At 36.9% G+C, this 144,179-nt stretch overlaps 4 protein-coding genes, 1 long non-coding RNA gene, 1 other non-coding gene and 3 pseudogenes across 9 annotated transcripts; 6 read left to right on the top strand and 3 right to left on the bottom strand.

Annotated features, from left to right (window-relative positions):
• The first annotated feature begins 10,401 nt into the window (after nucleotides 1-10,401).
• On the top strand, nucleotides 10,402-11,043 carry LOC113326202 (pentatricopeptide repeat-containing protein At1g63330-like). The gene has a single exon (XM_026573971.1). It carries the CDS (start codon nucleotides 10,402-10,404, stop codon nucleotides 11,041-11,043), a length of 642 nt encoding a protein of 213 aa, XP_026429756.1.
• Nucleotides 11,044-18,368: 7,325 nt separating this feature from the next.
• TRNAT-AGU lies at nucleotides 18,369-18,442 on the bottom strand. Its single transcript has one exon. It is a non-coding gene; the product is annotated as a tRNA-Thr (tRNA).
• A 10,159-nt stretch (nucleotides 18,443-28,601) lies between these two features.
• On the top strand, nucleotides 28,602-30,111 carry LOC113326201 (zinc finger MYM-type protein 1-like). Its single transcript, XM_026573970.1, has 2 exons — nucleotides 28,602-28,908; nucleotides 29,066-30,111. The coding sequence occupies exons 1-2, from the start codon at nucleotides 28,602-28,604 to the stop codon at nucleotides 30,109-30,111; spliced, it is 1,353 nt and encodes a 450-aa protein (XP_026429755.1).
• A 14,499-nt stretch (nucleotides 30,112-44,610) lies between these two features.
• On the top strand, nucleotides 44,611-57,291 carry LOC113326200 (annotated as a pseudogene).
• A 189-nt stretch (nucleotides 57,292-57,480) lies between these two features.
• On the bottom strand, nucleotides 57,481-63,201 carry LOC113326199 (annotated as a pseudogene).
• Nucleotides 63,202-63,304: 103 nt separating this feature from the next.
• LOC113326124 lies at nucleotides 63,305-63,670 on the bottom strand. Its single transcript, XR_003348314.1, has 2 exons — nucleotides 63,593-63,670; nucleotides 63,305-63,482 (listed from the first exon to the last, which is right to left on the bottom strand). It is a non-coding gene; the product is annotated as an uncharacterized LOC113326124 (long non-coding RNA).
• A 6,999-nt stretch (nucleotides 63,671-70,669) lies between these two features.
• Nucleotides 70,670-74,347, top strand: LOC113326115 (activating signal cointegrator 1-like). 4 transcript variants are annotated; one of them, XR_003348308.1, is made up of 8 exons: nucleotides 70,670-70,963; nucleotides 71,806-71,949; nucleotides 72,104-72,171; nucleotides 72,286-72,336; nucleotides 72,561-72,620; nucleotides 72,718-72,970; nucleotides 73,046-73,338; nucleotides 73,699-74,347. XR_003348308.1 is itself a non-coding variant. In XM_026573908.1 (7 exons), exons 1-7 carry the CDS (start codon nucleotides 70,945-70,947, stop codon nucleotides 73,737-73,739), a joined length of 636 nt encoding a protein of 211 aa, XP_026429693.1. In that variant the 5' UTR covers nucleotides 70,670-70,944; the 3' UTR covers nucleotides 73,740-74,347. The 4 variants fall into 4 exon arrangements, 2 of the variants coding, with proteins under 2 accessions (XP_026429693.1, XP_026429692.1); XR_003348307.1 differs by having other exon boundaries at nucleotides 73,046-73,596; XM_026573908.1 differs by lacking the exon at nucleotides 73,046-73,338.
• A 14,540-nt stretch (nucleotides 74,348-88,887) lies between these two features.
• On the top strand, nucleotides 88,888-88,987 carry LOC113327447 (annotated as a pseudogene).
• A 31,404-nt stretch (nucleotides 88,988-120,391) lies between these two features.
• Nucleotides 120,392-122,437, top strand: LOC113326135 (probable metal-nicotianamine transporter YSL7). Its single transcript, XM_026573921.1, has one exon. The coding sequence runs from the start codon at nucleotides 120,392-120,394 to the stop codon at nucleotides 122,435-122,437; it is 2,046 nt and encodes a 681-aa protein (XP_026429706.1).
• The last annotated feature ends 21,742 nt before the right edge of the window (nucleotides 122,438-144,179 follow it).

Here is a 144,179-nt window from a genome sequence, read left to right as displayed (position 1 = left end):
CGAGAACATGCTTCAGACTTAGAGGCTAGAGTGCGCTTTTTAGAAGGAGAGTTAGAACAGGCTCGTTCTTTCTTAGGCCCCGGGGTTAGGGATAGTATGCTGCGTCTTTCCGAGGAAAGAGATAATGCTAGGGCCGAGGTTGGTGCTCTTAGTAAATCCCTAGCAGCGTCTCGAGCGGATGTTGCTCGCCAATTTCTCTCTATTAGTCGAATGACTTTAGAATATACATAGGTCTGCGGAAGTAGGGGGATTACTTAGTCTTCCTATTTCTCTCTCCTATATTCTCCTCTAATTGCTCTCCAAAATGGTCCACCTCTCCTCTCTTAGTGGAGAGGGGTATTTATAGGGATGGAACGTGGGTCCCATTTCTGAGGTGCCGTTGTAATCTTATCTTCTTGTGCTTTGTGCCTATTACGCAGAGGTCTTCGGCATATGTCGCGACCTGAGCTTGAATACGAAGGGTTATCCTCGCTTCTTCCACGAGCTGATTGACACGTGTATATCTCTTTGGTATTTAATGCGGGTAGATGGATGTCTGCTCGTGTCAGACAAGTGTCTCTTTGTCTGGTCACATCTGTGTCAGCCAATTTTTCTCTCGGCCGTTGATCTGGGATCTTCCTCGGGATTGGGTGTGTTAACACCCAAGGGGTATTATCTGGTGCTCCTCTGAGCCATCATACCTATGTGGTCCTCTGTCCCTGACCGTCAGATCTGCTGACCGATGGCATCTTCTGATGAGATGCTTGCTATCATGTTTTGATGTCTCGCTTCGCATGCCTTCCACGTGTCTCTTTCTGTACACGTGGTGGATGATGAAAGGTGTACATACAATCTGCCTGTAAAGAAGAATAGTTTTCCTCGAATCAATTCTTCTCCGCCGCCTCCGTACTGTTGTAGTGAAAGAAAAACAATCCAAACCCTAAACCTAAAACCCAATAGCAGATCCGCCTCATTTTCTTCTTCTTCTTCATGTTGTTCCATCCATGGAAACAAAAACTATGTCCATCAACAACAACCACAACACAATGATTTTTCCTTTCAAGAAACTATTATGACTTGATTTTTTGGTTGCACCTTTTGCTTGGATTCTTTTCTGTATTGTCATCAAGTCGCTGTAGTTTCAACAGTTGGTATTTGCGTTGCTGTAGTTGGATGAATTTCTTAATGAAAAACTTTCACCAATTGTTACATCTCAAGTGAAGATTTAGTGTTTTAGCTAGTCTTCTTCTACTCTTTACTTGAAAAGCAAACAAGTTTTTACGTGCAAAGCAGGTTACTGAATGATTGCTTTTTTTAGGATATGCTGTTTCTTTTTTTATTTTGGTATGCTGCAATTTGGTTGATCTAAAGGAATTCATATATTTTTAGTATTATATTTATCCTGTTCTTGAATCCCCATTGAGATTGATCAAAAACACTAATTTTAATTGAGTTACTTTTATAATTCCAGTAGGATTGGAACCTAAATTGGCTATCCTCATTTCTGGTTGATATGCTAGACTTGCTGTTGGGATAACAAATACATCTTCAAAATGGATATGGGTAATACCAACCCGAAAATTCTTAACTGCAAGAAAATCTCATCTCCCTTGCACTCCCAGTAAGTTTCTTGAAGCTAACTAAATTGAGATGTAATGAAAAACATCTAGTAGACACTAACAATCGTCCAACCATGTCTTCATCGTCATCATCATTTTCACTCTCATCAGTGTCATAGACATCGCCGTCTTCTTCTTCCTCAGGCAAAGTGGAAGCAAACTGAATTTGAAATTAAAAAAGAAAAGACTCCATAAGTATAACTGGTTAACAAATGTAATCTCAAACTTGTTTTATGATTTATCTGGTGAAGACAAAAAGTTTTCTGCAATTGTGACTTGCCCCTTCAAATTCGAGTGATACCAGATTAGGTGCTGTTTCGAGCAAAGCAATTACTGCTTTATCAGCAGTTACTTTCTGAGTCAGGCCCAACTTGTGCAAATTATGAAATGAAGGTAAATTGTTCAACAAATCTTCTGCAACAGAGAGTACCTATTTATGACAAAAACCATATGAATTATGAACAAATATATATCAGCTTCAATGAGTCTGATTTTCCATGGAGCCACAAACATAAACTTGCAAAAGATAGCAGCAAGCAAGAACAATTACATGCAGGGTTTGATCAGAATTTTTTAGATGCACCACTTGTGCAAGTAATCGAAGAAAATTACTAGAAACTGCAGTATAATCTATCTCTTGCTTCCACATTGCACTACCTTCTTCAGAGAAAAATCCAGTGTTTGCTCTAACTAGAGTTGGAAAGCTAGATCAAGTCATAATCCTTCCCAACTCTACCAACCTAGTACATAGATAGAACCTCTAGACTTGGTGCATGAATTTTGAGAGAACAGTTTCGAAAACCGTCTTCTTTCTACTCTCAGATTATAAATAACCAAGTTTTTCAGTGCAGGTTCATATCAGACCAGGTGCAGTATCCAATGCTCAACCACTCAAGTACGGGGCAGGGAAAAAAGTTGTTCATTAGTCATTTCTAAATTCGACCTAACAAAGCATAGGTTTTGCAAGTCTTGGAAATGGTATATAGGAAAACAGATGCTAGGTCTTATATGTAGTGTCAATTTAACTACGGACTTACAAGAAAAAGACAGATGACGGTATCAAAACTTGGTCACTTTGGTTTAATAATCTGAGAGTGAGATCTGATACATTTTCCAATCCGGGATTCATTTGAGAGGACACTAGAGACGAGATAGAACTTATATATGTTTAAGTCATCATCAATGGTTGTTAACGTAATAAGTCGTTTCAGTATAAAGGCTGCAGAGAGTTATATTTTTTTGCAATAGTTTGGCTGTTGCGACTTACTTATATGTTTTGTATGGACATAGCATGTGTAGTGTTCCATTTATGTGTCTAGCTAGTTGTAGGACAATGTTAGTTTTTCCTGCAAAGGGAAGAATTTCCTGTTCATTTCATTTTGTATCCATTATTCAAATTGCCGAGTCCCGGTGCTCGTTTTCTGTTAATTAGTAGAATATGGTTTTCTCGGTGCTTGTTTTCTGTTAATTAGTAGAATACGGTTTCATGTTTCTGGTAGTGCTTTATATAGACATAGTGAGTTATCATGAAATCATCTGCCTAATAGAACCTCCATAATACTTTTGGACAGTCATAAAATTTGAAATTGGGATTTTTGTATGTTGCACATTGAAATGGAAATGTACCAGCTTTAGTCATTTTATATTATAAACTGATGTAGGAGGTGAAAACTTAGGAAGCTTAATTGTGTGGCTAGAAAGACTAGCCAAACATAAACGTGAAAAGGTAAATAGGTGTCAACTGGAACTAATATTAAGACAGGATTAACAACTACAATGGTAGATTAGAAGTCCAACTTAGCAACTGTTGCTATTGTGTTTTGTAGGACGTATATCCACCCCCGAAAATATAGGGTTGGCTATGGAAAGATTACGAATTACTCCAGCTTGTTATCTGTAAAAGAACCACGTGAACAGTTGGTAGACCATGAGCAAGCCCTGTTCCTGACAACTGCAATTTGGCATTTTCTTGACATGCCCAAAGAACAATCACGGTCTGGGGATCTATTTAATTACTTATTGTCTAGGGAGGTTGCCTAGCTACCTTGTTGTTCAAGAAAATGCCGAAGAAAAGGGCGTAGAAAGGTGGATCAAGGTTTGTGACAAGAAATTTCGCTTTGGGAAGGTTTCTGACAATAAATCAAGCTCTGAAAGGGCTTGTGACAACCTCTGTGACAAGGATCCCTGCTTTGGAAAGCTCGAATTTTCTTTGATTTATGGTCTTAGTTTTAGGAAATCAAAGCAAATTCGAGCTTTCCAAAGCGGAAATCCTTGTCACAAGAGTTGTCACAAACCTTTTTAGAGCGCACATCGATGTCCGAAACCTTACCAAAGTCAAGTTCCTTGTCATAAACCCAGAACCACGTTTCTACGGCTTTTCTTCCGGCTTTTTCTCCAGGTTCAGCAGGGTAGGCAATCTTCCGAGACAACAAGTAACCAAATAACCCCGCAGACCATGATTGTGCTTTTGGCATGCCAAGAAGATGTCCAATTGCAATTGTCTGGAACATGGGCTTCCTCATGGTCTACCAATTGTTCACGTAGTTCTCTTACAGATGCCAAGATGGAGAAAAATATATGAAGAGAAAAGAAAAAAACACCCAAAATCATTTCAATTTCAAATAAAGGATTTCCAACGATACACACGAACAGAGAATGCTGAACATAAAACCCCATGATCATGATACTCCAGCTAACTGTCTTAGAGGGCTAATTAGTTATCAATACAAAAACTGAAAAAATAAAAGTCTAATAAAATTGGAAGTAGACGCATTATCACAACTGATTAGCAAGTGAATTCTCGAGTAAAAGATTATTTTCTAAAACCTTGACCAAATCAAAAAAGTCAATGGGAGCGATGCCACAACTAATCAAAAACCCGCCCTAAAAGCAAAGTATAGTCTACACACCATGAAATATACAGCAAACAAGAGCCATAAGAGAATAAGGCAAGTTGGCAGCATATACATTTCGAAAGAGTTTGACAAAGGCATACACATTTAATAGCAAAACAGGTGATTGATTGGAAAATAAAACCTAAAGCAAATGATTTTATATATATAACAACAGACTTAAAATGAAGGTAAAAACAGATATCCGTAAAGCACTGAAGCAAGTCCTAATTGCCAAAACAAATATGCCTTTCTTATGCCGTAAACAAAAACACTAAAACAATGGGTTATTTTATAAGGTTGCACATTTATAAAGTTGAGTTTCACAAACATGGATTGTAGCAAAAAATCAATCATGTGCCTTAATACACATCAATGTATTGGATATTTTGAGCTGCAGGGTGGGAAGAAGATTTCAGTATAAAATCCATGGAAAGAAATACAATTTTCGGCTCACAGTGGAGTTTCAAATACAGAGTTTAGTGGGACATTTTCTCAAACAGTTAATAGGCTATTTCCGAAACTTAATATGAAAGACTAGACACAAGTTGGAATACAAAACTTGTGCAACTGCAAAACATTTTTAATAAGCACAGATAAATTAATGGGGTTCAAATACGGTTTAACATTAAACACAACTCAAAGGGAATAAAAAACATGGGTACTTCATAGAAAGTTTATGGGCAAAATTAAAAGGCATGGTAGACATAACATCCCAAATAGTCAATTACAAATTTGAATAAATGGACTATGGAGTTGTTCATCACCATTGACCAAGATAATTGAATAAAGTAAAATATGAACAACAGCGACAAAGTCAAAAAGAGAGAAAAAAAACCCGTCTCAAATGCAAGCAAACCCTTAAAAGCCCTAGCTAAGTTTTATAATCAGAGGGAGAACAAGGTGATGCGGTGGTGCCAGGGCGGTCTTAGGCCTAGGGTGCGATGGTCGACCACCCTAGGCCCAAATTTTGTAGGGACCCAAAAAAAACGATAACCTAGTTTATTTTTTTCTAGATTTATCTTTTAAACATTTTTTTTCCCGGATATAAATCAAAGGATAGTGAACAATCAAAATTTTGAAAATGGGAGACTACATTCAACTGTAGTTTAGTAATGCCAACTTTCACAAATTTTTGGGATTTTTTTTAATTTTGTTAACCCTTAAAAGCTATTCTCCATAGTCTATATAGTATTTGCTAAATTACTAAGTTATTATAAATTACCAAGTTTAATTTCTTTCATTTTTGAAACATTTTGCAACATGTGTAGTATCTTGGTGATTTTTTTCGGCAAAAAGCAACATAAAAACGTTTAAAAATTTGGACGGCCTTTGGACCCTATTTTCTGAAAAATATTATGATGGTGTTAGCATGCATATATGGATTGCACAATGTATTTAATCCTCGATTTTTCAATTATCATTATGCCCGTGTACTTTAGGAAGAAAAAGCTCGTTTTTGAAAGTTCTGTCTTGAGTCTCAAAAATGGTAGAAACGGCCTTGGGTGAGAGAAGAGAAAATTAAGAAGTAAAGATGGGATTTTGTATACGTGATAGAGGTGAAAGTACATAAAAAGAGTAATGGGTTGATGAATAAGGGTGAGGTTGATGACTACACGGTGAGACATGCACAAATTGACAAATACTTACAAGCATATGTCGACTGGGAATGCCATCAAATAGTGAATTTAATCCATCCTTCAAGAACTAATCATCCACCTAAATTCACCCCTTTTACTTTAGTGTCGCCATTAATCCATCGACAGCCGAAGCTGAAACCAAAATACAACAAACCTAATTCATATTTATGCTTACAAAGCTACCAGTGTCTTTAAAATCACAATCCATTAGAAATTAGATTAAAAGTAGTGGGTTCTGAAGATTACCTAAGTGAGCACTGGAAAAAACAAGAAATGCAGATAAAACCCATCTGCATGAAACAAATTCCATGAGAAATAATGGTCAAAAACACAAACAAAAAGAATAGACAACCCCCACTTGATAAATTTCATACCTTTACTATTCTTTGGTTCCTTCTAAACCAAATTAAACTTAAAACTGTACTTGGTAAACAAGCATGAAGTTAAACTTTAGTTAGTTTGTTTAGTTACTTGAGAATCCAAATCGAATGAAAAATTAAGATTTACATACCTTATAATCGACTATAACCCGTCAATCATAAGCCATCAGTGATCTTGGGGTGTAATAATTAGTATTATATGTGAACTTGTGAAAGCTCAGGAGCTGGGCAGTATGGATGATGCGATGAGAAAAGAGAAAACCACGACGATATCAATGAGATTTCAGAAATTGCATCATAATCACCAGAGAGTTAAAATAACAATTCTAGGTTATGGTACGGGAGAATAAGAATGGAAAAAAAAATGAATCGGAAATAAAAATTATCTTAACGCACACATAGATAGAGGAGAAACAAGAAACTACTTCTCAGAGAATCAAGAAGTCGAGATTTTTTGCTCCATTTAGAAGCGGCTTCTTTGCTTCTGGAAGTTGATTAAAAATGAAGAATCCATTCTAACTTTCGACTTATTGACTTTTCAGAAATCAAAAAGTTATTTATGTTTTCCTATCCAAACATGCTATTAAGGGTCAAACATTTCTGGTATAAAAAACTGTTTTAGGCTTTTAGCCTTGTTTTATAGGTTTAATTAGAGGTATCAACCTTCCTAACACATACTAGAAAAATATTTACTTTATCTTATTTTTATTTTGAAGGAAAAATTAATTAATTCATTGATATTAACAGTTACATTCAAACGCATCAAAGATGAGTACAATGAAATGATACACACACTTCCGTTTTAAAATTTTAGTCTGCGTTGACAGAGCCAAAATATTAATGATACAATAGGATTTCCTAGACTATCCATTGTTTTTATAAAAAAAGTTATTAAAAATAAGTTATCTAAAGTTGACAAATTCGTTAAACATGAAATGAAAGAGAGAAAAAAAGAGATAAAAATCTTCCAAATTTTGGAAACTTCAAATTTTGTAAGTGTATATGTATACAAATATACAAGAATTAGTCGGGTAATACGAGTTTTCGAATGTGAGATGGGAGGATGATGACGAATATACCTTTCCTAAACCAAGATGATGGCTACTAAAAGACTGATCCAGTCGCAGATGGAAGGTAGGGTTGGTCTAGGAAAGGGAGCCGAAAGAGTGAAGCTAGAGTTTCCTATTAGTTACAGAGAGTTGCAGATGAAAATACTCAAAGAAAAAGAGTTTAGAAAACTTGTTGGTGTTCTTCTACATTGTGTTTAAAATGACTAAATGTAGGTCTATTGGAGAGAGGATCACCACCTTCTCTTAAATCATCAGTATAGATAAGGATAGACAACGGAAACCTGTCTAGTCTACCCTGATTTGACTCCTTACGGATGACTATTCTCTGCCTGTGTTGGAAATCTTGTACTCACAGGTTATCGTATACTTCCAAAGAAAAATCCTAAGTGTATCCCCCATTTACGACGTGATCATCCTTTGTATGTGATATGTTATATGACGTGTTAGCATTCTTGCCAGTTGTCACAAATTTGCATGTGTTTGCATATGGAGGCCACATGGATTCATGTGAAGAGATCTAAAAGACTTGTTATAGATGTGTGTCATGTGGAGTGCACAAAATCGGTTTATCCTTCACCTAATTGCAGATGTTAACCATTAGGTGAAGCAGTGCAGACCCGTACTATCAAGAGACTCGGGGAGAGGTCGGGCCCGAGGAGTTGTTATGACCTGAAAATGAGCAGCACGACGAAGGTGTCATAAACCTATCGTTGTCGTATTTGCGAGGTGTCATCAACCCTTATAATATAGCCATCCATATGCAACAGAGGCAAGGTGATGGGCTTGACGAGGCACTGTGTGGAGGCCTAGTACTTGTGGTACATAGTACTAAACCGCTCGCGAACCCTGGTAACTCTGAGGAGTTTGCGGGTTTTTCGAGAGACCCGTGGTAACGCTAAGGAGTCTCATGCTCAACTCAAGACCCGTGGAAACGTCAAGGAGTCTTGTTGTTCTATTACAGATCCGGCGGGAGTCGCGGGACGACCCCAGGGAGTCTCAGATAGTCTATGGGCTAAAAAAATCGGGATAACGCTGAGGAATATTTAAGTTTGAACAATGTTGGTCATGTGGGAGATTAATCCTTTACCTTGGGTCATGGAGGCTTTTAGCTTTGGAGCGATGGGGCTATTCACCTTCTAGTAAAGAAGGTTCCTCGCGTCAGAGCAACGAAGGTTCTTCTCCTTGAAGCACTGGAGACTTTCCGCCTTGAAGCAATAGAGGCTTTCCTTCTTTGACTGATGAAAGCTCTCTCCGTCTCGGAAAGATGACTGCTCTCCTGGCCTATCCATGATTCTTCTTGAGTTAACTTCTCTTTCTTCAAGAGTTAAACTTCGTCATCCTTTCTTGGGATTCATACCGTTTAAGTTCACGTGCCCCTTTGCATAGGCTAATGGTCGACCGTATTCAGGGTCACTGGCTTAATTTTTTAGCATAGTTACCATTTTACCTTGGACTGCCAAGATTACTATTTTACCTTTAATTTGTAAAAATACTGCTTTATTTTTCGCCCAAAAATATCACCATACGATAAGGTATCTAAATTTTATATCCAGAAATAATTCCATGCCCTCCAGGAGGTTAGGTTCGATATCCCAATGGCGTAATATTGCAGAAATTAACATGAAAGGTAGAGTTAATTTTTCCCCTTGTGATACAATCTCAACCCCCATCCTCTTCGGCTTTATTGGCTAGATTACCTATGAGGCTCGCTGGTAGGCTTCGCATATAAAATTACCATCACACATATGGGTGCCTACATACAGATCAAGAGTAAGAGTCGAGAGTCAAGTGTTAATTGCTGTCTGAACTTACTAAATTCCCAATTCTCTTGGTCATCCCCAGAAGTGGTACAGTTTCTTTCATAATCTCAAATTTTACTGTTAGAATCAAACTTGGAGGTTTAGTAACTCTCATCCCTATATTGACTCTTCATTCTTCATCACAAATTGAACTTAAGTTTTGATCAGAAATGAAATTGGGGTCAAAGATTAATGCAGCTTTATAGTGGAGCAGCAAGAGGGTAATGATCATTATTCATTTCTACTTCATGATCATAATAATGCTGAGATAACTGTGAGATATTATTATGACGGTTCTTCTGGAGGTTATAATAGAGTTACACAACTTGAACGTTCTGTAACAAATAGATATCTGTTGGAACATGCAATTTGTAATGTCCAGAATATTCTAGAATTGTAGGCATAAGTATAGTAAAGTCTTGTCCGTGAAGTAGATTCTAGACTTGCCAAGAAAGATCTTGTAGTGTGAACTAACAAAGCTAGTTGCAATTTGTAGGCACGAGAAAAATCTAGAAACTACAAGGCCATTGTATTTGTACCTAAAGATGTACGGCATGTAAAGAAGATAAGTCTAGATAAAGCTAGATAAGTGAGAGTCGGTTGAATATTCTAGAAAAATGTAGACCATGTAGTGACGACGTATAGTTGTATGATTCATGGTCATTGCCTACATGGTCAGTGGGAAGAAGCAAGAAGATATTTTGATGAAATGATGGATCCATGGATTACACCCGATACAGTAACCATCAGTATGTTAATAGACTCACATTGTAAAGATGGGATGACGGAAGATGCTCGGGGGTTATTTGAACTTATGGACAAGTTAAACATAAAACTTAATCAGATTACATAGTTCAGTAACGGATGGTCTGTGTTTGGCAGGTCGGCTGCAAGATGCGGTGAAACTGTTTAACTCTGTGGTGGGTGGGGGTCTTGAACCGGATGTTTTAAGTTGTAGCATATTAATTGATGGGTATTGCAAGAATCGCAAGTTGGATGAAGCTTTGCAGCTAATTCAAGAAAATGAAACGAAATGGATTGAAACCCACAACAGTTACTTACAATATATTACTAGTGGGACTATACCGAGATGGAAGAATGGAGACTGCAAAGGATTTGTTGACTGAGATGCAAACTCTTGGTCAATCTCCAGATGAAGTTACATATGGTACCATGTTAGATGGTCTCTCCAAGAATGGAAGAGTTGACGAAGCGGTAGAACTGTTTAAATCCATGGAGGGTAATGGTATCTTAGCTAATATTTACATATACACTATTCTTATTCGCAGTTCATTTCAGGCTAGCCAGTTGGAATATGCGAAAAAACTATTTAATGAAATACCAAAAAATGGATTAGCACCTAATGTTGTAACATATACCACAGTGATAGATGGCCTCTTCCGTAACAACATATTACTGGAGGCTAACTCATTAATCATTGAAATGGAAGAGAAAGGTTGTTTACGAGATTCTCGAGCACATGATACCATCATTAATGGTTTTCTTGTAGCCAATGAGACTACAAAGGCACTGCATTTTCTTCGCAAGATGCGGGAAAGAAACTTTGCACCAAGTGATTCTGTTATTTGTTTATTAGTAAACAACCTATCGACAGATTGGCAAAAAAAAAAATCAGTAGTTTTTGCGAAACCTTGTAAATGTTGAGGTAACTGCGAAAATTCGAAATCCCCATGTGTATCAACAATTTTTTTGATGAGTATGTGTTTCTGTAGTTTGCCCTTTTTTTTTCTCAATTGAAAGCAGGAGAACTTGTGACCCTTTGGTTCTTCTTAATCTTGCTTTTTCATTTTTTTCCAAATTTAGCCTTTCTCTAGCTCATAAGTTTTCGCCCCTGACTATTTTTCAGTCATTAAAGTACTGTTGCAGATATACTTTATGGAAGAACGACATATTGTGCATTTAAAATTATGTTCTTCCTGTATCATATACTCCCTTACTAAGATAAACTCCATTAATGCGTATTAAATGTTTGAACTTGTTCAGAAAACTCTCAGGTGGCATTTCAAGATGGAGGGACGAGAGAAGCTTGAAAAGGTAGACATAACTTGGTGTGGTTTAGCTTCCGGCCGAAAGCGCATGTATCAGCCAAAACCTTGCCATTCACATATGCATTATCACTGACAAGATGAATTAGAGCCACCTATTGGGTTTAAATATGGAAAACTGGTGGCTTCTTTTGCGGTTCTTTGTGTAATCTTACTGACAAGTCAATTTTCACCCTGTTTTTCTGGGCCCATTTGCAATTAGAAATATTGGGGTTAGTATTGCCTATCTCCATATTGTATTACCACTAGCAGAATCTGAGCCAAAGTATTTTTTTTTTTTTTACTCGGTCAATAAAATAGAATAAAAAGCGAAACTGTACAGGGATCAGGCTAATTTAGCGCTAAGCCAAAAGGCCGCACGCTAAAAAACCTAAAAACGATAGTAAACCTCACCAGGCCATTCAACAGATTGAATAAAACCTGGCCTACCCTCATAAAACTCATAATGATCCTCAGCCAACAAACATGCTTGTTTGGTCGAGACATCTGCTGAAAAATTAGCCTCTCTGAAGCTATGAACATAGCTAATATTGTTGTAAAAACACTTCGCTATTCGCCATCTCTGCATTAGTTGCCACGGTAACTCTCCTTTTTGAAGAGCAAATATGCAACTCATCGAGTCTGATCTGATACACAAGTTCTTCACATTCTATCTTTGAGCAATAACAGCACCGTATATAACCGCACAAACTTCAGCATAGAAGTTAGTCTGCCAACCCAGGCCAACGCATAAAACACCCAAGACTGACGAGTTGAAATCACGGAAAACAACACCAGAACCAGCTTGGCCCGGGTTGCCAAGAGAGGCACCATCACAACAGATCATAAGTTCACCAGGATTTGGTGGCGACCAAGTAACTTCAATTGGATCGGAGTGATCGCAAGATCTATGCTTCACTCTAAAGAAATTAACAATACGCAAATCAGCCAAAGTATTATGCATATGGCCCTTCATTCTAATAGAGTTATCACGAATTACCTGATGAACTCTACCTTTAAATTCCATCCAATGAACCCGCATGTTCTCAAAATAAGCTTTGTTACGCAACTTCCATAACTCCGTGACTATTGCCAGATTAGCAACAAGCCAAAGGTCTTTTATCATTCTACTCCGGCCCTTTGCCACCTTGTAAGATGCCACGAGATCCTCATTTGGTTTAAGTCTAAAAATAGTCGCTGCCCAATTCCAAATCCTCTTAGCAAGTTTGCAATGCCAAGTAATATGACTAACATCCTCGCAATCATCTTTGCATAAACGACACATAGAAGGCATCTCCCTACCTGTCTTCTTCATAACATTATCATCGGAAGCACAACATTGTTTATGAAATAACTTCCAGTATTGAACACTCAAAGTAGGATGCACAACACTTCTAGAGAAAAGAGCTGCAGTTGGCGACACTTCAATAGGCCCACGAATGGCAGCCTTGGCAGACTTGACAGAGAAAGCACCCTTACTGTCCAAGTCCCAAATCTTATAATCATCTCCACCACCAATAAGAGGAAAATTATCAACATCAATATTGCAACGTATCATCAAATCTTTAGTCTTTGGAGGGATAACCCAAGAGCCATCAACAATAATATCACTAACTTTGGCCTTAAAATCATTCGGCCCCTTTGTTGTAATGCCAAGGCGGCTTGCAATTGAAAAATCAACACACCAATTATCAAAGAATAAGGAAGTATTAGCACCGTTACCTATAATTGAGCGTGTATGTCGTTGCACAAAGTTATGAACCAATCTGATTCCTGGAAAGACCGAAGAACCCAACTTATAATCAATCAAGTTGCCATTAACCTTGAAATATTTTGCCTTCAAGAATCTTGCCCAAGTCTTATTAGAGTCACGAATCTAAACCCACAACTTCATAAGCATAGCCTTATTAACATCATTCAACTTCTTTAGCCCAAGCCCACCTTCACGCCTAGAACGGCATAAATCATCATAAAGGACCGTGAAATGTTTGAGCTTCTCAGAATCACCAGACCACAAAAAATTGCGGATGGCTCTCTCCACCATCTTGATGGCTGTGCAAGGCCATTTATACACAGCCATGGAATGAAGCAAATAACTAGAGATTACTGATTTGATCAAAACTAACCGGGCTTGAAAAGACAAGAGCTGACCCTTCCAACCAGCCAGCTTATCCATAATCTTTTCCATAACCTGACGAACATGAATATGACGCACAATACCAGGTTTCAACTGGATTCCCAAATACTTATCCGGGAATAGCGCCCTCTCCATGCCCATAAAATTTGCAATAGCAACAACACGATAATGTCTATCTCCACCAAAATAGAATTTGCTTTTGTCATAACTAACATATTGCCCGGAAGCACGTTGATACATGCCAAGCATCTCCTTCAAATTCTGCAGACTATGAAGATTGCCTTTACAGAAAATAAGAATATCATCCGCAAAGAGTAAATGAGTTGGGGCCACACCTTTCTTACTCACCATGTGATGCATACTTCTAGCAGCAAACAACTTTGAGAGATTGCGGCTCAAAACATCTTCAATAAGAACAAAAATCAGAGGGGAAAGAGGATCACCTTGTCGAAGACCTCTTGTAATACTGAAAAAACCTTCAGGGATACCATTAATCATAATAGAAATACGGGCAGAGTTAGGAATACTAAGCAACCACGAACACCAAGCCTCAGAAAATCCATATTGACGAAAAACTTCAACAACAAACTCCCAACTAACCGTGTCAAAAGCTTGGGCTATATCCAATTTAAGGCCGACATTACCATGCTTCCGTTCAACGCTAATCTCATTGATCAGCTCCGAGGCCAAAGCTATGTTCTCATGAATATTTCTTCCTTTCATGAACGCCACTTGTTCTTCAGAAATCAACTTATTCAACACCATGCCAAGTCTGGTCGCCATAATCTTTGTAATGATTTTGAAGAAGAAATTGCTTAAACCAATTGGCCTATAGTCCTTAATAGCATCAGACTTATTATTTTTTGGGATTAGAACAATAAAACTAGAGTTAATGTCATTAGGAATTTTCTTCATCGCCCAACAGTTAGCAATAGCATTAAAAAGATCTCTAGAAATAATGTTCCAACAGATTCGAAAGAAAGAACCTGTAAATCCATCAGGGCCAGGTGCAGAATCCGCTCCCAGATCAAAAACCGCTTCTTTAACTTCCTCCAAGGATGGAATAGCATCCATAAGAGTACTCTCATCTGCTGAGATGCTCTCATGCTCATAATCAAACAAGCTCGGATCGATATTAACAGCTCCACCATTGAACTTTGCACGATAGTGATCAACAATGTAATCTTTTATTTCATCCTGTAAAAACAAAGTAGAGTTAGTAGAAATCTTCAGTTCTGAAATTGTGTTTTGGCTCCTCCTCATTCGAATGGCATTGTGAAAAAAACGAGTGTTTTGATCACCATCCTCCAACCAACTAGTTCTCGATTTGTGCTTGAGCATAGTGGCCAGCTCGGAACGCACATCATCAACAGATTTTCTGGCATCAGCAACCTTCAAAAATTGGATCTCACAACTAACATTATGATCCAAAATATCATTCTCCTTATCTAGATTCAATTCCGCTTGTTTTAAGCGAAACTTAACATCCCCAAACACCGTTATATTCCAAATCTTCAATGCATCCTTCAATCGCTTCAACTTAGACGTAAAAACAAAAGGAGGCGCACCATCCAACCTAACATTCCAATTGTCCTTAACGAAATCCAAAAAAGATGGATGAGAAAACCACATATTCTGAATTCTAAAAGGAGCCCTCTTCGGCCTTGGACTATCAAAATCAAAACCCAAAAGAGGGGAATGATCCGAGCAGATCCTAGGCATAGCTTTGCACCTCTAGTTAGCAAATTTATCATGCCAAGCACCATTGATAACTGCCCTATCATGCTTAGAAACTATTCTATGAACTCCACTCCGACAATTAGACCAAGTATATTTCTTCCCAATAGCATCCGCTTCCACCAAACCATTGTCAGAGATCCAACTTCGAAACTCATTCATATAAATTTCTTTGATCGGCCTACCACCCTTCTTCTCATCTAGACGCAAAACAAAATTGAAATCACCTAACACCAGCCACGGAATGGAAATATATCCCAGCCCCAGTTGACGCCAAAGAGATCTCCTAGCTACCGCATCAGACGAAGCATGAACAGCCGTGATAAAATTACCCGAAAAATCCAAAGTGATAGCCTGTTTAGAAGAAGATAAAACAATCGGCCTTGCAAGAGTATTCCTCCAAAAGACCCAAATGTTACCTCTTTGACTATGCACCTCATTAGTGATAACATCTTCACAAAAATCAAGCAAATTAAGCTTCCTAATAAAACGTGTAGTGCAACGAACCTGAGGCTCCGCAATACATATAACATCAGTATTGTGCAAGCGATAAAGCTCACCCAACTTGGCCCTTGCACCTTCTTTATCCAAGCCTTGAGCATTCCAATAAAAGAAACGCATTAATTAACTCTACTCTTTGAAGGGCTTGCTGAACCCTGTCTAGAAGACCTTCCACCTCGTGTTTGAACTTGACTGACAGTTACCACCGCAACTGGCTTCTTCTTAGGAGCTTTCGATTTTTTCTTCTTGTCATCTAACTCCTTCTTCTCACGATCAGCTAGCTCCTAATCAGCAAGGATCTCTAAATTCCTTGCATCCTCTTCAACTATGTTTGAGGTGCTGGTAGCAACAACATCCTCAATCACTTCATCATCCTCAATAACTACCTTATCAATGTCTTCGGTCCCAGCTTCAAACCTATTAGAAAGAGTTAAGTTTTCTAAAGATTTAGCTGGTGTAGATCTTCTTGAAGTCTTAGTGGCTGCACTAAAACTAGCTTCCTCATGAGCATCCATAGCAATTGGAGTAATAACCGGAGAATGATGCAAATCCAAAACCTGCTTCCTCAAATTCTCTAGCTTTGTCCTAGCAATATTTTGTTGTATTTTGGAAGCTTCAGCATCAGCCTCACGTTGCCTAGTTTCTTCTTTCATGGCCTCATAATTCCTATAAGCTTCCATCTCTTGCATCTCCAAATCGATATCAGCTTCCTTTAATAAATTATCATGCACCATCTCCTCAAGTGCTTCACCAACACTCCGTAAAACCGATTCCGCATCTTCGTTGCGGACAGATTCCGCACCTTCTTTATGAAGCCTAGGTGTAGCTTCACCATCAGCGTTTGCATCATCTCCGCACTGCTCAGATATGCCACCATCCTCCATAAGCTTCACGGACTGAACATCACTCATGTTGTGAGCCTCAACAACTGGAGCTACAGCATCATGCGGTACGGACAAAGCTGTAGCATCGGTAGGAACCTCCAGGTCCTTATCATCATCTTCTAGAGTAGCACCAGCACTATTGCTATGCTCAGGAAAGATTGTACGTGTTCCAGTTGCCATCTCAAGAATTGATTGCTTCTTCTTCAACGCTATGGGCTCCTCACCATGTTTAGATTGGTCTTTTTCCAAGAGTGGAGCATCAGACGGCACATTCTTCTTACCTTTAGGAATTCGTTCTTTTTGCCAGAAATTCTTAAGATCATCCATATCAGCTTCAATTGTTTTTTTAATCTCAGGATCAGTTTCAACTTCAGCCTTGTCTTTCAAATCATCATACTTTTTTGTTCTACAATCAGATTTTTTGTGGCCGATAGATTTACAATAGTCGCAAAAGCTTGGCCTGTTAAGGATTTCATAATCTTGAACAAAAATCTCATCATTCTCCTCACCATCAATCAAAATTCTTCCCAAAGGTTGCGAAAAATCAATGTCAATCAAAGCTGCAGCAAAGTAACCATATTCATGACGCAAAGTACGCGGATCAACTGATACCGGCTTACCAAGCCCTCTTGCCATCCTAAAAATCGTCTCTTCATCCCAAAACTCCATTGGCAAAGCCGTGAAACGAACCCAAACTGCAGCTCTGGTAATCTTATCTTTCCCAGGATCAAACATAGGTGTCCATGGATAAATTTTAAGCTGTTGAATTCCGTTTGAAGATTTAATCTTCCACGGACCATCATAACTTACACGTTTACGATCATCTTCATTGTCTAGCTTAATAACAAAATAACCCTTCTTCCATGGAATAAATTGGACCGAACCAGAAAGCTTCCATTGATTCAATAATTCTCTTTTTACATCTTCAAACTTCAGGGTTTTGAAAAAAACCAAACGACCAACCAAACTAAATCTCCACACAGCCTTAATCCTTGCATGAGTCTCGCGTGGGATCTTAATCAAAACATCATTATTAGTTGTGGAACGAATTGGAGGATGGGAAAGAGTTTCAGCATCAATTCATGACAAAACATGAGTTCTCCTCCTTAATATAGCCGCATAAGATCCTCCCATATTCACGGCCTGATTCCTATCTTCTTGTGGATTCCTAAACGTGCCATGATTTCCATCTTCAATTTGAGAAGCGCCATGATTGTTGTTCGACGTGCCATGATTGCTAATCTCAATCCTAGACGCGTTATGATTGTCGTACTCCAACAGATTCCTAAACGCATTAGGATTTGATTCTTCGTGCTGCTTCCCAAACTCGGATGAGTTAGGGTTCATAGCATTAGTGTTTGATGAATTATTCCTAGGGATATAGATACTTTTTGATCTTGATTGATTCCATATTCTTTTGCCAAAAATTGTTGGGGAAAACTAAAAAACGCAAAGAGAAAAGAGGGAGAGAAAAAACCGGAGCTACACAACGTGAAACCCTAGAGTTTTCGCTTTTTTTTTAATCTGAGCCAAAGTAACCATCAACCTTTAGGTACTGAAACTCTCTAATTTGGGTTGAATTTAATTCATTCAAAATGAGGGAATACACAAATACCAGTCTGGGCTATGCCAGACATGTTGCCGCAATATCTTGCAGGTCGAGCGTTAGTGCGTTTAGAAAAAAGTTGCTTTCATTGAGAGTTGAACTCAAGACCTCCCGCTTACTAAACGGGTGCTCTAACCAACTGAGCTATGAAAGCTGGTTGTTTGCTTGGATATCCCTTTTGAACTAGATAAGTGTCAATAGAGCTTGCCATTGTATATCAACCGGTCGTTTCCTAATCCTTTTGAGCTTCTATTTTAAGATCTTTACGCGTTTCCCTGCGGCTATAACTTCGCTTATCAATTTGCATTATATATACCAGAACCAATTAGCATATACTAGTATTGTTTAGCTAGCAGTACCATAAATTTTTGCAAGTTACGACGATGAGCAAAAAAACCCTAGTTGCTTGTGGTCAAACCAAGTCATCCACTAGAACACCAAAAATATTGAAAGCGAAAAGACGATACAGAAGAAAGAAGCACTTTGAACATGATTTCATTATGGAGGAAATATTAACCAAGGTTCCGGCTTTCACACTTCTGCAATGTGGTGCCGTCTCTAAACGCTGGTACCAATCCATTCATATCGACAAGCGCTTAACTTATGCTCACTATCTTCACACGCAAAAACAACCAAATCTTATCTTTAGTCTTTTAATATTAGGGAAGGGGTTGATAGACAGACGAGTGAGTTTTTCAGATTAAGCAGTGGAATTCTCGACCATGCCAATATTTTAAAATACGAGAAATTATCTACTGGTTTTGCTCATGGCCCCAGAATACAACTGGTTGGTTACTGTAATGGTCTACCTTGTGTTTTACTTCAAAATCGTAATAGACCTTTTTACCAGATTTTGCAACCAACTAATGCTGAATATGTCTGTATCTACTGTCCGAATACCATCGGTGGGGAGTGTATTTCCGTCGACCAAATCATCTGTCACGGATTTGGATTTGATTCCTTAGCAAGCGAATACAAGTTGGTAAGCGTTCTTCGTAGTTCTCCCAAGCAGCTTAACTTTGTTGTATATACATTGGGAACTAAATCATGGAGAAATGTAACCATAAGCATGCCCATATCATATCATTGCATTCATCCTGTTAGAATACGGGCATCCAACTCAAAACCAATTGGCAATGAGTGGAGAGGCCCAAAGAATTATAAACCGCAGGATCTTAGAAACCCAGACAATGTGGGACTAATAATCTCAACACGCCCCCTCACGTGTAGCCTCGTTTGGTCTAACACGTGGAACAATAAATCGGGTAACGTGGAATAAAGGTGCGGTCATTTGACTCGACACAAATAGCCTGCTCTGACTCTGATACCATGTTAGAATACGGGCATCCAACTCAAAACCAATTGGCAATAAGTGGAGAGGCCCAAAGGATTATAAACCGCAGGATCTTAGATTGCCCAGACAATCTGGGACTAATATTCTCAACAAGCCCCTCACGTGTAGCCTTGTTGGGTCTAACACAATAAATCGGGTGACGCGGAGTAAAGGCGCGGTCAAATGACACGTCGCAAATAGTCTCCTCTGATACCATGTTAGAATACGGGCATCCAACTCAAAACCAATTGGCAATGAGTGGAGAGGCCCAAAGGATTATAAACCGCAGGATCTTAGAAACCCAGACAATGTGGGACTAATAATCTCAACACATCCTATTATCCGACTTAGAGCAGCCACGAGTAGTGACAAGTCAGGGATCTTTTGTAGTCGTAGTGGTGGATGTTTGGTTTGGATGATAACGGCAACCATGGCGACAGAAGAACAAGAACATAATAATGTTGATGACAATCACAATAACAATGAGATGGAGATGGAAATGTTACTGTTGTTCAATCTCCACGAGGAAAAGTTTCAGCTCATGCAGCTCCCACCTAAAAGTACTACCGAAGACGAGCAGCAGAAAAAGCTGTTGCTTGCTGATTACCCTCATCTTCTGGAGTTCAATGGATATCCTTGTATTGCACGTCTAGAAAAACGTTTAGGTAAAGGAAGTGATGATTATTGTCATCGTCGTTGTCTAGAACATCACGGGAGTAGTAGTTGCTGCTGTTGTTGCAAAGTTCATTTGTACGTATTGAAGGATAATGTCAGGTAAGTGTGGGTTAAGGAGGAGAGTATCGATGATGTTCTTATGAATTCTCATCCTATGAACTATTTTGGTATTACTATACTGGATGCCATGCCTGCTGTTTTCACTTTGGCAGTACTGCTACCATGCCATTGCCTCCTACTCGTATATTCAGTTTCTCTGATCAGATTTTATTTTACTGGTTTGCTGGGACAAAACTTCAAGTTTACAACCTGCGTTCCAAAAAGCTTGATCTGGTAATTCCTTGTTCTGAAACTTCGGATTTATTTCAAGCGAAGATGGAAGAAGCCTCACGTGATATCCCTGATGTTGGTACTGCTGATAATATTTGTTACCCCAATATGGATTATCAGCTGCACTGTCAAGGGGAGAACTTCGTTTCTATGAATACCTTCGTACCAAAGGGGACATCAGCAGTTAATGATGATGATTTTGACAAATTAACTTTCAGTACAGATGTTGGCTATACTTACTCGGAATATGTGTTTGTGAACAGACGTTCAGGATATTATATCCTTTTTAAATCACTTAGTTATGATGATATATGTTGGCCATACACATACTCGTTTTTCCTACAAATGATAAGTTCACTTTTCCATGACCTAAGCTACATTGTTGTTTCTGCGGTTCCAGCCATTTGGAATACCAAGTTTAATCTGGAAGAAGAGTACGTAAACATACAAGTTAAATTTACAAAATTGGTTAAATAGCCCTTAAATCTTTTTTTCTGGGTGTAAGGCCGGTTCCTATGGGCATGGAAAACCTGAGAGTTTGCCATTTTTGCACCCGCTATGGAGCTAGCAAACTGACCTGGCTAAGTGGCAAGTTTCCACCGAGCGATCGAGACTCGACCGTTCGGTCAAGACTACACCGTCTGGTGTTCTGTACACCGCTAGCGGCTCTTATAAGACCAGTCGGTCTAGCTTACACTGCTAAGTAGAATCTGATCCAATGGCCACAAATCTTCCCCCCTATAAATACCACATTCCTCGACCATTTTAACTCACACCTTCTTCTTATTTTCATAGATTTTCCAATGGCGCAAAGCATGTCTATGGCTCAATTCATAGAAGAGCAACATGCGGCTGAAAATCAAAGAGTTGCACTTCATGCTAGCGTGAAAAATGAAATAAGAAGAGCAAATAGTTGTAGAGTTGTACAACAACGCAATTTTAGCACGTTAGAAGATGAATGCATCTACATGAATTATGTTTTCTTCACTAATCATCCAATCGTTGATGGCGTATTACGGCTTATTCCATTTTGGGGACACGTTTTACTGTAATTTGAAGAAGAAACAACGAACCTCAACAATCGAGATTCGATAGTGTTGAGTGCTCGGTTCTCCAGAATTTCCAAGAATATTAACAAGTATATTGGTATGATAAGGGAAGAGGCTCGAAACATGAGAAGTGGTGAAACCCTGCTGGAGATTGATCAAAAATGTCGTGCAAAATGGCTCCGTGACAACCAAAGACGTCCCGATATGCAAGTTGTTATGAAATCTTAAAAGTGTTGCCCCCATTTAATCGAGCTTATCAATTTTAATTTCTCAATTTTAACTTATGTAGAAAACTTTAAATCAAGATTATTATTTATCAAACACAAGTGCAGTTACATTAACGATTTAAACAAACCACGATTCATATTAACGATTAACATTTATCTATCAAACTAACGTTTTACCAAATATATAATCCCCTAAGCCTGTTTGATCTTGTGAAAACTCAATATTTGGACTCTGAGATGATGGTTGAGTAGCAGCATCATGTGATTCATAACCTTGAAATGGTACCGGAGCCATTGGAGATGATTGGAATCGGTGAAATGTTGAACTTGCTGGGGTATAAATTACGGATTGCCTAAATGCATCCATATTTACGCCACCACCAGGAGTAAGTACAAATATTTGGGGCATGAAACCAATAGGAGACTGGAAATCCGTCTCCCGCGTTTGCTGTTATTGGTGGTAGTTGAGTCTATTCCACCATAGTATCTTCCAGCATAGTTGGAGTGTGATGACTACCTCACGACCTCTACGACTTCCACTTCCACGACTTCTTGCATTTCTCTCACTAGGCATTTGAGAACTTGAACCTAACGGAGTTTCAGGAAATTCATAACTCATACTCTCCCTCAAAGCCTGTATCTGTCTCAAGTGAAAATCGTGGAATTGATTGGTAAAAGGTGCAAAATTGTTCAACTCGTTCTGATACTCTTCTTGTGATGCCACCAACTAGAGGTGTAAATTGGGATGTGCCAGCACAAGCACAACCCAGCACAGCACGCTAAAATCTGATCCCATCCCAATCCCAGCACGTTATTTAGTCCAGCACGACCCAGCATGTTAGTTTCATGGGCTGTGCTGGGTTAGCCTAATCGGCACAGTAGCACAGCACAACATGCGGCACGGATAAGCACGTGGCACAGCCCAGCAAAGCACGTTAACAAAGCACATCATAGCATGCACATGTACACCATGTAACAAAGCATAATACATCACATTTTGTGTATATTCACTACAAGAAAATTGGTGTACTGCAACACCTCATTTTTATGGCTAAAACCCATTTTTGATGTGGCAAGAGGATTTTTCCACACAAAAACCTTTTTCCACACCATGTGGCAAGAAACTTTGTGACAAAAATTTATTGCCACACCTTAAGCGGACTGCGGCAATAGGTCTATTTTTTGCCACACCAAATGGTGAGGCAGTATAATGAGGCAAAAAAGGTATTTTTCTAATTTTATTTTATTTTAAAAATATGTCGCAATTTACTGTAATTTACATAAATAGAATTTTTATTTCCTTTTTTATTTTATTTTTATATATTAGTGGTTGCAAAGTAGAAATTCAGGTTTCCTCTGTTGCGTTTCTCGTCATTTTCAAGAATAGGGGTATTTTAAGCTTTTGCACCTAATGGTTTTCAGTATTTGCAGCCAAGAGACGACGGAGCTATCTCCTTTTTTTTTTTTTATCTAGGCTACTGAATCACCATGATTTCTCCTTTGTTTTCTTTTGTGTTCGTTTTTATTCTTGTTTTTCAATCGTTTAGGAACCCAAACTTGCGGTTTTTCATTCCTCATCGTTTTTGTTTTTGTTTTTGCTTTTCTCCTTTTTTAGGGTTTACGTTTTCTTCTTAGGGTTTTTCTTACGATACCATGCCTAGGAACACCAGAGTGTCTTCATCACGGTCCCAGAAGCTTTCTCCTCCTTCTTCTTCTCAGACTGTTGCGTCCCCGAGCTCTCTTAATGATTCATCTTCATCTTGTACGGAAGAAACAAAAGAAGGTTACTGCCAATGTCCACTACGGAGTTTCGATGGTTGTCCAAATGGGGCGAATGGTAGGGGTTATGCTAAAGGGTCGATCCTTAAACATCTGCAGGACAGACATCTCGTCTCTGATGCTAGAAAGAACAGCTGTAGAGAATTAATCTCTAAGGACTTACAAATTTACCTTGCTTTCGAGAGGGTTCTGCTCCGTTTACGCATGTGGCTGCATCAGGTGTATGCGGTTTCATGGTTGGAAAATGCCCTGTAAAGGTCAGGATGGAGTTGCCCATGGTGATGTTATTGCAGGCCCTAGCAATGATTCTTTAGAAGAATTCCTAACTCACGGTTTGGCAAGGCCTGTTGACGCTGTTTGTGGTAGTGCTAAGTGTGGATTGGATAACTTTGTTGAAGACCGGATTGTTGGAAGTACTTCAGGGGGACTGCAATCCGTGATATTGAGATTGTCTCTATATCTCCGGAACTGCTCAATGCATCCTTCCAAAGGCAGTTCACTACCGTCGCTTCCATTCCCCATAAATGCAGACTCAACTTCTCTCGAGTCTTGAAGGCCTGCCTTGACAAGGTACTGTTCAATCCATATTGTATGTCTTCTTGGATACAACTTATTCTCCTACCTATATGTACTCTGACCTTATATAGACCTAAGAGTTCTACTGAAGAAAGATCCATCAATAGGAAACGTCTTCAAATCGCCGCCATTAATCAAGCCTTAACTGTTTGGAAAGAGGCTAATGGTTGCTTCATTTTGGTTAACAAATTGTTGCAACTTCCGAGTCATCAGGGAGTAAGAAGGTAGATAAGAAGAAGCAAGCAGCGGCCAACATCATTGCATGCCAAAAGAAGATAAGTTGTGGTCACTTTGCAGCAGCGATACGAGTAGTTTCTTCGAATGGGATTGCTCCTCGTAATGAAAGCACTTATTCTGAATTGCAATCTAAGCACCCGGATGCGCCTCCACCTACCATTCCGGATGTACCAGTAGTCGTTGATCCTATTGTTGTTGATTCCTGGGCAGTTCTTGGGGCGATCAAGAGCTTCCCAAAAGGCACATCGTGCGGCCGAGATGGGTTACGTGCACAACATTTAATCGATGTTTTGGGTGGAGCAGCAGCTGCAGTTGCGGATGACTTAGTTTCTTCCATCACAGGGGTGGTTAATCTTTGGTTGGCAGGCAAATGCCCCAGCGGTTTAGGCAAGTTCATAGCTAGTGCACCCCTAACACCGCTACTTAAACCCGATGGCGGGTTAAGGCCGATTGCAGTCGGCACGGTTTGGCGAAGGTTAGTTTCCAAGGTTGCTGCTTTCTCAGTCGGCAAGGACATGACTTCCTATTTAAGGAACCACCAATTTGGTGTTGGGGTGCCTGCAGAGGGGGAAAGCATTTTACATGCTGTTAATGGCCTTTTTGAGTTGAAGGGGCAGTCGGACAAGATGTCAATGTTACTTATTGACTTCTCCAATGCATTCAATATGGTGTGTAGATCCCATCTCCTCAGGGAGGTTCGGATTCATTGTCCAGGTATTTATCGATGGGTAGAATTTTGCTACTCAAGACCTGCTCGACTCTATTATGACCAGTATATTCTGTCTTCGGCACTCGGTGTTCAACAAGGTGATCCCCTTGGTCCTCTGTAGTTTTCCTTGTATCTTCACCCTCTTGTGAAGTCTATCGCTTCCCGTTGTAAGCTTGATTTACATGCCTGGTACCTTGATGATGGTACGATTATTGGTGATACACTTGAAGTTGCTAAGGCTTTGAGTATAATAGAAACCGAAGGTCCAAGTAAGGGTTTACATCTCAATATCAAGAAGACAGAGGTATTTTGGCCTTCTATTGACCCCAGAAGCACTGCTTATGGTGTATTCCCACTTGATATTGGTAGACCTACCAATGGCGTTAAACTTTTGGGGGGACCAGTGAGTTTGGATCTTAATTTTATTAGTGATATATTGGTGAACAGGGTGAATAAGACTGTTCGACTAATGTCTGCAATTAAAAAACTCAAAGACCCTTAGAGTGAGATGCTATTACTTCGCAATTGCACTGGTGTGTCAAGATTATACTTTGCAATGCGTACTACCAATCCAGTAGTCCTGCAACGTTCCATTGATCTCTTTGATGACCATTTACTTAGGTATTTGAGGCTACTAATTACTGGTGATGGTGCGGGTTTTGGCCCTTTACATCAAAGATTAGCTACTTTACCTATCAGAGATGGTGGCCTAGGCATTTACACCATGGATGACACCAGTACCTAGTGCTACCTTCCTTCTCAGAGTCAGACATCTTCAGTACAAAATATAATTCTGGGGGATTTATTCTCAACAGGCAAAGGTTCTGCTTATCAGTTGGCTCTCCAGAATTTTATCCAGGTATGTGGATTACCTCCTTCTTATTGTGTCGATGATACTGCCCCCCTTTCATGCACTCCCTGGCAGTCACTTATTTTGATGCAGTCAAGAAGCAAATCCCAGACCAATTTTCTATGTTTGCAAGAGATTCCGTTTTGTGGCAGTGTAACCGTATTAAGCATGCCCAGGATTATTTATTGGCTTTCCCCATTAGTGGGATTAATCAGTGCCTCGGGTCTAGACAGTTCAGAGCTGTACTTTGTTATCGCCTTGGCATCCCACTTTTTGTTGAGAATGGGTTATGCTCTAGTTGTAACAAATCTATGGACATTTTTGGGGACCATGCGCTTAATTGTGCTAAAGATGTTGGAAGTAAGTTTCGACATGATCTTGTTCGAGATGTTGTAGTTGATATTTGTTACAAAGCTAACGTGCCTGCGCGCAAGGAAGTCTCTCATGGTATGGTGTCAGATGATGGCAAGGACTTGAGGCATGCCGATATCCTTGTTCTCAACTGGGAGAATGGTCAAGATGTTTGCATGGATGTCACAGGTGTCTCTCCCTTCACTGGTGAAGGCATTCGTTCTTTTGTCCCAGGTAAAGCTATTTCTAAGGCGGTTTCGCGTAAGCAAGATAAATATTTGGAAAAGTGTGCTTCACTTGGATATGGTTTGGGTGTCTTAGCGTTTTCTACTCTTGGGGAACTTGGTGAAGATACTTTGTGTTTTTTCAAACGCCTGAAGAATTGTATTGTTAATAATGATGCTAGTAGTGGTTTTGGTAATTTTATTTTTCATAGATTAGGCATTGCTATTCAAAGAGGTGTTGAAGCCCAGCTTGTTGCTAGGTTACCAACTAAAGGCTTTGTATAAGTTTTAAATTTACCTATATATTATTGAATTCTTTTTTTTTGTTGATATTTTAATTAATTGAACTTAATTCTGAATCATTTGATGAAGAGAGAACAAATCACCGAGATCAAAATTCTCATTTGTTGAATTAACTTCATTTCTGATACAAATCGAGTACATGTATACATTATAAATTTAATTTAACCAATACATCACATGCATAAATGATTGATGGATAACATGACCATCGTAATCTTGAGAAAAAAAGAAAAGAAAATTGAAACTATGCTGAACTTCATCCCAATCATCTTTCGTTGTACTCCTGCAATATCAAAATTAAAGGAAGAAAATTACTTTCGTGTTCAATTATTTTTCTAAACATCATATATAATCATTTTGTTTACTAAAGATGTGAAGACTACATTGTCCTGTAAACGTCCGCAACTTGATTGACATGCAGTATCCATCTAGGCCCTGAAAATTCAAAAAAAAAATGTTCTGAACTAGATATAGTTTTAGAATTGAAAGGGAAAAAAAGCACGCCTGAGGTTAGCAATTATCATACTGTCAATGTACAGAAAACCAATTAAAGAAAAAAATTGTGAAAAAACAACCCCTGTTATATCAGATCTCAGTTAAATAATTCTTTAAGTTTTAAAATTCGGTGTAGAGACTGCACTAATACACACTCATCGCAATCAAACCCTGAGGAAGAAGGTTGAATAATGAAGACTTCCCTTTCTTTTCCTAAATGAAACAAAATGCATGCAACTGGATCCGATGAACATAATTGTCAACTAACCTAAGTTTGGAATTCGAGACTAGTCATATCAATGAAAACAACATCAAAACATTTTACTTGCTAGATCTGAAAGGGTTGCCGGAAGAAACATGGAGAGAGAGAGAATATGAAACGATAAAGAGAGAAAGTGGGAGGAACGGAATATGTGCATGAAGGTGGGAGTTGGATGGTTTTACTTATGGAAATAAAAATAAAATTTAATTCGAGAGAATATATGAAACGATAAACAGAGAAAGTTGAGGAAGGGAATATGTGCATGGAGGTCAGGTTGGAGTTGGACGGTTTTACTTATGGAAATAAAAATAATTCTTTTTATTTCTTACTGATAATAAAAATAAGTTATTACGATTTTGCGACATCTAAAATGAGTACTGCAGCAAGAAGTCATCTTTTTGCCCCACCCCTAAGATTGTCGAGGCAAAAGCACAATATTTCGCCTCACCGGTTTTTCTGATGTGGCTAGAAAGCCGCTTTTTCCACACCACGATGTAACTGTAGCAATAAAGTTGTTTTGCCGCACATCCTCAAATAACTGGTGTAGCTATAGACTGTCTTTCTTGTAGTGATTTCACAAAAGAGTCACTATTCTAGCTAATTTTTGACAATTTATGCTGATTTATTTTTATAACAACACATATAATACCTTAATATTTGGAAAATATATTTTAATATCGTTGTTATAATGACATTACCTATATTTGACTAGAACATTAATTTACATGACAATGATCCAATTTTATATTTGATGGGCTATTTCTTTCTATTGAATACTTGTTAATTTTACTTGAAATAATTTCAAATGATATGATGTCTATTTAAATCCTCGTGATAATGTCCGACTTAATGCATACATTATGAAACGCGTACTCATTATCTCAGCCACAATATTCAAAACGAACTGATTTCAATGATTGCCGATGCAACGAGAAAGCTTATTGTCAAGAAAATCCACGAAGCCAAATACTTTTCAGTTATTCTTGATTGTACTCCTGATGTTTCTCGCAGGGAACAAATGTCTATTATCATCCGATGCGTAGATGTTTCAACAGCAAGAATCGAAGAGTATTATCTTGGGTTTTTGCGAGTGGAAGATAAAACAGGAGAAGGTTTATTTTTTGAACTTGAAGATGCATTAATCAATCTTGGGTTAAACATTGATGATATAAGAGGACAAGGGTATGACAATGAAGCAAACATGAAAGGAAAACATAAAGGTGTGCAGGCAAGATTACTCGAGATCAATCCAAGAGCTTTCTACACACCATGTGCTTGTCATAGTCTTAATCTCATACTTTCAGATATGTCCAAGTCTTGTCCTAAAGCAAGTTCTTTTTTTTGGATCCATACAACGTATTTATACACTTTTTTCAGCTTCAACCAACCGGTGGGATGTATTTAAAGAGGAGATTGGAAAGAAGGGATGGACACTTAAACCGTTGTCAGATACACGGTGGGAAAGCCGTGTCTCAAGTGTCAAAGCAATAAGATACCAAGCTCCAAAAATTCGAAATGCTTTAGAGAGATTGCGAGATTCATCCCCTATGTCTCAAGAAGTCAGTATTGCCGACAGCTTAGTAAGTTTTGACTTGCATAATTTTGAATTTTATCTTAGCTTGACTATCTGGTATAGACTTATGTTTGTTGTTAATACTGTGAGTAAGTCATTGCAATCTAAAGATATGGACATCGGTGTTGCTATACAACAAATGAAAGGTCTTATTGAGTTTTTTAAATACTTTAGAGTAAATGGGTTTCAAAAGGCAATGGATGAAGCTAAGGAGATTGCAAGAGCGATGGGAACTGAACCTACATTTCGTGAAGTTCGTAACACCCGTACTACCGAACCAACATCAGGTGAGGAGTTTTTTAGAAAAAATTACTTCTTATATATAGTAGATAGTGCTATGTCTTCATTCCGAACCAGATTTGAACAATTTCAAATGTACGAAGAAATATTTGGGTTTTTGTATGACTTGAACAAGTTGAAATATATGAGTGAGGATGAATTAATGAGTGCATGTGTTGCACTTGAAGCTTATTTGAAGCATGGTAGATCTAGTGATATTGATGGCAGGGAATTATGTATGGAACTAATCGTCATGCGAATTGTACTACCTAGTTCGTGTAGTAAGCCAATAGATGTCTTAAATTTTTTATTAAGAATGGGTGATTGTTACCCTAATGCATGGATTGCTTATAGGATATTGCTTACGATTCCAGTCACAGTCGCCTCCGCGGAAAGAAGTTTTTCTAAGCTAAAGTTGATTTTCTCGTATCTTCGATCAACTATGTCGCAGGAAAGACTAGTAGGATTATCTATGTTATCAATTGAAAATGACATGGCTATGCAAGTTGATTTTAAAATTGTACTTTCTGATTTCGCATCCAGGAATGTAAGAAGGGTCATTTTCGAATAGATGGTAATCTGTGTTATTATTCGAATCGAATGAACTTTTATTATTATTATTATTTTGAATATATGTTCTGTTGAAATATTTGACAAGCTTGTGGAAACATTTGGGAACTTAATATATGTATTTATAGGCTTAAATATGACAGAAAATGAGGCTAACATAGTTTGTACACCACCTTATGCTCCTGACTGTAGTTTGCTGGGGGGCAACATTTTTTGGGTAAGCTTTGGGGCAGCAAAATGCCAGGGCCGGCCCTGGTTTATAACACGTGTACCAGCACGCCACAGCACACCACGTTTATTCGTGTGTTGTGCCTGTGGGGTGTGCTGTGCCTAGCTTTTGACTAGTAAAGCACAGCACGGCACAACACATTTAAATCGTTGGCACAGCACGACACATGGCACATGAAGCACGCGACTTCATGTGCCGAGTTGTACCGGACCGGCACGTTTTACACTTCTACCACCAACCATAGTATGGATAGCTCTACTGCATACCATTCTCGATTTGAGGGTACGCAAATTTTATGTTACCAACTGTTGACATAGAGTGCTGGTTCCGTAGCAGCTGTTTCATTGATCAAGCGTATATTACGGTGAACTTGGAAACTTTACACTAATCTTGGAAAAGGTGGTGGTTTGAGATGCTACTGCATTGGAGGACCAAGGTGCTGCTGCAAGAAGAGTCATGGGATAGTGCAGAGAAAGGAATCAAAAACTTTCTAAACCTTAAAGCTTTCAATTACCAGTACCGGAATCTCATCCAAAGTAACCATCAACCCCTTAGGTAATGAAACTCTCTAATTTGGGTTGAATGTAATTCAAAATGAGGGTATACACAAATACCAGTCTGGTCTCCACTTATGGCTATGCCAGACATGCTGCGGAAATACCTTGCAGGTCGTTACTGATGATCACCCAAGGTTTGAGTAAATGTCAGAATAGAAATAAAAAAAAAAGATTAATTACATTTCAAAAAAATTGCTTTCATTGAGAGTTGAGTTGAACTCAAGGCCTCCCGTTTATTAGACGGGTGCTCTAACCAACTGAGTTATGAAAGCTGGTTGTCCACCATTTGGAATAGTTTAATCGGCAATGCTATTTGGCTCCCTAATCTCCACCTCCTTATTCTCTGAACCCCACATTGAGGGAATGGTGAATCCCTCCTAAACCTGAATGCGGATCTCGATATAAATGTGGGGCTTATATTATGGGGAGGTGAATAGGGAGATGAAGAATATATAGGAGCCAACTAGCATTTCCGTAGTTTAATCGAGTAAAGAATACTTAAACACACAAGTTAATTTTGATTACACCACTGCCTGTGCTGCATGTTATGTTATGCTTATACCTAAACCCGCTGAGTGTTGTACATACAGTGCCAAAATGTGGCAAGTAGCTTGGTAAAACACACCGCACAAATATGTTATCTCATCTGTGTCAAATCACGTGTTGTGCTCGAATTTAAGCGTGTTGTGTTATGACACTAATGTGCTCGCACAAAACAATTTGAATATGAAAATCCCGCCCGGAAATCATACGGTCAGTAGAGTTGGTACGTGGTCTCTATACTGCACCGGTGCACCCCTAAAAAATAAATTTCAAAATAAAAAATAAAATAGCCGATCAAAATAATTAAATAAAATACTCCAACTTAGTGCTGACTAATGTCAAAGCAGGCTTTTTATGTACAAAAAGGAAGGGACGCGGCATTTCGTTTATTCGTGTATGATTTGGTCATCTTCAAACTTTTGTCTTTATCTGGTAAGATAAGTAGGTGATAAGTGATCAGCGTCACCCCGGACATCGTAGCAATCTCTGTAAATCAATTTTTTTTGTCTGCTTATCATATTTTCAGTGATTAGCTTAAAATTAGCAATCAAAAATTTGGATCCGAAGATTTAAACGGATCAAAATTTTCTTAGGGTGGGTATACAACTTATTTTATTTTAACTTATTTGAAAAATTAATATTCATTTCTAACAGTTGCACCAGAATTTAACTTACCTGACAAGAGAACTTGAATACGGATCCAGATTCCAAACCACTAGAAACACGAAGCATCATTGTCCACTACACCAACAACTCCACAAGTGCCATGGAGTAATATACTATAGAATCAATTGCATATTGAGCCGCCAAGAGTGGCCAAGTAGGAGCGTAGAGGAACTTTGCTGGCATGACATGTTCACATATGTACACTCCCTAAAGATAAGTTCTGCATTTTTGTTTCGCTTCTTATTTTATGTATTAGCAGCAGCCTATTTCTGACTCTTACGCAAACACCATTCTGGTTTAGTATAAGAAGGTAGCTTGGGTATATAATAAGGATGTGTTCGAATAAATATACGTCAAACATGACGACGTGCTTTTGTAACTTGATGTGTTGTTTGCCGCGTACTATGCTGTGCATGTCCATGAGCATGCGGAGAGATGGGTTTGGTACCAAGTGGCAATCAGTTGCTGTATAATTTCCTATCATCTGTTTTTATTTCAAGGTACAAATCAAACGCAGTAGTTTTGACTACCAAAAGGGAGTAACGACAGATTTTCATTTTCTTTGTAATCTTCATGTTTTTCGTGTTCTAGTGTTTGGTTCAAAATTAGGAATCAGAATTCTGGATCCAAACGTTTATCATACTGATCCGAAAATTACCTAGCTCGACAAGTGACCATTTTATTATGTGTATCTGCTAGCTAGAATTCTTGTTAATCCTCTATGGTAGACATTTTCCATCAAATTCTGGTGCTTGAACTCGACAAGCGACCCATTAATCATTGGATTCTCTTGTGTTACTGACTTACTGCACTTAGATACAAAATACCGCACACTAATAACACATGCGAAGTATTGATTATCAAGACCACGCGAAAACAACCGTGTACAGCTAATTCAGAATGACGCATTTGGTGACGTCAGCCTAATCACGAGTAAAGTGTGAAGATCATACGATGTTATAAAATATGTGCGAGAAGAGTCACTGTAAACGTGCATTAATAACGCATGTCATATCCGAAAATAAGGGCTTTATTAGCTGTCATCCACTATGTAAATCCCTATATAAGGGACCGAGCGACCATGTATTGAGAGCGATCTTTTTGGGAGCTTAGATAAGGAATTTAGGAGAGAGAAAGATTGTTTGTTCTCCAAGTTAGAGCTCTCTTATAATTTTGTATCCAAATTAAAGAACTAATGAATGTTCTTATGAATTTTATGATGATTACTTGAGTTGTTCTATAGATTTCAATAAGGATGTGGCTATAGGATTTCTACAGCTACACAAAGATACCCCAAGCTATCAAAATTAAAATTTTCACTTTATTTTATCCAAACTTTTCTATGGCAGCTAATGGGGATATCAGTTGGGAGGAGTATCAAAATTCATATAATACAAAACAATTTCCAGTTTGTCTTATATAGACTTTAATTGCTAATATCCATCCTTCACTGTTAGGAAATTTATTTTTACCGAAGAAGATAACCTCTGTAATAATTTCACAGACATGTTATCCCGTTTGTGTCATGGCAGTATGGGGCTCAAATTTAAGCTTGTTCTGTTGTGCTATAACTGTATCGGGCTCAAGATCTCTCTATCGCATTCCAAAAAATAAATTCCAGATTCAAAATAAAAAGAAATTCAAGGCATATTTTGTCTTCCAAAAGGGGATAAGGACACCATTTCACTTCCTCGTGTTTTATCATCTTCATATCTCTGTCTTCTACAGCTATACATCCGGTCAGATTAGTAGGCGATAAGTGATCATCGTCATGGACATCGTAGCAGTCTCTGTATATATCATTGATATTTGCTTCTTCTTTTTTTAATCTGTTTATCATATTTCCAGTGATTAGTTCAGAATTAGCAATCAAAATTTTGGATCCCAAGGTTTATACGGATCAAAACTGTCTCTGGATTATTTAATTTTGTGAATATTAATATTCATTTCTAACAGTTGCAGCAGAATTTAACTTATCTGACAAGAGAACTTGAATACGCACGCACCCAGATCCCAAACCACTAGAAACACAAAACATCCTTGTCCACCGCGCGCTCCAGCAACTCCACAAATGCAATGGAATATACTATAACATCAATTGCATATTGAAGCGCCCAAAAGTGGCCAAGATGTGTACAAAATATATATGCACTTATATTGATCAGGAGACTAGAGAAACTTTGCTGGCATGACATGTTAACATATATATATATATACACTTCCTAAAGATAAGTTTTATTTATTTTACTTTTTGTCTGTTCTTATTTTATGTATTTAGCAGCAGCCTATTTCTGACTCTTTCGCGTACTCCATTAGGTTTAGTATAAGGTAGCTTGGCTATGCCTATAACAAAGATGTTCTCGAAGAAATATACGTATAACATGACGTTATTTGCTTGTTGCGAACTTCTTTGCAGCTTGATGGGTTGTGTTTGTCGCGTACTGTGTTGGGATTGTGCATGAACATGTTACGGGATGTAATATGAACCCTGATTTTGGGCATACCTAAATCTTTCTAGACATACAAAACAATAGTCTCATCTTGGGTGACCTTATAATGGATATCCTATGGGTAGTTCAATTATCTATATACCCTTAATACAAAAATCTAAAATCAGTTTTCTAAAAAATCAAAATCAGTTTTCCTTAACATCTCTTCTTCTTCCTCCTCCTCTAGCCGAACTCTTCCCCCTCCTGCGAAAAAAATAATTCATCATCGTGATTAATTGTTGATTCATAAAAAAATTAATCGTCGATTAAACTCAACCACATAATGACTCGTACAAAGAAAAGCAGGGACTAGGAAAACAAAATCGTCTTCTAATCCATCAATTGAAGAAGAAGAACCAATTGAAGATGAAGGTGTAGAAACTGAAAATCAACCACCAATTGACCAGAAATTGAACCAACTGCATCTCCAACTCCGGAAATGAGGATAAGAAAGTAAGTTTTACAAACCAAATCTCCTATTTGCTGTTTTTCATCGATTAAATGACGGTTACAGTGTTGGGTTCGGCTCAAAATTGAGTTGTGTTTTTAGCCGAACTGTTCTTCACAAAAGCTTCCTCTAAGTGTATATGAACAGTTAGGCATGAAATTTCATGAAATTTCAAGCCGAACCTAGTCACAGATAGAGATGCATAAGGGTTCGGCGTATTCGATAATCATGATATGTGTCGAACCTAGCACATTTACGAGGTTCGGCTATTACAATATTCTCAATATGTGCCGAACCAATAACAATATTTTAACCTAAAAAATAAAAAATTGATGTTCGGCTCATACGATTTTCAAATATAAGCCGAACCAGTAATTATTTTTTCCTGGGCTATTCAGGATGTTGTTCGGCTTACTATGAAACTTTCATATAAGCCAAACTAGTGTCTAGCAAAAGTGTTGGATTGAAAATTATAGGATCGGCGCATGCAGTAAACAGATTCAGTGAGTCGAACCGTTCATCAATTGGTAGATTCGGCTCATAGATGTGAGCCGAACCTCAACTTGTTTCGTCGAACCATGATCCAAAAAATCATCTGAACAACCTTTATAATTCTGAAAATTATCTTAATCACTAAACAAAATATTTAGTCACTACTCAATATTACTAACACTAATACGTAAAAGGGCAGATCTGCCAATAAAAAAAATTCGGTTAAGGGGTAATATGATTTTGCTATTTCACAATCTTTTTTGCCTTTATGCAATATGCCTAGTAAGATTTCAGTATGTACAAAATCAATGTTCTGTAATGTTGTACCAAGTATGTGAAAGTGCTGTGTCCTTGTTTTTCAAAAAGTTAATAATTAACACCTCTACACAATTTAGAGATGTACAAATCTCTGGCGCGACACGGCATGACACATGCATGTCCGAGCATGCATGGAGTGTCGGGTGCCAAAGCTTGCCGTGCTATGTTGTGCTAAGTGTCGTACGGTCAAGTATCACTTCTCTAATGCTTTACACACCGCATGCATGAAAAATAATTTGAAACAAAAAAACAAAGTCAAGGCAGACTTTAAGGGGATGAGAACAGCATTAAACTAATCATGTTTTTATAAGACTTCATTTTTCTTGTCTTCTACTATACGTACATCAGGTCAGATTAGTTGGTGACAACTGACAAGTGATCATCGTCCGTCACATCGTAGCAACTGCTTATCATCGTAGCAATATCTGTATATCATATAGTATATATTATTAGGTCTCGCGATCTGCTTATCATATTCCAGTGTGATTAGTTCAAATGTAGCAATCAAAATTTTGTATCAGAAGGTTTATACCAATCCGGAAACTACTTAATTCGACAAGTGAGCATTTTTTTAATTATCTGATAACATATAGGGTAATGTGTATGATGATAATCTTTTGAGATTACTTAGTCGCATATTTGAATAGAACCTTCCTATTACTTAGTCTTGGATTGATGATAACTTCCTTGAGGAGAAGTGTTCTCCCAGGATTGAATATATATTAAAACATAATAATATCTCTTGTGTTTACAACAAAAGTAAATGGAGATAATCTCCCAAAGTTAATAAGATAAGAGGATAATATAAAGTCTATTACACCCCCTTAGTCTGAACGGGAGAGGAACAAACGCTAAGACTAGAACGAAAACGAACAAATAACTGTCGAGGAAGCCCCTTGGTAAAGATGTCAGCATACTGGTTCTCAGAGGGGACGTGTAAGACTTGAATGGCACCAATACGAACTCGTTCACGAACAAAATGTATATCAATCTCCACATGTTTGGTGCGTTGATGTTGAACAGGATCTCCAGACATATATATCGCACTTACATTGTCACAGTAAACAATAGTAGCACGTCGTAGAGGTAGACGGAGCTCTAGAAGAAGATTGCGATGCCATGTTGTTTCAGCAACCGCATTTGCTACTCCGCGGTATTCAGCTTCAGTACTGGATCGACAGACTGTTGCTTGACGCTTGGAGGACCAGGAGATGAGATTGTCACCAAGAAAGACACAAATACTAGATGTCGATCGTTGAGAATCGGGACAACCCTCCCAGTCAGCATCAGAGTATGCATTTAATCCAGAGATAGAGGAGACCGAGAGAAACAGTCCGTGGTTGATGGTGCCCTGAAGATAGAGAAGGATTCGCTTGAGGGCATGCATGTGAGGCTCACGGGGATCATACATAAATAGACATACCTTCTGAACTGCGTATGCAATATCTGGCCGAGTAAAGGTAAGGTACTTAAGAGCACCCGCTAGGCTTCTGTATAGAGTGAGATCCGAAATTGCCGGGCCAGAGGTAGCACTGAGTTTGGAATCTGTGTCGACCTGAGTAGCCACTGGATTACATTTTGCCATGGAGGCACGCGCAATGATATCCTGTGCATATAATGACGGAGACAAAAATAATCCTGAGGATGAACGAGTAATAGTGATGCCCAGAAAATGATGTATCGGACCAAGGTCAGACATAACAAACTCTCTCTTAATCAACTCAATGAAGCGGCATGGGAGAGCATCAGTAGAGGCAGCCAAAATCATGTCATCAACATATAAAAGTAAGTATGCCGTTTCGGATCCTGATTGATAAACAAAAAGTGAGGGATCACATACACTACCATGGAAACCACAACATATGATAAACTTGGAAAATCTATGAAACCACGCCCTGAGAGCCTGTTTGAGGCCATATAGAGATCTACGTAATCTACATACGTAATCAGGGTGAGCAGGGTCAACAAATCCTGGAGGCTGATGCATATAGACTGTCTCGGTTAGATCACCATGAAGAAAAGCGTTGTTGACATCTAGTTGATGTATGGGCCAAGATCGTGATGTAGCAATAGTGAGAACATTACGAATAGTAGCAGGTTTAACAACCGGACTAAACGTTTCAAAACAGTCAACTCCAACTTGTTGAGATTTGCCATTGGCAATAAGACGATCCTTGTGACGCTGTAGGGATCCATCAACATTATATTTATGACGAAACAACCACATGGAACGAATAACATGAGCATCACGCGGTCGTGGAACAAGTTCCCAAGTATTATTTTTCAACATAGCATTGTATTCATCTTTCATGGCAGCATTCCATTTTATGTGCCTAAGAGCATACAAGTGAGAACGAGGAAGAGTAGAGATATGTCATAAGGTTTGGACATGAAGATTAAGACGATTTATAGGGCGTAAAATGCCACGAGAGGCACGAGTGATAGGTCGAGTAGGAGCTGTAATATGATGGGAGTCGAAGTTGTTGTGGTTGAGGGTGATGTTGTACTAGGAGTAGGAGTTGGAGTGGAGGAAGTGGGAAGTTGATCTGTAGTAGAAGTAGGAGGTGGTAACACAACACTGTGATGTGCTGTGTCGGGAGTGATAGTGGAATCAGGGGACATTATAGTGGGAAAAGAAGGACGGGGATGGTGTGCTGTAGAGTGGACGGTGGAAGTAGGATGTGGCAGTAGGTTTATTTGTTGCGAAGTAGTGGGAGCATAATTCTGTAGAGATCCCGAGGGAGTGGGACGGTTTGTTGTAGAGGAGATAGTGGAAGTAGGAGGTGGCAACGGATTTTTGGGCTGGGAAGTGGACGGTGCAGTGGAAGAGAGAGTTGGATAAGCTGTAGTGGGAATAGTGGACGGTGCAGTGGGAGAGGAAGTTGGAAAATATATAGTGGGGACAGTAGGGAAGGTGTTAAGGTACTGGTGGAGTGAAGTGTAGAGATGTGGAGTAGGTGAGGAAGTGTTGACTGTAGAATTAGTAGGGGGAGAACTGTAGGAAATGTAGTGAGAATTAAAAGGAATCAAACGAGTATGTTGGAGGATCAATGATTGGGAATACTTTCTCGTCAAAAGTTACATGACGGGAAATGATGATTTTGTTTGTGGAAAGATCAAGGCAGTGGTAACCACGGTGGTTGGGAGGAAAACCAAGGAAGACACATTTACTGGAGCGGGGGGCAAGTTTATGAGGAGTTATGGAAGAGAGATTTGGATAGCAAAGACAACCAAAAGTACGAAGATGGTCATATGTTGGTTGGCGTTGATAGAGAATAGACACAGGAGAAGAAAAATTTAGGATTTTTGTGGGAAGAATATTATGAAGATAAACAACCATAAGGAGAAAATAAACCCAAAATTGTGGTCGAATGGAAGCGTGTGATATAAGGAAGTTTGGGGGCAACAGAAGCGAAAAACTAGACCATTAGTACGAGCAAAATTGTGAAAAGAAGAGTTTCCAAATTCACGTCCCATGTCGCATTGAAAACTTTTAATTTTACGCTCAAATTGTGTTTGAACAAGAAATCAAAATTCCAAAAATTTGTCATAGACTTGGGATTTAAATTTTAGAGGATAAAACCACAGATAATTGGTGAAATCATCCATCAAGATAAGATAATAACGAAAACCTGTATCAACATGTAGTGGAGAGGTCCATATATAAATCATTGTGAATGATATCAAATGGAGCAAAAGTATTGGAATTTGATTCATAAAAGGGTAATTGAACATGTTTACTAACTTGACATGAATGACAAAGTTTAGAATGTTGATTCTTATTACAATGAATAGAATTATTGGTACGAAGAACATCTAAAACAGCCTTGCCGGGGTGACCAAGGTGGCTATGCCAAATATCTGGCGAACAGACATCAAGAGATATGTGGGAGGGCTGGGACGATATTTGTGGTGGAACGGCAGAGTTGGTGATAGGGTAGAGCTCCCCGGAACTAATGCACCGAAGGATAATCCTCCTCGAACTCAGATCTTTCACAGAAAAACCAGACGGATCAAACTCAACAGACACACGATTATCAGTGGTGAACTTACGAACGGAAACTAATTTTTTGATACTATCGGGAACAACAAGAGTATTTTTGAGTTCAAGGGTGCGAGAAGGGAGGTTTATGAGCTTGGTACCACTAGCAGTAACTGGAATGCTATTTCCATTGCCAACTAAGATAGACCGTACAGTACTAGAATTGGAAACGTTATGTAAAGTACCCGAATCAGCAGTGAGATGCGAGGTAGCACCAGTATCCATGTAGAAAGCATCATCGGGTTGTTGTAGATGCATAGAACTATATGCCTCAGCAATGTCTGTGAGCTGCAGTAGTTCCGTCGCCATTGATTTTAATGGTTTAGAGAAAATATGATCGTAGGGGGCTGATACCATCTTGAATTGATGATATCTTCCTTGAGGAGAAGTGTTCTCCCAGGATAGAATATATATTAAAATCATAATAATATCTCTTGTGTTTACAACCAAAGTAAATGGAGATAATCTCCCAAAGATAAATAAGGTATGAGGATAATATAAAGTCTATTACTTAGACTTTTCCCTCCACACCTGATACACTGAGGCAAAAAACATTTTTGATCTTGGTAGCATCTGAAGATTGAACCAATTATATTAAGATATAAAAGTTGTTTGGTGGTGATGCTTCTGGTTAAAAAATGTTGTAATAGAGCGTGAGAAAAAAATTTAGCTGAGGTATTCGTGTTGTATTGTGTTGTGCCCCGCATATAGAGGAAAACATAATTTAACTCTAGCAATTCGAATACTGGTCAATAAAGTTTACCATAATATCACGTCTTTATACAATTCCTTTTCTGATCGATTAAAAAAGAATAAAAAATATCACGTCTCTATACATATACATGAATACATCCCAAAGAATAACTAATTTTAAAGTAGAAACATCTGAATGCAGACTTTTTGCCTTCCTAAAGGGGAAAAGGACGGACTACACCATCTCACCGCCTCATGTTTTTGTATTTAATCTGCACAGCTTTTATCTTCTATTATACATCCTGTCATCTTGTATTTAATCTCTGTATACCATTGTTTTTTCTTCACCTGCTTATCATACTCCAGTGATTAGTTCAGATGTAACAATCAAAATTCGGGTCCAGAGATTTATACCGATACGGAAATTACTTAATTCGACAAGTGACCATTAGATTACCTGATTATTTGTATGGTATAAATCTGCATGACGATCGAAATTGATCAATACTATCTTTTACAAATGTTTTGAGAGTTGGACGAAACTTTAAACCGGAAAAATCACTGGGTTAGGTTCACGGGATAAAAAACTGCAAAGAATGAATATCAATGCAACTGGATCAATGATGAACCAACCCACATTTTACGTTGGTTCATTCGTCCACCTGGCCTGGATTTGGAGTTTTAGGGGTGTCTTTCTAGCACTCATTAAAAACACCCCAAGTTAGAATAGTTAGCTGAATCTTTCTTGGCAAACCACCAAAACAAACAACTCAAAACCATAAGCCCTATTACAGGGTGATGATAATCCTTTCCGAGAGTAAGATATCCTTACAATTCTGCTAGCAATGTTTAAGCAACTGATTTCTCCAGATAAATCAATTGTTGATGGGTATTGAATCCTGACATTTTTTACGAATTTCCTTTCAGAAAAGGCTTAAAGTAGGTAAAGAAACTCATATAAGTGGGCAAGGAGCTTTAAGAAGTTTAGTACATACAAGACCAGATAACTAGGAAAATAAAGTAAGAAATATTGTTCCAACCTATGCAAATTTACTGCGTTCAAACCCAAGTAGCCAGGTGAAAAAGAAATTCCAATACCAATATGAGAAATTTCAGATACAGGTTACTAATGATATCATCACCTACAACTTACCACTGTAACATGGTGACGAATTACTTTTATTAACCTTAATTTTTTTTTATTTACTTATTTGCCTTTTGTAATTGGGATGGTGTGATTTGCTGATCCATGCAAAACGTATTTTCTTTGGGTAACTATTTTGGTGACCTCTTCTTGTTACCTTTCGCCCTTTTGATGTCGAGAAGGTAAGCACCCACTAGCTGGCCCTGCTTAAATTGTGCGATCAATAAAGCTTGCCATAATATCACGTCTCTGCACCTGATACCACATCCAAAAAATAATTTTTTAGAAGCAGCCTTTTGGTCTACAAAAAGTGAGTAACGACGACAGCATACGTTTCATTTCACTACTCCCTGTTATTATAATCATCGTACTTTTTGTCTTCCACTACAAAAGTGGTCAGGTTAATAATAGGCGCAAATGAAAATGATCATCGTCATCACATGAGCCACCTTTGTATATGATTGCTTAATATTTTGCGTGATCTGCTTATCATTCATTTCAGTGATTAGTTCAAAAGCAGCAATCAAAAGTTTCAAGATTGTTACACGGTCATTAAATATTTCATGAAGGATGACCGATTCAGTGCATCCGATAAAAGACGGAGCCACCATATACCATGCGTGGGCGGTTGCCAATCCAGCTTATATAGCTAGCTTTCGAGTTCGAGGTTAAAATTTAGAAACATTTGAACTCCCATACTTACTTATGTTCAGTTATGGACGCATGGTACCATCAACAATATAACCCTATTGATCTGATCAACTTGGAATCCAGCACTTGCTTTAGTCTCTGTTTGTGGTGACATAAGTCCCTCAGTCGCTAAAGTTATGATGAATTCTGTCAATAAAATGGTTTTTTATGGAAATTTTATCGATTCCGGGTCTCTAGTTTGTTTCATACGGTTTTGGTAACTCCATATAGCATTTAGCAAACTCTTCTAGAAGTCTTATTATTTTGTAGATTTAGCACCAAACAACAGCCGATTGTTACGTTAGAAAAACCAAAAATAATAGAAAATACAGAACCTCAATTAAATGCAACAAACGATGTAGTAAACACTTCACGTAGAGGTGTAAAACGTGCCGGTCCTGCACAGTCCAGCCTACGAAGTCACGTGCTTAGCGTGCTACGTGTTATGTCGGGTTGTGCCAGAAATTCAAACGTGTTGTACTGTGTTGTTCTAAATGGCGTGTCGTGCTGTTCTCTGCCAGAGAAATAAACGTATTATGTCGTGTTGTGCTAAATGGCCTGTCGTACTGTGCTCTGCCAGAGAAATAAACGTGTTCTGTCGTGCTGTGCTAGCACACTTATTTTATGTTTTCCAAAATAAACACTTTTGAGATGTTTTAGTTAGTACATGTATTATTACATAAATAAATTAGCATAATGAAAATAAAATGTCAGAATTTGGCTATAACAATGATTCTTTTGTGAAATATGCATCAAATATGATGTATTGTGTAGTATTTTACGCATGACGTGGCGCGCTTTCTTCACGTGATGTGATATGATGTGTCGCGTGTTGTGACGTGCTGATGTGCCTATTTGTCTGGCACAACACAACACATTAAACAAACTGATGTACCCGTGTTGGGCCGGTCATGTGTTGTTCCGTACTGTGCTCGAATTCTAACGTGCTGTGCTGTGTCATAAACGTGCTCGCCGGTCCCAATTTACACCTCTAACTCACGTTTCTTTAGTGCAAAATGGACCGAGCATTAGTGGGCGACATCATTCAATTATCTTTTGATCCATTTAATTTAGGCAGCATTACAATTGGTTCTTCTTGAATAAAGATAGTGTATCACTGATTTATATGACGATCGACCTAATTTTACTTTGCATTACAAAATGCTATTGATTAGCATCATGTTAACCGAATAAATCAACTAATCAACATCATTTGGTACCTTTTCATTTTCTTTTTACCTAGCTAATTGACTCTCCCCGTATCAAGTAATAAATGACATTTATTTAATATTTTACGCTTTCCCTTTTGTATCAAAATTCAAAAGCTACCGATGTTCTTATGTTTGATTTTACCTTTTCACCAAATTTTCAACAATGCCCTTTTGAATTTTAATTTACGACCACAAACTTTGTTGGAAGATATTAAAATAATTTTTGAGAGTAAATATATACCAATTCAATGCCAGTTAAATCGATACTTAGAGGGTAATGAAGATATTGATTTGTATAACGCTCGAACTAATTTACTTCGCATCGAAAAATTGCCATTAATTAAAAAAAAAATCGGTTCTCATCTTTCCTGGCATTGTTATGTCCTGTTTTTTTAACATGATATGTAGTACTTTCTTAACGTGATATGCGGAATGTTTATTTTGCCTATGTAGCATGGAATAACACGGCACACAGACTTACTTAATTAATGTACTGAGTGGTCTGTCATCTGTGGCAAGTTATGTACCGTGTTCAATTTTATAAATGTGGCGGCACTCCAAGAAAAATGTAAGTGTGCCAGAGTATCACGTCTCTGAATACAATAACTGGTCAAATTATAAGAAAATCAAGTCAAGGCTACCCTTTTTGTCTACCAAAAGACAGTAACGACAGCATTTGCACGCTCACTAGTCACTAGTAGAAATAGCAAGTGGCAGTCGATTGTGGTGTATTTCCTGGTATCATCATCTGTTTACTCTTGACTCCAGTGATCATTGTCACCAACCTGGAGTAGCATCCCCCCTTATCACTTTGTTAGTCTTTTGTCTTTATACTCAGCTTATCACTTTATTAAACATACGTAGGGTTTACACTGTAATAATCTTACTGTGATCCTCAACTGATTAGCTATATATATAAAGGTACGTACCATTGCCAACAAAGAGTATCTTAGGCTTCAACCAGTGCAGTTCCTTGCTCTCTGCATAAACTATTTATTTCATTCTTCATCAGCTTCATTCACTACTTAGATTGATCCTTTGATTTTTTTTTTCAAGCTCATCGTGATCCTTTCTTTATTCATCAACTTCATTCACTACTTAAATTGATCCTTGGGTACTTTCATGCTCCTTATAGAATTTATAATTAACAAAGAGCCTAGCTAGAGCGTTGATCATAGATTTTGAAGATGTCGTTTAATGTCACAAATGGTCCAGTTCAGTCACCTGATGCTGTAACAAAAGGTACCGAGGAGGAGGTAGAACTTGAACCAACAAGTGCCATTCTATTCTTTGGAGTATGCATGGTGTTGGGAATTGCTTCAAGACATTTGTCTCGTGGAACTAAAGTTCCTTATACAGTTGCTTAGCTTTTCATTGGAGTTGGTCTTGGATCTCTAGGTACTTACATAATCTTCTCTCATTTTTATTTATAGAGTAACAACCCTTCTCAAACTGCGTAAAGATCTCAACTGCATACAGTAAAACTTCTATTGATTAATAGCTTTGGACCAAAAAAAAATTAGTAATTAATTATTAGATAAAATACAAGCCTAATTGGTATCAGAGAGTTTTATAATTTTATGGAAATAATTGATTTTTGGAAGATTAAATTATCAAAGTTCTACTATATCTGGGACATGGAGGCCGACCTTTCGCAACCATAGCAGGAGTGGTTATTTGAAGTACTCCCTCCGTCTCCGTTATATAGGCGGAGTAGTGAGTTTCTCTTAGAATAAGAATTTTTTTTGATTTCCTACATTTCCATCCTCAAAATTTTTTGAATTCCTACATTTCCATTCTCTTTCCTGTTTTATTTTTTGTATAATTTCTAATAGTAGAAACATTAACTTAATTGTGGCTGCCTATAATAAATAAGGGCAATATATGAAAAACCCATCTTAGAATTGAAAACCTGCCTATCTAATGAGAGTACAAATTTTTATAACTCGGCCTTTATAATAGGGACGAAGCGAGTAGTAATAAGTTTTGCTTGGAGCAAAAATTACCTGACCGAAAATTCTAAAATTTAGTTGACGACTAACTTCACTTGCTGCCACCTCTTTGTGGTGGCCCTCATTTAATTTTTATTTTTTTTGGTGAACAAGCCTCATCCTTTTAATCCGGCTGACTGGTCTTGTTGTGGGACTTTCATTTTTATCTCCTCAGTCCTCACTAATAACAGTAATAATTAAAAAAGTGGAGGATATATGACCATTTTCCAACCACTACTACCACCACCACCGTTTCCTTAGTTCTCGCTTATCTTCACTTCGATTGCTTCAAGTTCTACCTCTTCTCTATGTTTTTTCATTGTCTGGAATCGTCGAAAACGATTTCAACGACTAGTTACCCACCTTGGCAGTTCCAGCTACCCTGTGTAGAGATGCATGTAAACCTGTTTGATGAAATGTGTGAAAGGCTAGGCAATATCATAATGATTGATGTAATAAATGTGAAAGTTTAGCTGGTACTGAATGGAAAATTACCCCTTCGATATAATCTTTAGTGCCACTCAAGTTGCTCGGCTTCAATTGAATATATCTACGTGTTATTTTACTAATTACTAATTTTATGCGCAGAATTTGGTACTGATCATCGACTTGGAAAACTTGGGGATGGTATCCGCCTTTGTAAATTTTTCTACCTTCTCGGATTATTTATATGTAGCTTATTCTGTTGAATTTCCATCTGACAATAGTCTGCATTTCTCTGTCTCGTAAACTGAGGTATTTAAGTCTCACTGCCGGTGATCAAGGATATGCATCACAAGACAATAGAGTAATATAGATATCTTTCCTCTTAAATATTTTCTAACTAGGTTGAATGGTTTCTATTTTAAAAAAACAGGGGCAAGTATTAATCCAGACCTTATCTTTGCTGTTTTTCTTCCTGCTCTTCTCTTTGAGATCTCCTTCTTGATGGAAGTACACCAAATCAAGGTTTGTCCTTTATAGTTTTCTTACAAGCCAAGGACCTATTTATCAATATCTTTGTAGTGTTATTTTGTGTTGTAGGCAGGACAAAAAGAATAAGCCAAAATTCCACTTACGCTGCTATTTTACCCCCTGCAGAGATGCATCGGTCAAATGCTTATTCTTGCTGGCCCAGGTGTTCTGCTTTCGACCTTCTGTCTTGGATCTGCAATGAAGGTATTTTGTAAATTTTAAACTTGCTGTGTCAATGCACAAGCAATTGGCATTTCTAACACATCTTTACAATACAAATGTTGTAGTTTGCTTTTCCATACAACTGGAGTTGGAAGACAACATTGTTTCTAGCGGGAATTCTTAGTGCTTCTGATACTGTAGCTGTTATGGCTTTGTTGAAAGAGCTTGGTACGAGCAAAAAATTGAAGACAATAATCGAAGGAGAATCACTGATCAATGATGGGTATGTATCTACTCTAGTTAGTTGTCAGTAGTTACTCATTTTCTTCTTGACCATGCTCTTCCTTTTCTGTATGCTCATGAATTGCTTTGTTTCTTTTATACGGTACATTTTGATGTGCACTGTTTGATCTAATTTAATAGTTCTTGTTTCCATTGGCGCAGGACAACTATTGTTGTGTATCAGTTGTTCTACCGTATGGTCCTTGGGGAAAACTTCAGTGCTGGAGATATATTCAAATATGTAACACAAGTTTCTGTTGGAGCGTAAGTACAATACCAACTTTGGTGAATAATTTAGTGTACTGAACATGTTGGTCATGAGGCTCCTTCTTTTGTACAGTGTAGGTATAGGTCTTGCTTTTGGTGTGGCATCTGTTTTGTGGCTGGGATTTATTTTCAACGACACTGTTATTGAGATTTCACTGACACTTTCAGTGAGCTACCTCGCATATTTCGCTGTAAGATTCTCTTTAGAGCTGTAATTTTAAAGTTCGAATTTATTTTCCACTACATAGACTTGGCTTATTGCAAGACATATTGTCTTTAGAAAACCATAATCAATTTTAGGCTATCTATGAATGTCTGAACAATATTTAAATAAAGTGTAGGGTCAATTGATGTGACTCTAAATTGCACATTTTGTTTTTGTCTGTTAGGCTCAAGAGGGCGCTGGCGTATCAGGCGTCTTAACAGTGGTGATTTTAGGGATGTAAGCTTACTAGTTCACTCAAAAGTCACAAAATAATCAATTCTATTAGAAAATGTTCTCATGGAGTTAAACACTTCTACAGGTTTTATTCTGCAGTTGCTAGGACAGCTTTTAAGGGTGACAGCCAACAGAGTTTGCATCATTTTTGGTATGCTTCTTCTACTTGGTATCCCTGATGAGGGGTCATGCATACTTAGCTATTTATATGTGTTGGACCATATGCTTACATAAAACAGGAATATATGTTCATGACCACTGCAATGCTTTGGTATTTTTGTTTTCTACTCCTTTGAGAGCAGAATTCGTAAAACATTTTATTATATTAGTAAATGTGCAAAGCTTGTATGTGGAAATTGTATAGATTTTCTATTTGGTTTCACTATGATATGAATTCTTCAGTTTCGACATTGTGTCTCTTTTTTTCAGGGAAATGGTTGCCTATATTGCAAACACCCTCATTTTCATCTTAAGGTGCGAATTTGTTTTTGTAAATTTACCTACTATATATAATGCATTTTATATAGATCTTGGAACCTTTTTTTTGTCCAAGTAAAATATTAAGCATGCTTTCCATTTCATTTCTTTGCATTTGCAGTGGAGTGGTTATAGCTGAATCTGTTCTTCACAGCGACAACTATTTCTTTAAGCATGGTAAACCTTGGAACTCTTTCCACCATGTCAATATTATTATTTCTTGATTTGACAACTTAGTAATTTTCTCAAGATGTTTATAATCTACATGGGATGGATTTATCTCACCCTATTTTTTGTTTCGTATGATACGATTTTGCTTTATGTCCGATCGGGTTAGCCTTTATGTGCACTGCCCTAAAATTCTTAAAAGTATTCTACAACAGATTGTTTATAAATGACTAAATACATATGACACCTGTCACACTGTTAGTGGATCGTCATTTTCCCCTTAGGCATGAACGCTTCAAGATTCTGAATGTTTTGTTACCCTCTTCAGGAACGTCATGGGGTTACTTGATTCTTCTCTATGTTTTCATTCAATTATCTCGCGTTATAGTTGTTGGGACTAGGGCTGTCAATGGGTACCCATTACCCGGGTCCGGAACCGGAACCGACGTATTCGTGTCCGGTTCCGGGTCCTTAAATTGGACCCATTAACCATTTTGGACCCGGCGGGTAATTACCCATATATACCCGTTTATGAACGGGTCCATCCGGATCCTACCCGTCGGGTACCCGCGGGTATTCGGGTATTTCATAAAGGTTAATTTTGTAAAATCCCCAGCGAAATTAGGTCATATATAAGGAAAGGATGAGAAGCTCGCCCCCATTCCGATCTACTTTCTTCTCCTGCCTCTGCCTGCAGAAGTAGTTAGAGCTTTCACCACCCGTTTCGATGAATCCGATCTACTGTTAATGTTGGCGTTAATCACTTAATCCATCAAAGATTCAAAGTGTGTTATACTGTTATTACTAAGCTCAGACTTGATAAGGATAGGAAGTCGCTCTTGGATCGTAACTCGTAAGGCCAAAGGTAGAGCTGCTGCTGATAAAGATAAGGGTACCAAGTTTACTACTGATGATGTTATGCAGAACGTTGATTAATTGATTGGTGGTTCATCGATCCTCTCTTCAGGTTATTATTATATTGTTTTTAGGGTTTCTTTGTTACGAGTTATGTTTTCGTTTTAGGGTTTCATGAATTTGGGGATTTTGAAAACATGGATTATTATGATGATGATTATGGTAACATTTTGTCTATGAAATTGGATATTTTAGGTTTTAATTTGTTTGTTTATGTTATTATTGAATCTGTGAATGGTGAATGGATGTTTTGAATTTACCCCTTTCGTTTCTTCTTACTCAAGAGGAAAGAATTTTTTAATTTGCAGTATTGGGTGTTACTTTAGTGATTTTGAATTACTGGTGAATGGGCAATTTTTTATGATTCTGAAAATTTGTTATGGATTACTTTATGACACCTGATAGGCTGATACAGATGTTTGTTGGGTTTTCCTTGCAGAGGAAACATGAAAAGTCAAACAGGAAGTAGTGTTGGTGATCATTGTGTTCCTGTAAAGAAGACTAAAGTTACCGTTTCGAAATCCCCGTGTATGCCGCCTTCTAAAGCTGTCGTTTCGAAGGCTGCAAAGAAGAGTAAAGTTGTAAACTCAGCAGAGCCGAAAGAAGTAGAAACTGTAGCCAGTGAGTCAAGTGATACTGGTGATTCTGATTCTGATCATATAGAAGCGGCAACAACAGATGTGGTTCCGTCACCTACACGTAAACGCAAAAGAACCTCAAAGTATTGGGCTGAATTTCAAGAGGTATTGATAAAAGGGAAAACACACGGAGAATGCAAGCACTGCAAGAGGAATATTGGTGCGGAGAGCAAAAATGGGACAAGCAGTTTGAGGAAACATCTAAATAGTTGTATGGCGTACAAAGGAGCACAACAGCAAATTAACCAAATGTTCTTGAAAGCTAGTGAAACACAAGATGGGTCAGTAGATGCTTACAACTTTAAGTTTAACCAAGAAGTAACTCGTGATTGTATTGCAAGAATGATTATCTTGCATGAACTCCCTTTCTCATTTGTAGAGTACATTGGTTTTAGAAGGGTGCTGACTTCATTACAACCCAATATTAAACTTGTGAAGCGGAACACTACGAAGTCAGACTGCATAAAGATTTATCAAATGGAAAAGAAGCATTTGTACGATATTTTTAGTAAGGTACAGAGTCGCATAAGCCTTACTACTGATATGTGGACTTGTACCACTCAGAATAGAGGTTATATGGCTTTGACAGCTCACTATGTTGATGAAGAATGGAAGATTCAGAAGAGAATTTTATCTTTTAACGCTGTGGATGTGCAACACACAGGAGTTAACATTGCAAAGGTACTGATGGAGCAGTTGTACAAGTGGAATATAGATAGGAAGATAGCTTCAATTACGTTGGATAATGCTTCAACTAACAAAGTCGTGGTAAGTGAACTTCTTGCTCAGCTAAAACCAGATAATGGATTACTTTTGGATGGGGAATTATTCCATGTTCGATGTTCTGCTCATGTAGTTGCCATTATTGTTGATCATGGGATGCTGCAAATTAAAGAAGAAATACAGAAAATTAGAAATTCAGTGAAATTTATTAGAGGTTCACCACAAAGACAACAAAAATTTAAAGAAGTTTGCTTGCAAGTCAATGCTCCTGATAAAAAGTTGATTCAAGACGTTGATACAAGGTGGAATTCTACCTATCTGATGCTTGAAACAGCACTTCTATTTCGGGAAGCATTTAACCGGTTCGGGAAGATTGAACCTGATTTTCTTAATGTTGCTCCAACGAGTGAAGACTGGAATAATGCAAGTAGTCTTTCAATCTGCTTGAAGGTCTTTTATGAAGTCACCATTCTCTTTTCAGGTACGTCATACGTGACAGTTAATCGTTATTTTGATACTGCTTGTTCTTTGTATTTTGAACTTCGTGAGTGGTGTGATTCCGATGATGCATTAATCTCAAAAATGGCAGTGAATATGATGAAAAAGTTTGAAAGATATTGGCAACTTACTAGTAAAACATTTGCAATAGCTTCCATTTTAGATCCTCGGTTTAAAATGAAATTATTGGATTACTATTTCCCATTAATATATCCTGGTAACAGCGAGGAGAAGAAGTTAGAAGTTATGGAAGTCTTGAAAAGATTGTATAATGAATATGCAACAAATTATGCTTCTTCAGCTCATGTATACTCAGCAAACATTTCGACAAATCAAGTGAACATGGAAGATTCAGTTGGTAGTAGTGGTAGTACTTTATCTTCTCAAAGTTCTTTTACTTCTAGAAGGAAAGGTTTGACGGCATTTCTGGAAGAAAGTTCACAACATGACGTTGTTCGCACAGATCTAGAGCAATACCTATCAGCTGATGTTCACCCTATTAGAAAAGGAAGTGGTATTGATCTGAATGATTCTAGTTTTGATGTTTTGGGGTGGTGGAAATTTCATGGACCAATGTATCCAATTGTAGCAGTGATAGCTCGTGATATATTAGCAATTCCTGCGTCATCGGTGGCTTCTGAATCTGTTTTCAGCACCAATGGTAGAGTTGTAGATAAATTTCGTTCTTCAATGCTTCCAGAAACAATTGAAGCTCTGATATGCACACAAGATTGGATAAGAAGTGCGCTGAAGAGTAAGTAACATATTCAATTCATGTTTGCTATTATATCAATTTTAGTTAGTGATTCATTTACTATGGTTCTTGTACGTCAATTAACTATTTTATTGTGTTAGATGAGGGATATGGGTTAGGTAGTACTTCACTTCAGACTCTTTTGGAGGCAATGGAGGAGCTCGAGTCAGACGATGATGATGCAACATCGCACATTGTCTAACTGACTGACTATCAATTTAAGGTAAAATAACCAGCTAACCTTGGAATATGCACCCTGTACCCAGGTCTCCAATTAGATGAGATAAAGTAAATAAAGGTAGAAAAACAAAACAAGATAAAGTGCATGAAAAGAGTAGAAACAAGAAACTTGTTACTGTGTATATATGTATATTCATTTTCAATCATCCTCTTACATATTTTGCTACAATGACCCTCTGAATTACTTCAGCATTTCATAGTTGCATACATATGATCAGATAACCCTAATGAATAATACTAATAAAGAAGATTTATGGAGCAAATTACTAAATCACAGGCAAGGTCTTTGATTGTGATATGGTTGCTTCTGTTTGGTCAATTGGGAATATGATCAACTGTTTTTGTTTCTCTTGCAGGAACAATTGGAAATATGATGGTTGGAACTTCTTTTTGGTATATATATATTATATAGGCATAGCCAAAGAACATGCGAAGTGCGCGAACTACATCCTTCTTTTTTGTATATGTACTTGTGAAGGAAAAACGCATTTATCTTTTGGGGCTTCTACAGTTTATAGAATGATATGTCTGTCAACTTTTGTGGTTATAATACGACAGACTATAGCCATTAAGGCAGGTACTGAATCTACTGATGGAGCAGTTATCGGCTAAAAACATGTCTGCCAACTTTTGTATTTAATATTTATCATATATAATGGCAGATTCTTACTTATAGCTAGGAAAGTAACTTTGATTTTCCTAATCTAAGGATTCTAAGCTCAAGTTTACTCTACTTTTGTATGTATGTTAAAGATGGTCACTTGGGAAGTCATATAACTGATAATCTGATATAAGTTTGTGTTTTTACCCGATGGGTACCCGGACCCGGTGATTACCCGTGACCTTTACCGGGTCCGGTTCTGGGCCAACACATTATGGAACCGGCCCCGGAACCGCTAGGACCCGGAACCGACGCTGATATGTCGGGTCCGGTTCTGGGCCATGTACTACCCGGGAGGACCCGGACCCGTTGACAGCCCTGGTTGGGACCTTGTATCCGTTTCTGCGCTATTTTGGATATGGCCTGCAGTGGAAAGAAGCAATTGTTCTTGTTTGGTCAGGCTTAAGAGGTGCTGTGGCATTGTCTATGTCATTATCAGTGAAGGTGAGTTGTTGCCATTCTACTTTATGTAATTTATAGCATTACACACCACTTCACTTATCAGATTCATTTTCCTGGTGATTTCAGCGTGCAAGCGACAGCTCAACCTTTTTAAATCGTGAAACAGGAACTCTGGTATATCCTTTCGGTCCAGCACATGTTTTACCCTTTTTTTATATTTGCGATCCAATTGTTTCCGTCTCTGATCAATGGCTGGGTGTTCAATTTTACTTTTACATACTTCTTTCATATTGTAATTAAACCATTTTACTATACAGTTTCTTTTCTTTACCGGTGGAATTGTATTCCTGACGCTCATTATCAATGGATCGACGACACAATTCCTTTGACGTTCTCTGGGTTTGGATAAGCTATCAGCTGCGAAGGTGATATTACATTTATTTTTACCCCATCTTGAGAATTATGTGATTTAATTTGTAGACACTAAAATGTACTCTCTGTTCAGCATTGCACAAACATTAGTTATATTTTTTCTTATATGAGTTTCCTCTTGTACTAATTTGTATCTCTAAACGATATCAGAAACGCATCTTGGACTACACAAGGTACGAAATGATGAATAAGGCACTGGAAGCATTTGGTGATCTTGGAGATGATGAAGAACTAGGTCCTTCTGAATGGCCCACGGTGCAAAAATATCTTGCTTGTTTGAATAACCTGGAAGAAGATCAGGTCATCCTCACACTCAATCCCAGAATGAGATTAACATCGACGCTATGAATATAGAAGACACCCGAGTACGCCTCTTAAATGGTTAGTCCATCTATACTTGTTCTACAATAATCTTCTCTCTCTCTCTTTTTTTTTTTTTTTTTTAAGTTTTGGCTTCAGTCCAAAACCTGAAGCACAACTTGCAATTGACTATAAACTCTATTTTGGTGCCAGGAGTCCAAGCTGCTTATTGGAGGATGCTAGACGAAGGAAGGATAGCCCAGAACACTGCAACTATCTTAATTGGATCAGTAGATGAGGCAATGGATTTTGTCAGTCATGATTCTCTCTGTGACTGGAAAGGCCTAAAATCCCATGTTCACTTTCCAAGTTACTACGGATTGCTCCAGAGGAGCATCTGTCCAAAGAAGCTGGCGAGTTTATTTACGGTGGACCGGTTAGAGTTTGCATGTTACATATGTGCTGCGTTTCTCCGTGCTCATAGGATTGCAAGGAGGCAACTGCATGACTTTATAGGTAAAACTTCAAATCTGAAAAGTAGACTGGATTCTACCTTAAGTGATTGCTTTCTAACATCTACTCCATTTTTTCAGGCGACAGTGAAATTGCTTCTCTTGTAATCAGTGAAAGTGAAGCAGAAGGAGACGAAGCAAGGAAATTTTTGGAAGAGGTCCGACATACTTACCCTCAGGTTTTGCATGTTGTGAAAACAAGACAATTGACATATCCGGTGCTAAAACATTTGGGCGAGTATGTTCAAAATCTTGAAAAAGTAGGGATATTAGACGAGAAAGAGATGATACATCTTCACGATTCTGTGCAGGTAAGTTGAGTCTAACGGAGTTGCATTTATGCTACTACCTTACACCTGTTAATATACATATACCTTTTTCCAATTGGTTCTCCAAAATATTAATTTAATTTGCATGCCAGACCGACTTGAAGAAAGCTTTAAGGAACCCTCCTGTAGCAAAGACGCCGAAGTTAAATGATATGTTAAAAGTTCATCCTCTGCTGAGAGCACTTCCTTCAAATGCGCGTCTGCATCTTGAAACATGTACTAAACAATTATCAAAACCTCATGGAGTAGCACTTTGTAAAGAGGGAACTGAACCAAAAGGAATATGGCTTGTTTCAAATGGAACTGTGAAGGTAAATCAATTTGAAATCGAGTTTCAGTTATTTTATATAAATTAGTTTCTCTTCAGATTTTCCAGTGACCATGTCTGAATCTGATTTGAAAGAGAATATATACTATTATATTGCAGTGGGGGAGTAAGACTTTCAGAAACAAACACTCTTTGCATCCAACATTCTCGCATGGAAGTACTTTAGGCCTTTATGAAGTACTAACTGGAAAGCCCTACATCTGCAATCTCATCACAGATTCTGTTATATACGGGTTCTTCATTGAAAGTGAAACGATACTCTCCTTGATCCAATCATATCCTTCTGCAGAAGATATCTTGTGGCAGGAAAGTTTCTTAACCATTGCCAAAACCCTTCTTCCACAAATGTTTGAGAAAATGGCTGTGCATGAATTGAGATCCCTTGTTGTGGAAAAGTCAGATATGAACATATACATAAGCGAAGAAATTATAGAAATACCCCCACACTCTGTTGGATTTCTATTGGAAGGGTTTATTAACTCCATAACTGATCCAGAGGAAATGGTGACATCTCCAGGAGTGCTGTTGCCCTCGCATGGAGATTTAAGCTTCCTAAATTTGGAAACATCAGGTAAGCAAGAATTACCCTGTCTTTGTAGTTCAAAAATATATCAAGAACAGAACATATTATTCAGAACAGACATATTTATGGGTTCTTATTTTTTTTGGGTAAATGTAATCTGTCAACTTCTACATGGTAAAGCCATGTAATCTGTCAACTTCTACACGTTCTGTTATGATGATAGAATAACTCAATAACTTTATACGAATATTGGGTTGATTACAGGTCCCAAGGCTGGAGCCTCGTACCAGGTTATAACAAGAGCTAGGGTGATTATAGTTGACATGGCGACAGTTGAAGCTGACACACAACCACGAAGGAGAACAACATCTTCATGAAACCCTGCTGCAGTTGAATCCCCTAGAGGCTTAAATAGAGAGCACGGTGGTCTAGTGAGTTGGCCTGAGAACTTGTTCAAACGCAAACGACGCCAACATGAGGTAACCTGTAAGCTACAGCTGTTTATTTGCAAAAGCAGTGACTCTCGTGCTTGGATGATTTGTTTTAAGATGTAAGAACCTCATAATGCTTATACGGTAAATTGTATGCAGTGAATGCCCCATGATCCCATGTCTTTGTATTGGTGCACTTCGTTTTAGTTTTTCTTCTGCAATTGTAGATCAAGTTCTCTATCTAATTATTCGTTTATTTCTCCAAATCAGAAGCAGGGTAACAGCTTTAGAAACTCCAGAAGTTTCAAGAGTTCTCAGAAGAATGAAGTCCACAGTCACTCATATCCAAAGGTTCCATCAAACGGACAGATTAGACCACTTGTGTCCGTCGGATCAGAAGGGTCTAATACTGCAAAAAAGACTAGCTTCACGCTTAAAGAGTTTACCAGATCAGATGAAAATTCTGTCAGCAGAAACACTAGTGAGAGTGGTAGAGATGATGTCTCAATTGATGAATCTGGTAAAGAAGAAGAACTCATCGTGAGAATCGACTCCCCAAGCAGGCTTTCGTTTCAACAGCTACCACAGTACCCGTAGATGGTTATGCTTGTGCTATTGGTAATTCCCTTTGTGTGCTCTTATGGAAGAATACAATAAGAAACAAAATAAAAATAGCTTCAAGAAGCTTTGGAATATGGAAGGAAAGATGTGAGATGCTCTTTCAGAATAAGACTCCAATTCCAAAGAGCACAGCCAGAAAATAATATCTGTATAGGAGTTGGAGAAGAAGAACAAAAACTCACAAGTGAACCAGCATCTTCATCAGAATTCTCACTGGAACCCGCCTATGCATTTATATCTGTAACATGTGATGCATTCCATCTTTCTAAGAGTGATGGAGCTGGCATTGGACTTGTCTTACGCAATTTTGCAGGTAACTTCAAAGGTTGCAGAATAAGGTTAATCCATGGACTCGGAAATGCTGAGCGCGCAGAATGTCCAGCAGTTTTAACATGGGAGAATCTCGATAGTCTTGTGGATGCTAAGTAATCCTTTATATTTTTAATAACTTGCAGTGTAATTTCTAGGAAGATAATGTAAGGCAGCCAACAAGCTAACCAAATATAGCAGAAGATTTGGTGTTAGCAAACATTATTTCCAGGCTTTTGCTGCAGGGACATAAGACCGCTTAGCTTTGTTGAGTTTTCTTTGCATCAAATAAAATTTTGTCAATAAATTTAGTTTCTTGAATGGTAACTGACAGAATTACCTACTCAAATTTTAAATAAAAACTAAACAGAAATAAGACAAGCCAAAAGGCTAAAATAACAGGAAGAAAAAACATCTGCCCAAAAATCTCACAACTAGTTTCCTACTCTTTACTGTCCAAAGAAACCCAGTGTTCAAATAACAGCAGTTGAACTAGTAGCTTCTGCCCCAGTAAGTCCACTTTTTAGCGGGTTTTCCAGAGGCGAAGCACAGCGTCCCCTCTGGGAGCTCTGGCTGATCGAAAGGGGTGCAAAGAGTCTTGCATGCTCCCATCTCACCCTTGGTACGTTCTTTAACTTTCCTTTCAACTTCCTCCTCATCACACCAAGGAGCTAAGATCATCTTCTTCTCATTTAGGGCCTGGGTAAACTCTACCAATGTCTTGGCTACCGTAATACAAGCATCGCGTTTTTGCTTCGCAGCATCAAATAGGCTTTGTTGTACATTGTCCAGCAGGTCTCTAATCTGATCAACCAAGATGGTTCTTGATATATCCTGTTTTGCTCCATTATCTCTGCGAACAGGCCATGTCCTTTGGACCTATCTCAATCCTCAGGGGAACTCCTTTCAGTTCCCAGTGTGAATACTTCCAACCAGGTGAGTAGTTCTCTCTTAGATCTGTCTCGGCACGGAAACCGGATCTATTCAACTCTCTAGCAGTTTCAGAACAAGCATCACAGATGGCTTGAGTGTCGGCATCTTTGTAAGGCACAGGAATAACTATGACTTGGACAGATGCAACTTTAGGTGGCAACACTAAGCCCTTGTCATCTCCATGAACCATCACCATCACTCCAATCGTCCGAGTGCTGTACGCCCAAGAATTTTGCCACACCATTTGCTTTTCTCCCTTGTCATTCTCAAAGTTAATATCAAACATTCTAGCAAAATTAGTGCGATGTTGCACCTTGTATTGCACGACCAGTGTTTGGAACAAAAGCCTGTTGTATATAAAGCTCCAGCAAACTTTTCATTCTCACTTTTCATCCCCTTTACCACTGGGACTGACAAGAACTCTTCGTAAATCCTTCGATACAGCTCCAAAACTTGAAGAACCTCTTCATCCGCTTCTCCCTTTATTGCAAAAGCCGTATGCCCTTCTTGCCAATGAAACTCACGACTCCTGAGGAAGGGAGTTGGATTGCTGGTTTCCCAACAAACGACATTGCACCACTGGTTAACATAATAAATTTCTTTAATTAAGACAATTATGACTATTAAAAATAATTTTAATAAGAATGATAAATGGAAATAAAATATTGTTTTAAAAAATATATTTCCAACAATCCCCACTTATAGTTTTTTAAAAACATTGAGCAAGATCTATATAGTGATGTGCATAAGTAAAGGTATCTTTCGATTTTGAACCTTTACATAGTGTTGGGCTCTCGAAAAATCTAACCATAGAGTGAACGACTGAACGTAAGTCTTGAACTCTAGGAGATAAGAAGATTGTCTAACACACACAAAACTATACTAGTGTATAGTATAAAGCCAGCACATTACGGCCTTGTGCTAAAATCCGGGTTTAATGAATGATCTAGAGAACTGCCTATATTCTCATAGAAAACGGCCACACTTTCATATCCATATAGGTGAATTTATCAAGAGTACTCCTGTAGCTAAGTACCCCACTCTAAATAGAGATATATACATCATTAAGAGTTTTTAGAAACAAAAAACTCAATCTTAACTCGCTTCAGGATATCATGCGTGGGATGAAGTCTCAAAAGCATGATTTTGTATCTCTACCTATTACTCGTGATTTAACCTCATTTGAACCTACATTTTGGGATCTTCATTCATAGGTAGGGATTACCTTTTGAACCTACTTCTGGAACCTTGAGTTATAGGTTGGGTGTTTATCACGAACAACTATGTTCATATCATTTGTAAATCGTTATTATCTTTGAACCTATTTCTAAGTGGGTATCCATCACAAATGACTCAATTCTCAATGGGCATCAACATCATCCCATAAGATGTATTCACACCTTCTTATTAATCCTTTCGTCAAATGATCAACGATAACTATTTTCAAACTATATATAATCCATTCTCATAGCATCAAAAATGCTTTCTATCACCTTATATGTCGACTCTACCATTGTAATTAACGGTTCTCAACTCTTGCAATAGCCGCGGTACTATCGCATTGGATTAATATGTCTGTTTTTCCTCTATCTAGTAGAGGACTGAATCACTCTATCCCTTAAATGATTCATTTGAGAGGATATCTCAATCATCATCGTAATAGTATCCTTCAAGGATTGCGGTAAACATTTTTAGATAGTGTATTTCTAGGTTTAAGGTTCTTTTCAAACACCTCGTAACCTTCTCAATGTTTTACTAATTATCCATACATGGATTATTAGTAAATCTACATATATGTAACCCCCACTATAGAAGTAATATACATATAGTCCATCATGTAGCAAGAAGCAATGCCATGCTACCATATTAATTTTCTTTTTCTAGTTCAATCACACACAATCACAAGTACTATAATACTAGAATAAAATGAATGAAAACTAGTTCATAAAGACTATATTTTTTTTATTTCTTTACAAATCTTTTTCAATGTAGTGGAATAGATCTAAAAGAAATGTTTCAATTCAAAATTTACACTGTCTTCATCCAAGTCTTTCATGTCAAATAATAAACTAAGCATGTTCTCTGTTTCATTAACATCGTGCGAGTTAGAATACAAATTCAATGAATCACTTATACATATATAACAAACAATCTTATATGTTTGTCACGTCAGTCAATTTTTGAAACCATTTGATTCAATTGCTTCAGAGCTTGTGTCAAAATAAATAATGACTTATCAAATTTATATGCATTTCGTTCATATGGGAACTACAGAGTTTTTCATCCTTGATTTACATAGATTCGACATTTAAGTCATTCAATAATTTTTCTTTTTTTTTTCTACATATGATATACAAAAAATTACGCATCGTAGAAACAATATCACCAATCAAGAATGTAAATCCAGCGACATGAAAGCAAGTATCAAAATTAGTTACCCTTTCTCTATTTATCAAACTCAAACATTTGGTTCTTAAAACCTTTTTTTCTCAAAGATTAAAAATTATGAGGAGCTAAGTATCTCAAACAAGGTAATAATTAATTATGACTAAAATTCTTTTTAGTCTTACTACTTACATAGGTATAATCATTCTCAATGACCTTATGGTCTCTATTTCTAGCCAGTTATTTAATCTAGCTTTAGTGTTCAAACATCCATAGGGTAAAGAACCCTCACTATTTTCGACTCAAAATGAAATTTCAAATCAAAACCAAAATATCTAAAATTGAGAAGTTACTTATGCAAATTACATTTCTACACACGTTCATTATTAAATTTATATACACTTCGTTAGACGTCGTATTTTTGGTGTTTAATACCAATTGAAAAACTAGAAAGTTTCCTCATTCGTACAAAATTTAGAAATAACTTTTTTTAGGCGCAAATAATTTCTCTAAATTCACATCTAACGCGTTATGCGTTTTCTCATCTAACTAATAAAGTAATGAGCCAATTTCAAAATACTTTTGGCACAATAAGTGGACGACCAAATAAATATTTTTCGTGAAGACAACATTGTAAAATTCACTACTAAAAGGATCAGTTTTAGTCACCAAGTTAGACTACATGAAACACCAAAAATATCTTATAAAAGTCTCAAACATTTTATTTTATCCGATGCTTTTAAAAACTAGCAAGATTGAGATTCTGCATACTTTTAAAAATTTGATACATGTTACTTGAAAAATCCTCATAGGAAACACAAAATTTCCTTATAGGAAACACAAAAATCCTTAGAGGAAACACAACATGCTCATACGCATCACTAACTCCAAAATTTCATAGAAGCAAGATAAAATCACATATTTCAAGCATTCAAAGCTTCTATCATATCATATAAATAATGTAATATTTGGTACAAACATTCCATTGATAACTTATCTATTATAGTAGTGCAATGATCAATTTCGACAAAATTTTAATCTTAATCTTGTTAAAAACAAGATATGGGGAAACTAGATTCTTTCTCATTTTGGTGGTATGAACATCTTTAACAAGATAGTTCTATCCGAAGCAAACTTTTGAGACCATACCAATACCAAGAATCCTAGAGATATGAGTATAACTCAACATCACTTTCTTTTTAAACGATTTGGTTCAACTTTTGAACCATAACCTATCAAAACAAACATGGTGTAAAACACCAATGTATACCAACCTCTCACTGTATCCACATTTCACATTAACTAAGCTTTAAAAGCATTGTTAATAACATTTGATATTCTTGCAATGCCGAATGCAAACATATAAAATAACTTCATAATTAAAATTATTTTTATTTTTTTGGTGAGAGTTGGTATTCGTATTTGTTTTGACTAAAGTTTCTTATTCTTTCGGTTTTGGTTTGGTATCAAATTTTATCTCATACGTTCCAAACTTGTATGAGTCACACATTTATTGTCATAAACAATAATTCTCAATATCTAGTTTCCGTACAACTCATTCTAAGATTGAACAATCAATTTATTTCAATCTAGAATGCAATTATTTGATCACCACTTACAAATAGTTCATCAAACATACCTCATTTGCTTTGAAATCTCAACTGGTCATAAACCAACGTCCACCCTTTCCACACCAACAAAGAAATCAGCAAACCATTGCTCCATACGTCGATTAATCTCTAGTATTTACTCGCAATTTTTGTTTTCATTGGGAAACAAAAAACTTGCTCAAGTAAGTGAAATTATCACCTGTCACAATCATTTAAATGTGAGCATTTGTAACCCAAAATAAGTAAGGTATGCACTTATATAATTACTTAAAAGTGAAATGAAAATTAGTACTCCAAGTATCAAACAGAAATAAAGTTTTATTGTTATAACATGATAGATTATAACTTTCTACTAAGCATATTATCAAACATATGGTGTGCACTGGTTTGACTTCCAATAGATGATCTTATTTATTTTTTTCATTAGTAAAATAATAATAGGGCTTTTCACAAAAATAGGCCCGTTTTTTTGGTGCTTTTCATTTCTAGGCCACTTTTTTTATTTATTGCTAGACTAGGCAAGTTTTGACCAAAAATGATAGATGGAAAGTTAGCACCGTTAGGTGCACTTAAAAAGACCTAAAAGTCCTTTGAATCGGTTATTTCGACCCAACCAGCTAGTATGACTCTTTATACATCATCACCCAGTGCGTACGTGGCACTGCTTACGTGGCAAGGCCCACGTGACACTGCTTACGTGGCACTCTTATCTTCTTCTCCATAATGATAGATGGGTTTTCCATTCACTGAGAAACGACTCTGGCGATCACTCATCATAACGCCAACTCCAGTAGCAGACCGGACTTTTCCACAGAGATTTGTCTTTCCTAATTTACAAAACTTGCATTCCTTGCATTCTGCTTGGTAACAAGGGATAACATGGTCCCCGGGTTGAACTTCAGTAACTCCTTCACCAACACTCTCACCAACCCTGTCCATGTAAATTTTAACACACACAAGTTCCAGTAAGTAATTTTAGTCACATTATAGGATTGTATATATCATATATAAGACACGTACCCAGCAGCCTCATGACCAAAAATGCAAGAGAAGAGTCCCTCAGGATCCTGCGTGCAAACTGATAAGAAAGAAAAAATAAAACTCAAACTGTATAACCACACGCCACCAAGACATAAGTCGTAACTCGTAAATGCGGCAAGAACATAATCATGAGAGCAAATGAATTATCTTGCATGAACCCATTACTCCATTGTTATATCTTTTGCATACTACCACCAGTTCCCCCACCATCAAATCCATGTCCAAACAACTGATTCAACTTCATTTATCCTCCATACTGCTGCTCACCATCTCCACAGCATATCATTAAATATCGAACCAACAACATACACACAACTTTAAAACATGGTTCACAACAATAACAACAATAACACATACCCAAGCTTCACAACAATAACAGCTTCAGCTAGCACTCAAGCATTTCCTCAAACATGGTTCACGGCCATTGAGCCCATGTTGATAAAAACAGCCACCATCTTCTGGATTTTGATTCATTCATCACTCTAACAATGCACATTAATCTCATCATTTACTTCTCAAGACTCCCTGCAGCGTCACTACCACCAACCAACATAATAAATTCATCAACACCTGAATATCGATCACCAATTCCATTTCTGCACATATAACACCAACAAATCATTCATGTCCTTTACCTGCAACTTGAATTTGATCAACACCCATTCCCTGAATTCCTTTGTTCTTCCACAATTTCAGAACTCCATTGAAATCCCCAATTTTAATTTGTTTTCTGCAATAGTCTAAATTAGCAACGCCAAATCAGTATACAACCCTAGGTTTAACAACCTCAAGTCTTCCTCGAATCACCACTGATTAATTCATCTCCTTCATCTAAGATTCCACATCAACAACTCAATCTTATAAACCCTAATTTCTAATTCAGTTAACTGAAAAACTAAAATTAAACTCTATGCAATCATCTCCAGCACAATTAAGATAAAAACCCACCTATAATCTATCAAAACATAACACATTCACAGAACAATTTCAATAAATTCGAAACCCTAAAGTAAATCTCCGATTTACCTTTTCCGTGAACTATGAATACGATAGTCGTATCATCACCACCTCTATCAGATAACCCTTGACCATTCCCTACCTCGTTCGATCTCAAAAGTCTCGATTTCAATTTCTAAAATCACCAACATCTGAAGAACATGGAAGAAAGAAAGAGAAGAAAGAAGAAGAAAAGAAAAGAGAAATGATTTTCCTCGATTCCGGTTTTAGAAGAACCAGAGAGAAGAGAAGGTTAATTCTGTAATATCCGCACACCCACGATATATCGCTAAGTGATATTTTGACGAGAATTTGTCCAGTCAACGTGATAAATTGACCGAGATGGTTAAAGTGGATGGAATCCGTTTAACTTGCCTAGTTTTGCAAGAAATAAAAAAAAGTGTCCTAGAAATGAAAGTGAGGGTCTAGACGAGGCCTACTTCTGCATATAATCCATAATAATATGAAGTACTAAAATCAAAACATGATTTTTAAAGCAATTTCTTACATGTCTAATGAAAACATGCTCAAGTATCACGACTCACATATTGGACATACAAACAGAAAATCTAAATATAAAATTTCAAAATGGGTTTTGAAGATAAGTTCATGATCTCCAAGTTTCATGTTATACACGAATTCAAAATAACAACACAAAAATGAGAAAAAATGAAATTATTCGGAACTAAATTTCTACTCGTCGAAAATTTTCAGCAACGTTATGTGGTTTTGTAAAATACCTTAAAAATACTTTTCGGATTCCAAAAATTCTGAAATTTTACAGGGATTATCTTCATGATATCTAATCTATATGGTATAAATTTCAAGACCAAATTCATTTTACTTTAGATCCACAAAACTCTATAACATGTTGCAACTATCGTCTATTAAGATTTGACATCAAAACTCAATTTTATAGTTATAAAAAATTCTAAAATCCAAACATCATGTTAAATCGTTAATGAAAGATTATACCATAATAATTCAATAAAACAAAATAAACGATAATACTTATCGTCTTTTCAGCAATAGTTTCTCGTTTGATCTCAATGGCAGAAGAAACTGTCTTAAAATTGTTGGAACAATTGCTGACAGTTGAATTTAAAACAAACAAAAACCAAACAAATAAAAATTGTTATGACTGAGTCACAACCAGGTCGCTCTCTTTAAGACGTTTCGCGGCTCTGCCCAAGATTGTGCAAGCAGTTTTTCCATGTCGCGTCGTCCCCAGTATAAAACAGCCGAATAAATCTCTTTCACAATCACTCTTGCACTTTGCTAGTACGTGATACTTTGTACACTTCTATTCTTGTTTATAATCAAAATTGTAGAAAACAAGTGATAATGATACACTAGTTTTCTTTCTCTCAAAATTCTTTTTCTTTTAAACCCAAAAACATTAAGAAAAACTCTCTTTGTTTTCCTACCAAAATCTGATTTTTGTACTCAAAATTTCAAAAATTAATGACACTTAATTATCACAAAATTAACACCATTAACTTTCCTAAATAAAAACGGTCAAGAAATTAATAACATAATAAATTTCTTTAATTAAGTCGATTATGATTATTAAAAATAATTTTAATAGGAATGATAAATGGAAATAAAATATTATTTTAAAAAATATATTTCCAACAAAATCTTACTTTCCATTGAGATCCTCCATGACAGACGGTAGCAATATTCTATTTGTAGCAGTCTCTGATGTCGATTAAGTGGACGATTTTCTGTCTGGTGAATACAAATCCTGAAGATATAAATAAAAACCCTCAGTTGACCATCAAAACAACAACATAGTAGATGATAAAGAGAGTCTTAACAGTTAAGGAATCCATTAAAGATGAAAAGAGAGATGGATAGAGAGTCATAGAGATTTAACTTACCAGAAATCTGTGTGTCCTAATTTGTTCTTGCAGCACACGCACACACAGCGAGAGAAGATGGAAAACCTTCCTAGAGTTTATATATATATAGAGAGAGAGGTCTTGTTCTTTTATCTGTTTCCTTTTATTTTCGTGTTATTATTTTGTTTCCAGAATATCGGGTTTTCCTCAAAAAAACAAAAAAAAAAAAGTCCGATCGGGAGTCTGGTTTGACTGGTTGAGTTTCCTGTCTCATATGATATGCAGTGGCCTTGTTACCAAGCAAACTGGTAAAATCCCAGGATTATGAAATATATGATCTGAAGTCGAAATGCCTGTGCCGGAATGTGCGGAGATGTCCACCAAATTATAAATTAAAAAAAAAATTGACTAATTGCACACGGATAAACTGCAATTGATAATTTATTGTCTAATAAAAGTAGTTGATGTCATATAAAGACATTGATGCCCAAAATCACATGTTATCTCATATATTCTTCCTAAGGTTTAATCTTGCTAGTCATTACCCAAAATCATCACCAACAGCCAAAACCCGTACCATCTTTAAATCCGCATGTCTCCATTTCTTAGGAAAACCATTTTGTGAATCTCCCTAAACCACAAGTAGAAGTTTGATCAAAGTTTTCTGAATCATATCTTGGAGGTTAAGAAAAACAGAAAACTAAAGTAATATTTGACTTTCCCAATTAAGAAACCAAACTATTTTTTTGAAACATTTATTTAAAGAAATCAGTCTATTAAAAAAGGAACGGAGGGAATAATCAGATTCTAAATACTACAATTGAGGATTTTAAAATCGTCAGAGCAATAGAAGACATCAAGTAAAGAATATAAAATACCTTGCAGACAAACCCGACCGATCTTCAGTTTTAATCAAGATTGATAGACAAGGAGATAGTACCAGCCAGAATCAAAGGTTTGGACTTTAGAGAAGAATTGCACAAAAAAGAACTAGCAAGCCGTAGGTTTCTTCCCTTTCGTCGTGAGATGCATGTACGAAGTATCTACACTTTATACGAAGAAAGGTTGAAAATTTGTACACCAATAAATAAATACCGCGATTGCTAAATTTACGAGGGGTATGTATACAAACCCACTCCAATTGAGGGTGTAAATTGGAACAGGCCCATCCAAATTAGGTCCAGTTGGACAGGATAGGACAGCTAGGCTGAGTATTTGAGTGAACGGTTTTTTGGGCAGTACCCCACTTTGGTGGGGATTACTATGTGAAAACTACAGCCACACCCAATTTTACATTTTCACCATTGTGAAATCCACGGGCGTAAAACTTCACGCGCGCACCCAATTTTTGGGAAAACATTACTCCAAAACCCATAATTTCTGAAATTCCCTTTTAACCAAGGAACAACAACTACCACTCTATTGTCCACCTCTAATAATGTCGGATAAGAAAGACGACGAAGAGGGATAGCACAAAAAGGTAAATATGTAGAAACCCTATAATTTTATTCTGAGAGTTTTCCTTGCTTCTCTTTTTTTTTATCCGATTCAATTAATAACCCCGCATTAATCTCCTAACCCTGTTTGTTTCGATTTTACATCCATTAACAACAAATCTGGGTTTGTGATGTAATTGAGGATTTCTAGGTTGGATTCAAATCAATGGAAGTTCTATTAGTCAATTGTGAAATGGGTTAATGTTTAGGGGAATGAAGATGGAAATTAACAACATCGAATCTGAAATCGACAATCAGCAAATATGGTGATTCTTGGATTGTCTAGGTTCGATTTGAAATTGAATTTTGAGATGGTAGTAAACTCTTGACGAAGATTAAGGAAGAAATTAGAGATTTGGGAGGGGTACTGAAATCGACAATTAGCAAAGATGGTGATTTTTACTTGAATTTGTTACAGGAAGTTGTTGCTTAAGAAGATTTAGAATAAGATGTTTGTCTCCTGAGAATAAGTTGGAGTTCATATAAGAATTGGGTTTGGAAGAGTTGGTAAGGACACCTGCAAATTATGTTTACATATGTCTAGCTTGGTATTAAGCTTGACTAATGCAAGTATGTATATATTCAGGTATAACACAGTGTGTACACAGAGATAGGGTGGTCTCTTTATTTTTTGGGGTCTTTTAGTGAGTTTGTTGGTGCTTCGATCCTTTCCAGATTCTTACTCCCCGTGTTATTGTATTTTGATCATTCAATGTATAAGATAATGTTGCATTAATAGCATTTTGGGAAGCAAAATTTAGCAATCACGTAGCCGATACTTGGAAAACGGTTTTGTGTGGTGCCAATTTTGGGGCTTTAAATTCTTGGGTGCTATCTCGAATGTCCGTAGGAGTTGCACATAGTTAATTAGGGGTTTGATTATAAACTTAGGATTTTCTGTATCAAAAAAAACTTAGGATTTGAGCGTATCATGATATATGTTATCATGATATCTGTTATCGACCTCTAGCATAATTTATCTATTTTATATATACTTGATATGATTTTTTGCGGTAAGCTTACACTATAATCTCGTTATGAAGTGAGTTAGCAATGGTGGTGTTGGTGTTGGTTTTAACGGGTTATGCATTTAAAAGAAAATGGAGCTAAAAAGATGCTGCAGTGGCAAGGCAACGGATATGGAAGTGCAAATGGGTTTGGTGTGCGTGTGACGTGCATTTAAAAGAAAATGGAGGTGTGAATAGTGATGCATAACAGGTTATGCATCTACAAAATTTGTTGCATAACTTGTTATGCATTTTCGAAATTGGTTGCATAATACGTTCTGCAGCTTTATTTTTTGCATAACTTGTTATGCAATCCAGAAAACGGTTGCATAATACGTTATGCAACTACTTTTTTCTTAGTATTGAAACCAACAAAAAATAAGGCTGCATAACTTGTCATGCACCTACAATAATATCTACATAACATGTTATGCAGTCGTGAAAATGGATGCATAACCTGTTATGCATCCTAAAATATGACTGCATTATGCATCGAGAAAATTGCTGCACCATCTTTTATGCATCGAGAAAATAGATGCATAACCTGATATGCATCCGTAAATATAGATGCACACTGCATTATGCATCAATTTTTTTTATGTACGCATAATTGGTTACATAACTTGCTATAGATGCATAACTTTGTTATCCAAATGCATAATTTGTTATGCAGTGGAGAAATTGGTTGCATAATTCGTTATGCATCTGTTTTGGTGGCTGCATAATGGTTATGTATCAAGTTTTCGAAAATTTTGCCTAAAATGATGATCACCTCCGATTTTTTCGTGAAAAACAAAAATTTGATATTCTTGTTTGTACTCATTACGTAGCTCTCTTAAAAGCATTTCCAACGATATAAAATTTGAAAAATTCTAAGGCGCGTATTTTTAGATATGTTATATCCAAGTTGCGTTGCCAATTATACCCTGATGCATAACCCGTCATGCAGATGCATAATCCGTCATGCAGACACTTTTAATAATTTCATATAATTATGGGTATCACGGAAAAATTAATTGTGGGCCTGACATTGAGAATATTATTTTTTTGGGGCCTTTTCTCGATTACTATTTCCTTTTTGGATGGATATTTGGAAGTAAAATGAAACACCAAGCCTCTTATCCATATATTTATTTTAGTACCCAAATTACCCTTTCTAATTAAGTTAGTGTAATGATTGGTGAGTTAATTACTGATTAGTGAGATTAAATTAATAAGTTATTTTTTTCAAAAGAAAAATTATTGAGAGGGAGAAGATGATAATGAAGATGAGGGTTTCATAAGAAAAAAAGTTAGATCTTTTTCTTTAAGAGGAACAACAAAAGTACGATGTTTTGGTATTCACAGATACTTCAATTTACTTAATGTTGCTTGAATTGGCCAAAACATTCCTAAAAACGAAGAATTTACAAATTTATTTCGGTTTGGTTAAAAAAGTTCGGCTACGACATCTGAAGAACAGGTAGCCGAACTCATCTGCAAGTGTAGTTCGGCTAATGTTTCTGAAAACACGGGTAGCCGAACTCAGCTTTAATGGAGTTTTTCTTTCAGAGAAAAGTTCGGTTAGGAGAAAAAATTGTGACATAACCGTACTTTTTTGCGACGTAATTGAACTTTTTGCGACGTAAATGTACTTTTTTGCGACGTGACCGAACTTTTTGCGACGAAACCGAACTAAAAGTTCGTCCGAACTTTTCCCTGGAAAAAAAAACCTCTATTAAAATTTTATTTCTCCTAGTTCGACAAAGTTTTTCACATAATTCGTAGTCAAACTTCTCTCTACAACTTCCTTTTTCAACTCATTTTTGATGATTACTTCTCATTTTTTCAACCAAAAACGAATGAGAAGTAATGGGGTTATGAGAGTATCTTTGTTAATGATTTAAATTAAGCTATATATGTAGAGGCAGTGGTGGTGGTAGTCGGAGGTGGAAGGTGATGGTCGGTGGTGATGGGCGGCTGTGGAAGGAGGTAATAGTTATATATATAAGTGATTATTAGATCGGTTTTAAATTAAATTAGATTAAGTATACGTTAGTCATTTCCATACTTTAGGACACCCTTATAATTACAGGGTGATATTCTTATGACATATAGTAGTCCCCCACCAAAAAAAAGGGTTCATATGAGTTGTTTCAGGCTGGGCAAGCGAGTAAACAAGCAAATGATCTGGCGTCAGACTTGGGCCGAGTCAGATTATGACCCATATCCATGCCCAAGCCAGATCCACACCGTAAAGGTAGTGGGTATTTGAACCACCAAAACCCAACGTGAGTGACGAACACCCCCAGAATGATAACAGCGAGCAACGTTCCCTTAAAAAGAAAATGGCCTTATTGACACAAGTAGTATTTCCACTTCCAGGAAGCAATTAAACGAAGTCCCAAAATAACAAAAACCCCAAAAATCAAACTGAAAACCAAATCAATTAAATCAATCAATCAATCAATCAAATTTGGATTTGTATTTGATACAAATTGAGATTCCACTGAAGAGATCTTTCTATTTGGGTTTTGATTCTGTTGGGACCGATGAATGGTGGTGGTGGTGGTGGTAGAGGTAATTACAGAAACCCTTGTTTGACGATGCATCAACCGTGGGCATCATTACTAGTCTATGGTATTAAGCGAATTGAAGGAAGATCATGGCCTGCTCTATCAGAGGTAGTAATCAAATCCATCCCTGCTCTTTTTTTAATTCTTAGTTAATTTTTGTTTTCAGAATTTGTAATTCTTGTTATGAATTGGATTTCTAGAGGTTTAGGGGAATGAAATGGAATACAGAAATTTAGGTTTCAGAGAGTTCGGGTACCATTCGCATGCTGTTAGGTTCTTAAGGCAGAGTCCCTGGGATGAATAACAGATGGCTGTATTTACAATTGAAAGTAAGATGAATAAATGGATTCACAAACATCTAAGTTACACAGTGAAGGAGTATTGACTATATCGAAGAGTTCCTGTAGGTTTTATACTCGTGAGAGTCTAAGACTAGTCACTAGCTTGAAGGCTAGAAGAGTGTTCTGTTGTACATTTATAATTTCCTTAAAGAGTTTCAATTTTCGAAGCTCATATAGTGTTGAATCTGCTGATAGTTATTCGTGTACTTGTTGAAGTTCATTTGAAATTTTTGGGAAATTCTGTGGTTTATGAAGAAATGGAACCGTAATTTATGTATCGTTAAACTTTTTATGTGGTGACTGCTATCCTTTTTAAACCTCCTGTACAAGAAGAGGCTTGCGATCTCCAAAACAGGTAGCTAGGCAAGGAACAAAAAAGATCCCCCCAACCCTGATGTGTGTGGGGTTTGGAGCCCAAACCTCTTGGTATAAGTGTTTAACTTTAACCACCAAGTGCCTGAACAACTCCATTAATGGGACACTTACATCGGGAACTAATTACAGCACATTAGTGTCATTTTAATCGCTTAAGCGGCAAGGGAAACTACCCATGCTTTTGTTTCAATGATGCATTTTTATATGAATAGTCTTTTGATATTTTTCTTTAAGGCCGGCTTTGGATCCACGCTGCTGGTAAAGTTCCGGATCAAGAGACAATCAAAGCAATGGAAGACTTTTATAGAGAAATCTATAGAGTGAACGGAGTTGAAGAATTGAAATTTCCAGAGCATTATCCAACTTCACGACTATTAGGTATCTTAACCTTTTTGAACCTACTTTACTTGTAATTTGCAGCATAGTGCTGTAGTTCAGTAACTAGTGGTAAAATATAGAAGTAGCTAGAATCCTTTTCTGGAGAAGGATCGTGTAGATTCCTTACTAGTTTGACACTTAATCCAATATTCAGGTTGTATTGATGTGGTTGGGTGTCTCACGCGGAATGAAGTCGAGTGTTGGCAGGAGGTACCCGAAGGGGTAGGTATTGTAATATATGCTTTTGTTTTTGGCCTTTTGATTTTTCATATTACACTTGATTTATCCTTTTTCAGTTCAGACTCTATGTTTTAATCACTTCTGCTTTTCTTCCAGGTGAGACTAGAAGCTCAAACGGATCTTTGCTGGCTATGTGAAAATCCACAGGTATATACAGGAGTTATAGTTTGCGGTTGCTAGATATTTGGGACAATACACTGTTGCCAACCTTTTCATTTTCAGCTACTTATTTTTCTTCCTAGTTTTTTGATCAGATCATTCTTTTGTGTGAAGAATATTTGAGAATTCTTGCCTTTTGTTTTTCCTAAAGGCTTGCAATAATTAACTGTTTCTGGTTTACTCAACTAATTCTTGTCTTCTAAACAATTTAGAGAGTATTGATCCCATTTGAGATGCGAGGGTTTCAAGGTGTATACAACTTGAAGAGAAGGGTAAGTTCATAGCACCACTATCATATTCTGCTCTGCTTTTGTTCTCTTCACAAACAATCTAAGTTACTCATTTTTGTTTCCTACTGAGCCTTTTCAGATATATGAGGCCGCAGTTAGAGGTCTCACTCCGGTTAAAGGTCCATTACCTGTAAAGTTTCCACTTCCATATTCCAGAGATTCTTTCTCGCTGAAACCAGGATCACTTGTCTCGAGCTTTTCTTCCTTAGAAGTGTCTGAAGTTAAAAAACCAGAGACTCTTAGGGCAGCTATAGCTGGTGCACGCGCTGCAGCTACTCAATACTCAAAGCAACCTCAGAGATCCCCAACTACTAATGCAATCCCACAAAGAGGTAATCCAAATCCCAGAGAAGCACAGTTTAAGAACAAATCAAATAGTTCGGAAATGAATGAAACGTTTGTTGCAGAGCATGATCGTCCACCTCAAAATGGTAATTCGACGCATATATAATGTGGGAAATGGTCAAGAGGTTTCTTATGGGGCCAGTTGTAGTAGCCAAACTCAAGATCATAGTAGTGATTTGAACCAGCGATCGCAGAGCAGAACTGTCGAGGAGTCCAGAAGCCCTGCGACCATTGTCTCAGACAGGTCTCGACTACCACAAAATGAACGTTACAGAGACCAGGGCTGTCGAAGGAATTGGTAGCCGTACACAAGGCAGTTTTCAGAGATATGGAACTCAATGTTGGGACTCCTAAAGTATGAAACTTTCTAGATTACTTGTTGTTGGAAATAACAGTAGAAAAACGAAATGATGTTTCAGGGATGAAGAACCTATTAACTTTTGCCATGTGGTGTGGTGTGTTGATGAGGGTTCACTAATCAGCACCTGGAATTAAATCTAGTGATGGGTGAATAGGTTCCTTTGCTTCGTGGACGCTCATGATTTTGTTACTGGATATTTCTAATTTCACCTATTGCGCATGCCTGTCTTTCCCCCTTCTAGGCTTTAAAAATGTATGTCTAATTTTGTTTCTAGGTCCGTCATAGTTGTTTGTAGAGTTTGAGATACATCCGTTAGTTTCTTGACTAGCGATTGTTTGAACTATATCCGTGCAGATTTTCTCTATGCAGCAGTGAAGGGTCTTAGGCCAGCATGACAAGTGTTTCTGATGGCTCTTGGAACTTTTTAGGGTGTTCTCCATTCATTCTCCACAAAAAGTCTTTGAATCATGGCTTTATTAAAGCACACGCTTGAATGGCTGTATATGGATGATTCAGTTCAGGTAGTGCAAGACAGGCAAATGGTTCGCGCAGATCATGTATGTTGTACTAAAGATAGTTGATAAGCTTGCTGTCAATCAGTTTCTGAACTGTAGTTTTAAGCCTATAATTTTTAATTATAGTACATGTCATGATCTACAACTTATAGCTTCCGATATTCGTTTATTTGTATCCAATCCTAGGTTCTGTTTTAAGACAGCTATTCCGTTGATTTACAAACTGATTATGTGTTGTAATTAGTCTATTGCATTTGATATGGTGATCAAAATATGGGTCATAACTTGCAAGGGATCCAAGAATGGGGTGATAAATCAATGGAAAGCCAGGAAATGCGGTATAAAATGATACAGTGACCTACCTTTATCCCAGTCATCTTTTACATATATAGATTTCAACTGCAGAACTTTTTTGCTGTGTCTAAAATTTACTTAATCTTCAATTATCTTCTTGTTGGAGTTTCTTGGAGGGTCATTCTTCGGCTCTAGTTTCCAGCTTCGCTATGTATCCATCAAATTGGTTGCACCACCACAGTAACCCCTAAAGAAATGCAATTTTGGCAAGTAGAATCAACACAGTCACCAGGCTTAGGGGGGTGTTTTAACGGTCACTACCACACTCGATTAGATCACCCTCTGTTGCACGAAGAGTAGGAACCTTGACTCTAGGAGGTGTACCAGACTTGTACCATCCATTAGGGCAAAAACTATGTAAAGAATATCACTAGGCTCATTTTCTAAGTGATACAATTGCTCTCCAGCGGCAAAACTCCCAAGTAGCTGGTATGATCGTTCTGATCCATCCATTGTGAGACACACATCATCTGTACATGCTGCTAACTCCATTTGAGTCTGATAAATGAACTCTAGAGTCGCAGAAATCTCTTGCTCGAATTGATACAGTGGTCCACTTCGGAAATCTATTTTCCTTAGCTTGCACAATCCCTCTCCCAACTCCATCATTGCTCCTCTATGGTTCTGGTTAAACAAGTGATGAAATCCCACCGCGCACTGTAAAATCCCATGGATAACGGTCCGTTGGGGGTCTTCTGCTTTGAGCCATAGAGCTTCAAGAAAATCATGGCATTTGTAGTATTCTCTGTTATTGAATAACAAGACTGCCTTGTCAAATCTCATATCTTCTTAATTCTCTTCTCCATCCTCTTCGAAAAAGAACCCATCATTAGTCAGGCGATACGAATGAAGTGTGAAGTGGAAATTCTTTTGCTTCGGTATTTTTTTCGTTGGAACATTTCGAAGAGAGAGCGGGAGGACGGCGACGTGAATCTTGAGGTACGAAGATGAAGTGTAGTTTACAAGGAATTGTTAGGAGATGAAAATGATGAATTTGGAGAGCCATTGGAGGGTCTGTAGCAGAATAAGTTTGTATTGATAATGCAGTTGAAAATGTAGCTATGCTATGCAACTACAACCATTGCTTTTCGTGTGGTTGAGTTTAAAGTCTTAAAGTCTTAACCGTTGACTGTTTACTAAATCGTTGACTTCCGTTAACCTATTTATTTACAGCTTAGCTATTCCATCCGAGAACAGAAGAAGATGTAAAGTCCCAAGAAAAACAAATTAAGCACAATGAGAGAGAAGCAGTCGTACAAGCACAGCCATGAAAACAAATACTCACAAAATAACAGTTCAACCATGAACAAACAAGTAACCTTCGTGCACAAAACCTGTACTCAACTTGACTCAAAGAACAAAAACAGAATCTTTGTGAACCAACTGTCTGTAATAAACTCAGAACAACAAAAATCTATAAGAGTTCAAATCCTAGACAGTTGTCTTTCACAGAAGAATTCTAAAAAAGCAAATTCTCTCTATTTTTATCCAATTTTAGATGTAAAAGATCTACCTCTCTCGAATCTCTCTTTCCCTAAGAGAATCAAAGATAAATTCAAAACACCCAATCAGGCTCCTGTTTGCCCGCTTTCTTTGTTGAAGTTAACAGTTAAAACAGTTTATTCTCCATCTCTCTTGTCTCCTTTTGCTTCTGCTAAGTTTGAAGATTTGAAGTTGGGATCAGACTTTTGGGGCTTGCTTCACAACTCATATATCTGCATCTTTGATTAATGGGTTTGCTCTATGAAAATCTATTTCTTTTGGACTCATTTTCCCCATATGGTTTTTCAAAATGAATTTCTGTTAATTCTCTATAATTTCAATGCTGATTTTCTTGTCCATCTCATAGATATTTGTCTTCACTTTCTTCGATCTTTCATCTTTGTAAAGAATTATATAAAAATGAATTTTGCTTCATTCTCTAATCTGTCTGTTGCTCTTTTCTCGATTTCAGGCGTTGGTTTCTCGCCAGATGTCACTTTTCACGACGTTCCTTGCTTCCACACTCACCGGAACACTTTGGGATTTGACCTTGGGATATGGATTTGTTGTTGTCATTTTCAGTCTGCGCCCAAACCTACCTTTCTGTCCTACAACTTTTCTATCTCCAGCATATCCCCACTAGCTCTTTTTCTTAAACAACAAGATACTGTCATTCTGAGGGTTTTTCTTAGTTTGACCCAACTACCTTCCTACAAAACAAAGGGCATTCAATACAAGCATTGTCTTTTCAGTTTGAGCAGTGTTATTTCTCTTTCTCCTGCTTATCTAGTCATCAGAAGTTTTGGCTTCAGTTTTTTCACGACATGCAGAAGACTAGAGAAGAATATTAGTACTTGCTACCTCATCAGTCACGGGTTAAAAATTCAGATCTCGCAGAAATCCTATCAACACCCTCTCTCCAGTTCCATCTCAAGTACCTTTCTGTGGCATTGCAAACTGCACGGGCATAAAGTGGAAAACCAAAGACAGTTTCAAATACTTATAAAACTAACCATTTGGTCTACACACTGCGCAAACAACTCTTTCTGGAGAATTTTAATTATGTCTCTCTCTCCTGATATCTCCTCTAGAACTGTAGATGAAATCACCGAAGCTTTACAAGCAAGCCAAATCATTCAGGATCCTCTGAGGCCTGTGGTATTTCTAAGTAGTGACTCTCTAAAGCCAAAGCCAGTTCAAGGTCACAGTTGGTGTGATGTGGGAACGTTGCATAGTAATGTCTATGTGAATCATCAAGAAGATCAAACGTATGCAAGAAAATACTGGAACTTAAAAAAGGAAGTTAATATTTCACCTTTTCAAAATAAGAAAAACTACTTTCACTTTCGGTTTCATCATGCTGATGATATTCTATCGGTTAACTATCCAAAACCATGGTTAATCCATGAATCCATGTTGGCAATAATTCAAATACCATTTGGAGGGGTTCAAAAAATCAAGGAGGAAGAGTTTGACAGAGTTCTTATAAGTATCACCATGAAGAGAGTCCCTAATGATTATATCACTTTCAGTGCTTTGGAAAGTATCACCACACCAGCTGGGAAAATGTTGCTTTTCAAAAACCCTTATGGAAGAGGCTACTTCAAGAAAAATGTTGAAGTAATGGTTGAAGGGAGTCAAAAATTCGATCGAATTTTCGTACTCTCTGCATCCTTTCAAGTTTTGTCAATACTGCAGAACTTTGGATCACTCGAAAAGAAGCTGCACACCTAAAAGAAGGGAAATACTGGCTGCAAAGATTGCGCTGAGTACTAGTAAACTCGTAAACCCTGCTTTCCACTTTCAAATCTCCAAGATTAAGGAAAATTCTCAATCTGAAGATACTTCTTCAAATCATACCTCTCACAACTTGGTGGTTTCTCCAAACCTATTTGCAATTCTTGACTCAGCTGCTTTGGTACAAGAACCTCTTTCTGATGCTTGTGTTTGTAAAAATGGTGTTCAACTTTAAAATGATATTTTGGGTAACTGTTTTTGATTACAGGGACAAAAAGAATTCATACACCTTTAATATAGAGAGAGGGGAAAGCTGTAATAGACAGACTGGACAATAGTGTTAAGGTCAACAGAACTGACCTTGACTGACTATATTTCTAACACACCCCTGCAAACTGATACAGACAGATCAGCTGTGAAGTTTGAAAGCTAACAAAGAAAAATTGACAACAATTACAGACTGACACTAACACAGTCTCTGTAACAAACATCAAAATACAACTAAGTAGTAGATGATCCTATCAGAAGTTGTAGTAGTCTTGAGAATGTAGGAAAGCAGAGAGCTTTTGTAAACAGATCAGCTAACTGGTCAGCACTGCAGATATGTGAGACCACCAAGAAACCAAATTCCACAAGCTCCCTTCCAGAGTGAAAATTGATCTCTATATTTTTGGCCCTGGCATGAAACAAAGAGTTAGCAGTGAGAGCAATGACACTTGTATTATCCCAATACAAAGTAGCAGGCAAATAAAATGGAACGTGTAAATCTGTTAAAATATAAGATATCCATTTCAGTTTAGAAGCAACTACAGATAATTCCTTGTACTCAGCCTCAGCTGATGATTTTGAAACTGTACTCTGCTTCTTAGAAGACCAACATATAAGAGAGGAACCCAGAAAAACAACATAACCAGTTGTAGATATTCTTGTATCAGGGCAACCAACCCAATCAGAGTCAGTATATGCTTTGAGTATAGAAACATCACCAGTCCTCAGTACTAAGCCTTGTCCAATAGTACCCTTTAAGTATCTTAGGATTCTGATGACAATCAGTAGGAGAGTGCATAAATTGACTGACATAATTCACTCCGAAACAAATGCCAGGACTGGTATGTGTTAAATACTGTAACCCTCCTACAATAGTTCTATACTCAAGAGGATCTGTCAATAAGGTGCCATCATGAATACATGCTCTAGAATTTTTGGCCACTGGGTATCAAAGGGTTTGCAATCTAGCATATTAGCTTTTTCCAAAAGTTCTAGAGTATACTTTTTCTGAGATAGAACTAAAGAATCTTCATGTCTAACAGCTTCAATGCCCAAAAAATAACTCAAATCTCCTAATTCCTTCATGGAAAATGTTAACTTGAGATATGCAATCAACTTATTCAAAAGACACTCAGAATTTCCTGTTAAAATAATATCATCCACATAAAGCAAAAGAACCAAAATATATGAGCCAAAATGAAGTATAAAAATGGAGTGATCATTCAAAAACTTAACAAATCCAACAGACTGAAGAAAAGCACTGAACTTGGCAAACCATTGTCTTGGTGCTTGTTTTAATCCATAAAGACTTTTCTTTAAATGATAGACATGATTTGGAAAAGCAGGATCAACAAAACCAGGTGGTTGTTGCATATAAACATTTTTGTGTAGATCACCATGAAGGAAGGCATTTGATACATCCAATTGCTTGATATGCCATTTAAAAGTAACAGCTAGTGTAAGTACAATCCTAATAGTAGCTGACCTAACAACAAGACTGAAAGTTTCTGAATAATCAACTCCATCTAACTGATTAAAGCCTATGGCAACTAAGAGAGATTTCAATCTATCAATTAATAGCCAATCAATATATAAATAGAAGAGCTCTGCGAATCGGTTAAACTCAGGAGAAAAATCGGTCCGACTCAGCTCCATTAATTTCTTCGATTTACACAATCTTCTTCATTAATTCAGGTGTTTCAGGTGTTCTTCGTTTCATTCCTGATGATCGGTGTTAATAATTCCATGTTTATTTATCATTAAATTCAATAAATATGTCTGAATAAAGAGGGAATAAATCAGGTGAGTTCTCTGGATCTACTGCAAAATCAGATGAAATTTTAACACCTGATGCTCTTAATCATAGCTTTTCTGAATTTCTTACCTTCATTCCGGATAAGGATATCGATGAAAGCTTAGAGGAATGGAAATATAGTTTGATTGGGCGATTACACCTAGTTAAGCTGAAATTTGGGGTTGCAGAATCATCGTTGAGAAGGCAATGGAAAACTTCAGGTGAATTTCAACTTATTCCACTTGGAAAAGGTTACTTCATTATTAAGATTGAGAATGAATCTGATATGAACTTGATATGGAACGGAGATTGGGAAGTAGAGTCACAAGATCTTAAATTAAGAAAATGGGAACCGAAATTCAATCCAGAAACTCAAAAAATTTTTATGGCTTATGTTTGGGTCCAACTTCCTGGACTAAGCATACAATATTGGAAGGAGAAGATGTTGATGAATATTGGAAAGGCTCTGGGAGACCAATTAAGGTAGATGAGACAACTCTTAAGAAGGAAGCAGGATACTATGCAAATATCCTGGTGGAAATGGATCTTGCAAAATCTGTGTTAAATCTAAGTATGGAACATTTGAGCAAGCAATTAATATACCCAATAGGCCAAAGTTCTGTTATGATTGCAAGATAGTAGGTCACAACACAGCTGAATGTAGAAATAAAAGAAGGGAGCAGGAATCTTCATCTAGTGAAGATGTGAAGCAACTTAAGCAAGTTTGGACAGTAGTTACTAAAAAGAAGACAATCCCTCAAGTGGGTTTTGATATCTGTAATCCTGTTATGCCAGTGGAATCAAGCCCTGCTTCTGAGGAACAAATTACTCCAGTTTTACAAGTGATAGAACCTTCACAGAAAATATCAAATACTTCAGGTAAATTTCAAGTGTTACAGGAATTGAATGCTGATTTTTTTAACTCAAATATTGAGTTCCCAGCTCTTTCAGTGGATAAGCTTCTTAGGGCAGCTGCTGGTGCTCCTGCCATCAATAATACTAACACAATTATACCTCCAATTGGTAGACAAGTTTCAAGTGAAAAGGTTCCTAAAGTTAAACAAAAGACTATACAGGGGAGCACAATTGCTACAAGACAACAAGCTGCAAATTTGGTGAGCAATGGTGGAAAAAGAGAGCTTTTGAGAAGAAATTCTTCTCAATCTCAATCTTCTAAATGAAAGTAGTCTTCTGGAATCTCATAGGACTGAGAAGAATAAGGGCCAGAGATAAACTAAGTAATTTAGTAAAATCTTTTAATCATTCTTTAGTTATTCTTGCAGAACCTAAAGTGCACTATTCTTCGGATTTCTGCAAAAAGTTGAAGTTGTCAGGAATGCATTATGAAGCCATACACAATTCGAGAAATGGTAATAAAGGTAATATATGGATTATGTGGAGTGCTTCGATTCAGAAACCAAAAATAGTACTCTCATCTGCACCATCAATAATAGTGGAAGTAGGAGATTCTTTAATAACTGGTATTCATGCTGCATCTTTAACAATTAATAGAAGAAGTCTATGGAATGATTTGGTTACACTCAGTAATTTAGATAAGCCATGGTAATGGGTGATTTCAATACTATTATGAGAGAAGATGAAAAGAAGGGTTGATGTGATTTGTAGATAGTGGTAAAAGTGGTTCGATTCTCAGACTTGCGAAGGATATTAATTAGACTTAAATTCTAATATTAAAATAAAAAACTCACTAAAAATTATAGCAAACTCAATCAAAGTTGATATCAATATTAAAAGAACACTGAGGCTAAAATTCCACTATTTTCCAAGTTCAAAGTGGTTTAATCCAATATTTATATTCATGCAATTTTTTCGTTCAATTTGATTCTAAACTATTGCAACAAGTAGATTCTCAAAATAACAAGTGTAAATCCGAAGCATGGAACATCAAAAACCTAGGTCCAAGCATGCTCTATCAAAAGAAATAACAATTGCTTAACAAGAATCATTCAAACAATTTTCACTCAAGGCCAAACAATCATAAAAATAATTGCGATAAATAAATAAATAAGAATATACCACTTTTTGTTGGAAAAATAGCTTCCTCTATCGCCTCAGAAATGGGGTTTAGCTCCTCATATTAACCACTTGCTCAAAAAACATATTTGTTGCTCAAAAGTTGATTAAAAAGAAGAGAAGGTATAAAACATCGTGTTTGTAACGGATATAATTGTTACGAACCACTGTTACAAAGTACCCTAACACAGAACTGTTGCGAACTCTGAATAATTTTTATAGAAACTGTGAAAAAGTGATTGAATTTGAAAGAAAAGGCCACGGATTCTGCGACTGTCTCTTACTGCTATTTTGTGTTTTTCTTCTACCTCTCGCTTGTATCTCTGCAACTTGGTGTTTTTATGCTCTGCTATGTTCTAAACTTCCCCAAAGTGTACTTAGGTCTTCTATGATCTATCCCAACTCCTTTTATAGCCCACATGTCGATTGAACTTCAAGAAATCTTCGGTTATTCTTATCTTTCCACCACCTCAAGTCTCGGGATTTCTTTCCCTTCCAAGCTTCTCTACGAGGTTCCGTGAGTTGTAAACTTCTCAAATAAGGTAAGATAGAGTCCCAAATATAGTTAACCTCTCCAGAATCTCTCCAACTCCCATATATATAACCAGAAAGTCTGATAATAACTTCACTTCCCTGTTTTGCTCAAACCGAAGATTTGTCACTGTTTTATCGAATCTAAAGCTCATCCAATCCTGTTTTGACTCATCAACTAAATTCCAATCTATCTCCACGTCAAACTCCGACTAAATCTCCTCCTAGTCATCAACAGAACTTCGATAAACATCCAGCTCCTCTGTTTCGCTCCAAAAAACATTTTCAGCCCAAAATACTTGATCCAAACATACACACCAACCCTGTTATGATTTAAGAAGTCCAGCCCAACAAAAATATGCAGCTGAATCACTCCAAATCCGATTCATGAAATCTCAACAGTCCCGTGAAACTCCACACCTCTGATTTCTTCTTCCCGCTTATCTAGCCCAACTCATTCGATCCAATCACACCTAGCAGCCCTGTTTAATCGTAACAGGATATATCCAATCGAAAGAGCCCATTGAATCCGGCCAAAACTCCAGCAAAATCTCGCCTGAAAATTCCGCTGCAAAACTGAATTTGAATTCATTTTTTCCCGCTAAAATTCTGGTGAAGATAAAGGGTGCCCCCTATCCAGAGTAGGGGTGCCAATATCATTTCCTCCAGGTGCTTTAGACAACTTTTCGAGCCGATTTTTCCAAAAATGTTTATTGGCCAAAAATACCTACACACACATAAAACACCATAATCAGTACAAAGATGAGCTCTAACAATATATATAATCGAGACAAATTAGACACAAAAATGTGTCTATCAAATACCCCCAAACCTATTATTTGCTAGTCCTCGAGCAAAAATAAAATAAAATCCTAACTCACTGTCGCAGGCATCATCGATTGCATTTAGCGTATGCAATAAGCCTTTAAACCCCTAGGCGTCCCTAGTGGCCGAGTTTTAGTCTCGGGAGGGCTTACCAGAGGTATACCCACAAAACCTTTATACTCCAGACCCTAGCTATCTACACAGAACCTTGGAAGGCACTAAAGAATATCCTTGGTTGGCATACTTATTGACTACAGAAGGAAGTACCCTGATGCGAAATTCCAATTGTTGTACACGAGTTTGTACTCAAGCATACTAAAATTCATATATAAGTGACAGAGCTCTACTCAGATAGTCGCACTATGGACATCAATATCCGGAGTCAAAACTAATCACATGGATAAATGAAGAAGATGGATATAGAGAAAAACATAGATGGTTTTGATGTTAACTAGGTGAACGGTGTTTCTCATATCTGTCTGAAGGCCTCCGCCAAAATGAACCTATCCTACTGGACTGAGATACTAGTCTGACTAATATCAACACACTGGCATATACAAGGGAACCAGTGATTGATAATCCTAACTCTAGGTCAACACACTGGCATATACAAGGTTACAAGTGGTCGACTTTATTGAATTTATTCTGGCTGGTCTGGTCTCATTTTTTTTTTTCAACTTTTTTTTTTTTAACTTTTTTTTTTTGTATCTCAATTACTCTAATTCACCCTAGCATTGGTAACAACTTGAATCGTGAGCCCCACCTAATCACTTAGAGAAACATAGTTTAAAAACAAAACAAAATAAAAACAGAAGTGAAGAGGACTCAACGAGATATGGTGAAACTATCATGTTATTTCTAACACCTGAGCTCTGTGCTTTTATGAATAGACTCTTTAGATGTTTCCATCTAGTCAGATTGGTTCCTCAACTCCTACAACCAAAATGCTTCCATCTACTTAGATTGGTTAGTGCCATCCTTAATAGACATAAATTTCTAGGCTCTGGAGTTTAATTATGCAACTAAAAAGTAACAAAAAGTTCTACCCCACCCACAAACTTAAATCTAACATTGTCCTCAACGTTTCTAATTAAGAAACAGTACCAAAAATATAAGTAACATGAGGAAATAGTAAAGAGAGAAGTCAGAAAGATAGTACCTGAGTGAAGTGTAACCAAAACCCTACAAAAATAATATACAACATACAAAATTGCCTCGATGGTCAATCAAGGTAAACAGGGTCCTACAGAGGGACCTCCTCAACATCACCTGTAGGAAAAGGCTCTAAAAAGGGCTTCAATCGCTGACCGTTAACCTTCGAAGAACTACTACCATTTGGTGTCTCAATCTCAACATCGCCATGAGAAAAAACAGTTCGGAACACAAAAGGATCGGTCCACCGAGAGCGCAACTTCCCTGGGAATAGATGCAAACAAGTGTCATATAAAAGAACTTTTTGACCTGGAGAAAATGACTTTCGTAAAATATTCTTATCATGTACAAGTTTCATTTTGTTCTTATACTCCTTAGCATTATCGTATCCATCTCTACTAATCTCGTCCAACTCATTAAGATGGAGTTTTCTGTGAGCTCCTTCCTTGTCAAGTGAAAAGTTTAGGTTCTTAATATCCCAATAGGATCTATGCTCTAACTCAACAGGCAGGTGACATGCCTTCCAAACACTAAACGATAAGGTGACATTCCAATGGGTGTCTTAAACGCAGTACGGTAAGCCCATAAGGCATCAGTAAGCCTCGACGACCAGTCTTTCCTATTTGGATTAACTGTTTTCTCTAGAATACGTTTAATTTCCCTATTGGAAACCTCTACCTGACCACTAGTCTGAGGGTGATATGGGGTTGCTACTTTATGGGTAATACCGTATTGTTTCATTAAAAGAGCAAACGGTCTATTACAAAAGTGTGAACCTCCATCACTAATTATAGCTCGCGGCGTACCAAAACGTGTAAGTATATTCTCTTTCAAAAACTGGACTACGACCCTGTGGTCATTCGTTTACACGGAACCGCCTCAACCCACTTAGACACATAGTCTACAGCGACAAGTATGTAAAGATAACCAAACGAAATAGGAAATGGACCCATAAAATCAATGCCCCACACATCAAAGACCTCAATCACTAAAATAGGGTTCAAAGGCATCATATTTCTACGGGAAATGGTTCCTAACTTCTGGCAACGCTCACAAGAAACACAATGACTATGGGAATCTTTAAACAACGAAGGCCAGTAAAATCCACACTGCAAAATCTTAGCAGCAGTCTTCTTAGCACTAAAATGACCCCCACATGCATGTTCATGACAAAAGGAGATAATACTAGACTGGTCACTCTCAGATACACATCTCCTAATAATCTGGTCCGGACAATACTTAAACAGATAAGGATCGTCCCAAAAGAAATGCTTAACCTCGGCTAAAAACCTAGAACGATCTTGCTTACCCCAATGTTGAGGTTCGACCAGTAACAAGATAATTCACTATATTTGCATACCAAGTGATGGTGAGGAAACAGAGAACAATTGTTCATCAGGAAACTATCCCTTATAGGAAGGGAATCACTAGGGGAACTAACAACTAGCCTAGACAAGTGGTCTGCTACTATTTTCTGCACCCTTTTTGTCTCTAATGTCTGGGAAAATTCCTGTAACAATAGGATCCATCTAATCAATCTAGGTTTGGTATCCTTCTTAGATAAAAGGTATTTCAAAGCAGCATGATCTGTATAGATTATGATCTTAGAACCTAATAGGTAGGACCTAAACTTATCCAAGGCAAACACGATGGCTAAAAGTTCCTTCTCGGTAGTTGTGTAGTTCATTTGGGCATCATTCAGAGTTTTGCTAGCATAATAAATCACATGAAGTAATTTGTTTTCTCGTTGTCCTAAAAACGCCTATAGCATAATCTGAAGAATCACACATAATCTCAAAGGGTAGGTTCCAGTTAGGTGCCTGGACTATCGGGGCAGTAGTGAGTAAAGTTTTAAGCTTCTCAAAAGCCTCTAAACAAGCATCATCAAAGACAAACTTAACATCTTTTGCAAGCAAATTGCAAAGAGGTCTAGAAATCAAGCTAAAATCCTTAATGAATCGACGGTAAAAACCTGCATGCCCTAGGAATGACCTAATATCTTTTACGGTTTTTGGGACCTGTAAAGTCTTAATAAGGTCAACTTTGGCTTTGTCTACCTCTATACCCTTTGAAGAGACGATGTGCCCTAAACAATTCCTGATTTAACCATGAAATGGCATTTTTCCCAATTAAGCACTAAATTTTTTTCCTTACACCTAGTCAACACTAATGTCAAATGATGCAAGCACTCATCGAAAGATGAACCAAACACTGAAAAATCATCCATAAAGACCTCTAAGAACCGTTCTACCATATCAGAAAATATGCTCATCATACAACGCTGAAAAGTTGCAGGGGCATTACATAGCCCGAAAGGCATGCGTCTATACGCAAAGGTACCAAAGGGACAGGTAAAAGTGGTTTTCTCTTGGTCTTCTGGGGCAATAACGATCTGATTATAACCGGAGTAGCCATCTAAGAAGCAATAGTGACTATGTCCAGCTAATCGCTCTAGCATTTGGTCGATAAAAGGAAGGGGAAAGTGATCCTTCCTTGTGACCTTGTTCAATTTCCTATAGTCAATACACACACGCCATCCCGTGGTCACTCGGGTTGGGATTAATTCATTATTCATTCTGGACTACAGTGATACCTGATTTCTTGGGGACAACCTGAACAGGGCTGACCCACTTACTGTCTGAAATTGGGTAAATAATACCCGCATCTAACAACTTAAGCACTCTTTTCGAACTACCTCTTTCATGTTAGGGTTCAGTCGACGTTGCATCTCCCTAGAAGGTTTGGAGTCTTCCTCTAAATGAATCTGATGCATACACACAGTAGGACTTATACCCTTAATGTCTGCTATAGTCCACCCTAAAGCTTCCTTATTGTCTTGAAGTACATTTACTAGCCTACTTTCCTGATCACTATCCAAATCGGAAGCTACAATCACAGGTAAAGTCTCAGATGGGCCTAAAAACACATACTTTAGAGTATCGGGTAGTGGTTTAAGGTCCAACTTCGGGGGCTTTCTAAAGAAGGAATTAGGGTAGTCTCAGAAACTGGTAATGGTTCGAACCTAGCTTTCCATCTATCAGTGTCTAACACGGGGTAGAATCTAATAGAGCATTCACCTGTTCAATAGTGCTATCGTCGTCAAAATCTAAACCAAAATGGGATAGACAACTTTCTAATGGGTCTTCAGACAAAATGTTTGGTAATGACTCCTGAACTAAGGCTTCTATCATGTTCACCTCTTCAACACATGTGTCATCTAGCTCATGAGGTGCTTACTGACATTAAAAATGTTCATCTCCATAGTCATATTACCAAAAGATAAACTCATCACACCATTTCGACAGTTAATGATCGCATTAGACGTAGCTAAAAATGGGCGACCTAAAATCACAGGTATCTGGTTCTCTGGGTCAGGGACAGGTTGGGTATCTAGGACCACGAAATCCACTGGATAAATAAACTTGTCGACCTCAATAAGAACATCCTCGATAACACCTCGAGGGATTTTAACAGACCTATCAGCTAACTGCAGTGTCATCTGAGTAGGTTTCATTTCACCAAGTCCTAGCTGTAAGTATACATGGAATGGCAGTAAGTTCACACTGGCTCCTAAGTCAAGTAAAGCTTTTTCTACCCGGAAGTTACCTATTGTGCAAGCAATGGTAGGAGAACCTGGGTCTTTGTACTTTTGAGTTGTGGTGTTCTGAATGATTGAACTTACGTGACTAGCTAAAAAGGCTTTCTTATGGACGCTAAGTTTTCGCTTTCGCGTACACATATCCTTAAGGAACTTGGCATAAGCAGGAATTTGCCTAATTGCATCTAATAAAGGAAGGTTTATGGTAACTTCTTAAAAACCTCCAATATGTCATTAAAGTTCGACTCCTTTTTTGTTGGTATTAATAGTTTGGGAAATGGGGCTCTAGGCATAAAATCAGACCTTTCAGGAACCGAATTCACATCATCAGAAACTTTATCAGTCTCCTCAGCTACTGGTCCTGAGAGGTGAGATTCTGAGGGGTGAACTACAGTATGTTCACTATCGGGCATGGTTACCTTATTGTCTACAACTCTACCACTCCTAAGGGTTCTAACACATTCAATTGATTCGATGGTTTTGCACCTAATTCATGAACTCCTCTAGGGTTGGGTTGTGTTTGACTAGGAAACTTACCTTTTTCTCTCAAAGAATCACTTATCAGACCAACCTGGGTTTTTAACTCGGAAATAGCCTGACTATTTTCTTGTCCTATCCTGTTACTAGCTTGTAGACTCTGTTCTACGGATAACTGAAATTTTGCAGTTTGCTGAGTTAACAAGGCGAGAGATTCCTCTAAACTTAGGATTTTCTTATCTGACTGATTCTGAAACTGAGCTAGTCCTGAAGGATTAGTATAGCCAAAACCTGGGGGAGCATTAGAATTACTAAACTGACCTTGACTCTGGCCCTTAGACCACGAAAGGTTCGGATGGTTTCTCCAACCAGGATTATAGGTTTCTGAATATGGTCAATCTTTTGACGGTTATCAAATCTAGTGTTATTATAAAGAGCATTGGCTTGCTCTTCAATATTCTGGCCTTCCCAAAAAGGCTCCACTCTACCACTAGTCTGGCCCACTTCTAAAGCTTCTAACCTTTTTGCTATAGCAGCAATTTTGGCATCTGATTCATAGCCTCCTTCTACCCTATTAACGTTTCCTCTACTTAAAAGAATTTTTTCTGGGGCCCTACTATTTTCCCATTGCTGGGTTTTTTCGGCGATTTCATTAAAAAATTCCATCGCCGCATCAACAGTTTGGTTTTCAAATACCAGTGCATAGAGACTCAACCATGGTCGTTGTGGAATAATCTAAACCCTCATAAAGGATCTGAACTAGCCTAACCTTTTCTAAACCATGATGAGGACACTGGGATAATAAATCATTGAACCTTTCCAAATACCTATATAAAGATTCTCCCTCTTGTTGTGAAAATGTGCATATTTGCGTCCTAATAGACGATGTTTTGTGCCTAGGGAAAAACTTATTGAAAAAGGCAGATGTAAGTTGTTCATATGTCTCAATTGACTCGGAGTCCAAACTATATAGCCACGACTTGGCCTTATCTTTCAGGGAAAATGGGAATAACCTAAGTTTCAAAGCATCATCATCTAAGCCTCTAATTCTTAGAGTACTACAAATTTCCTCAAAATCCCTAACATGGTAATAGGGGTTTTCATTTTCTTTCCCTAAAAAGATTGGGAGCATCTGTAAGGTCCCAGGTTTCAGTTCATAGGGTGCCTCCGTTTCAGCTAACTTAATACACGAAGGACGAGTAGTCCTAGTCGGATTCAACAAAGCTTTTAAAGTTGCCATTTCTGGCACTATCGAATATTAGGGATTGTCTCCTCAAGCGGACGTTCAAAAACAGACTCTTCAAAAGTCGGACTCTCTAGATTAAGGTAATCGAGACGCTTCGAACTACTAGGTTTCTCTTTAACAAATCTACCTAGTGCGTCTCTTTTACGTTCAGGCATACAATAGAATTTTCTAAATTGGAAGGGTAAGAAAACACAGATCAAGGCCGACTCAACCAAATCAAACCTATTGATTTCTAGCAAACAAAAAGCATGACGGCTCCACTTATATTGTTTCTAGACCAGCTTCTAATCCTTCGGAAGGGAATTCGTTACAATTTAAGCAAACCCCTCTGGAATCAATCCGAGTTAAATTAAGTTGAATAGAGGCGAGGGAATCTCGGTGGAGCTTTGATACCCAAGGCCTCACCGGTATTACAAAGCGGCGCAGTCACGCATTCAACTTACAGAAACCGTCAAGAATTTCGAAGTATGCTTAAAAGAGTAACCAATATTTTTCAAATGACTTTCCTGTTAATCTCGTTACCCTGTCGGTCTCGTTCTAGTCAAAATTTTAGGCTTAGGTTCGCGTGGGTTACGTGTTCCTAAAGCGGGAAAGAAGAGAACGGTGATGAAATCCGAACCCTTATCTTGTATGGCCAGGCCTTGCCCTTTACTAGAAAAATAAATGTCCGTATTCAGTCCTCAACATATATGCATACGAAGGAGTCCAGTAACTCGCTGACAGGGGATTCGCGAGTGTTTAGAATCTTACCTCCCGTTCCATATGTGGGATGAATCGGTTGTAGTCGACTCGGGCCACTGACTCCGATGTCAAGTGTACGAACCCAAGGTGCAGAGACAATATCGTAATTGTCCTCCTTCTCTGCAAACAGTTTATATTTAAAGTACCCTTCCGTAGGGTAATAAAAAAATAATGTCCCCAAGTCCAAAAGTCCAAAAAAAAAAGAAAAATTACAAAAATAATAAACCTTAATACATTTTTTTTTTCTAAAAGAAAATAAACAAACCCTAAACTAAAATTTTCTAAAATAAAATTGTCTTCTTTTCTGTTCTTTTTGCTTTAATCTTTAGCTCCAAGTCTTTATGAAATCACCAAACTCTTTGGCTCAATTTTCTTTATGATCCAGAACCTGTAGACACAAGATAAATACCCAAAAACATAAAAAAGAACAAAAATAAATAAATAAATAAATAATAAATCTAAAAACCCTAAAAACAAGTCCTCGGCAACGACGCCAAAAATTGATGTGATTTGTAGATAGTGGTAAAAGTGGTTCGATTCTCAGACTTGCGAAGGATATTAATTAGACTTAAATTCTAATATTAAAATATAAAACTCACTAAAAATTATAGCAAACTCAATCAAAGTTGATATCAATATTAAAAGAACACTGAGGCTAAGATTCCACTATTTTTCAAGTTCAAAGTGACTTAATCCAATATTTATATTCGTGCAATTTTTTCGTTCAATTTGATTCTAAACTATTACAACAAATAGATTCTCAAAATAACAAGTGTAAATCCGAAGCATAGAACATCAAAAACCTAGGTCCAAGCATGCTCTATCAAAAGAAATAACAATTGCTTAACAAGAATCATTCAAACAATTTTCACTCAAGGCAAAACAATCATAAAAATAATTGCGATAAATAAATAAATAAGAATATACCACTTTTTGTTGGAAAAATAGCTTCCTCTATCGCCTCAGAAATGGGGTTTAGCTCCTCATATTAACCACTTTCTCAAAATACATGTTTGTTGCTCAAAAGTTGATTAAAAAGAAGAGAAGGTATAAAACAGCGTGTTTGTAAACGGATATAATTGTTACGAACCACTGTTAAAAAGTACCCTAACACAGAACTGTTGCGAACTCTAAATAATTTTTACAGAAATTGTGACAGAGTGATTGAATTTGAAAGAAAATGCCACGGATTCTGCGACTGTCTCTTACTGCTGTTCTGTGTTCTTCTTCTTCCTCTCGCCTGTATCTCTGCAACTTGGTGTTTTTATGCTCAGATATGTTCTAGACTTCCCCAAAGTGTACTTAGGTCTTCTATGAGCTATCCCAACTCCTTTTATAGCCCACATGTCGATTGAACTTCAAGAAATCTTCGGCTATTCTTATCTTTCCACAACCTCAAGTCTCGGGATTTCTTTCCCTTCCAAGCTTCTCTACGAGGTTCCGTGAGTTGTAAGATTCTCAAATAAGGTAAGATAGAGTCCCAAATATAGTTAACCTCTCCAGAATCTCTCCAACTCCCATATATATTACCAGAAAGTACGATAATAACTTCACTTCCCTTTTTTTCTCAAACGAAGATTTGTCATTGTTTTATCGAATCTAAAGCTCATACCAATCCTGTTTTGACTCATCAACTAAATTCCAATCCATCTCCACGTCAAAATCCGACTAAATCTCCTCCTAGTCATCAACAGAACTTCGATAAACATCCAGCTCCTCTGTTTCGCTCCAACAAAAATTTTCAGCCCAAAATACTTGATCCAAACATACACACCAACCCTGTTATGATTTAAGAACTCCATCCCAACAAAAATATGCAACTGAATCACTCCAAATCCGATTCATGAAATCTCAACAGTCCTGTGAAACTCCACACCTCTGATTTCTTCTTCCGGATTATCTAGCCCAACTCATTCGATCCAATCACACCTACCAGCCCTGTTTAGTCATAACAGGATATATCCAATCCAAAGAGCCCATTCAATCCAGCCAAAACTCCAGCAAAATCTCCCCTGAAAATTCCGCTGCAAAACTGAATTTGAATTCAGTTTTTCCCGCCAAAATTCTGGTGAAGATAAAGGGTGCCCCCTATCCAGAGTAGGGGTGCCAATATCATTTTCTCCAGGTGCTTTAGACAATTTTTCGAGCCGATTTTTCCAAAAATGTTTATTGGCCAAAAATACCTACACACACATAAAACACCATAATAAGTACAAAAATGAGCTCTAACAATATATAGAATCGAGACAAATTAGACACAAAAATGTGTCTATCAAGGATGGTCTAAAGCCTCCGCTTATATCAATGTTGGAATTTAACAATTTTCTACATAGTTGTGGTTTGATCCAAGAACCTAAAAATGGATTGCAATTCACATGGCGTAATAATAGAGCTGGCAAAAAGAGAATTGTTTGCAATCTAAATAGATTTGTCTTCAATGATAAATGGTTAGAAAAGTTCTCTAGTTGGGGGTACAAAGTTGGTAGTAGAGGTATTTCAGACCATAATACTCAAGGTATTTAATATCGTGTATCGGTATCGTATCGGTCGGTTCCTATGCACCTATACAAATGATAATATCTATTTTTATAGGCGATACATCATTAGGATTTTTTTTTAATATTTATTATTTATCAAACAAAAAATATATTGATATAACCATAATAAAAAATAATAATTGTAGTAAACATAATTCAACCTTAAAAAATAAGAGGTGTTTGATTAGAGCCTTATACTATCAACAACGGAACCAACCATTGGATGTATGTTAGCCCATCAACATCACATTTACAGTAATTGCATCCACCATAATCGTATATGAAGTTAGCAAAATTAGTGGAGTTACTTTCTTGAACTAAAAGTTCAAGAAATCATAATCAAAAGACAAAATACATTAGTGATATATCAGTGTACAAGTGAAACCTATATTATCAGTGTACAAGTGATAACGATATATCGGTCCGTACAGGACGATACACACGTTTTTATCGTTTCTCCTTCGTATCGCCGATATTTTCAGTATCGTAAAGGTTTTTCCCGATACCCTATAAAAACCTTTAATATCGGCCTGTACAACCGATATTAACTACCTTGATAGTACTCTATATGGAGGGTCTTCTGACATCCCAAAGCCAAAGAAAACTCCATTTAGAGCACTGAAAGTTTGGAAAACTCATCCTGAATTTTTGAATATAATTGCTCAGTCTTGGGAGAAATGTCTTGAAGGTAATCCTATTTTTTTTTATGAGTAAAATGAAAAGATTAAAAATTGACTTGAAGGAATAGAATTGTTCTTTATTTGGCGATGTTAATAAGAAGCTGAAGAATATAGAAGATGAAGCAATGAGATCTACTGCTGCATCTGATACTGATCCCTCTGATACTACTTTATTGAATAATCTTGTTACTGTAAGGGGTAAACAAGAAGTTTTACTACAACAACAAAGAGAGATTGTGCAGCAAAAGTCAAGAATGAGTTGGTTAAAAGATGGTGCTTCTAATTCAAGATATTTCCATATCCAGATGAAACTAAGACAAGCTCATAGTATGATAACATAACTTGAAAATGATGCAGGAATTATTCTCACTGATCAAAAAGAGATTGCAAATGAGTTGGTAAATCACTATGAAGAAAAATTCAAATATCAGGATGTTAATATAGATGAGAGTATTTTTAAAAGTATTCCAAATGTTATTACTAGAGAAGACAACATCATGATTAATGCCATTCCTTCTGATGAAGAAATTAAAGTTACAGTCTTTGATTTAAATCCTGAAAGTGCTCCAGGTCCTGATGGCTTTGCAGGATGGTTTTATAGATTCTCATGGGAAGTAATTGGTCTTGAATTCTCAAAGGCAGTTCAGTTTTGCTGGAGTAAAGGTTTCATTCCAAATGGTTTAAATGCTAACTTCTTGAAGTCACTCCCAAAAATGAATAATGCAAAAAAAAGCTAAACAATTCAGACCAATCGGTCTTATGAATTTCAGTTTCAAAGTATTTAACAAAATATGGGCTACAAGGTTGGAGAAGGTGATAAATAAAATACTTTCCCCTCAGCAAGAAGTTGTTATAAAAGGAAGAACAATTCAAGATCAAGTTGCTCGTGCTTCTGAGATGATAAATGAAATTGAAACAAAGAGGAGAGGTGGAAATTTTGGTTTAAAGATGGATATTACTCAAGCATATGATTCCCTTAGCTGGAAATTCTTGTTTCATGCTTTGAGCAGTTTTGGTTTATCAGATAAAGGATAACACTGGCTGCAAATCTTGTTACAATCTGCAAGAATATCAGTGTTAGTTAATGGAGGGCCTGAAGGTTACTTTCAAGTTGGCAAAGTCTTAAGACAGGGTGACCCACTATCACCCATGCTTTTTATTATTGCTGAAGATATCCTTAGCAGGAATATTACAAAAATGATTCAAGATGGCAGTCTAAAAGCTATGGTGAACAGAGGAGGTGTGCAGCCTTCACACATTTTATTTGCAGATGACATCTTTCTTTTTTGTAATGGTGAAAAAAAGAATGCTAGAAAGCTAATGAATCTACTTAACAAGTATCAAGGTGCATCAGGGAAACAATTTAATTTAGAGAAGAGTAAGTGCTTCATGGGTGGTACCTGCCAAAATAGAAGAGTGCAAATTTCTGAAGAATGTAAAGTTGTTTTGTTTGATTTCCCAGATAAGTATTTGGGGGTAATGTTAGTTCAAGGCAGTGTTAAAACTCAACATATTTGGAGTGTGGTGGATATGATGCAAGAGAGATTGGCTGGTTGGAAAGGCAAGTTATTATCGTTTTAAGAAAGACTCATTCTGGTAAAAAAATTCTGAGTAGCTTTCCAATATATTCAATGTCAATTTACAAGTGGCCTAAAAGGGTAATAAGGAAGTGTGAAAGAATAATTAGGAATTTTTTATGGTCAGGGGACCGTACAACAAAAAAAATGATAACACTGGAATGGAATAAGACTTGTTCTCCAATAAGTGAAGGTGGTCTTGGTTTGACAAGACTTGAGATCATCAATAAAGCTCTTTTAATTAAGCTACTGTGGAGAATTCAAAATGGTAATGAAGATTTTTCAAATTTTTTTCAAGCCAAGTACAAAAATAAAAAAAGGTGAATGGATTACTTACTACAAAAAGTCATCAGTTTGGCCAGGAATAAAGTGGATAATTGGGGAAGTGCAGGAAAACACTAGATGGATTTTTTGTGATGGAAGTAATTTTTCTTCTTGGAAAGATAGATGGGTGATGGAAAAATCACTGCAAGAACTATACCCTGACAATGCTTATATGCTGCAGTTCCCAGATATGAAAGTGTCAGACTTTATACTTGATGGTGAATGGATTTTTCCAACTGAACTCATGGAAAGAATTAGTATATGTGATTTATCAGTAGTGAGTGGAAGTAGAGACAAGAGAATATGGACTTGAACCATCATAGGCCATTTTACAGTAGCCTCAGCAGTGGAAATCATGAGACACAAATTTTTTTCTCTGCATTGGACAAAAAAGGTATGGCACAAATCTATTCACCCTAGTATTTATAGTAATATTTTGAAACTGGGTAGAAATATTTGTGCAACTGATGATAATATGAAGAATAGAAAGTTTAATATATTATCAAGATGCATATTATGCAGAAGAAGGGAGGAAACAAGAGACCATATGCTTTGGCATTGTAATTATAGTGAGATTATTTGGAGCTGGCTTGGTGGCATTTTTAAATTTAAAAATGCAAGTTCTTTTGAGGATATATTTCAGCTGGCAAAAAACAAGAGTCCGGCTATCAAAGAAATATGGTTGTTGAGTGCATTTGCCACTATGAAGGAACTTTGGTTCTGGCAAAAAACAAGAGTCCGGCTATCAAAGAAATATGGTTGTTGAGTGCATTTGCCACTATGAAGGAACTTTAGTTCTTCAGAAATGATTGAACTTATGGTAAAGGGGAATGTAATCTCAATGCCACTAAGAAGTGGATAATGAAAGTCATATCTGAATGTGATATCAGAATGAAAGCAAATATGTGGAATAGTCGATATGATCTGCAAGTACTCAAATGTTTTGGATTAAGGACCAGAAGGGTGAAGAGCTTAATAATCAAAGAAGTCTACTTCCAATTACCAATCCAGGGGGAATTGTTGATGTGCTGTGATGGTGCATCTTGAGGAAACCATGGTATGGATGGTTTGGGATTTGTTGGGAGAATGCACACAGGGGAATTTGTGGTTGCAATTTCCGGAGGGATTGGCATATCTACTAACTTTTATGAAGTAGTGTTTGCAATACTAATTACAGGGGAATGGGCATATAATACAGAATGGATTCCAAGAACTTGTATTCAAAACATATTCTCAAGCTGTTAAAAATTCCTTCCAGAGTAAGAAACTGTCCTGGTTTGCAATAACAAGATGGGAGAAGATTTGTGATGTTGTGATTTCCTGGAGCTTCACACATAGTTACAGAGAAGTTAACTTCTCAGCTGATAACATGGCAAAAAGGGGTGCAGTTCTTGGTAGGGGAGAAAAAAGAGTATATGGTAGTAAACCATCTTTCTTGGACTGTCTGGAAATCCCAGACAAAGTTTATTTTATACTTTTCTAAAAGCCACCTAATGGGCTTCTTTTTGATTCTTTTTGCCTTTACATTTCTAGAGTTGTAACTTTTTGAATTCCTTTGGTGATTAATAAAATTTGATTGTTAAGCAAAAAAAAAAATCTATCAATTGTGCCATGTGCCTTTAATTTGACTCTGTAGACCCACTTGCAACCAAGTATGTTCATGCCAGGTGTTGGAGCAACCAAATCCCAAGTATCATTATCATCCAAAGCAAGTTTCTCATATTTCATAGAGACAATCCAATCTGGATTTTTAGAAGCTTCTTTAAAATTTTTGGGCTCAGGATGACTTTTTAGAAGAGAAACAAAAGCAGTACATAATGGATATTTGACTGAGAGATTAGTAATATGATCAGGGAATAATTTTGGTTTATAAATGCCATGACAAAACCTGGTGACAACAGTAGTAGAGGAAGGAGAAACAACAGAAGTACATTCTTCAACAGTAGAAGCAATAGAAGTAGAAAAATAAAGCTGAGTTTCATCAAAAATAACATGACATGAAACTTTTGGAGATTGTATTATTGCATTTATATAATTTATGAGTAGAAATGTATCCCATAAAGACACATTTAACAGACTTTGGAGATAGCTTATCAATTCTAGAGTGACCTAAGAAAGGATAGCAAACATAGCCAAAGAGTTTAATGACAGAATAATCAGGAACATATTTGAATAGCACTTCAAAGGGAGATTTAAAAGCTAAAAGTTTAGTAGGAGTTCTGTTAATGAGATATGAAGTTGTGGAAAATGCATCAAACCAATATTATTTAGGACAAGAAGCTTTGAATAACAAGGAATTTCCCATCTATGTAATATGTTCGTGCTTACGTTCTGCTAAACCATTTTGCTTAGGTGTCTTTGGACACGAAACTCTGAGTTGAATGCCATGTGTGAAAAGAAAAGATTTAAATGGTCCTTTTACTAGTTCATAGGCTCCATCAGTTTGAAAGGAAATGACTTTAGTAGAAAACCTATTTTCAGTAAGATTTTTAAAATGAGAAAACCACTGAATTGCATCAGATTTCAAGTGCATTGGATAAATCCAAGTAAATCTACTAAAATCATCTATAAAAACAATATAATATCTATACCCTGAAAGAGAGGATACTGGAGCAGGTCCCCATACATCACAATGAACAAGTGAAAAGTGGTGTAAGAGAGTGAGTTGAAGATAAAGAAAAAGGAAACATTTTTCTCTTAGCTAGCTGACATGGATCACACACATAAGCAGAAGGAGGAGAGTTTAAAACAATATGGTTTGACTTATGCAGTAATTGAACAATGTTGGTGGCAGGATGCCCCAATCTAGCATGCCATAAATCAGCAGAAGAAGAAACAAGAGACACATATCCATGATGGGATAAAAAAAAGACTGTAAAATGAGATATATGATATAAATTATTGACCATAGCACCCTGAGCCAAAACTATATGTGTGCGTAAATCTCTAATCTCATAACCATTAGGAGTAAATTTGAAGTAACAATAGTTATCTCTAGTAAACTTAGCAGCAGACAGCAGATTATGCTTCATTTGTGGAACATGTCAAACATTCTTTAATGTAAAGCATGAAGTAGGTGTAGTAAGAGTTGAAGTACCAGTAAGTGAAATTGGTAAAGACTTACATTGCCAACCATAACTTTCTCTTTGCCAGCATAAGGAGAAAAGGACTGCAACAATGACTAATCTCCTGTCATGTGAGTTGTTGCTCCAGAGTCAGATAACCAATGAGAAGATGATGATGTTGAAAGAGCTTCAGTAACTGAGACATTACTCATAGCAAGACCAGCAAATTCTTTCTCAACAGTAGAAAAATTGACAGATGAATCTAATGCTTGATAATCTTCTTCTTCAGAAGCAATATTCGCAGAGTGATATTTCTTATTATCAAGTGCATATCTGTAATAACATTTATTTGCAAAATGTCCTAGATGTCTACAAACTTGACACTCAACATTGGAGTAATCTGGCATTAATCTGCTGCCAGTTGGAATACTAAAAGAACCAGAATTACCATTGTGTAAAGAAATACCACCATGAGAAGAATAACCAGAGTGAAATTGGCTATTTGAGAAATTAGGCTTTGGTTTTCCTCTACCACCGCTATAGTTATTGCTATTTCTGTTATAAAAGGTTGCTGGATGTTGAGAGTCTAAACCCATAGAATTGTCTTATTCTTGTTCTAATAACCACTGCTCATGATTGATTAATCCAGTTTTAATTCAGCAAATGTGAAGGGTAATTCCCGATTATTAGCAGAAATCAAAAAATTGTCATAAGCTCTTCCTAAGACATTTAGCACATACATTGTAAGATCTGACTGAATAACCTTTTCACTAATTGCAGAAAGAGAATCTGCAATTGTTTTGATGTTATGCAAATAAACCATAATAGACAGATTACCCTTACGAACACCATGTAATTGATTTCGAAGCATATTACGACGAGCAGTAAATTGATTTCGAAAACTTGCTTCAAGAAATAACCAAATCTCACGAGCAGAAGAAAGACCAAGAACATCACCTGAAATTGTTTCAGTGAAAGTAGCTTTAAGTCAACTTGTAACAAAACGATCAGCTTTTCTCCAGTACAACCATCTTGGATTTACAGTAGCAGATCTATCAACAAGAACTTCTTTTGGAGGTTCTTGAATTTCTCCATCAACATAATCATACAGACCTGTAAGCTTTGCTGAGACGAAATTGGAAATGTTGGTAAAAGGAAAAGAAATATTTAATGAGTTATCATAATGAGAAGCAGCGGAAGAATTAGATTGAGTTCCCCAAGGATTATGAGTGAACTAATGTTGATTATTGTTGTGAGCCATACTTCTTGTAGTCGCCATGAAATTGAGAAAAAAAAATTTCAAGAACTGAATCTAGATCTATAAACTTTGATGTGAAAAAGATGAAAAACAGTATGAAATCGATGAAGAAACTGATGTTTAATTGATATTCAAACAATGTTTAAGTAATATTGATGTTGATTTGATGTTTAATTGATATTGATGTTTTAAGGATCAAACCAAGAAGATGATACCATGTAAAAATGGTGTTCAACTGTAAAATGATATTTTGGGTAACTTTTCTTGATTATAGAGACAAATAGAATTCAGACACCTTTAATACAGAGAGAGGGGAAAAGAGCACGAACAGCTGTGAGACAACTGTAATAGACAAACTGGACAATACTGTCAAGGTCAACAGAACTGACCTTGTCTGACTATATTTCTAACAGTGTTCGTGTTACTTCTCAACCTAAGATGCCATCTCTGAGGAAGTGTGATCCCAAAACTCAGACAGATAAATCTGGTAAAATCATAACTCATTATGTCCCAAGATCGCTTCTTCACCGTGTTTCTGCAAACAATAAAACCATAAATCTACAAGCCCAAAACTTTGAAAGTCTCTCTTATACCCCATTTCAATCCCGTGATAACAATACAAATGTTACTAAAACGGTTTTGGGTCCGGATTCGGTTTATCCTCCGGGTTTCGGACCAAACCCACAATACCCTCAGACTATCTACCCCAACAATTTCCCTTCGTCTTCTAAATCTAGCAAATGGGAAAGAGGAAAAACCCAAAAATTTTCCTCTCCCCGTCATTTCAACCATGATTTTAAGTCTCTCCACCTTGATGATGAAAGGAAAAGGAAATCTGTACTCAGTCCTTATTCTCACCAAGGAAAAACTAGAAAATCCACAAACCCTATTAAAAACCCAAACCCTTGGTCCCTAACTCCAATCCTTAATCATGAACCCTCTGATCTTATCTTTCAAACAGGATCCAATAAAAAAACCATTTCTCTTGATAATAGCAGAAAATCCATCAAGTCCCAAAAGGAGACAAAAGCTAATAAAGTGGTGGAAGTTGTTAGAGGACAAAGTACAAAAGTGGCAAACGGTGTTGGATATTATTCTGGAAATCAATTGGAGATCAACGATGTCTAGGTCAGTTTTAACTACTTTGTTGTTCTCATCCTATGCAATTTTCAATCGAGAACTACTATCACCTTTCATGACACCCAATTTTTATCCAACATTAAAACCCTAAATTTTTTGTGTTTTGTTTATCCTGCTGTTTCGTATTTTTGGAAATTTATTAAGATAATGTCATGGAATTTTCAAGTCCTAGATCCTAGTAATACTAGACAACAACTGAAGAAACTTGTCAAGGCCCATGTTCCCAATATTTTGTTCCTTTCTGAAACTAAGCAACTACATCACTTTGTGGATAAAACTATGATTAACTCTATGTACTATAACATAGTTAGCCAGGACCCTATAGGTAATGCTGGTGGCCTTGTGGTTGCTTGGGATAAGTCCATATCTCTGAAATTTTTATATAAAGATGACAACCAAATCAACTGTAGTGTCTGGGATCATAAATCCAAATATGTATGGTATCTCACATGTATGTATGGTATCCCTTACAGGGACTATAGAAAATACTTATCCTGGAATCTTGTTAATCAAATGGGTGAATGCATGAATAAACCGTGGCGTGTCTTGGGTGATCTGAATGTTGTTCTCCACAGTTCTGAAAAAAAAGGTGGTAACCCAGCTAATGGGACTACTATAAGGAAATTTAACTCTATGTTTAACAAGTTAGGTTTAAAGGACATAGGCTTCTTAGGTTTCCCCTTCACTTGGTCTAACCATCAAAAAGGCGAAAATCACATAGAGGAAAGGCTTGATAGAGGTTTGGAAAATGGACTTTGGCTAACCCAATTTCCTTCTGCCATTCTTAGACACTTAAATCACTTAGGCTCTGATCATTCTGCTATTCTTTTAAACATGACAATCTTTTTTCAAGAAGGGCATAAACCCTTAAGTTTTTTTTGGGATTTAAAGCCTTTGTCCTTGTTAACAGATTAGCTACTGTTTAAAGGGAATTCAGTATGTGGAACAGAAATGTTTTTGGTAAAATAAATCATAATTTAAACAAGATGAATAAACAGTTAGATAGAATTATGGAAACTCCTAATGTTAGACTTAATGACCAAACTCTGATTGACACTAAAGTAGAGATTCAAAAACTTCATGATTATGGAGAAGAACTCTGGAAAATAAAAGGTAGGGAAAACACTATCCTTTTAGGAGATAGCAATACGCATTTATTTCACCAAAACACCATAATTCGCCAAAGACGCAATAACATTCACGGTCTTTATGATTCCAACAATGACAGGGTTGAGGGTAGAAATAATATTTCAAATGTTCACTTTGAAACTCTCCTAACTACCTCTTGCCCAATCATTAATCAGGATATTGTTAACTTAGTACCATCTTTAATTACTGATATTGACAATAAAAAACTCATGGAACCTCCTACTGAAAAGGAAATTCATAAGGGTCTGTTTGGCATGCAACCAGATTCTAGTCCTGGCCCTCATGGTTTACCGACTTGGTTTTTTCAAAAAAACTGGACTATTGTCAAAAAGGATATCATAGATACTGTCCTGTTTTTTTTTAACAGTGGTCATATGTTAACTAGGTTAAATCACACTTATATTTCTCTGATCCCTAAAGTATAACATCCAGCACGTCCTGGAGACTACAGACCTATAAGTCCGTGTAATGTAGTTTATAAGATAATCTCAAAAGTCATAGCCGATAGGATAAAACCTTTCTTAGTAGGCTGATTTATCCCTATCAGTCTGCTTTTGTGAAACAACGACTTATTCTTGTTGCTCATGAGATAATTCATGCTATGAGAAAGAAAAGTAAAAAAAGCAAGACTGACTTCATGGGGATTAAAATGGATATATCTAAGACTTTTGACCGGGTTGAATGTAACTTCCTCATAGCCATCCTTCGCAGAATGGGATTCTGCGAGGCCTGGTGTAATATCATTTTCCAGTGTATCAGTTCTAGTCAGTCTGCTATACTAGTTAATGGTGTCCCTTGTAACCCTTTCAATCCCTCTCGTGGTCTGAGGTAAGGAAACCTCTTATCTCCCTACCTGTTCATTCTTTACATGGAGTCCTTTTCTAGGACCTTATCTAACGCTGAGCACAGAGGTTTAATTACTAATTTTAATATAAATAGAAATTACCCATCATTAGTCACTTATTTTTGGGTTATTCAATAGATGGTACTCAGCAAATGACCAACACATTGCTTTGGTACCCAACATTATGAATATTAAGGGATGGTACCTGAAACTACCGTTGACTGTCAATTCAAACAGTTGACCGAATTATGTTGGAATTTCTGTTATAGAGCATTCTTATTACTTTAATGGCCTTATGAATTCTAGTAATGGCTAGAGTTATCCTAACCCACGTGTCTGAATCTGTATCGGTTTCTTTTAGTGAACGACGGAGATGAGATCTCACAAATGAGATAACGCCTCGGTATCCCATACCTTTTCAATAAACTACGAAACCTTGTTGCTCCTCCTCCATCCTACAGCACTAGCAGACCTTCATCGCTACAGTCTAAGCTGCCAATAACAACCACATTTTCTTATTACTCTTCTTTCTTTTCCTTCTTCTTCCCCTTCTCTTACAAATCTACAACTTACAAGCCATTGGTACAACCAATTTTAATTTATATAGATTAAATCAGTCAAATTATTAACTAAAAGGTATGTACAATCATCTGGTCTTCGTATTCTTCTTCATTTCTGATAATATATATTAGAGTTTTACTAATTTGAAAGTTCGGGTTTTATGTAGTTGAAAACATTTGGGTTTTTTTTCTTTCAAAATCATGGTTAATCAGGTTGATTTAATAGGTAGGGTGAATTTTGTTTAAGTGGGATTTATATGATTGAGATAATTAATAATATGACCGTATTGAAGTTTTGTGCAAGGTGGGACTGAAGTCGTTGTTGCTGCCATCTATTTGTGATGATCAATGGAGGTGGTGATGAGTGACATGGATTTTGGAGTTGGGTTTATACTTCACCTCAAAGCAGTGAGGATTTTTGAACCGAGAAAATCATTAATGTAATTGTTTCTGCTGTTATGGATTGTGTATGTATTCGAAGGTATCAGAGAGTATTTATGGATGGATAGCTATGATTATTGAGTGGTTTAGAATCTTAATACCATCATGTCGTTACCGGGGCTAGTGGAAATTGACAGCTAATAATGGATAGCTATGATCATTAATGACAGCTAATAAAGTTGTTATTACTTAATAGGAGACGAGTGTGTAATCCGTGCTACGCACCGGGGCTAGTCGAAATTGTAGATTTGGGTGGTGGGGCTTTGCCCCTCGCCCGTTCCCAAACGCATTTAAACAACTAAAAAAATAAAATCTTAATTAGTCCGGCTAATTTTAATGGATACTACAAACTAAATTTTGAGGTATAATGCTATATGTATAGTTTAAAATGATTTCTTGTTAGTGCATTGCTCGGTTGAACTCGCAAGCGTTTCTATCTCAATTTTGTTTGTCAAATTTAGTTGTCAAAACTATATATCTGGATTTCTAGTCTACTTATAGTTAAGTCTCAGACTAGGATAATTAAGTGTGGTTGAGCTCCACACTCAACGACGATCATCTTACAAAGACGAAGAACTACTCAAGGGACTAGTGGAACTTCATCCGACTAAAAGGTATGTGGAGACTTGAACTTATCTATCACTCAAAAGTATATCTACTCTATGTCGTATAAGTATGATAGTTTTCATTTATGCACATTTGTTATTTTGAGACGAGTTTAACTCGTCTATCTATTTCTCGAAATATATGTTGGTAAGATTTCGCTTTAACCATTTTAACCATTTCATCTTTACCCGTGACGAATGTCATGATGACATTTCAATATCTTGAAAATTGCTTTGATAACGTTAGTTGTGAATAATAACTATTATAACGTTATAGAAGAATGTTTCAATGATTGGAATGTAGAGTTGAGATTATGTAACTAACTATATATATAAGCATAAATAGTGTGTTCGCACATTAGTTTATAAATCCATGTGCCGGAAACCAAGTGTGTGCATATCTGTGCATACGAAATTGGTAAAGAAGACAAGTTGGGTATGCGTACTAGCGGAACTTTTCCTCCTGGAAAATTCTGCTTAGTTTGGAGTTTACGAACACATAAACCAATCACCTTAGGTATACGTACCCGTACGCGTACTGGCGGAACTTTTCTATCCGAAAAATTCTGCTGAGTTTGGAAACCAAAACCAACTCAATCCGGTTGCTTAGGTACGCATACACTTACGCGTACCCAAGCTGGTTATTTTCTCAAATCGGTAGTTCATGAACCTAAAAAAATAAATTATAAGGAATAAAATCCTTGCAAACCGTGTCTATATTGTTCATGAATTGATTCAAATGAATCAAACCGATTTTGGTTCAATTGTATCTATGTATTAAGACCTAAGATTTTAAACAACTCTTCAACTAGTTCTTTTGAAGTCATTTGAACTAGTTGCGCTGAAGATGAATACGGTTGATATGAAAGTACTCATATGGATAACCATTGGTTAACTATTTGTGAACCAACTAAGTGTACACGTTTAGGTACGGTAACTCAAACCTAAATGAAATACATTTCATTTGTGCATAACAAGTTAAGTTTCTATCTAACAGTTGAAAGATATTAGCTTGAATCTAATCAGGTTTTCATCTAACGGTGAATATATAATTCTTTGTTACTAAGCTAACATTGAAAGCAAACCCTGATTTGAAACCTATATAAAGGAGAACTCTAGCAATTGGAAAAACTAATCCCACACCCTCCGTGTGATCCTAGTTGGTTTAGATAGAGTTGATTCTCATTTGACCTTAGGTTTCTTATCGAGACCCTGTAGGTTAACGACTGAAATACTTCATTGGGATTGTGAAGCCAGACCGAAATACTTCTCTTATAGTTTAGTGATCTGATCTTGTCGTTTCTATCATATCTCCGATAGGAAAGATAAAAAGAAATCACAAACATCTTCGTCTCATCGTTTGAGATTCCGAAATATCTTTTTTTGCTACCATACGATTAAGATTACTTTGAGGTGATTGATAATTCTAGGCTGTTCTTCGGGAATATAAGTCCGGGTTATCGATTGGTTCCTGTTCACCTTGATTTTTATCAAAAGACGGACGGAACTCATAGGTTTATCTATGGGAGACAAATTTATCTATTATCGTAGACTTTTCTGTGTGATACAGATTTGTTTATTAGAGTCTTCGACTTTAGGTCGTAGCAACTCTTAGTTGTGGATGAGATCAGCTAAAAGAATCAAGTGCGTAGCATCCTGCTGGGATCAAAGACGTAAGGAGTGCAATTGTACAGTGTGAAATTGATTGGGGTTCAACTACAGTCCAGACCGAAGTTAGTTTTTAGTAGGCTAGTGTCTGTAGCGGCTTAATATACTGTAGTGTTCAATCCGGATTAGGTCCCGGGGTTTTTCTACATTTGCGGTTTCCTCGTTAACAAAATTATGGTGTCTGTGTTATTTCTATTCCATATTATATTTTGTTATATAATTGAAATATCACAGGTTGTGCGCAATCAATTAGAATACCCAACCTTTGGTTGTTAATTTACATTGATTGACACTTGGGTATTTGTCTTTGGTACCAACCAAGTTATCTCTCTTGTATTTAATCAAGACTCACAGATTTCCATTTGCTTGAGTAAGAATTAAATCGAGAGATCGAGTTATTGTACTCTTTGATATACTTTACTTTATATTGAGTCTGATTGTCTACTTGATTCTCTAGAAAGTGTATTGGAGTTAGTCCATACAGATTGCTAATCGAAATATTGGGTTAGGTTGTTAAACCCAAGCTTTTTCAACTGGTATCAGAGCAGGAAAACACGTTCAAGACCTCAAAAGTCTATGTTTGTAGAGATCTGACTCTGTGGACAAAGTCGTATCTCCTATCTACTTATAGTCTATGACGTCCAATACTTTTGACTATGTCAAGTGCGTTGGTTATTCCTCAAAGGATAACTCCTTAGTTGATTCTTTCAAATCCCGAGTTAAAAATGAGACCATTGAAAGGATGTCAAAAGAAGAACGGAATTTCACCAGAAATAAAGAAAATCCAACTGAGACGATTGACTTGTTCAATCATGCTCAACTGTTGGATGAATTTGAAAAGTCTCTTGGACGTGAACATGAACTCTATAAAATGATTGAATCCTTCCAAAATATATCGAAAAACTCATTCAGGAAACTATGTTTCAACAAGAAAAAATTAGTATCCTTGAGAATATTGTTAAAGATGGTCAATTAGAGAAAAACGTTTAATAGAGAACAACCTTCGTGTTAAAAAATAGAATCTAGTGGCATCTCTTCGCCTAATCCAAAAACAGACTGTCTCCTTACCTAAGGAAAACACTGTCTCAGTGAGAAAATCTTCTTTGCCTCTCTCATATTCTCAAGTTGAATCACTTGACAGGAAGAAAAAATCATCAAAGGAAGTTCCTTCTAAAGTTGATCAGCAGGGTTCCAAACGGGATATGGGTTTGAAACAGATTCTTTTAAATTGTTCTCTTCCACGAACCTGTTCTTTCTGTGGGAAAAAGAATCATCTTGCTAACCATTGTTTTATGGGTCTGATCTTCAACATCTTCTTCGATTTACGGTCGATCGTGTAAATCATCTAACAATGGGTTTCATTCTTACAGAAAACCAGAACTCTCATAAAAGTTTTTTTAATGATCCCTCATTTCAAAAACGTTACAGGAATCGTGTTTCTTTTCACAGTGTAAATCTTTTTCACTACAAAGACATACATTCATTGTGTCTATGAGAATAAGCATGGTAGATCTAAGGCTAAAAGATAGAGACCTCTCTCATCTAATCCTCTAGAACCAGTAACTATAGGTCCTAGACTTAATCCTCATACAGTTATTTCTAATAAAGTTTCAAGAGTGGCTATGGTGAATTCTTCTTGAATTGGAAATATCCAAAAGAAGACAAGAAATACAAAGGTCAAACTCTCAGATGGTATTCACATCTCCTCTCTCAAGGCTCATGGTGAGATTATGTCTCACTTTTCTACCTAGTTATAGGTATGATCATCCTTGTGTCTAACTTGAGGGTTACAAGGATGATAGTTGCGAGACGCTCAAGTCCTCTGATGATTACCATCTGTATGTGTAAGTTTGATGTGTTTTTATGAGACATTCTTGTCCTTTTTATTTCTTCCATATAATTTTTTAGTTGATCAAACACTATATTTGAATAACAGAAAGTATTTCCTTCTGGACTCTTTTGATCCACTAGTCTTCCTCTCATGGGCCACAAGCGTTCGTGTCCTCATGGGATTTTTTTTTAGGGTTTCCACAAGAATGTTCTCCTCTTGTTATAAACATATATATTTCTCTATATTTTTTTTACCTTCCCTAATAAAAAAATGTATGGAAAACTCCTATGAACCTCGAGAAGTGATGGATCTTGAGATGGAAGAAGAACCTAAAAGGTGTAATCCTATTCAAGAAATGGTTCTGAAGAAGATGCTTGAAAGGATACTTTTGGATATGAGAATCTGTCAAAAATTTAATTCTCGTTCAGAATGAGGTTAAGATCGAGCTTTCTAACCTTCAATTGCAGATAAACCAGCTTATTGATGGACAAGAAAAAATCCTTGACAATCAAAAAATCTTGATCATGAACTAGAAGAAAGGCATCCTGGATTGTGTCAAAGACAGTCATCTTGCTCGCATAGTTGACCGAAAAACTAATGTTTTAACTCATGAACATGGTATCTCTACGGTCAAAAAAATCAAGGATATCAGTGATACTTTTTATGATGGATCATTTCAAAGGTATGAAGTCATCAAAGAAAATTGATTTTCTTCTTTTCTAGGAAACTTCTTATAAGAATTTTTATTCTTGTTTTTATTTAAGAAGGATAACTAGGGTTTGGAATAGCCATTATTGTGAGTACACATAGCTATGTCCATCGTTTTCATCTTGCAATGTTTTTAGATTTATTTATTTAAATTTTAAAGTTTATTTGGAAGATGATGTTTGCAGTATTAATCTTTATGGTTTTATATATTGCAATATGTTATGGGATATGTGTGTTTGTGTCCGTGAACTATGATTGTCCCATACGATGTCAAAATTATCTCCTTCATATGTCGATATGCACGTATTGATAAAAGATCGATGAAAGTTTGACATACAAAATTTGAACCTATTATGTCATTATGCAAATAATTGATGGAAGATAGGAGGAATTTTTGTTTACAAAGATTATGTCTATTATATGTCGTTATGCAAATAGTGATGAAAATAGAATGAATCTTTGTTTATTCCGCAATATTGATCTTCCCTGATCCATATTTTATGTATATACTGTGCGGCTCCGTAAGTCTTCTTATGTGAGCATTTCCAACTAAACTAACCATGAATTCATTTATGGTTAATTTGGTTGTGTATTCCGATTAAATTAATCATGAGTTCTCTTGTGGTTAGTTTAATTGAGAATTTTGGATATAAAATCAATTCCTTTGTGATTTTTGGTGTCCAAAGAAATCCTTCTTTTCACGTAAAAGTAAGGTCGCTCTTGTCTTTATTTTGGGGATGACGTTTTATGGAGGAGAGTTCTTTTGAACTTGCACTTAATTTCCATATCTTTTTGGGGAATGCGGTTGTGGAATATTTTAGGACTTATCTTGTATCTTTATAAAATCCTTGATGAATGCATTTAGTTTCGGCTATATGATTGCATCTAAAAAAAGTTTGTATGTACTTTTCTTTGGTCTTGAAACGTCTCCATAGAAATTTCATTAAGATCCCACTTGTTTTCGTACCTTTGCCAATTTTATTGAAAAAAAGGGGTAGAATTATGTAAGGGGGGGGGGGGGGGGTTTTCATGTTGAGATGCAAGTATTAACTAAGGGGGAGTGATACATATTACCATAGTACTGTTGTCAAAGTTGTGATACAATTGAAATTTGATACTGTGTTATAATATTATGACATTGTATAACAATGATCGAGAGATTTTGTTTTCTCATTGTTATGGCTACGGATCTTCAACAACTATTAGCTGAACTGAACATCTATGGAATCATGGGAGTACTTGGAAAGGACGAAGTTTTCGAGTAATGTTGAAAAACCAAGGAGATCAAGCATGCGGATGAGAAGATACAAAGTTTTATTTATTTTATAATCCATATGTATTGATAGTTTTGCCACAAAAATTGACAAAGGGGAGATTGTTAGAGCATTGCTCGGTCGAACTCGCAAGCGTTGCTATCTCAAGCTTGTTTGTCAAATTTAGTTGTCAAAACTATATGTCTTGATTTGTAGTCTACTAGTAGCTAAGTTTCGGACTAGGATAGTTAAGTGTAGTTGAGCTCCAGACTCCACGGAGATCATCTTACGAAGACGAAGAAATACTCAAGGAACTAGTGGAACTTCATCCAACTAAAAGGTATGTGGAGACCTGAACTTATCTATCACTCAAAAGTCTATCTACTCTATATCCTACTCTTGAGACAAAGACGTATAAGTATGATAGTTTTTATTTATGCACATTTTCTATTTCGAGCGAGTTTAACTCGCCTATATATTTCTCGAAGTATGTGTTGGTAATATTTCGCTTTAACCATTTTCATCTTTACCCGTGACGAATGTCATGATGACATTTCAATATCTTGAAAATTGCTTTGATGATGATAGTTGTGAATAACGACTATTATAACATTATAGAAGAATGTTTTAATGAATGGAATGTAAAATTGAGATTATGTAACCATATATGGATATAAGCATATATAGTGTGTTCGCACATTAGTGTAATAAATCCATGTGCCGGAAACCAAGTGTGTGCATATGGAATTGGTAAAGGAGACAGGTTGGGTATGCGTACCCGTACGCGTACTGGCGGAATTTTTCCTCCCGGAAAATTTTGCTGAGTTTTAAGTTTACGAACTCATAAACCAGTCACCTTAGGTACGCGTACTGGCGGAAATTTTTTACCCGAAAAATTCTGCGGAGTTGGAAACCAAAACCAACTCAATCTGGTTGCTTAGGTACGCGTACCCAAGCTGGTTATTTTCTTAAATCGGTAGTTCATGAACTTAAACAAATAAATTATAAGGAATGCAATCCTTGCAAACCGTGGATATATTGTTCATGAATGGATTCAAATGAATTAAACCGATTTTGTTTCAATTGTGTCTATGTATAAAGAGCTAAGCAATTGAACAACTCTTCAACTAGTTATTTTGAAGTCATTTGAACTAGTTGCGATGAAGATGAATACAGTTGTTATGAAAGTACTCATATGGATAAACATTGGTTAACTATTTGTGAACCGACTAAGTGTACACATTTAGGTACGGTTACTCAAACCTAATTGAAATAATTTCATTTGTGCATAACAAGCTATGTTTTTATCTAACGGTTGAAAGATATTAGCTTGAATCTAATCAGGTTTTCATCTAAAGGTGAATATTGAATGCTTTATTACTAAGCTAACATTGATTGCAAACCCTGATTTGAAACCTATATAAAGGAGAATCTCTAGCAACTGGAAAAACTAATCCCCACACCTTCCATGTGATAGTAGTTGGTTTAGCTAGAGTTGATTCTCCTTTAACCTTAGGTTTCTTCTCGAGACCCTGTAGGTTAATGACTGAAAGACTTCATCGGTATTGTGAAGCCAGACCGAACCACTTCTATTGTAATTTAGTAATCTGATCTTGTCGTTTCTATCGTAAGAGTACAATCTTAATATTGGCTTGAGATTTCCGCAATATCTTGTTTTGCTACCATACGATTAAGATTATTGATAATTCTAGGCTATTCTTCGGGATTATAAGTCCGAGTTATCGACTGGTTCCTGTTCACCTTGATTTCTATCAAAAGACGGAACAAAATCATAGGTTTATCTGTGGTAGATAGATTTATCTATTATTGTAGACTTTTCTGTGTGATACAGATTTTTTTATTAAAGTCTTCGAATTTGGGTTGTAGCAACTCTTAGTTGTGGGTGAGATCGGCTAAGGGAATCAAGTGCGTAGCATCCTGTTGGGACCAGAGACATAAGGAGCTAGCGCAATTGTACCTTGAATCATTGTGAGGTTGATTGGGGTTCAACTACAGTCCATACCGAAGTTAGTTTTTAGTAGGCTAGTGTCTGTAGCGGCTTAATAAAGTGTGGTGTTTAATCTGGACTTGGTCCCGGGGTTTTTATGCATTTGCGGTTTCCTCTTTAACAAAATTCTGCTTTCTGTGTTATTTATATTCCGCATTATATTTTGTTATATAATTCAAACATCACAGGTAGTGCGTAAGATCAATCAATTAGAATATCCAATCTTTGGTTGTTGATTTACATTGATTGACACTTAGGTTTTGGTATTTGGTACCATCCAAGTTATCTCTCTTGCATTTGATCAAGACTCCCAGATTTCCATTTTCTTGAGTAAGAATTAAATCGAGAGATCGAGATATTGTACTCTTTGATATACTTTACTCTAGATTGAGTCTGACTGTCTAGTTGATTCTATGGAAACTATATAGGAGTTAGTCCATAGAGATTGCTAATCGAAATACTGGGTTCGGTTGTTAGACCCCCGCTTTTTCATTTGCACAAAGCGAAAATATGAGTTCTAGATACGTCTATTATGTATACATTTATATTCACCTTTATATTGCACAATAACAACTAAAAGCATCAACTTGATTATCGTCCTTAAGTAATTATAAAGAAATTCATTTAATTCAAAATTAACATAACTTAAACCTAAATTTGGTTATAGTCCTTAAAACTTAGATATCAAATTCCATATTTTTAGTTTTATGTGTGTAATTTTTCCCATTGTGTGATAATTTCTTTCTGTTTGGATTATTCAGCGGCGCTGCTTATGTATCTTTCTTGTTGTACAATTAACATTCATGAGTGATTTTTTCCTCACTCGCAGAACTCTATTCTTGCCTAAAAAGAAAAGAAAAACGTCAAAATCCCATATACTAACCAACAAATATAAATAGGTGATATAAAAATACATTGAGGGAAAATGCAGCTTTCACTTTCTTAGATTAACTGCTAAATGAGGAGTAAATCTGATAACAGTTTAAGAAAATTAAACTTTTATTCATTTAAGTATAATAAATTTATTTTCATACATAAATTTTATGGTGTGGTGGTTCTCAGAAACAACGAACTTACTTGAACTACATGGCCAAGACATGAAGAAAATGATTACGTAAGTTGTTTCTTCAACCCTAATTATTTTTTTCTGCTGATTTTTGAACAAATTATTCATTAGGTAGTAAATCATGAAACATTAACATTATTACAACCACATACAACCATGTGGATTCAATAGATTGCTGATGTAGCATCAACAACCCCATAATCAAAACTCGTAGCATTCCCGTTCAACATTTGATTATAATAAAGATCACTAATATAATCAGAACTCCATTAAGTTAAGACGAAGAAAGAACAAACAAACCTTCATAAGGGAAGCCGACAGAGATAGAGAGGCGTATGGGAGAGTGGGAAGGTGGGTGACCTACTTAGTGTTGCATACCTTCCTTTACTTTAACGGTGTCAGAAACAAAACGTTTAGTACCAGGTGTAAAACAAGTGTAATTTTATTTTTTATGTTGTAACCAATAGAGTCTCGTCAAGTGTCCTCTCGAGAATTATCAATGCCCAAAGATCTTTTCTTAGGGAGTGGATATTTTCACAGTTCAACGTGGGGCTTATATGACATGGGATTATAAAGGATTAGATGTATATGTTGGAAAAACGATTATTTTAAAGATTTTAATTTAGTGTTTCTTTTGTGAATGAAAACTTATTAGTCCCACATAGTGGAGTTTCCACTCTTTAGTTGTTTTTAAGAGACTATATAAGATTTTTAGTCCCACATAGGGGAGGAGCTCTTCTTAACTTGAGTTTGTCAATTATATAAACAAATTCACTTCTTTTGTAAAAGTATGAAAACAAAAGGGGTTGCTCTATATTCTAGAGGGACCCCTATATGGTAAAGGGGTTGCTCTATATTTTAGAGGGACCCCTAAGGGAAAACATGGGAAAGGGGTTTCTCTATATTTTAGAGATACCCCTAGGGGATTCTCTATATGTTAGAGAGACCCCCAAGGGAAAATATTTTGTATTGCTTTCTTTAGCATTCACGATTTTCCTTAATGTTTTTTCGGAGTTGCCAAGCTCAAGTTGAGCATCTACTACATATGCTAGTAGTAGGTGTATTAGAGTGTTTTATCCTGGAGATATCCGTCCTGTGAGGGCTATAGCATCACTCTTGAGTGTAGCCGGGCGCTAATGTATTAAGGACAGCGTGTTGAACACGCGACTCACTCTGTTTTCCAAAGTTTTGCCCTGTTGCTGTTGCGGAGATATGGGGAGCTTGTTCGTTTCTTCAAAGCAATCACTTCCACTATAAAGGAGCTAAGTATCAATAAATTTTTTCTTATTTGATTTTTCTTTGTTTTTGATTATTGCACCCAACAATCTTAAGACATTAGATATTTGTAATAATCGAAAATGGTTGGTGTTGTGAATCATGGATGTTAATTGTGGAGTGAAAAACAAAAAACGAATTTTTGGTCAGCTGTAGAGTTTCGAATTTATCTCTCAACATAGAAGGAATTTCGATGACCCCTTTTGACACAACGTTGTAGATATCCTGATAGTTACCCGCGTAAAATTTCAGAATTTTTGGAGTTGTAAAAATCATTTTTTGATATTTTACAAAACAGAAAAATGTTTCTGAATAATTCTGACGAGTAGAAATTTGTTGTTAACTAAATTAATTTTTGTGGGGTAACCATGAGTTTTTTGAAACGCTGATTCAAACGAAGTTTTTATATCTAGATGTTATCTTCAAAACTCATATTTTACTTTCTGATTTGGAATTGTGATTTATGAATAAAGGTGTCATCTCAAAGGGACATGGCTAATAGCCGCATGTGGTTGGAAACAAATCTTCCAAAGATGGTAAAGGTGAGAACATCGGACGCAACACTAAGCGTGGTCTTCGTAATAAAGGTATTTTTCGTAAACCTGAATCTAGCATTACTTTAATTAAGGGTGATTTTTATGTTTGTAAATTCCTAGCCATATGGCAGTAAATTGTAGACAACGCAAAAACCTTAATAAGTAGTAAGTTAATGCTAATTTAGTTGAAACAAACTAGAACGAGTTCAGTGGCATGATGTCGGAAGTTATTTTAATAACCCATGTGAGAGATATTGATGGGTGGACTTTGGAGCCACTAAGCATGTTTGCTGAAACAGAGACATGTCCACCTCCTATTAGAAGATAGGGGATGTCGAGAAACTCTATATGAGTAACTCATCTGCAACAGAGGTTGCATAAAAGGAAAAGATCGAGAAGAAGCTCATATCTGTAATATTCTCACATTGAATGAAGTTTTCGTGTTCCGAGCATATGCAAGAATCCTGTATCTTTTTATGTTGTAGATGGTAAAAGATTGAAAATCTTAAGTGAATTTAGAAAACTTATTGTAACTAAGGGCAGTGATTTTTTAGGCGACGGTTATAAGACTTAGGGTCTTTATAAGCTTAAAGGAAAATATGATAAAATGAACATAGTTGATTCTTGTGCTTTCTTTTGTGTGACTTTGACATGTAAATTATAAGTCAATGCATAAACTGGATAGCATAGGCTACGTACCCAAATTTAATTTGGATATTGAACACAAAAGTTAAATTTGCGTAGAATCAAAATATGATAGAAAACCTTTTAGCAAAATGTTCATAGAAATTCTAAACCCTTAGAATTAATTCACTCGGACCTAGTTGACATGAATCCGGTTCAAACTAGAGGTGGTAAGAAATGGTTTATTACTTTTATAGACGATTGTACTAGGTATTGTCATATATATTTGCTTAGAGGTAAGGATGATGCCTTAGAACCTTTAAGATGTATAAAATTGAAGTTGAAAACCAAATGAATACTACCATTAAAACCATTAGGTCTGACCGTGATGGTGAGTACAAAATTCCGAAAGGAGATTTCTGTGTAAAACATGGCATAATACACTAAGTTACCCCTCCTTATTCACCTCAGTCGAGTGGTGTAGCTGAACGTAAGAACTGTACCCTTAAGGAGATGATGAATGCCATGTTAATTAGTTCAGGATTACCTTCGAACTTGTGGGGGGAAGATGTCCTCTCAGCCTGCTATATCCTGAACAGAGTACCTTTTAAAGGATCAGATAAAACTCCATATGAACTGTGGAAAGGTAGACAACCTTATTATGCATACTTCAAAGTGTGGGGGTGTTTGGCTAAGGTTGCCATCCCTAAACCTAAAATAGAGGATCCAAAAATATAGCTTCGTCCATAACATTTATCGAAACCCCACTCTGCTAAGAAGCTTCATTAAGTGAAATGGACAAAGTCCGTCTGAAGCAGACTTGGGATCATGCTAGTTTACCTCCGGGAAGTAAATGAGTCTTTAAAAGGAAACGTAATATAGATGGAACTGTGGAAAAATTATGAGGCTAGGTTGATATCTAAAGGATATAAACTAAAAGTAGGTGTACATTTTCTTGATTCTAATTCGCATGTGACAAGAATTACTTCCGTTGAGATGCTAATTGTTATTACTTCCATAAACAACTTAGAGATACATCAGATGGATGTTAATAAAATTTTAATAAAGCCGTGAATTACATAAAGAAATTTACATAGACCAACCTGAGGACTTTGTAGTGAAAGGTTGTGAAGACAAAGATTGCAAGTTGAACAAATCTTTGTATTGTTTTCAAATAATCACGTAAACAGTGACATGATAATTTGATCATGTGATAATGAGTAGTGGATTTAAGGTAATGAATCTGACAAGTATATTTGCAAGTAACTTGTTAAGGATGCCTATGTGATTGCATGTTTGTATATTAATGATATGCTTATACTTGATATAAACGTAGATATAATTAATTCCACTAAAACATACGCTGAATGATAACGTTGACTTGAAAGACTTAGACCTTATTGATGTAATCATAAGGATGAGGATTAGAAGATAATCTAACATTTATAGTCATTCTCATTGTGTTGAATTTTTGCTTATGAGATACAATCAGTCTGATTGTAAGCATGCCTTACTCTGTACGATTCTTCTTGTAGATTCGAGAAAAATAAGAGTAATGGAATATCTTAACTTGAATACTCAAGAGTTATAGGATGTCTGATGAATTTAATGAAATGTAAGAGTCCAGACATAGCCTATATTATGAGTAAGTTAAGTATATATACTTGTAGTCCAGAACAAGAGCATTGGGATGCGCGTAATAGAGTATTATGGTACCTAAAATACTCTATTACCTTTTGTTTTATTTATGAAAGGTATCTTGTTGTCCTTGAGGGACTTTGTGATGCAAACTGGATAGTTGACTCAGAGGAGTCTAAGTCTACCAGTGGATATGTTTTCACTCTAGCAAGAGGGTTTGTTTATGGAAGTTTTTCAGACAAACATATATTGCTCAATTCATTATGGAATCTGAGAGTATTGCGTTAGATAAAGCACGAGAGAGGGCCGAGTGCCTAAGATGCTTTTTAGAAGACATTCCTCTCTGGCATAGGCCTGTGCCAGCTATATCTATACATTGTGTTAGCCAAGCAATAATAGTTAAAGCTAAGTAATAACTAATCTCAATCGGCGTTATTTCCATTGATTGGCTAAAGTCCAAGGAGAATTTCGCGCAACCTTTGACGAAAGGTTTGTACAAAGAGATAGTTAAAAGTGCATCGAGGGGGTTGGGGCTTAATCTCATATATTAAACTTACCATGAAGGATACTCAACCTTGCTGACTGGAGATCCCATGATCAAGGTTTCGAATGAGAAACTAATTTTTGGTGGGTAAAGGTAAACACTATCAGAGATTTTCATTCTCTGTCCCTTCCCTATGGTGTAGACGTGATAGTGTGACTGCATGTGGAGGATGACTTTTTAATAAGTCTTAATGAGTTCTATAGTTTCAATTCAAGATTGAAGTGGGGTGTAGCAGTAAACACTCTTGATGGAATTCACCTATCTGAATGGGGAAGTGGGTCGCTTCCTATGAGAATATGAGATGATTCTCTAGAGCATTCTGAGAAACAGGATAAGTCCAGGGCCAAAACGGACACAACGGCACGAGCTTGGCAGCAACCTTGGAGATATCATGCTTGGTTATTATCGCGGATTACACCAAACGCTAGCAGTTCAAGACATCGCGTTCACTGTCTAGAAGGTAGTTCCGGTAATCTCTCTCTAAGCAAAGGTTCAAGACCTCATGGACACCTCTGCATATAGTGGTATTTCCTGTTTTTCGTTTTTATCTATTTTTAATTCATTTTGAGAAAATGAGTTTTAAGTTGTTTTTATGGCCTTGGTATTGAGTTGATTTACCAAGACCTATCTGTGTTTTTCACGTTTTATTGAGTTTTCATTCATGTGGGGGATTGTTGGAAAAACGATTATTAAAAATACTTTTTAAATATTTTAATTTAGTGTTTATTTTGTGAATGAAAATTATTAGTCCCACATAGTGGAGTTTCCACTCTTTAGTTGTTTTTAAGAGACTATATAAGATTTTTAGTCCCACATAGGGGAGGAGCTCTTCTTAACTTGAGTTTGTCAATTATATAAACAAATTCACTTCTTTTGTAAAAGTATGAAAACAAAAGGGGTTGCTCTATATTCTAGAGGGACCCCTATATGGTAAAGGGGTTGCTCTATATTTTAGAGGGACCCCCAAGGGGATTCTCTATATTTTAGAGAGACCCCCAAGGAAAAATATTTTGTATCGCTTTCTTTAGCATTCACGATTTTCCTTAGTGTTTTTTCTGTATTAGAGTGTTTTATCCTGGAGATATCCGTCTTGTGAGGGCTATAGCATCACTCTTGAGTGTAGCCGGGCGCTAATGTCTTAAGGACAATGTGTTGAACACGCGATTCACTCTGTTTTCCAAAATTTTGCCCTGATGCTGTTGCGGAGATAAGGGGAGCTTGTTCGTTTCGTCAAAGCAATCACTTCCACTATAAAGGAGTTAAGTACCAATAACTTTTTGCTTATTTGATTTTTCTTTGTTTTTGATTATTGCACCCAACAGTATATTACCTGTTTTCAATAATTTCCACACTCTTTGAGCATTTTGTGAATGCGCGAGTGGCAAACAAATATGCTGACTTTGCATTATCATACTCAAAATGGTGGTTTAACATTAATCTATTTATTTTCGATCGGTTATGGTCTCATCGACTTAATTGATGTCTCATGTTAATATATGCTGCCTGTGCATTATCATACTCAAATCGATAATCGTAAACTTTGTAGTGATAAATGAGTAGTTAATTTGGCTTTTGTCACATATGGAGTTCATGCTGGGATGAAAAACTTCACGAGGAACTATTTTTATGCAGTTGTGGAGCCACTTTTTTCTTTTTTTAATAAAATTCTAAAGTCAATGTCTCTCGTGACTTCCCGCAAGAAATTCTTTAAGAAGAAAAGGTATGTTCCTCTGGACGATCTTTTTTTGTTCTCAACCTGAAACTATCTCCCATATGCTACTGTATTGTTCATTTGCCAAAAAAATCTGGAGTTGTTTTTTGGATAAGCTAAATTGGTTCTTCTCGATGCCCGAGCACACTACAACTGCTATTCAATCATGGAATCTGCCTCAATTTTCTTCAGCCTTAACTGCTATTTGGAACTTAATCTTTACTATAATTCTCTGGTGCATCTGGCAAGAGAGGAATGCAAGAGTTGTCAATGGAAAAGTCAGCAATGAAGTTGCAGTCACTAATAAGGCTATTCATTGCCTTTACTCTTGGTCCTTGGCCATCAATGATTTTGAGCTTATTTCTTCCACAGATGTAATGAATACCTGGCACTCCACTTTTTTTTGGTTGATTAGGAGTTTGTCTGTTTTTTTTTTGGGTTTGTTTATAGACCATTTTTTCCAGACCTTTGCCTGTTTGTAGGTTTTGCTCTTTTCTTTCCTTTGTTCTTTGGCGCAGGGTGATATAATCCTTTTATACCCCTTTTTTTGATCAATAAAACTTTTTTCTTTGCTGATAAAAAAAAGAATACGCCACTTAGCACAACACGGCACAACACGTCTGAATCTGTGGCACAGCCTAGCCCAGCGCGCAGCACGCTGAACACGTGACTTCGTGAGCTGGGGTTGTGTCGGGCCATCACGTTTTACACCTCTAGCTGTCATCATTTAATTTCTTGTATGAAACAACGAGGTATCATCTGCTTTGCTATGCTATATATGGAGATTTGGTAGGTAAGAACTAGTAGATAGATAGTATAATGTGACGTGTTATTAGTGAAGTGAAACTCTGTTAGGAGTTGATCAAGCGCGTACAGGGAGATTACTTTCGCGGCACGGTAGCTAATCACAAGGACTGTCTGCAGTATAGGAATTTAATTAACAATCAAACTCCTGCTTTATCTTGTGATGTGTAGATCCTACTATATTTCCTGTAAATCTGTTTTGTCTGTTTCATGTAACCCTAAACACGCATTTACGAGTCCTATTGTTACTCAAATTCCTTCTCTTTGTTACTGTATAGGTTCTCCTGTTTACTAACTCTCCAACCTATTTACTCTAGAACTCTCTTTAGGTTCTATAAATACAGGCTCAAGGTATCATCACATCGCTCATAAAAAATCAGAGTAGCTAGATCTAGCTGCCTGGTAAAACTTATTATTTCTAGGGTTTTTCTTTCAAGAGTTGTGATAATGGAGATGGAGACAGAAGAGAAACTTGAAAGGCTGGAGGATGGAAAGAAAGCAGGCGAAAAGGAATTGACAGTCGAAGAGATATTTGAATCGCAAGAAGTACCATCCTGGAGATCACAACTAACAATCAGATCAATATTTGTTAGTGCAGCATTAGGGTTTATGTTCACATTCATTGTGACGAAGCTCAATATTACTACTGGAGTAATACCTTCTCTTAATGTTGCTGCTGGTTTGTTAGGGTTCTTCTTTATCAAGTTATGGACATCTGTGTGCGAGAAATTCGGTTGGCCGCACCAGCCTTTTAATAGACAAGAAAATACAGTTATTCAGACTTGTGTTGTTGCTGTCTCTGGAATCGCTTTTAGCAGTGGATATGCAAGTTATATGCTTGGCATGACAAAGATTATTGCAGATCAAGGTCCAGCCTCGGCAAACACAGCAAATAATGTCGTGACCCTCAATTTGGGAATGATGTATGGGTTTCTTGCTCTTATCAGTTTTGTTGGTCTCTTTTCTATTCTTTCTTTAAGAAAAATTATGATAATCGATTACAAGCTGATTTACCCGAGTGGTACTGCAACAGCATACCTCATTAACAGTTTCCACACAGATAAGGGAGCCAAACTAGCAAACAAACAAATTAAAACCCTTTCCAAGTGGCTCGCTGGTAGTTTTGTTTGGGCTTTCTTCCAATGGTTCTTTACTTCAGATAACGGATGTGGGTTTACGGCTTTCCCAACTTTTGGCCCTCAAGCCTTCGCACGTAAGTTTTACTTTGATTTCTCAAGTACCTATGTTGGGGTAGGAATGATCACCCCTTACTCGATTAACTTATCGATGTTGCTTGGATCCATCGTCTCGTGGGGACTCATGTGGCCGCTAATTGAACTACATGAAGGTAAGTGGTACCCTGCAAATCTCCCGCCTAATAATTTAAGCGGTATTCAAGGGTATAGGGTGTTTATTGCAATAGCCATGATCCTTGGAGATGGTTTGTTTCAATTTATTTTTGTGCTCTGCAAGTCCGTATACAACCTAAGGAAATCGAAGGACAAAGATGTTGGTGGTGAGCCTGTAGTGAGCTACGATGATAAACGCCGAACTGAATACTTCTTGAAAGATCAAATCCCAGTTTGGGTCGCTGTAGGAGGCTACATTACTTTGGCGATCCTCTCCACCATATGTGTTCCTCTTCTTATATTCCCTTCATTAAAATGGTACCACATCATGATAATTTACATCGTCGCACCTATCTTGGCCTTCTGCAACTCTTACGGATGCGGCTTGACAGATTGGTCTTTGGCTTCTACCTACGGTAAGCTTGCAATTTTTGTATTTGGTGCTTGGGTTGGTTTAGATAATGGAGGTATCATTGCCGCTCTAGCTGCATGTGGTGTTATGATGAGCATAGTATCGACTGCATCAGATTTGATGCAGGATTTCAAGACAGGTTATCTAACCCTTGCTTCACCAAGATCTATGTTCTTTAGCCAAGTTATTGGAACTATGATTGGCGTTGCCTTGTCTCCGGTGGTGTTCTGGGGATTCTTTTACAAAGCGTATCCCGATCTTGGGAAAGATGGCGCTTCAAATCCAGCCCCTTTTGGAGCTTTATATCGTGGTATTGCGCTTCTTGCTACTCAAGGTCTATCAGCTCTTCCAAAGAACTGCTTGAAGCTATGCATTGGATTCTTCTTCTTTGCCATTTTAGTAAACATAATTAAACAAGTTATGATGCATTTCAAGAATAAGGCTCTCAAGTATCTTCCAAGTCCCATAGCTATGGCTGTTCCATTCTACTTGGGAGGATATTATGCAATCGACATGTGTATTGGAAGTTTATACAGGTACTGGAGGGAGCGGAACAACAAAGCTGAAGCTGATGCTTTTGTACCTGCGATTGCGTCAGGGTTGATTTGTGGTGACTCGCTGTGGGGAATGCCAGCTTCTGCACTTTCGTTGATGAATGCTAAACCTCCAATGTGCATGAAATTTTTATCAAGGGATACAAACACCAAGGTTGATGCATTCTTAAACGGCTAAGTTGACTCATTCATGAACAATTATATGAAAGTTATGCAAACTGCTATTTAAGTACTTTACAAGTCTGTTTTTTTTTTTTCTTTTCCTTTTTTTTTTTCATTGGATCTTTTAGTCCATGAACGACTGGTTCATGGTACTAGATGTGTTTCTCTTCTTTTGATTTAATTTTAAATAAACATTTTCTTTTAATTGCATAATGTGTACATTCTTTCTTATTGGAGTGATATTTATGGCCATATACATTGTTTCATTAATTGCAACGGAATATTAATTGATGCATACATTAAAATATGGCTGCGATGTGTTATGTATCCGGTTATTTTCAACCTCACTTCACAACAATGTATATATACATATATCATCATATGCCACGTGTGATGGTTTAACATTAGGACACGTAGTAAGACGTTTGTGTTATATCTTTCTCCTTAAAGGCCTTGACAAAATAAGACCCTCTCTTCTTATTGGTTGAAATCGGGCTTTTCTAATATAGGAGATATGATGAGGACACTTAGCAGAACTCGATTGGTCCAAACATTAAAATTTCTGTAACACTATGTTTACACCAAGTATTTAACCGACCATTGATAACACCGTTTGCATATATGTGGGTAGACAATACTTCTGTCAGGGTTTACATCTAACTAAATTCGTTACTCACTGTTTACCCCAATTAGATAAATGGACGTTGATGACGCCGTTTAACGTAGACAACACTTACGTCAGAAACTGCTACTTCTCAGATATCATCTTCCCCAAATCGAAACCCTAAAAATAATGAGGTACATGAGTTTGAACGATCAAAATTAGGTTAACAACAAAAATAACAATCTCATCCAAAAATACCACTCCTATACGAGGTAAAAATTATATCTTTTTTTTCTTTTGGTGTAATTTTGGGGGGTTTTGAGAGTCTTGACTTGATCGAAGTTACCTATAATGAAGGTATGGTTTATTTTGTGAACAAATTTGTGGTTACCTTAATAATTGGGATATATTTATTTTGTGAATTAATAGTCTCCAAGTTTTTTCTTTTTTTGTACTAAATATTGACCTGATTCAACATCTCTTTTGATTTCTTGGTAGCTTTGCTTATCTAATGTCTTATCTTTACAGCAGTCCAAAACAACAGAGAGCAATATCTCTCTTTAATTTCTTGGGATACTGCGTGTTCCATCAGGTACTATACCTTTTACTGTCTTTTCTTAATGAGTTTAAAGCTGTCATGATCTGGAATGATATAACAGTCAGGTGCTTGGACATTTTAATTATCTATATAATTTTTGGTCGAAAGGTATGCACTCTTACTTTCTATGCTTCTGAATTTTTGATGTTTATTTCTTTAATAGTTTTTCTTTTCAAAACTTATCTTAATTTTCTTAAGCATAGATTTTTTTTTGATTGATCTAAAGGAATTGTATTAAGAAGCACACAAGTTGTGCGCGAAGGAATACACCAAAAAAAGAGGAAAATAACCTCAACCAAAGAAAAAAAGTTCCAAGGATAAGTTAAAAGCAACAAAGGCCTTTTGACAAATCTTAGAAACTAAACCATTGTTACTTGCAAACTAAAACAAGAGCGCAAGCAACATTTAAGTAGGATTTTCATCAACTAGTGAAACACTTGTGATTTTTCACCACACCACTAAACATATCATTACGATTTTCCTTCGAAGATGAAAATCTTAACCCCATTATACAGAATGATTCAGGTCCGGGAACCAAGTATGCATACCCGTATGCGAACAATTTTTACTGTTCAAGTCCGGGAACTAATTTTGTGTACCCGTTTGAAAACTGTTTCACCTGAGTTAGGTCCGAAACGACAGTATGCGTACCCGTTTGCAACCTGTCGGACATGACCGAAGTACGTACCCGTTTGCAAACTAAGTCTAGTAGGATGTCATACTCATGAACAACTACATTTATATGACTCTACCATACCAAGACTATTTTATCTAGCAAACAAAAAGCATGATGGCTCCACTTAGATTGTTTCTAGACTAGCTTCTATTCTTTCGAAAAGGAATACGTTACAATCTGAGCAAACCTCTATGGAATCAATCCGAGTTAAAGTAAGTTGAATAGAGACGAGGGAAGCTCAGTGGAGCTTTGATACCCAAGGCCTCACCGGCGTTACAAGGCCGCGTATTCAACTCACAGAAACCATCATGAACTTCAAAGTATCCCCAAAAGAGTAACCAATATTTTTCGAACGACTTTCCTAATAAGCTCGTTACTCTATCGGTCTCGTTCTAGTCCAAATTTTAAGGCTTAGGTTCGCGTAGGTTACGTGTTCCTAAGGCGGGCAAGAAGGAAAAAGTGATGAAATCCGAGTCCTTATCTTGATTTGGCCAGGCCTTTCCCTTTACTAGAAAATTAAATCCGATTTCAGGTCCTCAACATATATGCATACAAAATCATCCAGTAAACCTGCTGACAGGGGATTCGCAGGTGTTTAGAATTCTTACCTCTCGTTCCAGACGGGGGATGAACCGTTGAAGTCGACTCGGGCCACCGACTCCAATGTCAGTGTACGAACCCGAGGGGCCGAGGCGATATCGTAATCGCCGTCCTTCCCTGTGCAGTTTATATTTAAACTAACCCTTCCTTAGGATTTTAAAAATAAAATCCAATGTTCAATGTCCAAAAGAAAAGAAAAAAATGTCCAAAAATAAAATATTACAAAAATAAAAACCTTAATTACAGTTTCTAAAAAAATAAAAATAAAATTATTTACAAAATCTTCTTTTTCACTCCTTTTGGATTTCTCTTTTCTTTTCTTTTTGGGCTTTTCCTTTCTTTTCAGCACTTTCTCTTTTTCCTTTAGCTTAGCTCCAAATCTGAAAAAAAACAAAAATACCAAAACGCGTAAAAAAGAACAAATAAAATAAAACCTAAAAACAAATCTATAAACAAATCCGCGTTTCGGCGGCGCTAAAATGATGATATTTTTGATAGTGGTAAATAAGGTTGTCGTTCACTCGGACTTTGTTGAAATCATTCTAGGCTTGAATATAAAAATACTAAAAATAAAAATTATATATAACATATGTCACGGGATGAAGAATTTACCGGGACTCGGGATTCCACTTCTTTTCATGTTCATGAGGTTCATAAATTAATCCTAGACATTTATAACTAAAAACAAAAGAAACAATAACTCTATTATTTGCCAAAGTAGATTTCATAAAACATTAGTTGTAAGTTGTGAGCATGACGCATCAAAAGTAATTAAAACCAAGCATGCGACATCAAACAAAATAACAAATAATTAATAGAAATCATAAAACAATTAAATTCTATGCAAATATTTATAAAATAATTATTTTAATTACCACATGAACGAAACACAGCCTCCTCCGTCGTCCCAGTGATGGGTCTAGCTCCGCATGGTGAAAACACACTCAGAGGAATTTTTCATTGCTCAAAAAGGTGTTTACAAATAATGGAAAAGGTGAGAAATAATTAAAACCGGGTTTTTCTTTTCTCTCCAAAACTGCCCCCAAATGTGCTCTCTAACTCTCTATTTATACACACAAATACACATCACTCAAATATATTCTTCCATAACTCCAAAATCTTCTTCTTTTTAATTAAAAATATCTTCAAGAATTTTTCCTTCTCTTTATTCTATATATGTCTTTACTAAACCCACATCTTCTTTAATTCACAAAATAAAATCCAAGATAAAATCTTCTAAGGATATCTTTCTTGTTTAATACAAGATAACTTCCTTTTTCTTCAAAACTTCATGTTTGTAATGCAAGAAGATATTATAATCTTAAAGATAATAAATCCTTTACCGTTGAAACCAAATTTCCCGCCAATTTTTCTTTTCAAATCAAGGAAGAAGATGGATCCCCCTTAACCAGTAATTGGGTGCGATTAGCATTTGGCTCCCTGGGGTGCCCCTTATCAGTTAGGTGCCCCTTATCCAAAACTGAGAGTCCGAATAAGGGTGCCTATACCAACTTTTCGAGCCGAATTTTCCAAAATGTTTATTTTCCAAAAATACCTACAAACACATAAAACACCATAATAAGTAGATAATCGAGTACCAACAATACTGAAAATTGAGCACAATTCGGTCACAAAAATGTGTCTATTACCTATGTGTTGATCAGTTCTTGTTCTTTTTCTTTCCTTTTGTTCTGAGAGAGAGGGAGAGAATAGTGGGTGCTGTATAAGCCTACCTATTCTTTCCCCCTCTCCCCCTGATGAGCACGCAAGTGTGACGCATTTTCACCCATAACTACATTCGCTATGACTAATTTAATCACTAATAATCTTGTTTTGGAAAAATAGCTCGAAAAAGTGTTAAAGGCAACCAGAGGAACTGATAAAGGCGCCCATCATTTCAGATACGGGCACCCAACAAATGGATAGAGGCACCCTCTTCTTCTTCATTTGAAACAGATTCACATAATTTACGGGAGATCTCAAAGATTTAAGGAAAAGATATGTTCTTTCCTATTATACAGGAAGTTTTCATATCTTGAAGTTAAAAGAGATAATATATTGATGAGTTTGTTTTTATTGATAAGGAGAAAGAAAATCTGTGGTTTTATTTATAAATAAAAAAAGATAATATCCCCAGGATTTTATTCTAGCAAATAGAGGAAGATGTGTGATAAATGGAGAAAGAAATTATTCCTGAGATATCTTTCATTAGAGAGAAGATCTGGTGGAGTTATGGAAGAATATTTTGAAAAGATGTTTGAGTAATGGGTTGTTGTGTATAAATAGGGTGCTAATAGGACCAAACAGGCATCCGGAGAGGGGGAGTTTGGGAGAGAAAAGAAACTCGCTGCTTTTGTTATTTCTCTTCATTTTCACCATTGTAAGCACTTTTCGAGCCATAAAATAATCTTTTGAGAGTGTCTACAACATGAGGTGCTAAATCCATCACTGGGGCGACAGAATAGGCTGTTTTTCATTCATGTGGCAGTTAAAATAATTCTTTTCTAACTATTTGCATAGAATATAATGGTTTTATGATTTCTATTAATTAGTTGTTATTTTATTTGATGTCGCATGCTTGGTTTTAATTACTTTTCATGCGTCATGCTCACAACTTACAACTAATGTTTTACGAAATCTATTTTGGCAAAGGATAAAGTTATTGTTTCTTTTGTTTTGAGATATAAATGTCTAGGATTAATTTATGAACCCATGAACATGAAAAGCAGTGGAATCCCGAGTCCCAGTCATCTCTTCATCTTATCACCATTTTTGTATATATTTTGTTTTGAGCTATAAATGTCTAGGACTAATTTTTAGTATTTTATTTTATTAAAACTTAAAATCAATCTCATCAAGTCCAAGTGAACGATAACTCTATTTATCACTATCTAAAATTCGATCACCCCCTCTGTTTTTTTCCTAAGGGTGGTGGGTGTGTAGGGCGTAGTTGGGACGCGCCTGTCTGCCCTCGTTTTTTCTCTCAAAGGGTCTTGGGTAGGAAGAGGGTAGTTAAAATGCGCTTGTCCCTCCCTCATTTTTCTATCAAGAGGTATTGGGTGGGAAGAGCGTAGTTGGAATGCGCATATCCCCCCTCCCCTCATTTTTTTAAAAAAAAGGATGTTGGGTGGGCAGGGCGTAGTTAGCTAGAACGCGCCTATCCCTCCGTTTTTTTTTTACCTTTGAAGGGTGTTGCGTGGGGTAGGACATAGTTGGGACGTGCCTATCCTCTCATTTTTTCTCTTCAAAAGGTCTTGTGTGGGCCAGGAGTAGTTTGGACGTGCCTATCCCACGCTCATTTTTCTTTCAAAGGGTATTGGGTGGGCAGGGCGTAGTTAGAACGCGCCTATCCCCCTCTTTTTTTCTTTTTTCTCAAAAGGTCTTGGGTGGACAGGGCGTAGTTGGGACATGCCTATTCCCCCTCGTTTGTCATCCATCCGTGTGATTTTGGCGTTCCCATAGCATTTCGTAAATTTGTCAGCCGACCGGGTGCCTTTGACGTTCTCGTATCCTTTTGTAGATTTGTCAGCCGAACGGGTGCCTTTGGCGTTCCCGTATCCTTTTGTATATTTGTCAGCCGACCGGGTGCCTTTGGCGTTCCCGTAGCCTTTTGTAAGTTTTTCAGCCGATCGGGAGATTTTTCAACCGAACAGGTGCCTTTGGCGTTCCCACAGCCTTTTGTAGATTTATCAACCGACCGAGTTCCTTTGGCGTTCCTGTAGCTTTTTGTAGATTTTTCAGCCGACCGGGTGCCTTTTGCGTTCGCGCATCTTTTTGTAGATTTGTCAGCCGACCGGGTGCCTTTGGCGTTCCCTTAGCCTTTTGTAGATTCGTCAGCCGACCGGGTGCCTTTGGCGTTCATGTAGCCTTTTGTAGTTTTTTCTGCCGACTAGGTGCCTTTAGCGTTCCCGTATCCTTTTTAAATTTTTCAGTCGACCGGGTTCCTTATACATTCCCGTTTCCTTTTGTAGATTTGTCATCCGATCGGGTGGCTTTGGCGTTCCCGTAGCCTTTTGTAGATTTTTCTGCCGACTAGGTGCCTTTAGCGTTCCCGTTTCCTTTTTAAATTTGTCAGCCGACCGGGTGCCTTATACGTTCCCGTTTCCTTTTGTAGATCTGTCATCCGATCGGGTGGCTTTGTCGTTCCCGTAGCCTTTTGTAAATTTTCACACCATTTTTGGTAACTTGACCTATTTATTTCGAGTAGGCGCTTTTACATCAAGCGATTTATGCATAAAACCTAGCATTTCTGGCACTAGCATTTATTTGTACATGTGGGTCGATCTTGAGGACCAAATCATCTATCTTGAAGTTACTTTACTTTACACTTTGGTTGTAGTAGTTTGTTGTGCACTTCCTGTACGCTTTTGAAAATCGTTCTTCCCCTTCTCTTCTTTCTTCTATCGTGTCTAAATGGGTGAAGCGGCTCACCTCGGCCAGTATGGTATGACTATCCATCACCACCCATGTAGAGAGGACTGCTATTTCCGCTGGTAGTATCGCGTCTTCCCCATAAACCATAGAATAGGGTGACGCTCATGTAGAGCTACGTTTTGAAATTTTATACGCCCATAATGAAAGCAGCAACTGTTCGTGCCATTATATGTGGTGCTTATCACCATCCATCTCAGGATTACGATATTCGTTTTGCTGCTTGCTTCCGCTTTCCCGTTCCCCTGGGGGTAGTGGGGAGTCGATGTATTCAACCTTACGTTGTACTGGCGAAGTAGGTCTATCACGTCCTTGTTCACAAATGATTTGGCATTGTCCGCTCTGATTATCATGGGAGCACCGAATATGCAAATGATGTGTTCCTTAGTGAATGCGTCTATAGTTGCCTCAGCGTAGTTTTTGAGAGGTATTGCCTCGACCAATTTTGTCGCATACTCAGTGGCGGTTTTTATGTATTTATGGCGTTTCGAGGATGTTGGGTGGATCTGACCTGTAATATCCAGCGCCCAACTATAGAATGTCCATGGCGTCACTATGCTGTGTAATTGAGTATGAGGTGCCCGGACCAGGATACCGTGTGTTTGGCAGCTTAGGCATTTTCTGGCATGTTATGCAGTATCACTCTCCATAGTGGGCCGATAGAATCAGACTTCATAAAGTTGTATGAACAACTTCCGCATGCATTGATGTTCGTCTTTGTGAGACTGATTCATCACTTTAGTTGGCTCTTGATCGGATAGATATCGTAACATAGTGTTGTTATAGCTTCTGCGGTAGAGGACTCCTTCATATTTGAAGAAACAAGCCCATTTCTTTTGAATTTTTAGTGCCGCCTGTCTATTGCTAGGTAATATTCCGTGTTGGATGAAGTCTAGGTAAGGATTCCTCCAGTCTACTCCCTCGACCGTGCAGACTTCGGCGGGCTGGGGTGAAGCCTGGAAATCGGCACAGCTTTCTTGGAGGGTTGCTGCTTCTTGGAGGGTTGCTGCTTGCACTGACATGCTTGGCCAGTATACTCCCAGTCTTTGGAGTCTTCTATAGAGGTGGATGGCGCCTTTTTGCTCACATGTTTCCGCATGCAACTCTTGGAGTATTTTTTCCGTTTCCCTCTTATTTACGCACCTCGCTAGGGATCTTCCAGCGTCTCGGTAGTACAAGGCCCCTTGAATCATCACAAATTGTTTAGAGATTGGGTGGGAATTACTCGATCTTCCTCCATCTTAGTCAAGTCGTTGATGTACACGCACCTCCAGTCATCCGCTTCTTCAAATTCCATGTCCTCTTTCCAGATGATGGATAGTTCCTTCCTTCTTACTGTGACAGTACCCCCCTCTTCACTATTCAGTTGCATCTTACTTTCAAGGTTTCCCAAGGCGTCTGCATGTCGATTTTTACTCCTGCTGGTATGGTCCAGGGTTGACCCCGTATTGTTCATCAGGTTTTGAGATTCTGCTCTATAAGTCGCTAGATGCGGTTCTTTGACATAGAAGTTTCCATTTACTTAGTTTTTTTTTTTACCATCTTTGAGTATACCTTTACTTCTATACTCCCAAGGTCGAGTACTCGGATCAAAGCTTCGTACTCGGAAACGTTATTGCTGCTGGGGATACCAACTTGAACGAATATGAGAGCGGATCGCCCTGCGGGGATTCAAACACCACTACTGCTCCTCCAACGGTTCCATATGACGACCCGTTTGAAAAATATAGTCCAAGGTTTGTCGATATTAGCGTATGCTACTTATCCAGGTATGTGTTCATGCACCTCGTTGTCCCCTTTTCCCGAGAACATGGATATTAAGTCATCTATCGCATGTCCTCTCACCATGTTGGATCGTTGGTACTCGAGATCGAATTATGATAGCTGCAACAACCATCGGGATGTTCGTCCCGTAAGAATAGGCTTGGATTCTAGGTAATCTATGGGATTTGTCGCGGCCACGACGATCGTTTTGTGTGCCAAGAGGTACAGACGTAACTTATGCGTTGTGTAGATGACGGATAGACATGCTTGCTACACACGTGGGTATCTTAGCTCTGCGTCTCACAAGACTCGTATTACATAGTAGATTGGTGACAGTTCATTCCCCCCATGTTTTGTGCAAGGACTGCGCCTATAGGGGAACTGGTGAACGATGTGTATAGATAAAGCGGGACTCCTATGATTGTGGGACTGAGGACTTGGGGACTGACAAAGCATTGCTTCAATCTCTAGAACGCAGTATGTTACACCTCTCCCCACTTGAAGATTATCCCTTTATTTAGAAAGGGTAGGAATGTGGACATTATCTGAGCTAAACCAGGTACGAAACGCCGTATGTAGGATATCCGCCCTATAAATGCTTGAAGTTCTTTGGTGCTAGTTGGGGGTTCATCGTTGTAATCTCCTTAACTTTACTCGGGTCCACTTGAATCCCTTCGTTAATTACTATGAAACCTAAGAACTTTCCTGATGTTACCCCGAAAGCGCATTTGAAGGGGTTCATCCTAAGTTTGAACTTCCTTCATCTTTCGAAGATCGTCCTCAAATGAGAGACATGACTCTCGGCTGCTTGAGTTTTCACCGCAATGTCGTCAACCTATACCTCAACCGTTTGGTGTAGTAGATCGTGAAATACGGATTTCATGGCGCGTTGATATGTGGCACTAGCATTTTTCAGGCCAAAGGGAATTACGACATAGTAGAAATTCCCGTATGGGGTCTGGAAGGAATTTTTTTTGCATCTGGAGGGGCCATCTTTATCTGGTTGTATCTGCTGAAGCCATCCATAAAGCAGAAATGCTTTTTACTTCCCATTGCATCCAGTGTTAGGTCAATATTAGGTAGCGGGAAGTTGTCCTTTGCACAGGCTCGATTGAGATCTGTGGTGTGATTTTTAATCGTTGTTGTAATTAAAGATTCGAACTCTAAGATTTGTGAAGACTAAATTTAAAGGTTTAACGAAAATAATAAAAGAGAGCTACTGGGACCAGGATTCCACCGAATTCATATCATAAGGCTCAATTATTCATTCTCAACAATTATCGCTCAATAAAAATAACATCGACTCTTATTTTGCCAAAGTAGATTCTCAAAATATTAGTTATAAATCGTAAGCATGGGACATCAAACATTTAAGAAAGCATGACCCATCAAATAAAATAATAACTAATTAATTCAAATCATAATTCTATTTTAATTAGTGCAAAAGTCATATAGAAAATAAAATAAATTTACCCATGTATGAAATTCGGATTCCTCCGTCGACCCTGTATAGGGGTCTAGCTCATCATGTTGTAGACACTCTTAAAAGATTATTTTATTGCTCGAAAAGTGTTTACAATGGTGAAAATGAAGAAAAATTAAACACAACTATTTTTCTCTTCCAAAACTCCCCCCTCTCCGGATGCTTGTTTGGTCCTATTAGCACCCTATTTATACACAACAACCCATTACTCAAACATCTTTTCAAAATATTCTTCCATAACTCCACCAGATCTTCTCTCTAATGAAAGATATCTCAAGAATAATTTCTTTCTCCATTTATCACACATCTTCCTCTATTTGCTAGAATAAAATCCTGGGGATATTATCTTTTTTTATTTATAAATAAAACCACAGATTTTCTTTCTCCTTTTCAATAAAAACAAACTCATCAATATATTATCTCTTTTAACTTCAAGATATGAAAACTTCCTGTATAATAAGAAAGAACATATCTTTTCCTTAAATCTTTGAGATCTCCCATAAATTATGTGAATTTGTTTCAAATGAAGAAGAAGAGGGTGCCTCTATCCATTTTTTGGGTGCTCGTATCTGAAATGATGGGTGCCTTTATCAGTTCCTCTGGTTGCCTTTAACACTTTTTCGAGCTATTTTTCCAAAAGAGCTTATTTCCTTGAAAAGAATTAAAACAAGATTATTAGTGATTAAATTAGTCGTAGCGAATGTAGTTATGGGTGAAAATGCGTCACACTTGCGTGCTCATCAAATTCCCCCACACTTACATTTTTCTAGTCCTCGAGCAAAACAGAAAATTGACCCGCTACACAACTGGTCATATAATAAGATAGAGAGAAAGAGACCCGCTACACAGCTGGTCATATCAACTTTTTTTTTTAGACCCGCTAAATAGCTGGTCATAACATGCAAGAAAAAAGAAAAAGACCCGCTACACAGCTGGTCATAACCCTAACAATGATAATAATTTATTTTTTTTTCGACTCGCTACACAGCTGATCATATAATAAGATAAAGAGAAAGAGACCCGCTACACAGCTGGTCATGATTTGCAAGGAATTTCCTGAAAAATAAAGTAAAAGTCAACCTCTCCCCCACACTTAAACATTACATTGTCCTCAATGTAATTGAGTCATCCAACGCAAATATTAAGAAGGAAAATGCAGAAAGTAAAAAAAAAAAAAAATACCTACTGGAATGTACAAAAATGGATCCCCAAAAATTAACAACCTGAAAATTTGGGGATCAACCCAAAATACAGTATTTACAAATGCCAGCTTCACAATTAACTTATGAAAATGCAGGGACACTGAAACTGTCTGAAATAGAGGATTACCCCCAAACATAATTTTTACTTCACATGGAAGTGAGTATAGCACATAATATGGGGATACTACTGGGACAGGGAAATTGTCAATAGGATCATGCACGGTATCAGAAACAAGCAATTCTTCTGGGTACTTAGATGAAAAGTAATCCAACAACACTTTAGAAGCACGCAATTCTAACCCTAAATTAGGCAACTTTTGGAAGTCTAGGGGAATAGAAACAAACTCTAAGTCGGGTGAAAGATCTTGCGAGATAGATTCTTCTAATAAATTAGACAAATCATCTACACAATCATTCACAGGGTCATCTAAAAATTCTGTCTCGACCAGAGAGTCACTACAAGACTGATCATTATCATCATTAAATAATTTTTTACATTCCAGAATTCTCAATCTTAAGTCCAAACTAAGTGGTGTGTGTTTATAATACTTCTCATATATCTCTAAAGGAAATTCTTCACTTACCACATGCGGATCAAAAACTCTACACCGTTGCCTACGCTTATATTCAGCAAGCGTCATCTCAGACGAGGTTTCCTGATAATTTGTACGCTTATATTCCGCCAGCGTCATCTTAGGTGACGTCTCCTCAGAAGAAGTCATCATCCTTAAAAAGTCCATGAAAAGAAATACAAAAAGAAACGAATAAAAAGGAAAAAAAATCTAAAAAAAATTAAAATACTGTACATAATAAAAAAATAAACCTAAAAATTAATCTAAAAACAAATCCGCGTCGGCGGCGCCAAAAATGTGTGATTTTTAATCGTTGTTGTAAATAAGGATTCGAACTCTAAGATTTGTGAAGACTAAATTTAAAGGTTTAACGAAAAATAATAAAAGAGAGCTATTGGGACCAGGATTCCACCGAATTCATATCATAAGGCTCAATTATTCATTCTCAACAATCATCACTAAAAAAATAACATCGACTCTTATTTTGCCAAAGTAGATTCTCAAAATATTAGTTATAAATCGTAAGCATGGACATCAAACATTTAAGCAAGCATGACCCATCAAATAAAATAATAACTAATTAATTCAAATCATAATTCTATTTTAATTAGTGCAAAAGTCATATAGAAAATAAAATAAATTTACCCATGTATGAAATTCGGATTCCTCCGTCGACCCTGTATAGGGGTCTAGCTCATCATGTTGTAGACACTCTTAAAAGATTATTTTATTGCTCGAAAAGTGTTACAATGGTGAAAATGAAGAAAAATTAAACAACTATTTTGCTCTTCCAAAACTCCCCCCTCTCCGGATGCTTGTTTGGTCCTATTAGCACCCTATTTATACACAACAACCCATTACTCAAACATCTTTTCAAAATATTCTTCCATAACTCCACCAGATCTTCTCTCTAATGAAAGATATCTCAGGAATAATTTCTTTCTCCATTTATCACACATCTTCCTCTATTTGCTAGAATAAAATCCTGGGGATATTATCTTTTTTTATTTATAAATAAAACCACAGATTTTCTTTCTCCTTTTCAATAAAAACAAACTCATCAATATATTATCTCTTTTAACTTCAAGATATGAAAACTTCCTGTATAATAGGAAAGAACATATCTTTTCCTTAAATCTTTGAGATCTCCCATAAATTATGTGAATCTGTTTCAAATGAAGAAGAAGAGGGTGCCTCTATCCATTTTTTGGGTGCTCGTATCTGAAATGATGGGTGCCTTTATCAGTTCCTCTGGTTGCCTTTAACACTTTTTCGAGCTATTTTTCCAAAAGAGCTTATTTCCTTGAAAAGAATTAAAACAAGATTATTAGTGATTAAATTAGTCATAGCGAATGTAGTTATGGGTGAAAATGCGTCACACTTGCGTGCTCATCAAATTCCCCCACACTTACATTTTTCTAGTCCTCGAGCAAAACAGAAAATTGACCCGCTACACAACTGGTCATATAATAAGATAGAGAGAAAGAGACCCGCTACACAGCTGGTCATATCAACTTTTTTTTTTAGACCCGCTAAATAGCTGGTCATAACATGCAAGAAAAAAGAAAAAGACCCGCTACACAGCTGGTCATAACCCTAACAATGATAATAATTTATTTTTTTTTCGACTCGCTACACAGCTGATCATATAATAAGATAAAGAGAAAGAGACCCGCTACACAGCTGGTCATGATTTGCAAGGAATTTCCTGAAAAATAAAGTAAAAGTCAACCTCTCCCCCACACTTAAACATTACATTGTCCTCAATGTAATTGAGTCATCCAACGCAAATATTAAGAAGGAAAATGCAGAAAGTAAAAAAAAAAAAAAATACCTACTGGAATGTACAAAAATGGATCCCCAAAAATTAACAACCTGAAAATTTGGGGATCAACCCAAAATACAGTATTTACAAATGCCAGCTTCACAATTAACTTATGAAAATGCAGGGACACTGAAACTGTCTGAAATAGAGGATTACCCCCAAACATAATTTTTACTTCACATGGAAGTGAGTATAGCACATAATATGGGGATACTACTGGGACAGGGAAATTGTCAATAGGATCATGCACGGTATCAGAAACAAGCAATTCTTCTGGGTACTTAGATGAAAAGTAATCCAACAACACTTTAGAAGCACGCAATTCTAACCCTAAATTAGGCAACTTTTGGAAGTCTAGGGGAATAGAAACAAACTCTAAGTCGGGTGAAAGATCTTGCGAGATAGATTCTTCTAATAAATTAGACAAATCATCTACACAATCATTCACAGGGTCATCTAAAAATTCTGTCTCGACCAGAGAGTCACTACAAGACTGATCATTATCATCATTAAATAATTTTTTACATTCCAGAATTCTCAATCTTAAGTCCAAACTAAGTGGTGTGTGTTTATAATACTTCTCATATATCTCTAAGGAGATTCTTCACTTACCACATGTGGATCAAAAACTCATACCGTTGCCTACGCTTATATTCAGCAAGCGTCATCTCAGACGAGGTTTCCTGATAATTTGTACGCTTATATTCCGCCAGCGTCATCTTAGGTGACGTCTCCTCAGAAGAAGTCATCATCCTAAAAAGTCAATGAAAAGAAATACAAAAAGAAACGAATAAAAAGGAAAAAAAATCTAAAAAAATTAAAATACTGTACATAATAAAAAAATAAACCTAAAAATTAATCTAAAAACAAATCCGCGTCGGCGGCGCCAAAAATGTTGTGATTTTTAATCGTTGTTGTAAATAAGGATTCGAACTCTAAGATTTGTGAAGACTAAATTTAAAGGTTAACGAAAATAATAAAAGAGAGCTATTGGGACCAGGATTCCACCGAATTCATATCATAAGGCTCAATTATTCATTCTCAACAATCATCACTCAATAAAAATAACATCGACTCTTATTTTGCCAAAGTAGATTCTCAAAATATTAGTTATAAATCGTAAGCATGGCACATCAAACATTTAAGAAAGCATGACCCATCAAATAAAATAATAACTAATTAATTCAAATCATAATTCTATTTTAATTAGTGCAAAAGTCATATAGAAAATAAAATAAATTTACCCATGTATGAAATTCGGATTCCTCCGTCGACCCTGTATAGGGGTCTAGCTCATCATGTTGTAGACACTCTTAAAAGATTATTTTATTGCTCGAAAAGTGTTCACAATGGTGAAAATGAAGAAAAATTAAACACAATTATTTTGCTCTTCCAAAACTCCCCCCTCTCCGGATGCTTGTTTTGTCCTATTAGCACCCTATTTATACACAACAACCCATTACTCAAACATCTTTTCAAAATTTTCTTCCATAACTCCACCAGATCTTCTCTCTAATGAAAGATATCTCATGAATAATTTCTTTCTCCATTTATCACACATCTTCCTCTATTTGCTAGAATAAAATCCTGGGGATATTATCTTTTTTTATTTATAAATAAAACCACAGATTTTCTTTATCCTTTTCAATGAAAACAAAGTCATCAATATATTATCTCTTTTAACTTCAAGATATGAAAACTTCCTGTATAATATGAAAGAAGATATATTTTCCTTAAATCTTTGAGATCTCCCATAAATTATGTGAATCTGTTTCAAATGAAGAAGAAGAGGGTGCCTCTATCCATTTTTTGGGTGCCCGTATCTGAAATGATGGGTTCCTTTATCAGTTCCTCTGGTTGCCATTAACACTTTTTCGAGCTATTTTTCCAAAAGAGTTTATTTCCTTGAAAAGACTTAAAACAAGATTATTAGTGATTAAATTAGTCATAGTGAATGTAGTTATGGGTGAAAATGTGTCACATTTACGTTGTCATCAATCTGTAGTCCACACAACATCTGATCTTCCCTTTTTTTTCACTACTGGCACGACATTAGCGATCTAGGTCAGGTGTTGGATAGGCTTGATAAATTTAGATTTTGATAGTCTTTCTACTTCTTCCTTTATTGCTAGGGTAGTAGCTCCAGGGAATTCTCTACTTTTATGCTTTATGGGTTGGAACTCAGGAGATACTACGAGGTTATGGGCCACAAGATTGCTATCTAGACCCGACATCTCGTCATAATCTAAGGCGAAGACATCCCTGTTTTATCTGAGTAAGGAGATTAGTGCTTCCGTCTCTTCCTCGTCTAGACTTTTGTTGATCATGATAGGAATCTTTTCTTCTTCGGTTCCTATGTTGATCTCCTCCATACCATCCATGGTGAAATCCTCAGGAGATCGCTCCTCCATAACTTCTGTCATGGTCTTTGTAAGTTGATCTCGCAACTCTTCATCACTAATTGTATTGTAAGGTATTTCAGCCAAACTTTGGTCTTCCTAGGGAACCCATACTTCATTCTCTGATGCTTCATCATGGTATTGCATATAAGCGAGCGTTCCCTCGGTTAATTGCTATAAGCGGTATAGTGTCCCTCTCCTGGTCGTGCGAAGCGCTGGAACTTACGTTGCTTGTTAGAGCATTGCTCGGTCAAACTCGCATGCGTTGCTGTCTCAAGCATTTTGTCAATATTAGTGATCAAAACTATAAGTATTGATTTCTGGTCTACTAAAGCTAAGTCTTGGACTAGGATAAAAAGAGTAGTTGAGCTCAAGAACTCCATGGAGATTCATCATACAAGACGAAGAACTACTCAAGGAACTGGTGGAACTTCATCAACAAAAAGGTATATGGAGACTTGAACTTATCTATCACTCAAAAGTCTATCTACTCTATGTCCTACTCTTTGAGATAAAATTCGTATAATAAAGAATTGTCAAAAATTCGTATAATAAAGAACTACTCAAGGAACTATATAGACTTTGTCAAAAATTGATGTGGTTTTATAGTGGTAAATAAAGTTCGTTCAACTCGGACTTATTTAGAATCGATTTCAGACTTAATAATAAAGAAAATATATACACAGAAAAAAGTTGTCACAATAACGAGAGGTACTGAGACTCGGGATTTCACCAATTTTCATACTCATGTGGTTCAAAAATCAAGTCTACACAATTATAGCTCATATGATAAAGATTATTGACTCTTATTCTTTGCCAAAGTAGATTCCGAAAGTAATGACTGTAAATCTAAAGCATGGGACATCAAATCACTTAAGATAAGCATGACCCATCAATTTCATTCTTTAAATCATAAGTCATATAAAAAATTAATAGAATTACCACAATGATGAAAAGGGGCTTCCTCCGTTGTCCCAGTGTTGGGTTTATCTCCTCATATCAAAAACATGCTCAAAATATTTATTCATGGCTCCATAGTGTTTAAAGAGAGTGAAAATACAAGAAAAAGATAAAACAGATCAATTGCAACCTTTATATGCGTGGCAGATCGACTGTTACTAACGATACAGAAGATGTAAGACTGCTGGGAACGATACTATGTGTGTCGTGGTTAAACCACACTTTTCCGCGACTAACTTGGGTCGTCTAATGTTCTTCAGCTTCGTCTTCTTCCTCCTACTGCTACAACTTTCTCTGCAGCGTGATTTCTTCGTACCAGAGCTTCCCCTAAACTGCGTAAAGGCCGCAAACTACTCGACACCCCTTCACTGAGTCCCAGCACCTCTTATATACATCACAGCTGCCGAATATTCCCAAATATAATTTTTATTTTCTTCGACCAAAGGACTTGGGATTTCCTTCCTCTTTATCTCTCGTAACATCCAGATTTAGTAGCACCTACCGGATAAAATATCACTTCCCTGTTTTACAGAAGATTTCATACCTTCTTTTTGATTCCAATACGTCACTCATCCCTGCCTTGTCGCAACAGACTCAAACCGATCGGTATGCACCTTTATTCTCCTTCCTCATAAACCCGATATCTATTGTCCCCTGTTTTGTCGAGATTCTGTAGAAATCTTCTCTTTTTTCGAACCCAATCCAATTACCAATCCTGTTTGGATTAAACAGGCCCAAACCAATCCTTTCCAGCGAGAAAACTCCGACAACAACTCATCAACTCGATCCAGAAAATTCATGCAGTATGCAGACGCGACACAGACGAGTATAAAATCTTCCCGCCAAATTCGATTTGAGTTGGCGAAGAAAGGGTGTCCCCTTATCCAGCGCTGGACTCCATTTAGGTACTGGGTGTAAATAGCACATCTGGGGTGCAAATAACAGTGGAGTGCCCCTTAACAGTTGTGTGCTCCTTATCCAAATTGGGGTGCCTTTAGTGATTTTCTCCCACAAGCGCAAATACCACTTTTCGAGCCAATTTCACCGCAAATGCTTATTCCTTCAAAAACACCTACAAGACATAAAAAACCATAATAAATACAAAATTGGGCATTAAAAATACATAGAATTAAGATCATATCAGACACGAAAATGTGTCTATCAAATACCCCCAACCTTATTATTTGCTCGTCCTCGAGTAAATCAAAAATAAAATCCTAACTCACTGTCGCAGGCATCGTCGATTGCATTTAGCGTATGCAATAAGCCTTTAAACCCCTAGGTGGCCCTAGTGGCGGAGTGTTGTCTCCGGAGGGCTTACCAGAGGTATACCCACAAAACCTTTATACTCCAGAACCTAGCTGTTTACACAGAACCTTGGAAGGCACTAAAGAATCTCCTTTGTTCGCATACTTATTGACTACATGAGGAAGTACCCTGATGCGAAATTCCAATTGATGTACACGAGTTCGCACTCAAGCATAATAAAATTCATATGAAGTGACAGAGCTCTACTCAAATAGTCGCACTATGGACATTAATATCCGGAGTTAAACTAATCACATGGATAGATCAAGAAGATGGATATAGAGAAAAATATAGATGGTTTTGATGTTTACTAGGTGAACGGTGTTTCTCATATCTGTCTGAAGGCCTCCGCCAAAATGAACCTATCCTAATGGACTGAGATACTAGTCTGACTAATATCAACATACTGGCATATACAAGGGTACCAGTGGTCGATAATCCTAACTCTAGGTCAACACAACTAGCATATACAAGGGTTCCAGTGGTCGACTTTATTGAATTTATTCCAGTTGGTCTGATGGTCTGGTCTCAATTTCTCTTTTTTTTTTCTTTTTCTTTTTTTCTATTTTTTTTTTCTTTTTCAACTCTTTTTTTTTCAACTTTTTTTTTTTTTTTTTTTTTTTTTATCTCAATCACTCTAATTCACCCTAGCATTGGTAACAACTTGAATCTTGAGCCCCACCTAATCACTTAGAGAAACATAGTTTAAAAACAAAACGAAATAAAAACAGAAGTGAAAAGGACTCAACGAGATATAGTGAAACTATCATGTTATTTCTAACACCTGAGCTCTGTGCTTTTATGAATAGACTCTTTAGATGTTGTCATCTAGTCAGATTGGTTCCTCAACTCCTACAACCAAAATGCTTCCATCCACTTAGATTGGTTAGTGCCATCCTTAATAGGGATAAATTTCTAGGCTCTGGAGTTTAATTATGCAACTAAAAAGTTTCTCCTATACCCCCAAACTTAAATCTAACATTGTCCACAATGTTCCAAAGGTGAAATTAAAAGCATGAACAAGGAGAAACTGTTACCATTTGAAGCAAAAGAGATAAGGAAAGATATTACCGTGTCGCATGAATATTGGGTTACCTCCCAAGAAGTGCTAAGTTTAATGTCTTCAGCCAGACTAAGAAAGGATTAGTCACATTATAAAATCATAAAGTAATAGCCGAAAAATCTGTGGGTCATCAAAACCAAATAGAGCTATCACAAGTAAAAAGAATCCGCAACCTGTCAAGAAAATAAACAAATAAAGCACACCCTTGTCTAGTTTCCTGTTTAAGACAACTACATCTAGCTGTGGTTCAGGTTCAGGTTCTATAACTGGGTTCAAATAAAATATTTTCATGGGTTGTGTTTCCTCATAGCTAAGATCCGATTCAGGTATTAGAGTCTGGAAAAACTCAAGTAAAAGCTTAGAAGCACATAACAATAACCTGAACAATTGCGGATCTTTAAAGTCAATCAGTTTTGACTTACACATTTGACCAGAATGAGAGTGGTGATCTTCCTTAAACAAGTATGTCGACCCTAATCTCCTAGAGTAATTAGGTTTAGTCTCAAAACTTAATATTCGACACATTTGAAAATCAAACATTCCCACATTTGGAAGAAAAATATTTGGTGGGAAAACAAAGTCAATCTGGGTATCATAGCCTGGGTAAACCACATCAACCAGAGGATGGGTTTCTAATAACTGAAATTTCTTGTGGACATCACTAGGTTCATGAATACGTGTATGAAGATAATATTGTAAAATGGTTGAGGCACATATGTCAAATCCCAAGTGAGGTACCTTTCTAAGAGTTAAATCACATGGAGAATGATAATCACCCCCAAACTTAGAGTTTTCAGTGTCTCTAGAAAGACTAGTCACAATGATAATTTCAAGGTCATCTAATTCATGAAAATGGTCAATTGATTCTTCTAAGTCAGGTACATCCTCACTCATCTCGATGAGTTCATTTTATTTTTCTAAGTATATTGTTTCTAAATCGCTAGACTCAAAATATACTCGTTCCTCTAAACCATTATTAGCTTCGTAATCAAAAGAAAATACTACATCGTCTAAAACAGGGGTATCTCTAGTCAAATCCTCGTCCTTTTGAATAGGTGAATAATTATTAAAATTATTTGGATTTGAACTAGAAATAATATTATTATTAAGCTTAGTTGGAGTATCAAATTCCTGATCACTATGCCTATTTATTTCAAATTCTTCATCAATATTATCCTCATCATAATCATTATAATAACATGAAAATGGTTGAACCTCATCTAAACAACAAGTAGTGTTACCAATTATATCCTCGTCATCTTGATTATGCAAATAACTATCCTCATTTCCAAGGGTACTATTGGAAACACTATATTGGAAATTAAGACTATCTTGAGCAGTTCTTTCCTGGGCCTCTAACAACATTTTCTGAGTCGACTCACATGACTTCCTGATTTTATCTAGGAAAGAAGGTTCACACGTTGCATTGCTTTTATTCATAACTAAGTTATTCATCTCAGCTGAACTATGTGTCGACTCAAGTAACTTTTGTGTCGACTCAGCTAACTTACATGCGGACTCTAGTAGAGAAGATTCATACGACCGGTGGGCGTATGGATAGTAATTGGTCTCACCATGATATGGACCATAACCTTCAAAAGACTGATGTTCCCAAACACTATTCACACTATGGTCAAAGTAGTAACGTCCATTTTGAAACTCAGTCGGATATTCGTTGTATTGGCTATTGTAATACCAGTTCGGCATTCTATTGCAGGGGTGTGAGTTGTCACACAAAATAAAACCCACTGACAGGGGATTCGTGGGTGGATAGAGTCTTACCTCCCGTGCCAGACGGGCGATGAACCGTTGAAGTCGACTCAGGCCACCGACTCCAATGTCAGTGTACGAACCCGAGGGGCCGAGACAGTATCGTAACTGTCGTCCTTCCCTGTAAACAATTTATATTTAATTTTTAACCCTTCCCTAGGGTTTCAAAATAATAATAATCTCCAGTCCAAAAATAAAGTCCAAAAATAAAAATGTCCAAAAAGGAAAAGAAAAATTACAAAAGTAAAATCCTATTTACAGTTTCTAAAAATAAACAAAATAACTATATACAAAATCTTCTTCTTCACTCCTTTCGGATTCCTCTTTTCTTTCCTTCTTTGGCGATGCTTTCCTTTTATAGCAATTTTTTTTTCCTTGTAGCTTCGCTCCAAATCTGAAAAGAACCGAAAAATACCAAAACGCGTAAAAAAGAACAAAAAAAAAGATAAAAATAAACCTAAAACAAATCTAAATACAAATCCGCGTCGGCGGCGCCAAAAATT

Source organism: Papaver somniferum, unplaced genomic scaffold (genome assembly GCF_003573695.1).
Source record: "Papaver somniferum cultivar HN1 unplaced genomic scaffold, ASM357369v1 unplaced-scaffold_10, whole genome shotgun sequence".
In the NCBI taxonomy this organism is placed as follows: domain Eukaryota; kingdom Viridiplantae; phylum Streptophyta; class Magnoliopsida; order Ranunculales; family Papaveraceae; genus Papaver; species Papaver somniferum.
Note: the sequence above shows the minus strand (reverse complement) of the source record. Positions and strands in the feature narration are given on the sequence as shown.

Excerpts from the sequence above, each read along its gene's own strand:
- LOC113326202 (XM_026573971.1), top strand. The coding sequence starts at position 10,402 with ATGAAACGAAATGGATTGAAACCCACAACAGTTACTTACAATATATTA.
- LOC113326201 (XM_026573970.1), top strand. The coding sequence starts at position 28,602 with ATGATTGCCGATGCAACGAGAAAGCTTATTGTCAAGAAAATCCACGAA. Across the intron at positions 28,909-29,065 it reads CATGAAAGGAAAACATAAAG|CTTCAACCAACCGGTGGGAT; the intron begins GTGTGCAGGCAA and ends CACTTTTTTCAG.
- LOC113326115 (XM_026573907.1), top strand. Across the intron at positions 72,621-72,717 it reads TATACAACTTGAAGAGAAGG|ATATATGAGGCCGCAGTTAG; the intron begins GTAAGTTCATAG and ends GAGCCTTTTCAG. Across the intron at positions 72,971-73,045 it reads TAATGCAATCCCACAAAGAG|AGCATGATCGTCCACCTCAA; the intron begins GTAATCCAAATC and ends CGTTTGTTGCAG.
- LOC113326135 (XM_026573921.1), top strand. The coding sequence starts at position 120,392 with ATGGAGATGGAGACAGAAGAGAAACTTGAAAGGCTGGAGGATGGAAAG.